Source organism: Daphnia pulicaria, chromosome 1 (assembly GCF_021234035.1).
Source record: "Daphnia pulicaria isolate SC F1-1A chromosome 1, SC_F0-13Bv2, whole genome shotgun sequence".
NCBI classification, from domain to species: domain Eukaryota; kingdom Metazoa; phylum Arthropoda; class Branchiopoda; order Diplostraca; family Daphniidae; genus Daphnia; species Daphnia pulicaria.
The window spans coordinates 1267615-1397961 of NC_060913.1; the positions used below are offsets into that span (position 1 = coordinate 1267615).

A 130347-nucleotide genomic window follows, 5' to 3' on the forward strand; every position below is an offset into this window, starting at 1 on the left:
TCAAAAAATCTCAAACAAACCGGAATGGGGAGGAGAATCTATCAATCCCACCGACTTTTTTTCTGATCGAAATTCTTTGACGGATCTTCTTCATTGATAACGAAAAAGAAAAAAACGGGTACGCTTATAATGTGCTATGCGTTAAGAAGAAGAAAAAAACCTTTTTACCTCATTTAATCGAATCTAAAAAAAAAAAGCGGCACATTTTTTTTATCATGAAATTCTTTCCCTGTGCCAAGAATGCAGGCGTGGGATAATAAGCCGAAAAAAATGAAAACTTATTCTCTTAAAAAAGTGATGGGAAAAAAATTCCAGTTTAGTAGGTAGGCATACACAGTATAGATATATGGTATGAGATCATCAAACGAAGCCGACTTTTAAAAAAATTTGTTAATTTTTAAAAAACATATTTTTAAAATTTTATTTTTTAGGCGGGGAATTTTGAAATCAGATAACAAAAAAAAACCAGAACCTGTTGGGTCGATTTCGCAACAACTTGTGACGTCCTAGAACCGGAACTATTTCATCATCCAAAAAATTATTAAATAAAATAAAAAATATGTTTGACGTAATAATTTTACATGGGGCGAGTTGGGTGTGTGATTGCTCGTGATGATAAACCTGTTGATTGCCAACACAAGGTGGTGCGCCTTCATCCACCATCACCGACAGCAGACGGGCCACACAACAAAAAAAAAGTGGGAGGGGTAAATCAAGTGACGGAAAAATCTTGGCGGGCTTTTCGACCCACACACACACACACGGTATATAGTACATACAACAATAATATGGCGGCCGGCGGCTGGGCAGCAAGGTATATCCGATTTCTTGGCCGGCCAAGAAGGTGAGGGGAAAAAAGAGCAGGTGTGGACAACAAAGACATAAATACTTGTAGAAAAATAGGCAGAAGAAAAAGCCGAGAGTCATATGGTGGCAGGTGACACAGCTCCAGCACCACTCCACTCTGGGGGTGAAGACGGCCGTTATTGGCCGAGCGATGGACTAGAAATTGACCTCCATAACAGACGGCAGCAGCAGCAGCAGCCGGGCACGGGTGTCTAACGGAAGCAGCTGCAAAGAGTTTTTCTTCTTTTTCCTTGGAAAAAAACTGGCCGCCAAGGAGACCAGACGGTACGTGTGTGTGTGCCCAGTTAAGAGACCTGTTTCGCTGCCCAAATGGTCAAGTGGGACCGGACCCTCTTCTTCTTTTGTATTTAGGTAACTGTTTCCCTTTGAAAAGAAGCGCGCCAAATCTTAAATTTTGGTTTTTCTTTTCTTTTTTTGGTCATCACCTGTTTCTCCGCCTCTCCAGATGATGACGTTATATACGTCCCAGGTAGTATACAAGATATCGATGGTGTTATATTTATATCGGGCGACCAGTATATAGCCAAAAGGTGAAGAAGAAGTAAAAAAAAAGGACATTTTTATGATAGTTAAGATGATCTCATTTCGGGTTGTCTGTTCGCCGCACCTGCTCCTCTCTGGCCTGTGCTCACCTTTGCAATACATAAAAAACATTTGGGCATAAATCACTGGGAAGGCGATTGCTCCAATCAACCGAAGTGTTGCTCTCGCCTTCACTTTTTCGGGGTCTCAGCCCCAAATTTCTTATAACCCCCCAATAGAATAACAAGACCAGAGCAGACTAGACCAAAAAATATTCGGACCATAAAAATATATAAATTTATTGAGAATATTGGGCCCTTTTTATTCTGATATATTTTCATTTGAAATTCGGGATTTCTTATATTTTCTTTTTCTTTTATTGGTGTGGGCCCGGTTTAATTTTATAAGCAGAAATTTTTATATATTTTTGGTCGGATTGTATGTACCGTTTTTACGACGTTTTAAAAAGAAAAATAATAAAGTTACAAAAAAAAAGAAAATACGCCGAAAGAAACACGTGTAATTGCAATCTCGCCAGATAAATTTCACTGTTTTTTCCCTGCTGTATACTCTTTTTTAAATGGTGTGGATCGATCGATCAAACCGAAAAATAAGTGGAAACAGGTGAAAGTTTGATCCACACACCTTTGATGATCGATAACGTTTTGCTGGATAAGAAAATAATCACTGTGTTTGAGCTAACGCTCGGCTGCGTCAGTTCGTCTCTTCTTGGAGAGCCGTGAAAATCGGAGAAAATTCCATCCGATTTGCGCACCGTGTAATTACACCCGCATTGAACGGGCACCCAAAAAACGAACATCGTTTCTATCGCATCCATCAAACCCAAAAAATAAAAGTTCTTTTATTTTATAAATTCAATTCCTCTTTTCTTTCATAGCGTCAGACTATGTCGGCAGGTCGATTCACGGTTGTCATGCACGAATAATACTCGAATGTATATAGGCATATACAGGCACTCAAAAGAGATTCGTGATAAGCAGAGAGAGAAGAAATATAACCGCCCCTTTATGTAAATTTTTCTTTTTCTTGGCAGCCGATTACGGCAGAAAACGGATCTTATGGTGTAGGGAAGGATAAAAAATTCCATCGCCCCCAAGGCATTGATCCATCCTCTTTTCTGTTTTATCCGGAGAGGTGTGACCCCAATCTGGTCGAGAGACCTCCATCATCTCATCCCGAACGAGACTATAAAAAGAATTTTTCTTTTTCTTTTTTTTACCTTTTACCTTTTGGTAACTTTCAAAACACGACCGAAAAAAGTATCAAGGAAAAAATACATAAACCGATAAGAGGGCCCTATTAGGAGGATTTAATCCGCTCTTCTTCTTCTTCTTTCTTCTTGAGCCCAGAGCTCTTAAACTGACGTCTAACGTAAGACATAAAAATGTTTGAGAGGAAAATATATAACGTTTTTCTTTTTTTCTAACAAGTCCACCCAAGTTTCTAGTTCTCCAAAAAAAATATTTTCGTTCTTGTTTTATGACTGGGGAATTTTGTAAGAAGAAGAAGAAAAAAGAATTTATTATCTTCTAAAAAAATCAACCCTCTACTACATAAAAGTCGGAAAACGAAAAAATCCTTTTGGGTATTTTTTCTTTTTGGGAAAATCTGGATTCGAAATCCGGTATCATCTTTAAAAAATATATTTTCGGAATGTTATTTCATATATATATAGTATTTCCAACCTTTTTCTACTACTCTCTAATATTATACACCACCCACCCCACTATATAAAACTTTAAAATGTAAATTTTTCGTCAGGGAGAAGATTGAATGCTTTTAGACAGATTATAATCGTCTTTATTAAAAAATATAGTTGTCCTACAGTCCATATGTTCATCTGCGGTAACAAACGTTTTACTTAGGTAAAAAAACTTCTTTTTTAAATAATAAAAAGAAACCAGCATATGTAAAAACGATGGTCGACAGAGAGAGGTATCACGGTCGTGATGTTTGATGAGTGCAATTAACTCGGAGTGGACGTGGTTGTGCTTAGCCACGAAACACGACAGATAGACCATCATCTACACATCCCATAAGCAAGCACACTCCTCCCTATTCCTCAAGGGGGTCTTGACACAACGAACGCCCCCATCCCCAGATGATAGATCTTTTTTCCCCCCTTTTCGTTAAAAAATATAATAATAAATTTTCAAAAAATTTTTATTTATTATTTTTCTCCCTTGAAGGCTTTTTTTTTTAAACCACGACTATGTGTAGTATATAGAGTTAATGTATGTAAGTATGGCGTGTACGCATTTAAAAAAAAAACCGGCAACGACTTTGTACTCACCACGGGGAGTAGATGAGGCAAAACACAAACTGGGGGGAATGTCATAAATAATAATAATAGTCGCGTCAGAAAATAAAATAAAAAGCTCGGTCTGCTAAAGAATTATTACGAGGCTGCTGGCCCAGAGCTCACCAGACATAAATAAATGCACGCGGTATAATCAAGTAGAAAAAGGGATAGTCTCATCTACCTTAGCACAGCATTCCCGATTCGATTCACATATGATATAATTTATTCCAGTTTTATTTTTTGGAAATATATAATGAAGCGGCGGTCTATTCCTCCTCTTTGGGGCCATGTGTTTTCCGAGAGAAGAAAATTTTTAGACGCGTGCCGGGGAGGAGGAGGAGACGCGAAGGAGTGACTCATATCACTCTCTCTTCCTCCTAGAGGGGCTGGTCAAATTTTTTCTTTTTATTTATTTCGAGAGAAAAAATCTTTTGGCTGTTGTTGCATGTAAAAAGAAAATTCTGTGTAATTTTAGACCACAAAAGTCAGTCAGAGGCCCAGCAGAAGAATACAAGTGGGTGGAGTGAAAAGAAGAAAATGCAAAAGAGGAGGGTGGGAGGCCGTTGATTCGTTTGCCACACGCGGCCATCTTGAATTTCAGATGACGTTCGGAATATAACGCACGTGGTTTTCCCCCCATGCAAGAGGGTGTTTTCAAACTGAACATGTTCTTTTTTCCTTTTTTTGATTCTTTTCAAACGAATATAATAAAGACGGTCGAACGGGTTTTCTCAACACATTATTCCCTTTTTTTAAAAAAGAAAAACCTTTCTTTTGAAAGGTATATAATACAACACGAATCTAGTGCTGCACATAATAAAAATAGAGAATACGAAAAAGGCAGAGTCGTTAAAAAAAACGGCCATTTTTTTTCATTTTCGGCATCTTTTTAAAGCATTCCGATCGACTACTCGTTTAAAAATTGGCAGATATCGAATAACTTTTTTTGGTTCTGGTTTGTCGTCCGTTATATTCTTTTGGTCTACTCGAGAACTTGTGGAGAGCGGCGGCAGATCGTATCGTCTCGGTTCGCCGAAAATAAAAATGAGAAGAACCCTGGCAGAAAATCTTATACGGTCACGCCTCTCTTTGGTTTGTGAAACTATTTTTAAAAAATAAAGTTTGTTTGTCGGCTGAGATGTTATAGTGTTCCATCAAACGAAAGTGACTTTATCAAACGGAAGTTATCTTTTTTTAAAAATACTATGTGTGCGGACATGTCGCTCTTAATTGGCTAAACGTCCGGCATGTTTCAGTCACAGGTCAAAACGACTGTCAAAAAAATATTTAAAAAAGATATGAAGGGTTCATACTGAGACCCAAAAAATTTCGAAATAACATTCACCATGGGACATTTGGTGGGACAACAGTCTGAAGAAGAAGAAGAAAATAGACAAGAATCTTTTGTTCACTTATCATTCCGATCGAGATCGCGGACACAAGATCCAGCAGCATACATATACGACGCCCCAGAAAGAAAAACACCAACTGTGAACTGCTGGAACTTGGCTGGCCGTGGCCGGTTGCTCATATTTTTTCCCATCCAGGAGAATAAAGGGAAAACATTTCCCTTCTTCCCACTGAATAATCATTTTTTTTTTAACCCTATAGGTACCTACACTGTGTGAGCTTGCGGTCGTTCAAGTTATTTTCAGGTTTGGAATTTTTGTGTGTATGTGACAAAAACTTTAGAGAAAAGAAATCAACCAGTAGAAGATATATAATAAAATGCACACAAAAGGCTTTTATTTCGAATGAAACCGCATTCCAATTATACAACGGAATAATTTTCTTTGTTAAATTTTATTAGAAACTCGTTTTTTACCAATAAACATCAGTGGATGCTGCTGTTGTACTTTTAATGGTCAACATTTTATTCTGTGTGAATCCCCCCCAAAAATGATCTTGTTATTTTTTCAGTCGGAAAAAAAAGGTTTTTCTGTCAATTCAAAAGAGAGCTGGAAAAAAATAAAAATATCTATAACGTCAAAAACAGATTTGTGACAAGGGGACATCAGCCGGACACAATGCCAAGAATGTCCCCATAATAGTTTCACAGATTCTTCTTCTTTTTTTCGAGGGTCGTATTTTTGCAAAAAGGGACGACAAAAAAAATGACAGCCTAAAAAAAAAAAATTATTTTTTTCATGGGAAAAATGAAACATTTTACAACGTGGGAAAAAAGGGTTTCTAGAACCCATCATAGGTATGTATAGGGGGTCTCTCTCTACCACCCGAAAAAATATTTTTCGCTACCTTTTTTACACACACACACACATAAGACCCCCATATGCTTTTAAGAATGGCGAAATGTTGATGGTGGTCGTGCTGGAAATGTTAACTATTTTGTTTTCTTAAATGTTTGGGTGGTAAAAAAAATATCACTTATGAGACTGGTGTGTCCTGGGGAAAGGGCTAAAATTCTTTAAGCATATCATCCATTCATCATATTTTGTAAAAAAAGGTATAATATAATATTTGCATTACCTGGGCGATGTATCATAAAATTGCAGGTGTCCAGTTCAAAACGAACTAGAGCAAAAAAGTTTGTTTTTTTTGCAGCATAAAAAGTGATCCTGTAATTTAGTTTAGTGCCAACTCCTCCCTTCCTAATAAAAACCAAAGTCATATACATACGTAGTACCTTATATTAAATCTCAATAACATTCAGTTGCCCTCCCTCTATGCACGTGTACGCTAAACTCTCCAATTTCCTGGACAATGTGATTACCCTTAGCAACTAAAACGCTTGACAAAGATGGAAGGAAACTAGTTTTTGGGACATACGACGTGATACGATCAAACATCCATTCATTATTTATTTCCAAAGTTCACAGTCGAATTTGAATATAAAAAAAAAAAGAGTGAAGATTCAAACATGATTGTGCAATGCTTAACAAAAATAAAAAAAGGAATTTTTCAGGTTTAATTTATCTTTTTGTGTGTATACAACTAGGAGTCTTGAACGTGAAACTGGATTGGTGAAGGTCAAGTCCACTTTGTTATTTTATTGGCAACAAAAGATTTCTTTGATCGGGGGACCGTGACCGGCAATGGAGAGACTCTGAGAAGAATGAAATTAACGAACCTGCAAGCTGATGATGATGATGAAAAATAACTATCTGCTCACGGGCATATGAAAAAGACAGAAAATAAAAATAAGAGGCGCAACAGAGTTGCTGCCGGGATCAACAGCCGCTTCTTCCCAGCCCGGTGTGCTCAAGGAGAACGAGAAAAATAAAATAAAAAGAACGGACAAGTTTTTTTTTTCGTGATCAAATGAGCGTGAAGAGGCCACTGAACGGTCGAGAGGTGAACGTCTTTTTTTCCCGCCGAGATGGAGGTTCAACACTCTGCGATGGAGCAACCCACAAATTGTATACATCTGGACATCTGGCGGAGGACTTTTGGTCCAACTCTTTTCTTCTTATCTCACCGACACCATCGCACACGAAAATATTCAAATCTTCTACAGGAATTAATTCATGTAGTCTCGAGACAAGATGGAGAATGAAAAGCATCCCTTGTGTTCATCAGATATCCCTCCTCCCCTTCTATACATAAAAGATATATAAAAACGTGAATAAAAATGTTGAAACTCATCACCTGGGGCAACGTGATTTTTTCTCCCCCCACAGACGAAATCAAAGACACGCATAGAAACCCGAGAAAAGAGTTGAGACTCTGCCAAACAAAAGAAAATCAAAAACCCCTCTTCTCTCCCACAAAAAGTTGATTCCACCGAATTCATATTTCGGACTATCAATTACATTATTTTATACTTCTATAATAATACTGTACACATTTTCACGAGTTGAAATGTATCCACATTTGTGGTTATATTTTCTCCGAACCGGAGAAATAAAGAATGTCAGTGCTGCAGCAGGTTGCTGATGTCAACCTTTCCGACGTCCATATATTATAAAAGGCTCTTCTTCTTCTTCTTTCTCTGTGTGTTGTGTGTATGACAGTTGGAGTTTTCCGGTAGCCTCTCACTCGAGTGAAAAGGGCAGCAGCCACTAGCAGATCTTTTTATAAACAAGAAACCACTCAGCCCAACATCTTTTCCAGACACGGCTCAAATGTACAACAGCAGCAACACAGCCAGTGCGCGGTTATTTATTTCTCAGAGAGAGAGAACGAGGGGGGATAAAAACGAACAAAATAAAACACTCGAGAGAGAGAGAGAAAAAGAGGCCCACACCAACAACGCACACACAGCCCAAGAGAGAATATAATGCGCTAAGAAGATGATGGATAACACATGGAGGTATAGATATATAATATTCATTTTTACACACTCGACAGAAGCGTTAGACATTCACGCCGAATATTTTCCTATACACAACATAAGAACCCCTTTTTTTGTCGAGTGATTTGGGATCAAGGTTAACTTTTTTTTTTCCGAACGAGAACAATTCATAATAGAATAAGAAAGAAGAGGGGGTGGAGGAGAAGAATATTATAGATTTGAATGGCCCGGGCGATTATTGTTGAGCCGTTTCTCTCCCCCTATAGAAAGTTCCGCTTAGTTATCGAAATACAAAAGCCGAGGGAATCACGGCCGATTCTATTGTCAAAGATTTTATTTTATTTTCCAGTAAGAAGAAGAAGAAGAAGAACTTCTTTTTTTTTGTGAAAGGGATAGGACGACAATCGAACGGGTTGAGGCACTCAAAAGAGAATCGAGGCGAACCTTTTTATTTATTTCTATATAACGTGGAAACAAGTTTTTTGGGGGTTTTCGATAGACATTTTATTTATTTATTCTTTTCCAAGGCCGAATTTACGACGACGTTGTGTGTTGTGTGTGTGTGGTGTTCGTGTTTGTTATGGTGGCGGTGGCGCTGGCGTTCGGCTGACTGGCGTGTTGCCAGGCGGAGATTTTATTTTTCAAAACATTCGAAGGTTTTCTTTTATTCACAAAGACTTTTTTTCTCGGGATGATACGGTAGCTTTTAACTTTTTTTTAAAAAAAAGAAAGAAATGTATAGGCGATTGGTAACGGATCCATCATAAATCGATCCGATTCGTTAGTTAATTGCTTCCTTCCACTAATAGTTGACGAGAAAAAAAAAAGAAAAGAAAAACATCGACAGGGGGTCAACTCATTAAATCGACTCTTTTAGCTTTTTATTTTACCGATTTTAACGAAGATTATTTACGAGTTTTGATGAGCGCACGACAGGGTGGGTCGCACCCGCCGCCATATTTTCTGATTGGGTCAGTAGGTTTTTTGACTTAAAGAGAAAACGGGGGAAAAAGATATGAGATTCAAATCAAGGCGTAGTTGACCAGCAAACCCCCATCAGCCCTGTAGTATATTTAAATGTGTACAAAATCTAAATGAACTGTTTTGACCTGGTCACAACAGATAGTTAACTCATTTTACTGCACAGCAATTCAAATCACAAGTGAATTACAGACGTTAGTACAACAACTTTGCAATTACGCTCTTATATTTTCTCCTAAGCTTTTTTTCTTTTAAAAAAAAATAAAAATAACAAAATTTCCCCTAAACATAAGATGCGCGGGGCTGCTGAAGAAGAACACCCGTTGCTAGAGCTAATGGCTAGTTGGTTAGGGTCATTATTATATATCTCAACCCAATTTTTTGTTTTCCCCTTGAATCTTTTTTTTTTCTTCTTCTTCTTATTATCATTAATCTATTTTTAAAACTGCCGACTTTGAACCCCCCCCCCCTTGAAAAAAAAAAAATTCTCTTCCCCCCACCCGTTTACGTAGATATTATATTTTCCTTATACCACAAAAACGCGCGGTAAGATTCAAACGTCTGTTTGTTTTGGATATAGTAAACTCTGTTTCGCTTTTTTTACGAGCTCAGCTTTTTCTTCTTCTTCTACCAGCCGCTCTCTCTTGTTGTAATGTTTCATGTTAATATGTACGCTGGGGCCTCGGTCCTTTTAATAAACTCCATATACCGTCTATACGTACGGCCGCCGCCCGGCTACAACTCTAATGTTTTGAAAGCGTAAAAATGCCGCTTGTCAGCATGGAGTATATGGACTCGGCGCGTATATATATATTCCACCATGTAATGGGAGAGAGAAATAGATTGCCCTAATTATATACTGACTGGTGTAGTATATAGGGGAAAAAATGTTGAAGACCCGCGGAATTATTTCTGATAGTCATATCATCTATTAGTGTGTACGTGTGTGTGTGTGTGTATTAATTAAAACGTGGGATTTTCTCATGTAAATAACACCGTAAGCTTATTTTAGAAATTTCAAATAATACATTGGATGTAATTTTTAAAAAAGACATTTGGTCAATTAAAGTACTTTTTTGGGCAAAATACACATAATTACGAAATATTAGAAATTTAATGAAAGTATTGCACACCAAAGCACACACGGATGATGTAAAAAAAAGAGACAAGGAATCAAAGGTACGTTTCGGCAATTGGCTGGCAACGATAATACAATGATATAATATATGTAAAAAATGGTTTTTATTAGTTTTTTTTTAGTTTTTTGGCTTTGGCCACAAAGTGAAATGCATTGCGTGAAAAGGGAACACGTCCCGTGTTTTTTTACTACGTCAAGTCAAGGTGATACGAATCGTGAGACAACGACGACAACGACGCCAAATAAAAAAATTACAAGTTCAACAGACATTTGAACAAATAAAAAGCGATAAGCTGTCGGCTGCGTAGATTACGCAAGAGAGAGAGATATCAAACGATCCTGGCGTTGTTTTTAGGGTTGGCGTAATGCGGTTCATCGTCCTCATTCCGGGTAGGCGGTGGCTGTTGGCTAATGTTCATGTACAATTGATTGCCAATGACCTGCGAAGTGGCGGGTGGTGGCTTCTTGGGGGATAGCGGAAGATCGTCCAGGTCGGAACACTTGATCACAGGTGGGTTCTGGTAGTTGGGATTGGAGAAGCCGTTGACGTTGTTGACGGGGGGACTCGTTTGATGGTTGGAATGACTAGGCGACAATCGATTCAACATCGGGTACATTTCTACGCTGTTGGGTGACTCTTCGTTGATCTTGCGCAATTTGGCCGGGAATTTGAATTCGTAATTGCTGGAATCCGACTGATTGTCACTTTTGGGCGAAACTGGCGCGTTGTTGGTCATAAAAAGGTAGTCCTCGCCTGATGGAATCGTTCGTGCAGGCGAACCGATGCTAGTCATGGCCAAATAATCCGACGATAGCCTGTAAGTTCAAAAATGATAATCGAAATTTCAGAATTAAATTTTTTAAATTTTGGTTTAACCCGCTAATGTCATCCGCCATAATGTCCTGAGACGGGATATTGGCATAAGTCGGTCTCAGCGGCATGGGTGAAGCTCCGCTGCCGATATTGACGTAATTGACCGGACACATCATGCTCAAATAATCGGTTTGCGACTGCTTGGCATTGTTGGACTCGACATAGGCGTCGTTCAAATCGATGTAGTGACGGCGAACGGAAACGTCCAGTTGCTCGCCCAGGGCTTCCGACAGCGTCAAGAAATCCGGCCGTTTGGTGGGGTCGTGCTCCCAGCAATCTTTCATGAACTGGTGAATCTTGTTGGGCGAATATTTCGGCTTGTCCATCCGATAGCCTTCCTGCAGCCGGATGAAAAATTGCTCATCTGCTTCCATTCCTTTGAAAAATGGTAAAAAAGTATAAAAAATTATCGGCACAGGAAATATACATAAATGTTATCGTTGCAAAATTCCTTATTTTTTGTCTTATCATTTAAAATAAACTTGTTGGAACCATACTAATTGGGCCTACGTCAACACAGCTGCAAAGAGAAGCCAAAAAAAGAAGGAGGAGGATTGTCTAAGGGGGAGAGAAAAAGGGGCGGTATATTCCCCATCTTGGGATTACTTGGCACAATTGCTGTTGGACTATACACTCGAAAGATTCAAACAAACTGGATTTTCTTTTTGGTCAACAAAGAAAAATCAAGGGTCAGTTATTTTTCAAAAAAAGAAGAAATCAGAGAGATTGTGAGAAACCAAGTGAGATTTACCAATTCACAAATGAACTTACCCGGATAAGGAGTTTTTCCAAGTGAGAAAAGCTCCCACAGGACGATGCCGAATGACCACACGTCCGACTGAGTCGAAAACACCCGATCGACGATCGATTCAATAGCCATCCACTTGACTGGCAAGGGTCCCTTTGAACAATCAAAATTGACCAACAATAGATTAGAGAGAGTTTGATGTATACTACAGAGTGAGCCAAGCCGCCGTCAAACATTCTATATGACTCAAAAGGCGGCCCTTTTTCCAATGTATTACCTCTCCCTTTTTCTTGTAATTGCCAGAGCGATAGACTTCGCGCGCTAGACCGAAATCGGCTATTTTCACGATATTATTGTCAGCCAGGAGGACATTACGTGCTGCCAAGTCACCGTGAAGAATCTACAAAGAGCCAAAAAATGTCGACCACACGTTATTATAGACTGTGTATCGAATAGCCATTTATTGTGTGACGCAATTGTGGGTCTAACTGGGCGATCTATTCTTTTTAAATACCTTTCGACGGGCCAGATAGTCCATACCGCGGGCGATTTGAAAAGCCCAGCAGAGGAGGTCTCGAGTGCATAAAGGCTGTTCCGGCAAATCGCGGTAATCGCCACGGTAATTCGACCTCCAAGGTGGATAAGGATGGTTGCCGGATGCGTTGGAAGGAATTGAAGTCAATGTGGGGTGTCCGTTGCTGTCCACTCCTTCAACCAAATCCGATTGTCTGCCTCCTAATAAATGGCGACCAAATTTCTTCATGCCCATCAAGTCGACCAGAAATAATGAAACGAATAAATTTACCAGTTGGCGACATTGACAGGAAACTCATTTCAGTGGCGACAGTTGGTGACCCGCTGTTGTAGTCATTGCTGTCCGATTGCGATCGCATTGGACTCCGCGGCACTTGGTAGCCTCTCCTGTTAACCAAAAAATAATTCAATTTAATTCCATTTCATTTGGCCTGTGCGCCGCACTTGGCTGGAATGAATTGAAAACATACTGCGCTTCAGCGTCGACGAGCAGATCTGCTCCGATGGATGGATTGATGTAACCCCTAGCATCCACTTGATTGATGAAATTACTTCGGTTGCGTATCAGGTAATTCTGAATATTACCGTAGCGACAATATTCGACAATCACCAGTAATTCGCCTGTGTATATACCGCGGAAATTAAGTTACGTCATAAAGAAATCAACCGTGGTGTTGTAACTATTATTTTATACCTTTGGTCACGCTTTTCGTGCAAGCTCCAAGGACGTTGACCACGTTCAAATGGGAACCCATATGAATCATAATTTTCAATTCTGACATCAAGGCTTTTAATCCAATCATGTTGCCATGAGAGCGGACCATTTTGACGGCCACCGTTGTCACCGTATCCATTCCGTCAATTCCGGCAGCTTCCCCTTTAACCACTCTACCAAAGGCCCCCGCTCCCAATTGTTTGCCTTGAAAAATGTCGATTCGTTTAATTAATCATCGTCACGAAGCAGTTGGCAATTTAAACGGGGAAAACTCACCCAACTTGAGGCGATCGCGCGGGAATTCCCATCGTTTGTCGTAAGGCAACAACTCGGTTTGTTCGTCGATGGGCAGATCTGGATTGATGCTGTCTGGATTCCCTTTGTCAAAGATGTCCAGTTGATTCGCCCGGAAGAATTCTTTGCGTTTCTAATAAAAAGCGGAACTTGATGAAATTCAAGTTTCAGGTTTATAAAGTTCAAATTACTTTGTCCTGGTGGATTCTCCTGGCCAAAACGACGATCAACACCAATACGATCGCAATGACAACGGCTATTGCGACATAGATTCCGGCGTGAATGGGTTTTTCACGAACTTCCACTAACATCGTGCGTTCATCTTCGCCTTTGATGCTCTTAAAACGGCAGGTATACGAGCCAGCATGGCTTATATTGGCGTATCGAATGTACAGTGATGAACCAGACGTCGTTTCTGACACTCCTTCCGTTATAACAGTTCCGTAGTCCTGTTATGCAAACGAAAAGATTTACATGTAAAAATAAAACATAAGAATACTTGTATAGCTGTCATCACCTTAATCCATTCAGCTTTTGGGATCGGTAGGCCCTCAGCATAGCAAAAAAGATATAATTCGGTAAACTGATCGATTGATACTTCCGAATTAGAAGCGTTGTGGATACGCGGAGATTGGCCAGCTAAAGGAATTACGTAATTGAATTTTACAAATCACATTTGATTTTTCTAAAAGTGAAATGATATACTTACATATAATTTGAAAAGCAATTGAAGTGTTGAACGAATCGTTCTCCAATGAAGTGGTTTGACAACTGTACGTTCCAGTGGCGGCTTTCGATATGTTCTGCCACATTAGCGCCTCGACGTAAGAGTATTTGTTCAACTTATTTGATAGTTCACCACCTAAGTAAAAGTTCAACATTTTATAGACACAGGCCTATCAAACCTAATTAAGCAAAAGTATTACCTGGGGGTTTCTGGGAATTATTAATTACGGACGTTTTCCCACTAGAATCTGTCCACGACCAGGAAATCTGCTGCTTGAATTTCTGCAATAAAACGCCGCACGTCAAATTGAATTTCTCGCCGGCTACTGGGTTATTCGGGTGGGATTTGATAAATTCCGTTCCGTTCGGATTGTCACCTGTTGATCATTTTTTGCACAAAGTTAATAAAACATTATCGCTTCCAAATCGGTTAATAAAAAAAAAATCTTACTCGATAAATCGCTGACAAATATTTGGACATAAGTCCCCTTCTCTTCTGGGCTTCCTGTGCTTCCCAGGCTATTGCGCGCAAAACATCGGTATTGACCTGCCACCCGAGCTCGTCCTACTACAGCCACCTTTTTCGTCTGAAAGTCAACCTTCGTGACTTTTACGTTTTCTTCGTTCACCGAATTTTTATCCTAACACAAACATAGAATTGAATTAATTTAACTGTTTTATACGAATACTTTTAGAATATAGGTTTATTTTTATTACTGATCCAGAGGTTTGATTTAATGAAAGGGGTTTCCAATTTTCCGAGCACGGCCTTTGGGGGAGACATTCCCGAAAGAAAAGTTCGATCGTAGCCTCTGGGTAAGCTGTAATCTGGCAGCCCAAATAGAACCGCTCATTTAAGTGGATCGATTTTTGTGAATCGGAGTGAGCCTTCACCATTGGTTTGTCTGTATATCAAACGACACACGCATTTTAATGATAAATACAACAACTTACAACTCCCTTGGAAATAATTACCTTTGACACGAAGGGTAAAGTTACGCGTATCTTCCACCCTGTTTGTGCGCACGGTAAGCAAATATTGACCGCTATCAGCCAGTCCAATCTCCTTAATCTCTAAAACTGTTCTCTTCAATTCGTCTTTGATAACGTATTTCGAACTTGTGTTTCGAATGATGTTTTCGCGGCTGCCTTTTGACCAGGTGATTTGCGGCTTGGGATAGGCTTCGTAAAATACGACCCATTTGATGGTCTGATTGGCCGGCTGTTCCAAATTCGACTGGAGTCCAAAATCGGAGATGTTAACGTACGACACGTCCTCACCTGCTCGAATTTAATCATAAAATTTAGACACAAGTGTACATATGTACAAAGAACTTTGAATTAAAATAAACAAAACTTGCCGTGAATTTTGATGAAAACCTTGGTCAATTCAAATTTACCGGTGTGGTCGATAGTTTGACACTCGTAATAACCTTCATCCTCTTCGGTAGCGTTGGCGACATTCAGCACTTGATGGGCGATTTGTTGCTCCATTCCTCCTACAATGCCCTTGTTAACGGACAGTTTGCCGGTACGAATGCGATGGCCCTGATAAATCAATTTGATCAAATGGTAAATTAATTCAACAAATAATGAACGTGTCGCCTGTCTATTAGTTTTCACTTACGTCAATTCCATCACGATGCGGTACGAACCATTTAAGGTCGATGGTTACTCCGGGATCGTAAGAAGCCGAGCAATTGAGTTGGAAATTATCATGAAGAGCAATTTTGCTGGCAAATGCATCGTTGATGTGCGGTTTTGGAGCTCCAGCTGTTGCAGCTGTGATAAGAACAAAAAAATAACGTTTACAATTCTGATAAAACGACAAAATCAATTGAAATTCGGAAAAATATTACACGTTCTATTAAGAGGTGAAGATCAATTGGTAATAAGTCTAGTAAAGAAAAAGCAATCCCATTCTATGATTTCCAAACCCAACCGTCTCCCCTTTAAACTTTTGGAAAAACCGAATTGACCGTATTACTTAGTCATTGTTTGCTTTTGGTTTTGATTTTCTCTTTATATACGATGCCTTTGGAATATAAGCTTTTGAAAAAAACGAGTGTCTAAATATAAACGCCATAGAATGGCTTTAACAATATGTCTTCAATGAACGGCGTCATGGATTACGAAAATGTCACGGGATTCTATACCCAACTATATACAGAAAATAAGTTGACAAAGAAGAATCTAAAGAAAGTTGAGACTCATCCTTGGGCATTTATAAATACCGTTAGGCACATCATACTTCTACATACTATAGGGCTATACAGGATTGGCTACACTGAAATCTACTAAGGTGTGTTGTCTAATTTACTTGTTTTGATTTGCTGCGTCATGCGATTAGTAAAGCTCTAAAGAATAAAAGCGCAGCTTTGAAATGTCTATGAGAGCAAAGCAGGTTTTTTTTCTTTTTGGCGCACTTGAACTTACGCTGAACTATTAGGAAGTAGGAGACTGTTTGGTTCTTATTGTTGTTGGTCCTAGCCAGGCATTCGTAGTAGCCGTGATCGTGCACCAACGAAGGGTTATTGATGGTAAAGCCCTCGTGTGGGTCGTAGGACCATTGGCTGTCTTCCAGCTCGACCTGTAACACATCACCCCACACATCCCACACACACATGTAATATAGAATTCCTCTTCCGGGTTCGTATTGACGAATACATAATCAAATTCTCAACTCATATAGCAGTGTAACATAAATATCTCTAATTAGTACTACCCATGAACAGTTAAAATATTTTAAAAAATGTTTAGAACGATCAAGCCTTATCGGTGAACGTTAGTCTGCTGCTTAAATCTTGCAATCTATTTATCACCATGCATCCGTTCCAAACTATTAAATTATGAAAGCCCCTTCAAAAAGCCGAGAAGCAACAAGCGTGAAATAAGCCAATCACCAAGGTGTGATTACACACACATAGAGAGAGATAGATAGATAGATATAAATGAAAAATATAAATAATGAATTGAGCAACATACGTTGAACCGATACAACGTAAGTAATCGTTTCATGCGAGGGAAAACTGGCTCCGTTTCGCCTGTACACAGCTGTGCATTGATACATGCCGGACATATCCACCGCCACCTCACTGACGATGAATCCTTCGTGCGGATTGTAGGACCATAAATCAGGATCTGTCTGTGGGTTAATCTGTTGGGAAACGATGAACGGTGACATAGTCAAGACTTACAACAGAACAATCTACGTATAAACATGTATAACAAGACAAGCAAACAGCCCCAAGACTATGCGATGAATGATACAAGCCATCACTACGACCACTACTAAATGGACCAAAGCATCTAACCCGACTTTCAGCCAATCATTATTAAAGCGCGGATGAAAATAACCCCCTTCTTTTTCTACAGCATATTCGATAGATATTACTAAACTGAATTGTTACCTCCAATCCATTGGGATCAAAAAGTGTTAGTTCCACCTTGGGACTGGTAGGTTTGCACGGAATAACTTCCCGGCTGGACTGGTGGGCTACAACGGTGACAATTCCCTCATCTCCAACGTTAACAATCAAAAATGTTTCATCTGTCCAAGAACAAAAGTTGTTAATAAACTCATAATCAACATGTAAGGGCAAGATTAACCTCAAGACCTAAATCATCTTTTACAATTCATTTCATTGTTATTTAGTTATTATTACTATTTTACTTGGCCATGCAGCCAAGCTATACATACAAGCAACAACATAGATAACGAATAGCCTACCTTCAACGTAAACGTAAGTTTTTACCGCCAGTAGCGGATCATCTATGTTGGCATTTCCTTTGTAATGACAGATGTAATATCCCGTATTCAAGATTGATGCGCTTTTGATTTCTAACGAAGAGCGATATTCATAACCATCCGTTGCTGGGGAGATAATTTCTTCGGTGACATTAGTTCCGTCATGGGAACTCGTTTCCAAATGAGGCTAAAAAATACATATCAATTTCAGTTATAACACTACATATCTACAGTAGGGTCTAAACAAGATTCAAATCGAGTAATCACCGATAAGACTGGTAATTTCCATTCTACAGGCCTGGGAGCTTCGCACGTCAGTCGAAAAGTGCCGCCACTTTGATAGATCTGTTCATCACCAGGCGGGAGCAGTCGAGGAGCCGGAAACTCTGACACGACTGAAAATGATGGAAAAATCAGTTGGTAACATCAAGTTCATCATTGGAGAATAAACCGATCGAAAAGATTAAAACAGTTAAAACAAGAGTTCTAATTTCCGTCCAAGATATATTAAATAATTTAGACAACAGACAAACAATCTGCGCATATGTATATTGTTGCTAGATCAGTTGCACACAGTCGTCTTATCAGTGCTAGAAGACGCCTCAGGTTTTATCGGTGCAAGTTTAGTGGTGTGGTAGTCCCACATCCCGTCGACACATTGATATCAAATCCCAACAGGCAGCCAACCGCCCTGATGTTGAAACAACATCCAACGAATAATATGTACAACCAAATCTCGTAATAGCATATACGTACCTAAGCCGGCCAAGGCAAGAACGGCTACCAGAATTGAATGACGAAAGTTTCGTTGAACAAACATTTCACCGTCATGCGACATGAGATTCTCACTACTTATTTGCAGGGTCACGTTCGCCGTTGGTCCAAAACAGTGGCACCAAAGCGAAACGCCGATTTTAAAAGTTTTTTTTTTCTTTAAGCAACTCGCACGTCAATTGATGGTCATGTCACTATAACGCAAAAGAGAAAATGAAAATTTCTCTTTTGCTTAAGGGCAGTTTTGTTTTCCCCAAAAAACACTCGGCTCTGGCTCTCCCTTTTCCCTCTGGTTCTATGTGGAAGGTGAGCACGGCTTTGACGTCATCGCCTCATGTCGAAATGCACGGAAACAAATCTGACACTATACAGCACCGCAGACTCAATAACAATGGTTGATGTGACACAATTCGACACACCCTTTTAGTCACCAAACATCACGATCGCTCAGGTCGTTTTGATTCAACTGCGCACAGTCCCCGCACACCACAACAACGTAGAATTTGTTTTTAACAAGTCGAACTCGAATCGCTGATAAGGACGCAAGAGTTTTAAGGTCACAACCGCCGAAAAACAAGTTTTTAAAAAATGATACAGTTCGTGAAAAAACGGCGCAAACGCGGAATAGTTCACACTAGAAAATCTCACGAGTCTCAAACTGCTGCTGCTGCTGCCTGTTGATTCCAGCTTCACAGTGTATACACAAACATGTAGGTTAGGAAAAGTAAAGGCCCGGTTGTATATATTATTGGTGAGAAGCCCGTAGGGATAGGGCGGAGTGGGCGAGGCCAGCACAGTATATTTGTGTGGTCGAGAGAAAACCTCGGAATTCGTTTATTTATTTATCGCTAGATGACTCGAAAGTTGGAAAATTTATCAGCTTTATTTTTTTCGTATGAAAATTGGTTTGTTGAGAAAACCACTTTTCTCGCTTTCACAATAACGTATCGTCACTCTTGTTGCCAGGCGGTAATCAATTTCGAATCATTAACGGACGCTCCTACCGTGGATAGAAAAGTACAGTTGACTTAAGTACATAGAATGTTATGTTGCTGTGAATAGGATGTTGCTGTTTTCATAGGCCTTTCGTGTACTCGTAATTGTAGGGCATCTGGGTGCAGCGGCTAGCAACCAACTCTAAAACTGACAGAACGACCTAATAGTTCTTTGGAAAATTTTAAATAAACGTTAACTGAAGGCACAATAGTAACTCGTATTAAATTGTGCTGTGTCACTAGATAAACGGAGTAAACTGAGCACACAAATCACTTTCTAACTTGTGCGCTTTTCTCGTAAAACCCTGACCGGCCACTACTATTTGACAAGCTCAATCCTAAGTAGGCTGACAATTTTGAAAAAAAGGGCGGTCGTGGCGAAGGATTAGAGAGCAAACTGACCCTCAGTTTTAGTTGATTTTATCTTGACATTTAGACAATAGACAATTGAGACATGAAATCTCTTGATGAGAGTAATCTCATAAAAAAAATAAAAATCATGCATTTGGTTGCTGCCCACCGAAGTTTAGACCCACCGTATTCATGAAATAATTATTTTATTACCTAAGTTCATAACAGGACAAGTAATGATAGATCACGACAAATTCATAATAATTCAAATTCACAAAACAGATAGCATTCGAAGTCGCAAATTTATTTAGGCCTTTTTTTACTCAACGTATATACTACAGCATTGACAACTACAAAACTTTTCACTTCGACATAGCTTCGAGTGAAGAGAGTAAACCAGTAACATGGATCGTTAATTGACAAAATTGAAATGCGCATACTATTTCGGCATGCAGTTGACTAAATCAATACAGAATTTACCAGTCGGTGTGTTTGTTCAATTTGTGAGTATAGAAACCGGTGTATAATGCATAAAGTAGTGTTTCGAAAATATCATACCTAAAATCGTTTAATATTTGTGAACTACCATTTCCGAAACACAGGAAAATTGAAAGGCAAAATATCGGCAGTTAAATTGAGTTACAAACTTATTATAATATAATACTAAAAAATGTTTGAATACAAAAATGATTTTATATTATTTATAGTGCGTATATAAATTATGTACCATTTCTAACCAATTAAAATATCGTATAGCTAATTGCTAATATCAACTAGTCTACTAGCCAAACAAATTTCAAATTCGAAATATTATATTTTACTCGCCAATAATTAAAACTAGGACAACTCACGATTACTTCTAGTGACAGGTAAATGGATTTAAAAAGATTATCTTTGGGAGACTAAGTATCACAAAAAATGCGTTAATTCGCAAATCGGTAAATCAATTAATACGCTAAAATTTAAAATCAATTTGCACGGCGTGATTAGAGAATAGTAGCAGAGGAAAGAGCTTCAATCCACCTAAAAAATAAAATTCGAGTAATTAAAGTTATATTCAATTTGTAAATGCATAAAATATGATATTACTTTTTGGTCAAAACAGCATTTTCAGCCTGAAAGACAATTGGCGATTGCTTAGGATGAAACAACTGAAACTCGTTCTGTTCATTTTCCTCTACAACCTAATTTCATATAAAAAAAAATAAATTCAATATATTTTAAAACACTCATCGTATACAAATGTAACCCATGTAAATTATACCTCTTGAAAGGTTTGTACTTCATAGCCGAGCACCGGAATAGTATCCAATGCAACAACGTCTTCTGGTGCTTTGTAAATATAAAGTACTTTGTCTTTTAAAACAAACCAATTCTTTTTCCAGGATCGTCGGATCCTGCGTGACAAATAACCACTAATTTGTGATTCTGCATCATTAGCTGGGACCTAAAGTAATTTTTTTGGGTTAAAACCAGAAGGAAAAAGGTATTTTTAGATATTTACCTCCATCAAACGTGGCGGGATGTAGCGACGTTCTTTACGGAAGTCCCGTCTTACATGTTGAGCTCGAAGTCCGGCTTGAGAAGTCGACTGACTCACTGGATCCGATGAAGGCCGCCTGCTTCCAACTTCATCGTTGAAGGCGTGAACAAAGCAAACTGGAGGCACATTGACTAGACTGGCACTTAGATCCGTTTCAATTAGACTGCTGCAATTGCTCGAATCCATACCCTCCTCAATTACGGAACCTTCTTGCCCTTTCAAAATAAGAGGAACAAACGTTAGTATTTTGACTACTATTTTTTCTAATAATAAAGAAGACAAACCATTGATTTCATCGAAACAATCGTCACACACTCGAGCAGATCGAAATTTCAGATACTCCAAACCTGCTTTTCGAGAAGAACAACTTCTGCAAACAACCTGGAAACGAACGAATGATTAAAAATTAAAATTGCATTACAAATCATCAACAAATTTTTCAACTTGCCTTGCCACAAGCCCGGCAATGGTGACGTCGAAAGGTGATGCTGAAAGCAGCTGTACAAAGTTGGCACATGGTAACTCGACTGTCGGGAATCCACACTGGGGCCTTAACATTACATAAGATGATACAGATACAAACAATTAATTTCTGCCATGATCCACTTTTAAAATTGGTAAAATACCTGTTGACCTAGTCGCAGTCGCGATTCACTACTTTCTGTCAGTATTTTAGATGGAAACGTCTGCTGTTTAGACTGTAGTTCGGCGATGGCTTCTGACAAAACGTTCATCCATTCATTTCGAACTTGCATGGAAGATGCGGCCAGGGTAAAGCTACGCGCAGTTGAAATAACATTAAACTCATTTGCATTTTCTTCAGTGGCGGATACAGCTGGAAGGTGGACTTCCATCCGTGATAGCGGGAGCTCATGGTGCAACTTTAAACCGCAACTGGGTGACGGGGAACTTAGGTAACTCGTATACAACAGGCAATCGTTTAACTGTAAACAAAATTGGCCGTTTATCTTTCAGCCAGCTGTGCAATTATGTTTTATGGCTTATTTACCAAAATGAAGTAACGAGGCTGCAGCATTTTACGACTAACTTTATCCAATTCACCTTCCTTTATTATGTAGCGACCAGGCTTGATTATCTCACAATTTCCTAATCGTGACTGAAGATGAATCAGTTTTTGAAAGTTGTCCTGTTACCAACAAACATAAAAGATTAGTTTATTAGCAGCTTAAGTGTAAGACATATTTCCTTAGTATATTTGTATATTATAATATTGTACTTTGACTTACTTCCTGTTTCATACTATTATTTGCATGTTCAGCAACATCGGAAACTACTTTCAGGGCCACCAACGTATCATTATAATCAGGCGAGTTTTCATTTAGGTGGCGGAGGTAGACTTCTAATAGCAGACGATATTGAGGAAGTCGCTAAAAAATAATTTGAACCGATTAAAATGAGATTTTATACTTAAGTCTTTAATCTTAGATAAATACCTGCACAGGTTTCAGCATGTAGTGCTTCAACGAAAGACTCTTGCATCTCTCAGACTGTTCGAACTGTTTGAGTACTTTGGCGAAACGGGGATACTTTTGTACACATTCTTCGAGCTGGGCCGACTGGCTCTGGAAATCACGGATATATGCTGAATACAATTTAAGAAAAGGACCTTTTCGAACAATGACATCAGCGATTTTTGGTTGAGTGGACCAATTGTGAAGACGTAATTCGAAATCGTTTAGCAATTCGAGATTTAGGTTCTGTAGTTGAGGCAGATAGTTAAGAATTTTGTTCAATTCAGCTTCAGGGATGACGGGCGACACTGTATCTCTGCCATTACTTCCAATGGAAGCTTTCTTGACAGCAGCCCGAAAATCAACACAAATGAGTCGTAGGCAATCGACAAAAACACGTTCTGAACTGGCAATTTCTTTTGCTGTCATGTAGGCTTTTCTTTCCTTGCCATCTAATGAATGACACAGCATATCGTTTTCTAACTCTGAGGACGAACGTTCAGGTGAACGGGCCTTTGTTCGATCCGAACTTTGTTCCATCAGAGAAATGCAGGATCCTAAATAATACATAAATGTAAGTCTATTGAATTGATAGAAATGATTAAAACACAACAAAAAATACCCGCTTCATTCGAATAGTGAGTGGGAACGGGAGAGGAAGACGTTGACTGATCAATGCTAAGAAGCTGACTTTGTTGAGTTAAAACTGACTCAGGGCTGCTAATAACGGGGCTGAGGGAAACATGCCTTCTATCCAACGGAACTAATGAACCATCTACACTATTTGATCTACCCTTTTCCGGTGGTTGGACTGATTTGTATGCTCTGAATGAGATAAAAAAAATGTATCAATCAAAGTAATAAGGTAATAAGAAGAAATTAGAAACTAACATACCGATCGCCTCGATTGAATTTATGACTAGGTAGTGGAGGCGCTGGACGAGAAACAAAAACATGTGGACGTGATGTTGCAATTACATTGTCCGTATCTGTGCTCGAGCTGTCAAAGTCAAGCGTCTTCCGTTTTTCGGCTGCCTTACGAACACCTGATTTGCTGCTCAATGAAGTGAAGAGTGTGTCGAGCGTTCGGCGTAGACCAAATGAATTTCTTCTCTCCTTTCCGTCAACAGTTAAATTGACCGCACTGGCACTGTGCGAAGTCTCAACCTCGTCGTCAACGGAATTCTGACGGGTCGCGTCCGATGTGTCAACATCACCTTAAAATAGAATCATCCAGAAATAATTACCATGACAAATATAAAAGAAAAGTAAAAATTTCATTCATTCGATTACCCAAACTGCCGCAAGAGACCACGTCAGGATCAAAGTGCTTGCCAGAGAAAATGTCACCTTCTTTACTATCGCTACTGCTGGCACTACTTGACGAAGGAGATGGACTTGGTTCGCGTGGACTGTTTTTCCGATCGCGAACAGATAAGGTATCAGATAACAGATCCAAACCTGCTGAGGATTGCGGCATAACGTCCTTCAACGCTGTACCAAACTCTTTGGTACGTTTTCTTCTGTTATCAGCTGAATGCACAGCCTGTCAAATCGATAACGACATTTATGTTTGATCTAAAACAGTAGAGATAATTGATGAAACTTACGGGTAGCAGGTCGGTTTGTTGAACTACAGTACCACCGAATACCAAACGGGCAATCACCGTTTGACCAATTTCAGAAGTTTGTTCTTCTAACCGATTTTCTTCAACAGAAGAACTCGAGTCGTCGTGGAACTCTTCTGGTTCTTTTGCTGCGTAGGATCGAATAGCGGGTACGCTATCCGCTTGATGACTAATATCCTCGAAAAGAGACGTAATGGTGGCCAATGAATTTGCAATAATTTCTATATCCGAATCCAATTGGCTAGACGTGATCGTTGCGTTTAAAGCACTGACTTCTAAGGCTGAACTGTCTGTCACAGAATCTTCGCCATCATTCGTAGTGGACTCGCAAGACGGTTCCGGGACACTTTGTTCCATTGTCATCGAACTATTAACTTCTACCGTCTTTTCTTCAACAGGTTGTTCTAGGTTCTTGCCGTTTGATTGGTCTTGAAGAAGCAAATGGCGCCTATTGCGTTTCTTTGAGAAATCTATAACGGCGTAGATAGGCTCGTAATTATCCGCCGACTTCCTTCGGCGTCTGGGAGGAGCAATCGGCAAGGAGGTCACCGGGATGTGTGGATGTTGGCCGATGAATTTCTGTGGAGACTGACCGACATTTTCAAGGCTACACGAGATGAAGCCGGAATCCCGTTGCAAACACCTTTCGTTTGTCTCATTGACGAGCATAGCACAGCATCGCACACCTTCCAAACGGCCCAGACTGGCGCTCTTGCGGGATTGTTTGACTGCAAGTTGTTGGACTGGATTTACAGGAACTCTGTCTTGATACTTGGGAATGGATTTCTCCGTTTTATCGGTATGAAGATGTTGCTCAGTGCGGCTACGTTGAGGACGATTTGGTGGCACTACGGGTTCACGAGTAAGACTCCCGGTAGTACAAGATCTCATGATAGGTTTAGGTGGCAAAGCAGGCTTTGGTGAAATGGCCGGTTTCGTTGGTGATGGGGATTTCAGGGCTCCTGGCTTTGGTGGAACAGGCGGTGCCGGCGATCTTGGCTGTTTGCATAGGGAAGCCGGTTTAGCAGGCACAGGCGGTGAAGGTGAGAACTTGGAAATATTTCTCTGAATACTGGCATTTGCTTGGGTGCCTCGGCTAATCTTGAACTTGGGTACCACAACAGGCGAATGGCTGATATTGTAGGGAGGTGTGTTGCCATTGACCGTTGAAAAAACTGGCGGCTTAAGCAAGCCAATATTTGGGGATCCTTCTGCCATTTGGAAAGGAAGGATTCACGAGAAGCAAGCAGTGCCTACCTTATCTCTGATCTGAAATGATAATAATAAAAAAGTCATATATCAACTGAATTAAATTAATTTCTAAATCAAAATATCCAATACTCACAAAACTTTATGCTTGGCATTCGAAAATTGAGTCGTTAACCTGCAGGATGTGGCCAAGAAAATAAAATCAATAAAAAACGAAAGGATAGCATATCTAACAATTGATAACAAGAAATTAGGAAATAAGAGTATGGTATAATAATAGTAGAGGATTCGGCATACATCATTATATTTTAACTAGAGCATATTTGGATAGAAAAACATAGCTCGTTTATACGGAACGCCAAATGACCCCCTAAAATAATAGCACTCGACTAGTGCTATTTATTTTACAAATCACTTGAATAATATACAAGTGGGTGGCGCCATCTAGCGGTTTCAATCGGCGGAACCGATTGTATCGATTTTTCCCGATTGTACACATTCATATCGACTGATAATCACGGACGGCGTGAACTGACACTCTCATGAACGGCGTGAACAGAGTCATTAGAAGTCTTTCCACAATCCACAATTCGACGGAATTTCCACCATTTCGCTCGTGGAAATGATTATCAATCGATATGAATGTGTACAATCGGGAAAAATCGATACAATCGGTTCCGCCGATTGAAACCGCTAGATGGCGCCACCCACTTGTATATTATTCAAGGGATTTCTAAAATAAATAGCACTAGTCGAGTACTATTATTTTAGGGGGTCATTTGGCGTTCCGTACGTTTACGTGGCAAAGAAAAAGAAACTAACCTGCTGAAGGTCGATCCGTTTTCAGTTCTGAATCTTTGCCCATGCACCCCGGGTACTGGCCGTGCGCACAAGAAGTATAGTTTATTTTTGAGACGGAATGTCTTTTTATTTGCGCGTAGGTTTATTCCAAGTTGTTGGCCTTGGCAGTTGTCGGGTTTCATGGAATCTGGATGCGCATTAATTTGATCCTAATTCCGACAACAGCTGAAAGTGAAAACATCGAATCTTCAAAAATATTTCTTAAAATAAGTTCTTCTTTTAGCAACAATTGAATCCAAAATTTCTTGCGACAAGTCCGATTCTAAGAAAAATTTAACAATCTGCCTCCAAAGCATTCCTGTATGAACAAAACAAAATTAAATAAAAACTTAGAAATGGAAATGTTAGGCAAAATTTTTTTTTGATTATCTTTATGAGTCTGGCCTTTAATAATCATCAAGATCATAAATTGATAAACAACTTAACAACTTACATGAAAAACTAGAAAATATGGCAACTAAACTAAAACTAGAGCTAAAAGATCCGATCGCAGAAAATAATAATGGGAAATGTAGTGTGTGCTTGTTTAGACAAAAAAAGTCTAATTGGCACAATTCTCATACTGTGTGGACGCATAACGAAACCAGTTTTCCTAAATTGCAAAATAGAAAATTTCGGATTTTTGATCGGGTGCACGCATTCAGAATTCTACAAAAACGTCTTTTGCCTATGAAATAGCACCATAATAAACAACTGGCATATATTCTAACTTGGGCATTTCATGGAATAGTTCCAAATGTTTTTCTGAGGAAAGCTCCCTTCTCTAAGCTAAAACAAAAGAAAAAAAAATGTGATTCCTGCCATGTATCTAAGTTTAGTTCTACTAAAATAATAAAAATAATAATATTTTACTGTTGTAAACTCACTATTTACTACTGCTTGCTAGAGTAGCATATTCTGCTGTGGTTTTTGTTTGATGGAAGCAATACAGATCACACCCATGTGAATTTCGTCTTAATTTAAAAATAATGCTCGTCGTCGTCAAATTGGGAACATTTATAAATATCTAGAACAGTTGCAGTTTGGGCTACACTGACCCAAATATACTGGCTCTATAAATTTAACACAAACACAACGTTTATATACAATAAAGTCAAATGTTTGACATCAACCCAAACACAAGGAAACTTATTATCTCTGCTTTTCCGTTTAAGTTTGACTAGCATAAAAGTTCGACCACCACAACCACTATTTCACAAATCTTGATTACAAGATTGATAAACTAAATTGATTTGCGAATAGTTTATTTAAATTATTGTACTCACATGACGGTAGAGAAAAAAATATATATCAACAGGCTAGTGTTCAGTTCAGTTCACGTCTTGATTTGGCTATTCACTTTTATCAGCTGATGCTCTCCCCTCGAGACGGATGTGAGTCATCTATGTAAACTTCCAACACCATCTGTCGTTGATAATTGGAAGCGCTTTCATTTTCCTTTAAAATCTGTCTTTTGAATATGGTTTTTTCCACAACAATGAGCGAACGTAACAAATAAAACAAGTGAAAGTTACGCTAACAATACACGATTTCGCAAGTCAGGATTTAATCCTTTGTCACCACAGTATGTGTCATACTTAAAACGTATTCAAAGAAAAAATTTAAATTAACTGAACTACCGCGTTTTGTAGTTTACCTACCCATTAAGTGTGCGATTTTTATCAATTCATAACATTCAACAGCTATGATGCAATGGAAATGCAAATTATCAAATATGGAACCATCGATCGATGGTCATATGATTCTCATATGATAAGGGCCTTACACTATGAACTTAGACAATATTTACTAATACACTGTTCATAAAATGAGTAATTATTGGCAAGGAGGGGATGTTAGATTGATTTAGAAATTTTTGATTATTTTACATAATATAGATACTATGATCAGGATGTCCAAAGCCACGCTTCAATAGGCCTATCTCAAGCCCTACACTTTTACCTTTTTTCCCCCAATAAATCGATAAAGGGGAGGGAGGGTGAAAATATATATATTTTTTTAAATACAATTATTTTCTCTTATTATTTGTAACACGCCAAAACCAAATCACGATAAAAATAAAATAAAATCTCATAACACACCTTAGGCGGTGGCGGCGCCTAGCTATTCGAATCGTTTCTTTATCGAAAATTGCATAATCCACTGTGGTCTGTGGACGTAATACATGGTAATACGACAGACGACACACACTTTTTTGGTGTTATTAACCAGTTCCTACGTCACCTAAGAGATGGTGCTGAATCCACAAGTGCCGAAAACAATTTTTTGTCATAACGAATAACGAACGAACGATGGTGTTGCATATGTTGCATTCTGACAGTCATGTGGAGAACTCTTTATAAATCGTGTAATACTCAATTTAATTGTCAGTGGCCGATTCATTAAATGGAAATTTTACTTTGCTTAAATTTTACATTTCCGTACTGCATCGGTTAAACTAATAATTTTAGGATGAAACTGCAGATACTTCCTGGTATTATAAATAAGATTTTTTCTCTCTGTTTAAATTTTAGCCTAATCTAATGTGCACTGTGTACAAATTACTTTGTGGATGATCAGCATTTCAAATCTCAGCTTAGATATCCATTGTTCTTCAATGTATGAATGGCTTGTGTTGATCTGCAAACAATAAAACTTAAATTGAAGTGTGTACGATTCTCATGCATGGAGATCTCAAAGTAATTTAGATGCACATGCTTGCCAATGGTTATCTCTGCTAAGATCTCATTTTTACATTAATTTAACAATGCAGAGTACTCTTATGTATAATCCTTGTCAATACTATTCAAACATGATAACCAACCATGTGCTTTCATACACATGTTTAATAAATGATTGTTTTGATGTTATCTTATCATTATTACTATTAATTTTTACAGAAAAGGAGGCTTCGTGACCATGACAGGGCTATGGATACCAGTTATGTTTGAAGATGGCAATGGAAATGTTCCAAAAGGAGGACAAATATTCACTGACTCGTATTTAGAAGACACACATATTCATGGTGCAGTTTCATCTGTAAACAAGTAAGTTCATCTTTTTTGTGCTTTGCTTTTTAGTGTGATCTGGTATTGCTTATGCAAAAATGTAAGTCACCAAGCCCAAGTTTTCCAAGCCAGGCCCAAGTTTCTTGAATCTAGCATTTGAATATTAAACTAATGGTGCTCCTCCAAACAACAGGTTGCTAGCTACATTTGTTTTCAATAAAAAATGGTACCTTTCCATTTCAAGTTTTTCATCAGCTTACCATATATTTACGCATGTAGGGTTGTAAAAACGGACGTTTGGTAACAAATTATTGCACACACAATGAATAACAATCACTCATCATCAAATCATTTGATGCAAAATCATTCACGTTTGATGTTTCGATTTTAAAAAGCATCGTCTTCGAATTTAAATTTCTCCAGTCTTCTTTAATGGGAGGTTTTCTGTTTCTTCATCAAATTGGTATAGAAAATTTGAATGACCTTGCTAAGCTCAGTAGGATAATGTGCCTGAATGGATTTTTTTTTATTATTGAAGATAATTATACACAGCGTTGTTGGTAAAGAAGTAATGATACTCATTTTCGACTTTACAGTTGTGAAAAGCATCTTGTGTGAGTCCTTCAAAATGCTTGGCCTCCTCCTCCCTTAGTAAAAGTAATGGTATTTCACACAGCCCATATCGCATTTAAGATGTATACGATAAGGGTTTTGAAATTCGCATAACAATTAAATTCCTGTTTTCAATAAAAAGACCTTTTTTGAACATACTGACACCGAGTTGTAGAACAAGTTCTTGTTATCGGAGCACACGATAATCACCAGTTTCTCAGTAACTCTTATAATATCTATATTTTAACCAATTTGATGAATTCAGATTTGTAAAACGTGCTTGGGGTCATTTTGAAGAAAAGGAAAAAAAAAGTGCCTTTGGTGGCGTTTCGCTATTTCCTTGAATTCGTAATAAGCTTCTCAGAGCTCCGGCTAAGAAAAAAAGAGAATGGATATTTCGATGTTTATTGTGTAACCTTGAGAAAACATTCCGATTCCGCGGTTGTTATGGCGTTTGCGTGCAACGCTCAGCAGATGCACGCTCAAGCTTAGTGAATGCATAGGAAAGCAACGTAAGCGGCGAATGACGAAAAAGAAAACGATCCCAAACTGATGACGTGGAGAATTATTTATTCACCTGCTGCAGTCGTCATTCTATCTAGTCTGTCGACCGGCTGTGCACAATCTCAAGTGCACCAGGCATTTTCATTCATATATACTTCTGGGTTGACGTCGATATGGGGATGTAGAGTTAACCTTAACTAAAACTCTCTGAGTGTACCAACTCGTGTTCGATCGATATGAAAAGGTCGATACCAAATATGCGCATGTGTATGTTCCCAGTATTTGATGTTTTGATTTGGTCTTTATTTGCAAACTGTTGAAGCACAAATGCATAGTTGTGTGTCAACACTGAAATCCCGAAAGTGTCCCGGAGTGGAAGCCCCCGTTCTCTCTCTTTGCATGCTACCGGTAATGTGTCAACTTACCCTAATGAACTTGCCCCTGCTATCTTGTATACGCAGAATAAGTGGCATTCTCCCGTCTTTTGTTCTTATTCTGGAGATCAAGACAAGTATGTGGGTGGAGCCCGTGCAATAGGATTAGACGTGCCAGCTAATGAACGCTCCCCCCTTCCTCCTCCCCACCTCATCTGTTAGATTTTAATATGCTGTCGCTTCTAGTGCATGGAAACGAACAAAGTTTGTTTTTGTTTTTTTGTTTTTCTAGCTCTTTTTTTTATATCGTGAAGTGCCTGGGTCTGATGGTTATCATCATTTTTTCTTATTATTCTTCTTCTATTTGTGATTTTGACTTCATCTCCACAGATGGCAGCTTGGCATGATATATTTAGTAAATGATTGTCGAGAGAGACAACGCACATAGTCGTTCAAGACTTTTTCAGGTGGTGTAAAGGTATAGCGATGGTTTTCCAACAAAAAACACCCGATGGTGAGAAATTTCTTCCGTTTGGCTGGATTTTATAGTTGGCTGGATGCGTTGGACTTTTTGAAGGGGAAACCTTCAACTAAAAGTAACAGTGTTTTGCGGTTATCTTTTTTTATTCACACAAGCCATGAATTTCGAGACAACGATCCGTAAATGGTCAACCGACTAACGGGAAGTTTTCTGGATTAAAAAGAGTGGACGTTCTTCAATTATCCGACTTTTTTCTGTGCGCTGAAATCAAGAAAAAAATAGTGTCAGTTGGAAGGTGGGAGAAGGGAAAGGTTTTGCGTTCATAAACTCTTTTGTTCCTTGTCAAATAATGCCCAAGAACGTAACAATAGAAGCACAAAAGAGATAGCTAGCCGTCATGGCGATTTCTTTGGCGGTCCTTTCGAAACGAGCTTCACTGTATGCGTCTCAAAAGTTTTCATCTTTTCTCAGTTCATTAGCTCTACAGTCAAAAATCGCACTTGACTCTATTCATTGATGCATCCCTCGTTCGCTCGTCATTTTTCTTTTTTTCTTGCCAAGAGTGATCCATTTTATTTATCTTTTTTTGTTTGGCTTGAAAATTGATTGTGGTCCGCATGTTGGAGGCTAAAAAAAGGACCCGGAATCACGATAATAACGTCCGTGTGGTGGAGGAGACCAATGGATGTGGTTGGAATAGTTTCCTTCAACAGGTTTCCCCAGTGTTCGGCTCTTGCCATCGTCGTCTATCACTTACCGAGTCTATACATGTCTTGTATACGTGAATAAGTGAATGCTTACATATCGCCTGAATAGTCTATATATATGTACAAGAGGTTAGAGCAGGGCATGTCGTTTAATGAAATATATGCCAGCATTTTGGTTGTTATGACATTTGGGGGTTGGAGGGGGGATTCACCGATCCATCAGCAAAGGACCCGCGGTTTTCGAATGACGTGAATAGAGAGCACGGCAGTCGCGACGAAAGGGGCCAGGCCTTGTGTGTGTCTGTGTGTGTGTCGGGACTAGTTTGAGACGTCGCCAGCGTCGATCGGGAGACCCTTGCTTCCAGCTGCAGGGACCCGAGTATAGTGGGGGAGGGAAGGAAAAGAGGATAAAGCCCGCCGGTATACCATTCACTCGCCGGAATCGGCGTCGTTCATACCTCTTTTTCATTCGTGTTCTTTTTCTCCCGGTTTTTTTTTCTTTACGTGTCTGTGTGTGCGTTGCTTTCGATTTTCTCTCTCTGTCTGGCCTTCTCGAATCTTGATGTAACTTTGGTTTTACAATTTAATCTCGCAGTAACGTCTGCACGGTGGTGTTACGGAGTTTATCAAGAATATGACAAGATGTGCTTTATCATTTTTCAGCGTCGAGTGAGCGCCAGAGTACCGCCGCCGTTTCCTTTGAATGTTAAGTGATTCCCGTTTGGTGCGAGTTGGACGTCGGAATAGTCCTCCGTTGGCGAGTCGATTTGGCGACAAAACAGAGAGCTCAACCTCGTTTGGGTTTTAATATAGAACCAAAAACAGCTGAATTTGGCACCGTCTCGTTTACGCTGGCTTCTTTGTTTCGAAAACAGCTGAGATCCTCTCCCCTGTCCTAGGTTTCTATTTGTTGTCGCCCTTGATTGACGGTAGCAGGCGGCTGCAACGGTGACATTTTCCAAAACAGTCCATTTCCCCTCCCCCCCCTTTCGCAGGTTGCGTAATAGTAGCTACAGCAAAGCTCAACGAAGGAAAAAGAAAAAAATCTGTATAAGATGGTCACATCATTGAATTTGAGTCTTGCCGACCTAAAATGGTGGTACGGAAATTGAAAATATGGATTGGCATTGGTCACGGACTGCTGCGCACCCCCAGCGATCGTCTCCGTTCTTCTGTCAGGTGCCGCGTCAAAATTGCACTGAAATTGGTTGCGCGAGGAGAAGCGAGAATCGACGGAATGAATCTCCCTTTAATCGAGCATTTAATTGTGTTTCGTGTTTATACTAGCGAGTGCAAGCTGCGAGACGGCTGGGATCGATAGGCACTAGTCCTAAATGCCTTATGCCACCACTCTCTCTCTCACTCGCAGTGTCAAACTTGTTCATTCACACGGCTTTGGTGATGGTTTAAAAGGGCACTAGGATTTGGGCTGGTTGTTTGCATACCCCTCACTCTGCCCCCCACTCCACTCCATCCATCTGATTTGTTATGTCAAAAGAATAGATCGAACATTTTTCTTGATGAATCTTAGCGGCAGCACAGTCATGGAGGCCGAGCCGGAGTCTGTCCAGGGGTGTCCACATTTCACGTGCGACGCCTCTATGATGACCAACAGCTTTCCTCATCGACGACACTATGCCGTACGCCGCAAGCTCGGCCGGGCCAAGACGGCCCGACTAACGGCTCCCGCTCCTCTCCCATCGGACTCGATCGACAACGATAGTGCAGCGTCCGATCTCGTATTATTGTCGTCGTCGACGACTGTGGCTAAAGAGGCGACTCGAGCGGATGAGAACGTCAAGTGTCACTCGATCCTGAACGATTCGGCCGATTGTGACGACGAGGAGGATGACACTGACGGCGAATCCAATGCGGAGGAGTCGCCGACGGAGGGCGATGAAACCTCCGTGGACGTGGACGAGGAGGAAGATGAGAATAGAACCGAGGTGGAGGAAAGTGAAGTTGACGATGAGGACGGAAATATTTCATCGCCCACCACGGCTTGTGCTTCCCAGCTCTTCCACGACGAGTGCGTAGTGTCTGAACCCTTGCCAAATCAGAGAATTATGCATCATCCGCGTTGCAGACGCACAGTGCCTGTCATCCCTGTCATTACCATCGTTGATCAGCCGGGTCCCTCGGCCGAGGAGACTTTCTTCGACTACGGGTCAACCTTGACGCCGGCGTCGACTTCGTTACTGTACCCGGTCGACGAACGCGATTCCATCACGCCTCACTACTTCACCACCACCAGGTAAGCTATAGCTCTCTCCATCCATTCATCACCGCCGCAACAGCCCCTCAATTGGGGGGGGGTTATAAATATGCACATCCCCCCGATTTTATTCGAGTTTTCTTTTTTTTTCTCCAACCCGATATTGCCGCACCATATTGGATTTTTGTTGTTAACTGTGGGTTACGTGATGTGTCGAGACTTTTATTTTTATTTTTTTATTTTAACGGTATAAAAAGAGGCGGACGCACGCCATTTGGTTGTCGGTGATGCTAGTTTTAGTAGTTTTGGGGGGTACGAACTTGAAACTGCATCACCGCCATGTATATTTGATGTGGCGTAACAACTGGTCGAGAACGGTCGGACTTGCAAGGAAATGTGAAAAAGAAAGACCGGCGTCTTTGACGTGGAAATCAATATCTGAGTCAATTATTTCTGGCTGGGATAGCAACGAGTGTAGTCAGTGAGCGTGTGTGTCTTGTATGGGGGTGGAGTCGGGATTCGACTGTAGAGCTGACGCTATTGAAAATGTGATGAAAGGGTGGCATCAGAGACAAGGTTGATAGCGCGCGCGGGATCGAACTTTATGGAGACGTGCCATGTGTTTGTAAAGGCGGCCGAGGAAGGAGATGGAACATGTACTAGGAAGGAAGGAAAATAAAATAGAAAAAAAAAAAGAACGGTCAAACAGCTTCAAAAGACGGCTTCATATTTCTGTTAAGGCGTGTCGTGAGGAAATGGATCGATTTCCTCACCTCTTGGCATCTTGGCATAAAAGAGTACATACAGATCTGCTTATTGGTTTCGCTCTTTTGATGTGTGTATTCTTATATTTTTTTTCTCCCCTTTTCTCGTCAACGAGACTGGTCACTGCATGTCTCGGCCGCTGTTGCAGCTGCTGTCCCCCCCTGTTGTTGTTGCATCGCAATTTTCCCGTTTTATTTATTGGCCCATTCTTATTCCGACGTTGGACTGGCTGTAAGTGTAAACGTGTCCACTCCTCGCGAAGGCTGCCGCTATCGATCGCTCACACACTATGCCGATCGATTTGATGCAGTGCACACACAATGTGTCTTCCGATGACTGGCAACTAGCAACCGTTTTTTCAATTAGGCTCCTGTTTTTATTGCCTATCTCGCCAACAATTCGTTGGCCTTGTATGTGCTCCAGGGTTTTCCTTCACAGAATTCATTAAAGTTCGAAAAGGTATCCAATTCAAAACCCTTGTTCGCTTACCTGAATGCACTACTCTCTCGATACCATTCGACTGGTTCTGCGCATATGTCGTCTGCCCGAAATATTGTCACTTTGAATCACGTATCGACATATTCATTTTCTTTTTTTGTCGGAACATCGACTGGCCCTGATGCGATTTCTTTCCGTTTTGTTTTCTGTTTTATTTTTTTAACCTCCATTGCCGCGCCGTAATGTTGAGTTAGCCCTCCCACTCTTTTAGCCACTGTGTGTCTCTCGTCTCTTAATTGCATTTCTGAGTTTCTCGGAGCATTAAGCTGATGCTGCCGCTGCGCACGCAGAATCCGATTTTCTCGCTAAGGTGGGAAAATGTTTACTCGCAACGTGAGTCTTTTGCGCATCCGTCTGCCGAGCGATTGCCACCGTCTTTTTTATTTGATTTTTGATTTTTTTTCATTGTGTCGTGGGCGTCGGCGTAGCTGTGACACTGATTGGTCAATCAGAGTCACGCACGAACGAATGGCCACATCATCATCGATCTCGACTCGACGGCCTAGCTGCTGCTCTCTCCCTGATGTTCTTATTGCTCCTGCTGCTTGCTGCTGCTGCTGCTGTCTCCGTTTTCCCGAGCTATCAAAACGTCGTTCACGCTGCATTGAGTTGACGGAACACTGTCGCTCCTCTAATGCTGCAGACTTGACCGACGGATCAATGTTTTTGCCAGCTGCGGCGTCGCCAAGGATCCCCGTGACTGTGCACAGGCAACAGCCACGCCGGTGAATGATTCGATTAAGCCAATTCAATGTGGAACTGATAGAAGAATCTCGTTTCTATATAGATTACATGGTCCGTCAGTTTGCCTCCTCCTCTCTCTCTCTCTCTCTCAAGACCATTCACTTTGAATAGGATTAAAGATCGTCTTTCTATCTATCTATATATATATATACAGTCGGTTCAAACGAGATTTAGCGTCATTATTCGGGGCTTGTCGAATAAGTCGGCATCGATTGCTCTGTCTTGGCGGGGCTTTTAAAAACTTTTGCGCCGAAATCCACTGAGCTAGCACTGCCGCCGAGAGTCTTTAGAACATTATTTATTCGCTTCCTCCTTCCTCCTTCCTTTTTTTTTTTTTATTTTTATTATTTCTTCACGTGGCCGGAATGACGAATGCGGGGGGACTACTTTCTTCGGTCGGCAACTTGGCTTTGAATCCCTTTGGCCCGCTACCGTTTAGCTCTAGGGTTGCAGGCTCCAGCTCATTATGCCGGTGCAATTAGCTCGATAAAACGGACGAGAGAGAGAGAGAGAAGAGAAGTAAGAGAGACCCCCCGGAACAAGTCGAGCCATAGTTGAAATCAATGTTTTTTTGTGGGGGCAGCAGGCTCGTCTCGTTCCATTTCCCACCGGATCTGCCATTAGAATCGAAACCATTCTATTTGCTTATCTGCTTGAATGCTTTTCCTACGTAGACCGCGATCTACATCTCGTCATAAATAGGAAATAGCTTGGATTTTCTTTATTGTTCTCCTTCTCTCTCTCTCTCTCTCTCTCCTGTTCCTTGAACAATAATGGCCGTCGGGAGCTGTATAGACCGACCGAGGACGAGACCAAAGAGAGAGAAAAGAGAGGAGCTTTCCACTTTTTTTTTAGTTTTTTGTTATTTGGTTCTGCTTTGGGACCAGAAGAATCGATCGTCCATTTTCCTATAGGCAGGACTTTGACTCTCGGGAATTTGAAGGGCCTATTATTATTTTTATTGCTCCCGCCCTCTCACTTGGGCGGGAAAGAAATCTTCGAGATTGCATTTGATTTTGTTTGTTTTATTTCACCTAGTTGACTTCTCATGTTATGTGTTTATCTTTTGTTTCCCCCCCTGGCATTATATGCTGGTATAAGTAGATAGAGCTAACATGTAACAATTCCCGAGATGTAAGAAATTATATCGAGGCGCCAGCACCGATAACAAAACTTGTCTTTTGTCCTTGTGGAAAAATCCCCACCTCTGCTGTTGATGTTAATGACAGTTGTTGTGATATCTGCGAAGAAGATCCAGTTGATTTGTCGAGGCGTCTATGAATCTCTGTTGCCGTTAGTTGCGCGTACGAACTTGATGTTCTCGTAATGAGCTGAATCCCAATTTGGCAGCTTGTTACACGAATGCGTCGAATGCTATTGATTGCTCGTTTGAAGTCGTCACGCATCCACCTCTAATCATCCTTCCATCAACTCTTATCTTTCGTCCTCTCTCTACCGTTATTACCGAAATAAAAAAAAAAAATAATCGACAGCAAAGTACCAAATCATCATTAGTCCATTACCTAGGACTAACCTTTCCTTTTTGAAAAGGAGGGCAGGGATGCGTGTAAACAATGAATCACAAATTGGTGGCGTGACCCTGGACCTCAAGTGTACACACTCACACACACATAAAGCTCTTGAAGGTGTAGTCGTCAGTGACGTATCGATTTGCTTCCTCTTGACCGTGAACGTGCAATCACAGGTGTGGCTCAACTCCAACCGTTCCCGCAGGTTTTTGCGGGACACGACGCCATCTGTTATTGACGGTTGAAACCTCTTGTACAAATGTTTGGGTTTTTCGCTCGCTATCGCTAGATGGCGCTAGCGTTAGGATCAAGATCTTCAAAAGATGCAACTAAGGAGTACAAGACTTGTTTGTCTTACTTATTTTTTGTGGGCTGGAAGCCTGGAATTCACTTAAAATTGCTGGTTGTTGAATATTTGCTGCACAAATATTGCGTGCTCCCAATCCATGGGAAATGATATACAATTTTCTTTTTTTTGCTTCGTCGTCATTGTAATTATATCATGGTAGTCGAAGAATTGAATATTTACAAGACTGGTTTTTCAACTATTCAAATTTTTTTTCCTTTTCTCAGAAAATCGGATAATTACGAAGCAAAAAAAAAAGTGATTACTATCAATTGACCACTAGGAGTGGTGAACAGTAAATTTCTATCGCTTTAATCGTATTTCCCAACGGTAGACAAATAAGTTTTTGTGAATTGGCGGAGCAAAACAAAATGTGTCTCAATTATCACCATTGAGGTTGGACAACTTTCGTGCAGTTTCACCGTATTTGGTGTCGTAAAAATAGCGATCTTATCGACGCAGCAGTCTGGAAGCGGTCGGAATCGACTCCCCTGTGTAAAGATTTTTTTTGTTGTGGCAAGGACTTTTTTCTATAGGTCAACTGCTGTTTGGTTTAGTTTGCGGGGAAGGTGCGCTGGCCATCGTGGGCGGCTCGGTCCATGTTTTTCTTAACCCATTGTGCCCATTATCCGGGTGAAAGTAACAAAATAAAAAAAAGCCACCCGGCCATTAAAGTGGTTTCAAGTAGCTTGCTTATGGGGACCTCATGTCCTCCACTGCGCACTCCAGTTGGCGGATGTAGTAAAAAAAACACACACACACACACACACATGATAAAATATGTCTCATGCTATTTTTTTAATTATTATTTGAGAGAGAGAAAAAGCACGGGAGCTGTTCCCTGTAAATATCGGGTGGCTAGTCGATAATAGTTGCTATCTTGATCTTGTGTGGCCTAACCTACGCGTGTGTGCACATGAAGGAATGATGTGTGAAAATAAGGGATGCCGGGTCGTGACTGTTAGCGCACGACCCGCTAAGAACGCGATAACTGAGGGAGGAAACCTCTTGCTTTTGTTTCGTCAAACCCTCCCAATTTGGTTTCCAGTCCGCTGGTGGGGTAGCAGCCATGACAGGTTGCACAGGAACCCCCCCACCCGCGTCCAATGAAGAGATTGAACGAACCGTAGTTTTGATTTTCTATAGAAACAGAACCCCCCCGCACACCAGTCTTGTGTGCGGTCGTGGTTTTTTGAATGCCAACGGACCCGGCAACCACCGCCAACTGTTTGTTCGATAATGATGATGGGATTCGTAGGAACTGCTGCGCTGCTAATAACTTCGGTTTCAGCAAGCGGAAATGAGTTGAGAATCATGTTTGTTGGACGTTTTGCATCATTGTTCTTGTCCAGACTTCAGAGGGCCCCTTTGAAGCGGCGGCTATCTGCTGCTGGCTACTACTGCTCCTGCCGCTGCTGCTCCTGCTGCTGCTCCTGAGACTGCTGACGAGACACCATTCAAGATAGTAAAAGCTTAGGCTAATGTTGAGGCCTTTCTAACTGGCGGCACTGCCGGCCAAGTTGCCTTGCCTGCAGGCCACCTCCACTCTTGATGAGAAACATGAAACTTTTCCCGCTCACTGGATGCAAAGTTGCAGCAGCCTTCTTCTTTTCCACAACATGCGTTTTAAATTAAATCTTCAACCGGAGGCTGCATTGTGCAGAATCGACCATCCGGCAACATTTTTACATTTTTTTCCCTCCCCTCTGACGTCATCTTTTCAAGTTTTTCTTTTTTCGCTTCAAAATATTATTCACTTTGCATCTTATTCTTCTGCTTGCCCAGACATTTTTAATAAGAGTCATCATCATGTTCACTTATAACCGAAATCGTTCCTCCAAGTCGGTTCTCGTTACAATTCCGCCAGCGAAAGTTCTCCGAGCAGACAACATGCACAGAGACTGGCCAATTCGTTTCTTTATAAGACTGGACAGTTTCTTTTCGCCATAGTGCACGCTTTTTTAATTTTCCCGGCCAACACAACACAATAGCAGCCGCGTGAACTTGGGATGTCGGGGGCTCAAGGGCAATCGACCGCGCCAACTTGTTGTAGAAAAATAAGGCTCCGACGCGGCTTCCGTAACAGTTTGGGGGAAGGGATTTAACTCCCGTGTGTACCTTACAGCTCTTTTTATTGCCTCTTCTTGATTCGTTACCCCATTAATTGATGCTGTGACGTCAATCTAACAAAACCCCTTGGATATTACTTTCCGATGCGAGTGACCCGCAGGTGAACCAATCAGTCGCCTCCCACCCTTTTCTCAATGCTAAAGGTGACGGGGTTTTTCTACGTGTATCCGTGGTTTTCTTGCAATGCGATCAATCCTTGTCTTTCTCAGTTCCTACATACAAATGGATACGTAATAGTGTCTACGTTTCGACAAAAGGAAGGAAAAAAAAAAACTCTTGATTCGCATTACCGTTGTTACACTCGAGAATAGGCCCTGTATATCCTCTTTTGTAATGTTTTGAATTGAATCCAAAAGTTGGGAGCAAAGTCAAAGAGGCTGTGCGTAATATCCAAGTTGGAAAAGAGAAAATAATGACTAGTCGTGCGAGGCATTAGAGAGTCGTCGTCGTCGTCGTTGTAGTCGTAGGAGCTTACACACGGTGCCGAATTCGGCCCGGATTGTATTGATCCAACTTGTGTGTGTGTGTGTGCAGCCTGAGCGCGGTACCGGTAGCTTTCGTCATTGTATACATTTGCTGGACGCCAAGGCCGTGCTCCTCTGTGTGTCTATGCAACTGAAAATCAAAGCTGATTTCCATTTTAACGACCGCAACTGATTTCGCCATGTTTCACCTCTGCGAACCTGCTGCCCTCTGCTCTGCAACCGGACCAGAAGTCAATTTCCGTCTTGTTGAATATTGTATTACCGCAGCAGGAAAGATTGTGTGTCGCCTTACTATGTGGAAGTCGTGGAGACACGCTCCGTGTCGTGCAAAAAAAAATCTAAAACATGGAAATTGGCTGCGAAGATGTGTGTACTATATAGAGTCGGGATCGACAACCCGGCTTGGTTTTATTTGACTTTTTTTCTTACGGCAAGAATATATAGAATAAGTTTTGTTTTTCTCTCTCTCTCAGCGTCTTGAGTTCATGAATGAGTAACCGGCTAAGAGTTCAGGTAAAAGCCTCGTTCTCTTTTCAATGATGTGCAGGGGAAAGGGCGGCTGAGTTTGCGTCATCCGGCAGCATTCGAGTGCGTCTGATTTTCTTTTCTCCTCCGCTTTGATGCTTGAAAAAGAAAAACAAAAAAGGCCGGGAGTACCGACCGATGCGGCGGGAGTCCTGCTGTGTGCCGAGCCGAGCCACTGAAAAATGTATCGACCACTCCATTCGTTTTTGCCTGTGCACTTTTTCTTTTTCTTTTGATGGCTTTTCTGATTTGAGTTTATTTCTTTTTTTTTTTTTTCTTTTGCTAGCCAGTTGGATATACCAACTAATTCACTCACGGAACTAGTTTATTTATCATTTTGTTTTTTCATGATTTTTTCTCTCCTCCCTGTTTGCGTTTATGACGTCGTTCCTTGTCTTTTTATCACGTAATTTCTTTCCCGCTCATTAATTTCCTTCTTCTATGGGAAATGAGCATTCTATTGTTTGGCAGCTAAAGTAATGGGAATGGCTGCTGCTGCTGCGGCAATTTACAGACTCATCATTATCTATCCCGAGCCCGAGCTTTGCTCGTTTAGCGCCACGAAAATTGTTATTTGCCATCTACGCTAGATACAATATCCGTCTTGTCGATTGTTTTTCCCCCTCCATCCCTTCAATGACATTTATAATCACTTTGTGTGATGGTGGCTCGGTTAATGCTATCACAGTTATTGACCCCCTTCTTCACTTGTTGAAAATGTGATTAACCCGAGTTGTTTCCCACCCTTTTTTTTTTTTTAATACAGCGGCTTACGGGTTGTTTGAGACTCTTAACACACTTTCAGGTTAAAATCCCATTTCGTGTACCTCTTGATTGATTCGTCACCAGTAACGACCACTTATCACGAAAAAGCACTTTGGGAGAATTTTCATTGAGCCAATTGTTTGGACGATGTGAATCGTTTTCAATCGTGGCGGGTGTCGTTCCCATCGCGTTCGTCGGGTCGATAACAATCAGATTTGCAACAGCAATCGTTTAGAAAACCCCTGCCGAACCAAACTTGCACTCTTATTATCTTGCTGACTGCAGTGTATTAATTCTATCAGCAGTGTTATGTATAGTACACGTAACCTCAGCGGGATTTAGCAGCGAAAAACCAGTCCGTACCGGTACGCGTATACTACACACTAGTCTTTATTTTGCAGCTGTATGGTTTTCAATGAGGAAGAAGACGGAACTGATAACGGGGGGTCCAAAAGGAAATGTTTTGCTCGTTGGCTTCCGTGCATCAGCTTCGATCAATTCAATTATAAGGTACATACAGCAGAAAAGGTTAGATTTTTCCAGGGCTTCTTTTCGCCGACTACCGTTCCGTCTCCAACGACTGGCTACTTGTCAAACCGCCAATTGTCACACAAGTTTCTCGCCTGTTTTTCTATTTTTATTTTTTAAAATGATTTGTTTTCTTGTTGCCAATGTTCTTACTATGGGCGCTCGGTACAGGGTTCAGTCCTAGTCTCCCGAAAATTTTGCCAACACAGTCATTTATTTCTAAAGTAACTAGGTACAAACAGGAAGCATTCCGGGAATAAATCGAGATGAAGCTTAGAAATAAGACCCGCACGTGTGTGGTGGCTTTAGCCCAGTCTCTCGTAACTCGCAACGATTTCGTTTAATACACGTCGTAACGTACCAGCATTTATTTCTTCGAGTTTGAGAGCGGAAACAGTGTTGAGCTTTTACGCGCTGACTTTTGAGAGGGGCCATCATCTTTTGCGATTACCGGGCCAAAAAAATAAAAGGAAGAGTGGTAAGTTGGGACGGGCGAGTGGGCTTATCTCGAGAATGGATGGATCACTCTTTTATCGCTCTATTTCTTTTAATTTCTCCGGGCATTTCCTCGTCTGTCCACCTCGATTGTTGAATACGAAATGGAATGACCCTTCCAGCTTTCGGGTGGCTTTATATATTCATGAGATTTGTCAAATGACGGACGGGCAACTCAATCGATGCTGCCGTGAATACGTCACGTTTGGGCATCGATTATTAGCGCTAGCAGCTGAAAACAGCACGTGTTGTTAGCAACTCTGTAAGGAAGAAAAAGATAAAAAGAAAAAGAAAAAAGCTAGGCAACTTCGACCCGAAAATAGCGGATCGATTCTTTCAGCCGGCCCCCTTGTCTCTTTTTAATGCATGTATCCGGGATGCCGGCCAAGCGCCTATGAAGCTGGACTGCTCTAATGAGAAATTCCAATCCTATTAGGGAAAAACGGACAGCTAGTTGACTCTTTGATGGCTTCAGCAGTCTAGGGGGTGGACATGTTGCGTGGGACACAGAGTGCCAGTACGTCTCCGACTGTCGATCAGAAACTTTTTGCCTGCAGCCACCATGCCGTAAGTCGTTCAATCAATCCAACCCAACACACACACAAAAAAAAATACCCCGTTGCGCGTCCAACGTCGTCGTAGATATGTTGATTTTTAACTCCCGCTTTTCCCCGTACTACTTTCTCCCCGGTATTCGACTGGAACGAATGGAATGTCTTGTTGCATTCCGTTCGCTTCAAGCTGCTGGGCCATACCACCCAAACGAAAAAAAAAGAAAAGGCCAGCCCACATCTTTTGTCCCGTTTGAAAAAAAAAAAAAAATCCAAAATTCTTTGCTTTATCTATTTTTATTGTTATCCGCCTTTTTTATTTCGACAGGAAAAGGAAAAAAATTCCATTGCGCGTCCAGTTTAAGCTAGAATGTGCATTTAGCATTTTTCAGAGGCATTAGCCGCCCGCCACGCCGATTTTTTCTGCGTGCCCCGATTGGCTCGTCAATCGTATCAAGTTGAACGTAAATTAGATAATCTCGTGGCTCTATATATAGCCTTCATTCCGAGTGTGTCGTTTAATATCATTAAGAAGATGCGCCAATTGCGTCGTCGATGGAGAAAGGTCGGCCATATACTTGTCCTTCCGTACAGCGAGAGAGAGGGAGAGGATTAGACATGCAAGTTGAGAAAGTTGCGACTGCCGACACCCAAGATGAATCACGACAGCCGACGATCAATATCCCCCCTCCCTCGCACAGTACACTAAAGATCTTACTGTGTAGAGTAGCCCCCCTCCGACCACCACCACCGCCACCTAACCTTGCTAGCGTTGATAGAAGCACGTTATCATCATTCTAGCGATCTTAACACGTCTAAGTAAATGCATAAAGGGCCGGGCCAGTGTGTGTGTGTGCAGTAGAAGGGGCGAGCAAACACAAAGGTGGATATATCATGTGAAAAGAATCCAGAGAATGAAAACTGTGTGCGTAATCAAATAAGCTGTTTGAAAATGTCACGCCAACTTCTCCTGCTCCATACCTGCTCTAGTTCATTCTTCATCCTATTTGCTGGGCTCTCCCAAACGGCCGTCAGCTGCCGACTGCGGCGAACTCTTCCGTCGGGGGACGGATGGCCCGCGCTCGATCGATGGGACTCGGTCACGATTTTTCCCTGGTCCCTAAAAAACAAAAGTAAAAAAAGAAAATAGAAAATAGAAAGAAAGAAGCGCTCGATATTCTTGACAAACTATTTGCGCCATTCAAACGAAAATGAAAGTACTATATGTGCAGGCCGTTTTTTTTTTCCTTTCGCCCCCCATTCCATTGTTGTTTCTCACATTGTCTGTCTTCGTTTTCGTCTATCTGAAACAGCCCGTTTAGAATTGTTTTTGGGATGGTGCACATGACGTGCACAAAGTTCTTGTAGCCCGGGCTTTTTGGATAACTTGTGTGTGTGTATGTGTCGGGAGATATAGCAAATGGGAAAGGTGTTGGAGACACAACAGGTCTATAAGATGTGCACAGCCCCAGCGACACATAGTGTCTGACATGGATGTAATTACTCTTCGACATATTGTGAAAGACGGACACACCATCTGGGTCGCCGCCCCCCTAAAACCCTAGGAACTTTGGGGGCGCCCATAGTTTGTGTTGTTTTCTAATTTATAGTAATCCCCAACTCTTCATAATTCACAAAGCGTCGGTTGGTGCACCGTACCCCCCACCCGCCGTAAGCTGATGAATGCAGAATGCTGAACTGCTCCTGCAGCAGCAGCAGCAGCAGTAGTAGCCCAGTTAGAGCATCAGCTAAAAGCGTAGGTAGGAAAAAATCAATGAATGAAGGCACGGATGTGCGAGTTGCTTCTGCGTTCGCTGCATTCGTAAAGGAAACAAAACGGTCATGTGGGGGGGAAAAAGAAAGAAAGAGAGAAAGAAAAGTTGCAGAAAGCAGTGGAACACGCAAAGGTGGCATATCGACCAGTCGTCAAGAAGCAGGGACATGAATCGTCACGGATCGCCTGCGTGATATCCAACAACCCCCCTCCCGACAAAAGGCGCAGGAAGTAAGGGTGAAAAAACTCAGTATGTAGTAGGTTCGGTCGGGTTTTTTGGCAACTTTTTTTTTTATTTTGTTACGGGAAACCAGCAGAAGGGCGTCCATCAGCACGGCTCTCGCTGGTGAAACATGACAAACAGTCGTAGACCGTTAGTCCACACTTGGTTGTGCCCATAATCATTCCCATACACGTTATCATTCACGCGGCTAAGTGGGGCAAAAAAAATGTTATTTTATTTTTTTCCAGAGAATCAATAACGACGAAACAGTAGTAGACGTAGGCTTGTCAGCGATGGGCATTGAATCAACAAAATGGTGAAATAGCGCTTGTTGCGCTTTTCTCCATTTAGGGGGAATTCATTTGTCCAGCAAACAGCCGCCTTGCGTGATGTAGGGTCAGTACCTACAGTCCTACAGCACACTTGCGAGTTGTATAAATGTTCATTTACTCTTTGACTCTTTGATGCGTTGATTGTTTTGTTTGTTGATATTTTTTTTCTCTTTCTCTCTCCATTCGGCTTGGGTTTTTTTCATTTTTATTTCTTTTCTGGCCAGTCTTTATCGCTGCTGGCGGCGGCTATATCTTTTGAGAAATGTTGTGAACGCGATACGCATGTCTGATTTATCATTTGAGCCTCGTAATAGGTTGCAATGCATTGAATTACCGATGGCACAACCCAACAATCACCATCAAACTGTTGAATCGTTGATAACGTCGAGTTGCCTAGCTAATGGTTGAAGTCCCCTGGCGACTACGCTGGCCGTCCAGCCAAAAGTGATGATTATGCGCCCGAGGTTAACTGCAAGGTCGATATTACACCAAAGGGTACTACTTACCACTACTACCCACGACATAAAGACTGTGGTACTAACTGGTTTTCCCTAAACTCTGGCTGCCAGCTGGCCCTCTCCATGTCTGCGTCGACTTTTCCAGTCGACAATTTCACTTTGGTGGTCGGGAGAGATGTTTATGCTAACCGATTCAACCCGAAACTTCTATTTGCAAGCCATTTCTCGCTCACGAGAGGCGCTCACCTAATAAAGTAGAGCTACCACCACCGCTACCTTGACCGACTGGTGAAATGCGGTAGCTAGTATACCCGATGTGTATGCGCCGAGCTGTCGACTGTGGAATTATTGGCCCCTTCAATCTGCTCGCCATGCCGCTCCTCCCCCCTAAACTTCACTTATACAAAAAGTCGGAAAATAAAAGGGACGAAAAAAAGAAAAAACCAAAATGTCCCGTCTGTGCACAGCTTCCTCCGACTAACTTTGAGTTCGCGTGTCATCATTTTCGGGCAAAGGAAACGAGAGAGATGCTAGGGGGCATGCGGGAAAGAAGCTAGCTAGTGAGAGAGAGTAACCGTTTGGAGGCAGGGCTCTGTGTGTGTGTGCTGGGCCAGCAGTTTGTCGTAGTCGACGTCAGTGGCGGGAGGAGCAGCGCCGTATAAAATCGCGTTGGCTACAGGACGGCGCAGACGGCACGTAGACCGCATGCAGATTGGTCGCCCTGTCCAATTCCTCTCTCTTTTTTGCTCTCCCTTGGAGAAAACATAACTCGCGTTATTCTTCTATTTTGGTTTGGAACGAACTTGGTTCAGCTGCAAAACTTTGAACGAGCCGGGTCCTTGTTCAGTGAATCATCTTGACACTACGTAGCCCCCTCAGTCTCAAACTCGGAAGTGTTGTTTCAAGACTCGGCAGTTCAACGCCAAAGTCAAAGTGACGACGAGTTCTGATATTTGGCGAATCGATTCGCAATCGTCTTGTGTTTATTTATTTATTTATTTTATTTTATTTTTTATTTTTTTAAGTTGTTGTTCTCTTCCATAAAGTGTATTAAGCATTTCTTCTTGGTTTGTTTCCTCGCATTTGCTTTGTTTTTGCGGGTTGTCAGCAGTTGCCGCAACACTGCAGGAGGGTAAGCTTTTTTTTAAATACTCGTACATTATTCTTCATCGTATACCTTTCCTCTCTCCCTTCATCCTACGCCCTAACTAATCATCATCCATTTCGCACTTCCGCCCGACCCCGGGGTGCGAGGAGAAACCAATCTTTCCGCGTAAATCCGAGCCGGAAAAACAAAACGAAAAAAAAAAATAAGCGCCTCTCTTTTTCTTTTTTAATTTTTTTTTTTTTGCTTCGAGTCTTTTTCGACCCGACGCCTCTCTCTAGTAAATATAGAGCGACTGATTTCGGGCAGGCCATAGCGGGCCGGTCATTGACATTCAATCAACGATCCTCATTAAGGATCTCCGATGATCAGATTCAATTGAGAGAAAAGCTGTGCGTTTCTCCCCTTTTTTTTTAGTTGATAAGGGCAAGCGAGAGAGAGTTGTTCGTTTGATTCCAGTGCACACACGAAAAAAAACCACTTGGAACATGAACCTGGGCTCCTGATGTGTTCTCCTGGCTCCTCTTAGATATCGGTCTGACCTTCCATGTTGCTACGGGTTGCGTTCGTCCCCGGCTCGTGTCGCCAAAGCAGCCGTAGCTTTTACCCCCTCCAATATCCATCTGCAGATATACACAGACCGCCTACATGGAAAAAGAAAGAAAAAGAAGAAGGTAGATAGCGAGCGCTTTGGTTGTCGTCGACGACGTCGCCGACGCCTTCTGCCTCAATCTCTTTCTAGGCCCCCCAACGTTACGCCAACCCAACCCATATTGATCGTTTGACTGACAACTCATCGCATCCAAAAATTCGGGAGCATTAGATTTTGGCTTCCCCTTCGTCGTCTTCACACCTGAGCGCACAATCGAAAAATGTCGGGTGCCAATCCCGGGATAGACCTAAACCTAAGCCTTTTCCTAAAACGTCTTGATAATTTCACACACATTCTCGTGGGTGAAATGGTACGTGACGGTTGACACAAGCCTGGAAAAAATTGCTCCCCTTTTTTTTGTGTCGTATTTCTTTCTAGTGCGCATTTGATTGAAAATTGGAAAGGATAAAACATGAGTGTCGTAGAAATCGAGAAAGTGATCGAATCAAACTTGCTTTTTTTTCGCACTGGATCGATGCATCAAAGAGTTGTTGCTACGTACACATTTCACCTTAGATTTTCTTTTTTCCCTTTTTTCTGTCATCCGTTTTAGCTTTGGCGCCAGTTTGGCCCATTTGAGACCTTCGTCTATCTTCGAACTGGAATGGCAATACTGTGATCCTTGCAATGATGCATCACGTTAGAGGGGAGAAAGGAAAAGAAAAAAATAGAAAAAAAGAACGTCGAGCAGTCAAAACCTTGCTAACCGAATAAAAAGATTCTTATCGGAATGATAGATTACACTCACTGCGCTGTTCTGCTCCGTGTATTTTTATTATTATATATCTCAGGCGAAAGCTCAGATCCGTGGTGTACCAGAATGTCGCTGTCGTATCGACATATTGCGACGCTGATTTCTTTTTTTAATGATAACGTCTTCGATTGAAAATATTCGAACCGAGTTGACATTCGTACCGGGTACCGGCCCCTCTCGTGCCATTTCTTATTTTTGGGGTTTTGGGGCGAGTTAAAACGATCAAAGTTCAGCATAGGTTAGGTCGCTGGATTGCTGTTTGTTTATTCCCTTTTGCACGTCAACTTTCTAGCGACTTTTCATATTTCACTCCCAAATTCTCTTGACTCTGTTGGGACCAGTGTAAGCCCCTTGGTGGGCCGGAATGTCACAGTGCGGAAGAATAAAGGCGAGGCGGATAGTTTAAGAGTGCAAAACCCAAATCTAAACATCCCTAGTGTTTGAAGGACGTTGTTGCCGTCGTTTCTTCTTCGCTATTGGGCGATGTGCCGTAATGTTATTATTCAATGAGCGTGAGTTGGAACAGAATAGAGTGTATATCTAATATAAGGCCGACAATTGCCCTTATATTATATATCCGCCCTTATGTTCTCCGATTACCAATTGAAATCCCCCCTCCCTTTGGCAGGTAGCCATCCGGTGCTGCTGCGCTGTTGCTCTCTTGGTTTTGTCCCTTTTGACTTTCAACAACATTCTACCTTGTATTAGATAAGTGATGTTCATACACTACTTAACACTTGGTTCGAACCGAGTGGATCCTCTGCGTCACCCACTCTCTTCTTCCTCTCTTTCTATAATGCACAAAATGCGTCATCCGTGTACGTGTGTGTGTTGGTGTGCGTGTGCGCGCGCCAGAGACTACCTCTCGCTCCCGGGCTTCATTGAAATGTAATATGCATCTCAAATTCAACGAGTTGATTTGCACACTGTGCAAACCTTTCCCCCCTTCTTCGCCCGTGTGTCCTCGGTGCCCGTCGTCGCGACGGCCGACGCAAACGTTCCATCTTTTTCAGTGTCGAACGATCTGCTTGGTTCGAAATTGGATTGAGCTCTGTGTGTGTGTGCTGGCAGCCCGACGACGACGACCCACCCGAATACGGCCAGCAGCACACACACACACACACACACACAACAATCAACATCTTCTCTCATCATCCTAGCTCTCTCCTCTGGATGGCTTTTATGCAAATATACAAGGACTGGCCCGTTTGGTTGTCTGCTGCGCCAAACTATTATAGGATTCGTTTCCTCTCTGGCTTGTTCTTCTGACACACAACGAAAATAGAATTCAAATAAAATCAAGGTAGTAGTAGTAGTAGTAGTAGTAGTACACATGTACAAAGGAAATTGTTTAGTGTATCCCCCCGTTTTTTTTTTTTGTGCTCTCGACCGGATTTAGAGCTGGGGGGATGTGGCTGAGGGGAGTCAGCTCTTGTGTGTCTCATCTACCCTGGGCTGTCTACAGACAGACGATGATCACGCGACCGGTTGCTCTCTTTGTTTTCGTTGGGTGGATTCGATTGTTGTGCGTGTTTTTTGTCTCCAGGCAAAGGCCCCTCTTAAAACCGTCAAGCCCTCTCGACCCCCTCCCCATACAAGAACGAAAGGCATTCTGAGAAGGATACATTCGAGTGCAAGTTTTTTTTGTTTTGTTTCTTCTTCTTCCTAAACTTAACATTTTCGTTGTTATTTACGAGCGAGAGACTAGTCTGACAGGTAGTAGCGCCAATTTGTCTATGTTAGTCAAGTCCGGTAAATCGCCTTGTAGGCCTAATAACAGCCAACATACTAAGAGCGGGAGGGATTGGACAGTGACACATACGCTGGCGTTATAGAAGCTGTCCAATCAACTCGGCTGTTATCCGCGAGCACGTTGCGATGATGTCAGCATCCGTCAACCCGTCGTCGTCGTCGTCATGGTATCTTCTTTTCCATTCAGCGCCCGCCCGACTGCGACGCCCGCTCGTCAGCCGACTCGACGGCACCGCATTTCGTTGGCATTTCGCACTCGGCCTGCTTCTCTTCTTCTTCTTCTTCTGTCTAAATCCCCATGGCGTACATATTCCACCCCCCGTTGTGTCGAGAGTTTTTGTTTTTTCATTATTTTATTTTCGCCTTGGGCTTGCGAACGGCCTCGAGATTGCGACTTCTTATATCATGTCTTTTTTAATAGTACTTGCATTTCTTATTGCCACTGCAATGTCTCTGCAACATCTTGTTATGTGTCGCAGTGGATAGACTACGCTGTCTATCTTGCACACACAAATGCATTGTCGTCGACCAGGGCAGTTCTAACAGTCAGCTAGAGAGAGAGAGAGAGTATTGTACAATGTACATATTACATTGGACGGGAGTATTATTATACTACCAACGAGATGGTTTTTCTTTTCTTTATTTTGTGAAGGTAATTGGGACAAGAACCACTGAAATGTTGCGCACTTGTCCAGACAGAGAATTTCTTGGGTTAGTAGCTCGTTATTGTTGTTGTACCACCAAGTTAAGACGGGACTTGATCCGCTCCGAGGGGGAAATCCTATTATCAAGTACGGCCATGTCGTTTCTGGCTTTCAGCCGGACTGAATATATTGATGCTCGTAACGGCGCAGTAGTTCATCACGATATATATACCAACAAACTTCACTGTTATCTCTCTCTCTCCCGTTTTAACTGCGAAAAGCCACTAAAATATTGAACTTGGCCAAAAGTTAGTGCTCTGCCTGTGCATTAGAATAATTTTGGTCAAGATATTTGTCAGTGCAATTTGTCGGGGAATAAGTGCTCGGGCTCTTTTGAAGTGCTTTTTCCCACACTTTCTCACGTTTGGTCGCCGCGACCGCGCCACGAGTTATATCTCGCCACTAACGAGCGAAGAACAACGCAATTGCATATTGTAAGGTGTTCATCTTGTCGGTCGTGACTGAGCGTCCGAGCAACAAAAAAAAAAAATACAAGCGAACGTGTGAGAGCTATTTGCAATTTGCATGAAGGTGGTAGCTAGCACAGCAGTTGAGCCGGTGGTAGGTATCGGCCACCTTTCTACACAGACGGCCAGCAGGGCGGCAGTTAAGCAAAGTGCAGCGGGATACCGCGCTTACCTCCCATTATCATAAATATTTCATAAATAAGAAAAAGAAAGAAGAAAAAATGCTCGGCTTGGTACGATTGGAGCTCGAGGATTCACGGCAATTATCTCTTGATATGGCGAGCCACCCGATGCTCCCGCATTTTTTTCTCTCTCTCTCTTCTGTGCAGACCATCGAGGCCTACCTGAGCCGAGAGTCGAGACGATGGCCCGTGGCCGTATGTATTTGTCGTTATTGCCGAGTTAACTAAGCGATTCGTCACGGAATGTTGGTTCTCTCTTTTTGATTATGGCTGTGCCCATTATTTTTAGCCTAATTCGAGGCAATCAAAAAGAAGCGTTTCGTCCGAGGCCATTTGTAAATATTGCAGCAGTTGGGTGCTCCTCTGGGAACCTCTCTTTCTTTTTTCTTTTTTCTTTTATTTTAGAATAGACGGGAGGCAATTTGAATTGCGAGAGGGAAAGTCATCAATAAACAGTTTGGGCTTTTTTTGATGATCGGCCAGTGCGAGCGCACATCATCCGTGAATCGACTCCTCCTCCTCCCCCTCCTCCTCCTACCGTTGACGACGATGTACTGCTGCCGTATTTAGTCTGGTAGAAAATTTTGAAAGTTCGCTTCTTTTTGGTGTTGTCAAGCACGTATCTGGCCCTGGTTTACTGCAGCACCTTTTTATTTTTTATTTCCAGCCAAGTTATTATCTATAGCGGATCTCGATCGCCAGATTATTGAGATAAATGCCCTGAGGAGCCAAAATGGTTTAAAAAAAAAGAAATGGGGTAGTAGTAGAGATACGCAGCGATGCAGCTACTCTCTACTCATCTTTAATCGTTTCCTCATTTCCTTTTGGTTAAAGATAACGAATTTTCCGAATTTTGTAATCGATTGGGTTTTCGCTGAACCTCCCCCCTTGGTAAAGCCCTTTTGGAGAATACTAAATTAATATGGCGGATAATTCGATTTCGGCTTGAAATGCAATTGACGAGAGCGCGGACGTTAACATTCTGCGGCTAAGGCGGTTCAGTCAAATTTCTTAGCTTCTGGCCGCTATTTCTCATTCTTGACAAGCAGTTCGTGAGCGCTCAGGCATTCCCTTTTATTTTTTCTCTCTCTCTTTCCACTTGTCTGCCGCAAGAGCATCAACTCTAATTCCAAAAATAGTCAGAATTTGCTTTTTCTTCCGATTCATTCTTCTTCTGAAATATTTGTCGCGCTATCACATCTGACGGACAACAGAATGGGCCCATGTGGCTGACGATGGTTGTCCGTATATCGCCCACATTGGAGAGCGTTTTTCATTCATCTTGGCCATTGATCAAATGTCACAGTCATTCTCGGTAGATTTATCTCTCTCAGGCTATTGGTTATGGACAACAACACCAAAACAAGCATCTGTCAGAGCAGTGAGGGGAAAGTTCCAGTTAGGTTTTTTTTGGGTTGTTGTTGCCGTTGTGTATTGTCGCTGCCTCGATGGAATCGAAAGAATGGCCATAGATGAATGTGTTGATACCCGTTGCGTCAGCGTATTAGTGCCACGGCCATTTTCCATAATCATGCACAACTGGTAATTGGAACAAGGAGCCTGTGTTCAGCAGTTTTTTTTTTCTTTTTCTTTCTTCTTTTCTTTTTATTGTTGTTTTCCTTGAATAGTTAATCAGTCATGCCTTTCTGGGCCATCACACTTCATCTTTTATTCATAACCGAATATGCAGATTGTAAAGAAACCACGATCAAACAAGTTGAACATTTTCTTTTTTTTTAGTTTTGAAATGTTCTGCGACTAGTTAACGTTTTTTAAGGAGGCTAAAAAGAAAAAGAATAAAATATGGAAACGCGGTGAATATAAGCGGCAAAGTCAGGTCTATAGCTGGTGTGGCATCCGGCAGCCCGTGTGAAGTCTAATCTTAATGAAGATCTCGGATCGCTGTGAGTGTTTCGTCTTGGGGGTGCGGATGCTGTTGGTTGAGCTCTTTGAGTCGGAGTGCCTTGTTGACGTGGGAGAGACTAGAGAGAGACACACAAGTCGCAGTCGACCATCTTGTTGAATGATTTCTCTTGATTCTTTCGCCTCAGTCGACTCGCAAGTAGATAAGGAGGAAGACCATCTGGATCCGTCAACGATGAGCGCAGCATGCTCGGCCGGCTTTGGCTGCGCTTGTTTCCAACTGTGTAGATTCGGCCAAAGAGGAGAGAGAGGAGAACGCGCGCGCCATGTTTAATTAACGTGACAGCTCAGTGTCACACAGCTGACTGGTCACCACCGTGCCTCTCGACCTCTTAGCTTTTTTTTTCAGTCAGAATTATTATTATTATTATTTGTTCTTTCTTTCTTTCCTTCTTCTTGCCTTGGAAGATCTTTAGGTTAATTACTTTGCAGCTCGTTTATCTCGTGACAATCTTTTGTTGTGCACTAGAGTCGAGAGAGATGATGACAAATCAAATAACGGATCTGGTTCCAGCCCTGTAATCTCTCTCTCTGATATTACGGCCTATATATTATTACACCAGTGACCCCCGCCGTGTAATCTATCTAGTCTTGGCCGGGTATTGGATGCTCTCCTGCCCTAATGCATCAGATGCTGAATGAATCAATAGGTGGTGATTGATCGTCAAGCCGTCAACGATTATGATAATGATGATGCAGCAGCAGCAGCAACCATAATGTATGTAGCGCACACTAAGTACTGTTCGTTTAATGTGGCCGAGGTCTTACACGCTCGCCCATATTGTCCGATTCGCTATGGGAAAAAGTAGACAACACTTTTCTTTTCTTTTTTATTTTCACGGAGAGAGAAGAGAAATGAAGGGACACGAGAGAAAAGGGAAAAAAAAGGATACGCGGCGAATCGATAGTCGTGCAATTCCCGAGGCGCCGTCTTGCTGGATAAATGGATTCGGATCCGGAGTCGCCGCCGTGCGTACACACAGACACACACACACAGTGCTGGATTGCACTGTGTCCCGTCTAGAGCGCACACCGACCGCTATAGATCTCAATAGTATTATTTTTAGCCTAGCGCGTCCTATTAGGTGGGGCGTCCCAGACGGGACAACAAAAAAAGAAAAAGAAAAGGAAACAAGAAGAAGTGAAAGAAGAACCGTCTGGGTGTATAAGAAGAAGAAGAACGAACGAAATGCACGTTGGATAATATCTCGTCGTCGTCGTCGGGAGCTATTGTGTGCCCAGCGTGATCACTCAGCGCGGGCCGGCCTTGGGGACACGCCATTCTCGTTCTAATGAGATGGCCCGCCCTTTTTCGCCTCAGACTATGTGACCTGATAATGGCCGGAGCGCTCACAAATGAAGAGAAAAGGCTACGCCATCTTTTATCCGACATGATGATGAACATTCGAATTGTTAGTGCCCAAGTGCCGAGAACCTCCTTTGCCTCATAACATATTAGATATCAACGGCTTCGCGGTCGCTGTACGCACAACTTCCAGCCCGAGCCCCACAGCGCAGCCTCTCTGGAGCTACCCTTTCTGACGGCCCTAGGTCCTCGTTGTATTTTTGTTTTATGTCTTGTTCCGTTGGTCGTTATCCGCATCTGAACCACTTGTCTTATGCAGACCGAATTTGGGGATTTTGATAATGACGAGAGACAGACTCCCGCACGCACAAGCCGACGGTTTCAACCCAAACCCCGTATCACTGCCGTGTTGCCCACTTGGTTGCCAGCAGACGTCTGTATGTAGCAAAAGTCTTGTCGCTTCGTTAAACGAACGGCACGCACGCGGTGTTTGTTAGCGCAATCAACACGCAATCAACGCGCGTCTCATCGATGCGTGCAACTTTTTCGGGGCAGACTCGAGATGGTTCCTCTCTCTTTGCTCCTCTTTGGCCATCATCGAGTGGCAGACGGTGCATCGACGCGTTCTCCTTTGTTTTCTTTTTTCTTCTTCCCTTCGTGCACCGTTGGATAAGCTCGTTCATCTAGACGTCACTAGAAATACAAAAATAATAAAATGAAGCCTTTTGGGAAAAGAATCTAACGATTTTTCCCTTTTTTTTTTCCTTTTTAAATTAAAAAAAAGGAAGGAACAAAAGAGAGAAAACAATCGTAAAAGTTCAACTTCATTCTCTCAACTGCCGACTCACGATTGGTCCATAATTCACGAACGCGCGCACTCGCGCTCACGTGATTACATGACCGAACGTCTTGGCCTTATCTGGACTGGGCAAGCTGCTGCTCTTAGCATTTCTTTTTCCAGGAAATTTAAGATTTCTGTTTTTCTTTTTTTAATTCCCTTTTTTTCATTCGAATTGTTTTCCTTGCCTTTGTGGAAGGAATTAGCGGGCGAAAAGTTCATCTCCCTCGCCAAGGCGTTACGTAAAAATTGCCTTTTTTCTTTTTTCTTCTCGGTATTGCCTTAGTCGATTGCCATCTTCCCGCTCCGCCTTAACGGTTGTGAAGTAGCTCTGCATAGAGAGAACAACATGGAAGGAAGGAAATTCGATCCCGGATAGTTCACGTCCCCCGCCATGTTAAAGGTTAGACCGGCACGCAACGTGACGTCGACATTCAACAATTTACGAAGCGGGCGCACTGGATGTAGTTGGCGATTGACGAGTCATGGCCTCTCGCCCTTGTTGCCGTTTTGCTTTCTCAATTCTCAGCTTGGACATTATTGAAGCCGGTTGGTAGGCCCACAGCACCCAAGAGAGACTGCGTAGATCTATTCTGGCACTGTGCGGTTACGTGAGCAATGTATTTCATCTGTTATTTCTTCCGTTCGTTCTTTTTTTCCTGAATTTTTCAATACTCCTGTCGAGCTCGCCGAAGAGACAGACACACCATGACTTGTTGTCTCTCGTTTATTTTTCATTTTGATTTGGTTGTTTTCTTACACAAGATCGCGGGGAGATTTCGAAAAACCCCGAAAACAATCTCTTTCCGTTTCTTTTCTTTGACGTAACTGAAGTTGTTTTCCCACTTCTTCTGTCTCTCTCTCGTTCAAAGAGAAACGTCTGTGTCTGTATGTCAAGGGCGCATCCAGTCAAAGATAAAAACAGTCAACCGTGGGCGCATACCTGAATAAGTAAATATACCTGAAGAAAAGTTGCAGGCCCCCATAGCGGCGCCATCTATCCCATCGAAAAAAGATGCGCACTTGCGATGATGACTTTTCGCTCATTAGTGAAAGTGACGAGTCGGCAGTAAAAATGTCTCGTTTAAATCTATTTCCAAACCAAAAAAGAAACAAAACAAAAGTGAGGACATTTCTACTGGGATAGTGTGGAAGCAGTCTCAGCTATTTAAAGAACTTGTCGGCGGTTACGTGAGATCAGCTCAACATCACACCGCTGTCGTCATCGCACATGTGCCAAAGAAAATCTCAAGTCTTCATCTCGTCGTAATATGTTGTAAGTTTTCGAGATCTACACACAAAGTTGGGGTAGGGGGTGGGGATAAGCGAATGGATGGCCCACTCGAGTTGGCGAATTTTCTATTTGGAATTGTTGGTGACTTGAGCTCTTCGGAGAAAGTGATCAAGATAAACGGCGTCCACTGGTGTAGTAGTAGGAGAGTCTAGTCCCCCTGTTTTTAATGTTGCAGCATTGAGAACATGTTCAACCCCGCTGATGAATGGTGGAACGAACACCCCTGCTAAATTGCCCGATAACGAATCCCAAACGGTGTGATTCATTCAGAATAAGCCCGAGTGCTGCTGCTGCTGCTGTTTCTTCCACTCTTTTAAGTGCGCTATGTGCTGCATCCGGTCGTTATCTTGTACACGGTCGCTCTTGTGGGTTGGCCCCTCGCATTATTTCACAATAGGTTGACGTCGAGCCACGTATATAATAAAAAACCAGCTCTCTCCCCGGAGAAGAAAAAAAGAGTCTTATGGCGTTCAAATGCAGAATATAGTCCTTTTTTTTTGTTGGTACTGACCCGGTTGCCCACGTCCACTACAGATAAATGGCGTTTGTAGTGGCATAAATAGCCACAGTGTACACACACTCGATGGGTTTGCTCGTAAAAAGTGTTTAGTATATAGGACGAGTTTTTCGGTGGGGGGGAGGTCTGATGTTACATAGTACAACATTCGTGAAAGAGGGTTAAGTCCGTCAGTATGGGCCATTTGGAAGATGCAACAGAGCTAAGACGCTATCACTCTTGGCCGGCCGGAGCCTTGAGCTACAAGTTTTATGTGTGTGACTGTACGTGGGCATGTTTGTCACCTGAGACTCGTCGTTATAGATCTACGTACAAGGTTTTTCTTTTTTTATTTTCCTGGGAAAGAAAATCGAATCAAAAGCTAAAATAGGAAGACAAGCCAAGAGTCAATCCTGGGAATATACGGACTGAATAGGCCTAGAATTTCCTCTTCAGATCCGCGATCAAATTGGAAACTGTGCAGCGAGCTTAAGAGCTTTCCAACTTACGTCACCGACAAGATGATAGGAAGGGGGGAGGATCTGGCTGAGTGGTCTGACATGGAACGGGGAAGCGATTCGTCGTCGGTATAAACTGGACCGTTGGTCCGTTTCTAGAGCTCTTAAAAAGCACACAAGGTCGCCGGCCATCTCGCGTTTCCCCGTCATCTTATCGGTGGGTCGAAATTCTAGCGCCACTCGTCGTTCACCCGTCCCACACCGCCCCATCACATCTATATTGGTTTTTTGTCCGTCCAGGTTTTCGAATCTATTTTTAAAGTCGGCTGAGAATTTACACCGACACCGTCACACACACATCACAGACGCACCGTTCGCCATTATACTGTCATTCTTGTTCTAAAACAGTCTTTTCTGTATCTACTATACCGTTAATGCCGCCGCCGACGCCGCCGCCGCCCAGTCAGGCTATGTTTATATCTCTGCACACTTTTTTGAAAGAAAAAAACTTTTTGTAGTATGCGTCAATCTCGTTGTACACTTTGGACATTTTTGCGTCACTCTCCGCGTGATGGTTGATGTGTTAATCTAGTTTTATAATATCCCCAGTGGTCTATTCACTTTGCTCCGGCGGATGGAATCTATTTACAATATACATGAGCGTCGCGAGATTGTGTATTCAAGGGTCGTATCCCCCTCCAACTGACGTAACATTATAGCGACACCGTTTGATGGATGGTTAGAGCTCCGCAAAAGGTGACAGGCTGGTGTCTAGGTGAAACCAGTGAGGAGCTATTTGTCTTGTATAGATCCTGTCACCATAGGAGCACCGCCAAAACGCGATGGATCATCTTTCTTGACGCGCTCCCATATGATCGCGAGCGTCTATAGTATCAGTCAATTTTCACTTGCTTCTTCTTCTTCTTTCTTTTTCTTCTTCTCTACCACCAAACGAGAAAAATGGGTTAGAGCGGCTTTGACGTGAAAGAAAACGACGTCACTGCTTTTGTCGAAATCATTCTCTCTTGCCGAACCTGTTCTCCCACCACAGCTGATGTCCCGCCTACTCGCATTATCCGACGGGAAACTTGATTGAATTCGAACAAGGCCCTTTCTCCTCTCTCTCTCACTCAACTTGCCTTTCAACGCCCATATATATATCAATAGCCACTCTAGTGCACAAGGAAAGAGAAACGAATTGACTCACCAGCTCGCAGCTGTCGGATCTCCTAGAGGTGAAAAGGAGAACTGAAACGCCAAAGGTTATCGAGTGCGTGTGCGCGCCCCGTGATGTTTCTGGCCGATTTGAATAATCGACCCTGCGGTAGTTAATCCGCCTTTTTACGTCGTCCCAAATAAAAAACATTATTATTATTATTATTATCTACTTGATCTGTTTGGCCGAGTAATTGCGAGAGATTACAGCAGATGTGAGTGTGTACGCCGAATCAGCGAGCTCTGATCTGAGAGAGAGAGGCTAAGTTCTAAATGAAGCTACTTCTTGAGTTATTAATTGAATGTTACATCTCGCAGACTGTATGAACCGCAGAGCGGCCCTTCTGGGCGCAGTGGTATTGCCAAGAACAACAGCAAATTAACAGGAAGGAAGTAGCGAGAAAAGGAAGATCAGATTTAAGGGCTAGAATAGAGAAGAGTGGTATAGATGGAAAGAGAAAGATGTTGAAGCCGTTTCAGAGAGCATTAATCGATCGAGCCGCGGTTCGGCAGGGAGGATGGTTCTCTTTGCGGGAGTATTGGATTGTATCCCGTGGCAACGGGTCGAAGAAGATGCCAAAGGCTCCAATCCTACACACACACACAGTCAAAAGAAAAAAAGTAAAATGAAAAAGAGATGAGGAGGGAGAAAATAATATCTCAAAAGTTGCTTGAAAGAAGTCAGATTTTTTTTTTCTTCTTTTTTTAACGTGCGCCATGTTGAACCGTGCGCTCCGCCATTCGAGTCGAATAGCTATGGCTTGTTACGTGCATCACGTTACGCTCTTCTATTTTATTAAAAAAAAAAAAATGATTTTTTCCCTCATTTTTTTGGAAGGGGGGGTTGTGTGTGTGTCCTCTTGAATGCCTTTGTACCGGTGCGCGCACCGGCTACGCACCACTGGCTAATGATGAGTCATCCCGCCCTTTTTGGCTATTCACCTTGTATGCGCTATGCTGCGTGTGCTGCTTTGCGTTCCGTGTTTTGTGTGTCCGGATTTTCTGGGTTTTCGACGCTCCCATTTACTTAAGAGTCGAGTCCTTTTCAACAGACGAACTAAAGAGAAAAAATAAAAAGAGAAAGAGAGAGCGCTTATTGGATGGCACTGGGAGAGATTGATCTTCTTCTTCTTCCTCTACCTCCCCTAACAATCCCCATTATCGAATTCACCAAACCCAAAAATACCTTTTTTACCTGCATCGCACACACATCCGTCTCACCGAGTCAAACAAGTGAAGGAGTTCGTTTGATTCACGTCTATAGAGTTTCGCAACACTTGTCAAACGTCTGCGCCCCCCGATCAAAAGGGCCGGGATTAGTTGTTGATGAAAGAAAAAGCTGCAAGAGAAGAGCAGAGAAGAAGAAGAAAAGAAGAAAATCATCGAAATTGGAGAGTAGAGATGGCGGCTGAAGCGGATGCGGCGGCAGCAGCAGCAGCGACGACCTGTTGTTAGGAAGCCCAGCTCGGCATTTTTCTTTCTCTCAGCGCCATGCAGAAGTTACGTCCGCCAACATGGCGCAGGTCTCGGACCCCGACGCCAGTCGAGATGCGCAGCAGCGGTCCAACCGCCAGTTGCTCGGCCATCACCAGCTCCTCCAGCCTGGATATGGTTTCGCGTCAGGCCAGCAGCTGCTCGGCCGGCCCAGTCACCGATTCGCAACTCCTGGCGGCCGCACGCTACTCCGAATCGGCGTCCACCAAGGAGAGCCAAGTTTTCCTCTGTCTGCCCGTCGATCAGTCGTCGCCGGCCTTGCCCAGTACGGGCAACGTCAACAACCGCGGACGATCGCGCAGTTTCGACTATTCGCACCACCAGGAGGAAGCGGCCAAGTCGCTGTCCGTCGACCTGGGGACGAACGCCCAGCCGGCCGCCGTAGCCGCCGCTTCCAGCGGGACCGGCCCTCTCCTGGGAATGTTGCGTCGCTCCTTTTCGCGTCATTCGTCCACTTCCGACGGCCCACGGAGCACCACCAGCTGTGTGACGTCCGGCGGGGCCTTCGGCGGAAGTTTGAGCGGAGCCGGAGGAGGAGCCGGAAGCGGCGTAGGAGTGGGCAGCACCGTTTGCATCCATTGTCTCTGCGTGGAAGAATATGAGCGACTCCTTGCCCAGAGTCCGCCGGTGGCCGGCCCTTCTTGCGTCGTCCCTTCGCTGCAGGCCGTCGCTCCGACGGCCATCGACGACCTCCTGTCGGAGAGCGAGTACGACTCTAATCGATCCAGCAGCTGCGGCGAGAGCGCCGCCGACGATCCGCAGCAAGATGAGGAGCTGGACGGCGGGACCAGTCGGTTGTCCTTTCTGGGCCAGTCGTTCGAGTGCCGCCAAAAGGTCGAGCCGTGGATCCGCGAAAACGAAAACCAATTGACTCCGGTCCCGTCGGCCCGGGCCCTCATCCGCCGAGGTCGATCGCTCGGCTTGGCCTCCGACACGTCAACCACCGTTCTCCTGGGGGCGGCTCCTAACTTGCGCCGAGGCGGATCCGAGTGCCAGCCGGATCCCTGCCACTTGCAGCAGGAAGAGGAGCAAGACCGAGACTCCTGGAGCCACCACAACAATCCCAGTTGCCAGATTTCCTTCAATTTCTCTTTCTCGTCCAGCGAGCCGTCCACCCATTACCAGGTGTCGGACGCCGGATCGAGCACGCCGGTGGGCGGCCGACGGAGTCCCGGCGGAGCCGGAACGCCCCGACTGGAGCGCCAGGAAGCCCTGTGCTCCGGCTGGCTGGGATCGGAGCCGAGTTTGGAGCTCCTTGCACCCGGTCACCACTCGTTCGGCGCCGACACGGAGCACAACAACGACGACCACAGCCGACAGGTCTCGTCCGGCTCGCGGACTCACGCCTCCATGGAGACGCACGCTTCGGTTTCGTTGGAAGTCGATTCCGGCGCTTGTGTCGGCGTCGTCCAACAGGCGTCGCTGGAGAGCCAGTACTCTTTCCAGCTCAGCTTGGACGTCCATCTGCCGGAATCGGCCCGACAGCGCATCTCCTCCTTTGAAAGTGAGACGTCGGTCGATAGCATGGCGTCCAGCAACGTCAGCATGGGCGGCGTGGCCGGCGGAGGTGGAGGAGGAGGCGGTCGATGCTCGACCAGCGGCTCGGGTTTTCTCAATCGCTCCTCGCTGCTGGCACGCCGGAAATGTCTGAGCGCAGGGGCCAGCCCCAGCTCCAGCCCGCCCATTTGCCTGTCCAATTCTCGCTACAATTTGTGCAGCGGCGGCCCGGCCGCCACGTCCAACAGCCGGTTGAATCTCTGCACGGGCTCGTCCAGCGAGTACGGCGACCAGGCCGACCTGGAGGCCAATCCCCTCTCGCCCAGTCCGCCGGCCGAAATTTACCTGACGGTGCCCGTCTTGGCACCGATGCCAACGACGGCCAAGACGGCCAGCAGCAGCGGTGGGAGCCTCCTGCTGGACAAATCGCGTCATTTGCGCGAGCGTTTCAGACGCCACGACTCGTCGAAATCCTCATCCGACAAGGACAGAGACTCGACTTTTCAACCTCCGCCGAGTTCATTGACGACGCAGAGGTCGTTGACGGCCGGCTCGTCTTTGAACTCGCGCGGCCTGAGCTCCCGCGGCGGCGACTCGCTCCACCCTCGCTCCGACCTGCCGTTCCGCTCGCGGTCGATCGAAATCGGCCTGCCGACGGCTCACCGCCACCACCATCATCACCACCACCATCATCACAGTAGTCATCATCCGCATCGGACCGAGTATCACGATTTGGCCGGAAGCGCCCGCAGACAGCAGTGGGTCTCTCGGCTCAAGTACGTTCTCTTTCATCTTACACACAACTCTCCTGATGAATGAGATCTAACCACCCCCACAACCACCACCAACCCATTTCCCCTCCAAAAAAAATTTCTTATCCGGAAAACCTGTTCTTTTTGAACAAAGTTGATGTTAACAGACGCCTGCAATTTCCTGCATGCAACGAGCGCATCTTTTTCTCTCTTTTCACTTTCTCTTTCTCTTTCTCTTCCGGATATACTATATCGCAACTCCGGGGGGTAAAACAAAACAAAAATGAAGTAAGAATAATGCACTGCACACACTCTTTTATTTTTATTCAGCAGACTTCATTACAGCGGGGTAGAGAGAACGGAAACGTTCGTTATCTTAGATAGACGACATTGTGTCTCGTTTATTCGTCATAATTGTCTACTTTCTTATTTCTCTCTCCATACCATTTTTTCATTTCTTGGATTTTGTTTGTTTTGTTATACATTTTTTATTTTATTTTATTTTAGTTTTGCCTGGCGCACGTCTAACGATGTTCGTCGTGTTTGTTGTCTACACTTTTCGCATTCGTTATTGTCTTTTCGTTGTATCTTTTTGTTTATCGCACACGATCTCGACGTGTGTCGTTATTTCCTTCCCCCGGACTTTTGTGCCAAAAGGGAGAAAGAAACTTTTATTTTTATTTTTTGGCTGGGCGACTTTGGTCCGGGATCGATCCTGGCTCTCTCACCCTACACTTTGTGTACAGAGGGTGTGCCAAAAAATGTTTTGTGAATGGAACGCACCAAGTCCTTATTGTCCTCTGTGAAGAGTGGAAACCAAGTAGTTATAGTGTATGCCACCGCTGTCGTTAACAGACTGGTATAGGGCCCTTTTTAGTTATAGAGAATGAAAGGGTTGGCACTGGTTTTATTCGACCATGCAGTTCATATTTCATGGAGCAAATTATTATTTTACCAGCACTTTTTCATCGGCGGTAGGTGAAATGAGTAAAAAAAAAAAAATCCTAACTGCTGCGCATGGCTGTACGCATTTGACTAGGTGAGTTCTTTTTTTAAAGATCACAGGCAAACGAGAGACATCATTACGATTACCTCTGCTCTTGTCGTTTTGAAAAAGGTCAGCCATTCAACGAATTCTTTGAATATTTGCTTTTGTAAAAAAAAAAAAAAAAAAAAAAAAAAATTTTTTTTTTTTTCTTTTACAAATTTTTGTGGAAATGTGTTACGGTAATTCGAGGTATAGCAACAGTTGAAATATAGTTGCACCTGGTCGGGATTAAGTGTAGGTGTCTGGCCGATTCAAATGCGAGTTCACAAATCCGAGAAACGGCCTGAAGCTCACGACGAACTATAGGAAATACTAAAGCTCGTCAACTAAAGGGAATCGTTTTCCACTTGGCTAGAACTCGCAACCCGCGATCATCCGTAACAAACGGGCTAGGCGAATGCAAATAAGCTGCACTCGATTGTGTGTGGTTCTAAAATAAATCTAATCATTTTTTTTTGAAAAGGTTAAGCTATATAGATATGATCGGCTGTCGTAATTGATAATTGATAATACTCCTCTTTTTTTTCCTCCTTTCAAAAAACAAACCATTGAAGAAAGAGATAGGTATTCGGTTACCATGGTAATTGTGATTTCGTACCGACAAAAATGGCTCACAACCTGACGAAATCCGGGTTGGGGTATTTGTTTTAGTAATCGATTTATCAGTGGGCAGGGTTTTGTAGTTTGTAGGCGTTTTCGATTTCCGTTTCCTTCTTTTTCCTTTTTTGTTTAAAGAAAAAAACAGACAAAAAAGAAGAAGAAAAGGATCGCAAAGTAACCCGTAAAGTGTATATAGTATCTCAACCCGCAATCGAAACGCGCGCTAAAATCGCGCCAACGGGTCGCAGGCCCTCTACACACTCGACAGTTGCTGAGCGTTCAGAGGGCGACAGAAACATAAAACGTCTACAGTTTTTGAGCACTGAAAACAAGTTGATAAGAGCGGCGATAAGAGGGCACAGATTATCGAAAAGGCCATTTCGCTTTCCACTCGCCAGAGTTTGGAACGCCGATTCTTCAGTCACAACACAGTACCCACTCACCCAGTCGCTACAAAGGAGAAGACGAGGCAACAATTGCCGAGTTTTTAAAAGAGATTTTTGGCCTCCGTCAGTGGCACATGTTCGCAACAGCATCGATCGTCGAGCCTCTGCTGTTGCCGGAATTTTCACTTCTGTGTGTGTGTGTGTGCCCGTTGTGGGCCCTGTGCCTGTCGTTATCACGTTTTAGAGTCTTAGACTCCCCCCTCCTGCCGCACTTCACGTTTTAGTTTTCTTCATTGCTTGTTAACTGTTGGTGTGTGATGCACAAGGCGGCTGAGAGTAATCCACAGCCTTTGCGAAGGACGCACGCTGCTGCACAAGACGCGGAGGAAGCGGATTTCCTTTCAAACGGCCTATTCACCATGTGAAAATCTTTTATTCAGCTCCTCTTCCTTGTTATTTTTTTTTTCTTTTTTACTTTTCATTTTTTTTATTCTTGGTCTATTGTTGTCCTAAAAATGGCCCCCGCCCACTTTTCCTATCTTGGGAGAAAAGAAAAATCAATGTTGGGTCATTATCAGATGACGGTGGGGTGGTTTTTATTTTTCAGAGGTCGAGATATCACTCAACCAAAGTTGTGTAAAGGCCACTATTTGAAGTTATTTGTTTGCGTGTATAGCACTATCGGAACTCAATGACAATTGTCGTGCGACCCAGATGTGACCGTGCATTATTGAAACTAGTCCCGAAACGTAACACACCGTTTGACTATTTTGGGGTCTCAAATATTCGATGCTGCAACAAGAAACAACAGTTGGATGGGCATTACGCAATATGCTTTGGAGAATACAGTGGTTCGTACTGAGTGATCTGCCTCTCTGGCTTTTGACAGCCAATGCCAAGTAAATAACAAGTGACAAATGATTGATTTCTGTTCGTGAAAAAAATTGGAATTGCAACTCTTCATTTTCGTAATGGTCTTAGTCAACATTTTTCTATTTGTTGCCTAGTTGTCGGGGTCCTTGGGAATGGGATGTTTGCGATTCTAGGAGAATACCAAGTGAATAAAGAAGGCGGGAGATATTTAGTGAATACGTCGGTAAAAGTTCAAAGCTATAAGGAAAGATGATGAGGCGACTTGCAGACTATAGTCATCTCTTGACCCTCAAACTCCGGGTCCGCACTCCCCCCCCCCCTTCTTGTCTATATGGCTGTGGACATTGATCATACATTGTTCAGATTCCGCAATCGTCTTTTTTTCAATCTTTTGAAACGTGACTTTGAAGTGTTCGTGGGAGTTGGAGAAGTACTCGTCGAAAGTTGTATTCAACACAGTTTCGCAGTTTGGCAGTAGATTGATTGATTTCTTTTTTCTTTTCAATTCATTTTGAACTCGCATGCCTCCATTATCGAGCTCAATTTTCCTGTGTAATTGCCAATTTCAATGTAGGTCCTATACAGCTGCTGACATTTCCGATGATGTTAATTGGCTTGATATTATATGCGCTATGAATTTCTTCGTAGAACTTGGGGCTTACCTTTGCTTCTATTGCCAATCAAATAACTCAAATTGAATAGCTAGACCATTATAATTGATGCTTTGAATTCTCTTGCAGAAAGAACAACCCGGGAGAAGTTGTGATCCAAAGTGAGAACGGCGAAAGACGCGTTCTACGATCCACGCCAGACTGGACCGACGAAGCCATCAACGGCGATCATCTATGGATGCCCACTTCTGCATCGGGCGATCTCTGCCACGTTCTCGACCAAGATTGCACGGTAATCATTTTTTTTTCCTCCAAAATTATGGATATTTTGGATAACTTGCAAATGTACCTCTCATGATTGAATTGTACGATAACTTCTCCACTCCGTCGGTTTACGTTTGTAATTCGTCGAAAATTTAATAACGTACCGGGAAATTTCAAGCCGATGATACCAACCAACTTTTAGGTTTTTGAAGTTCATTCTATCGCTTTCCAACGAATTCTCGGTATGCCTTTTGACTGCGGTCGCTGGGCTTTTATAGGCGTTCGGTTATCTTCGATTTTGATCTTTTGACGTATTTCCTGCATTGTATATCTTCTGCGTAACTGAATCAGATAAGCGAATTTGAAAGCTAGCACTATGTATGCCTTTTTTTGAATGGAGCTGCCGCCTGTGTGTGTCCCTGCCGTAGCTCCGTGGATTCATCAGGTATTCCGCTGACTTACTGATGATTTCAACTGAAATCCTTTCCGTTCACTGTGCAACATCCAGGACACTCTCGCTGTCAGCGCGTTTTTGTCTTTTTTTCCCTCTCTCTTTGTCATAGGGGGAAAAAAAGGGCCTCATTCACCATTAAAGGGCTGCATCACACTATATAAGAGTCAAGATTGCACGTCACCGAGGGCTGGGAGTTTTTATGCGCGTCGTAATGGGCTTACTGATCGTATATTCCTCCGTCGAGCGTTCTACGCGATTACGGAAACTTTGCATTTGCTGGATGCGATGGGACCACGTGAAATGGAATTGTGACAGCGTTAATGCCGGAGATTTCTAGAACGTCAACATCTCCACTTGGGAAAAGATTTCGGGAATTTCGGTGGTGGACTTGATTCCACATAAATCTTCTATGATTATTTTGTTTCCATCCCACATTTCTATTTATAAATGCGTAATTTTAGTCCTTTATCTGAACTATGACTACCGGTAGTTTCTGTACAATATTAAACTTAAGTAAAAATAAGTGAATATGAAGATCGATCAAATTCATCGCTTTGAAACATATCTAGAGATGCGGTCCGCGGATGAAGTGTTCCGGTTGTCGTATTGTGGCGCACATCTCGTGCATCCCGCAGATGAAGTTCTTGTGCCGGCCAACGTTTTGGGACGGCGACCTGCGCCAGTACCGTGAAAACACGACGACGACTCACCATTGGGTCCACCGTCGATCACAAACGGGCAAATGCCAAAACTGTTCCAAGGTAAACTGAGACAAATTTTTAATTCTTATTGATGCCTTATTTTATTTATATACTGTACGTCCAGAAAAAAATAGGACACACGAGTAATGTGAGCGAGGCTTTCTCCGATAATGCACGTCCTTAGTAGCTCTGTAATCGATCGTTTTCGATTTTTTCATATTTAGAAATAATAGTCCGGTAGTTAAAAAAAACGTTATTTTTTCTCTTCCGTTTACAGTCTTTCCAGTCCAAGTTGTCGTTCGGTTCCAAGGAGATCGTGGCCATAAGCTGTTCGTGGTGCAAAGCTGCTTACCACAACAAAGAGAACTGCTTCAATATAGACCGGCTCAAAGAGCCGTGCTCGCTAGGTGAGTCTTATCAAACATCGCTTCCCGTTACTTTCGTTTAACTTGATTCATAACCTCTAAGTGAGTCACGTTCAGGTATAGACTAAGTCTTCAGAGGAATGTGGTCGCAACAACTGGAAGCGCACACATGAATCTGCATCCCTGACACTCCGTGGTCACATTAAAAAAAAAAAAAACGAACAATTTCTCGCAATTGGCTCGTTTCCTTACAATGTGCCCAAGTGCGCTTTCTCGTTTTCTGCTTCCGTATGTCTTGATTGCCAGTAGACATTTCCCCACCATTTAGCGGGTGTTGTATATATAATCAGGATGGATTTCTAAAGTTTATTCCCTTCGAGCTTCGACGTTCTGCGGCTATAAAGATTTCATTACTTTCATTGCGTTGACGCAAGTTGCCCGGTGCCAGATCAACCTTCAGCGTTGCAGCAAGGGTTTATTGCATTTGTTATTTAAGCTCGTTGCGAGAAACTGTGAGTGCGAAGTTGTACACCGAAAGTTTGTCAGTATAAAATGCCGTCTGCTCATCAATTTCGACTCCAATGGACCATCAATATCGATTGAACGAATTCAGTTGGTTACCTATGTCTCTCTTAGATACGACTGCGGGAAGCTTTTGTGAACTTACCGAAGATCAAAAACCGATGTTTTTCGTTTATCTCGACAGACGTCAGTGAGAATTCCGTGGGTAGACTGCAGTTTTATTTTTGGATCAATAGTCTCCAGACATTGTAATCCTTAACGTCATGTTTATCCAAGGAAATACTGTATTGTAATGGAATTGAAATTGTTTGTGCATTTTTTGGGCACATAGTACTAAAATAACAATTCGATTTCATTGGATATCACGAGTGTTCAACAAGTATGGTTATTCATATCATAAAGTATAGAGTAATTCATTTGCTAAGTGTAAAAATACTTCCGACAAAAATCTTAAAATAATTACATACGGATATAATTTCTTGATAATCAGCCAGAATATGCAGTTGTGTTTTAACAAGTTGTACTGTTAAGAAGCTGTGGTGATGACACAGTCGTGATGAACAATACATTTTCATAGCAATTGAGGATAATATTGTAATGTCATAAACATGCAACTATTATGATTTTTTCAATTTAACTAAAGCACTCTTGTTTGAATTTACAGGAAATCATAATGTCATCGTTCCACCATCTTGGATCGTGAAACTGCCAGGTCGTGAAAATTTCAAATCAAGCCTGCGCAAATCACCTCGGAGCAAGAAAGATCGAGGGTCGACGCGACGTAGTAAGAGAGTTGGAGGATTGGAGAAACCTGACCAGATGGATAAGGAAAGTTACACGGGCACCGGCAACCTCAGATCCTTTGTCGTCAAACCAATCCCAATGGCCGGCAGTCGACCCATCATTGTCTTCATTAACCCGAAATCCGGCGGAAACCAGGGCGCCAAATTAATGCAGAAATTCCAGTGGCTCTTAAATCCTCGACAAGTGTTTGATCTGACCCAAGGTGGACCGCGAGCAGGGTACGGTATAATTAATCTTTCACCTTGTTAAAAATTCCACTGCATCAAATGAATCAGAGACACAGCTTCTACCTTCTAGTTGTCAATTGAATTTTTTAGCGTCAGAGTTGTTTTCTCGCAAGAAACACCAATTGGAAATGTATTTGAACTTTTATTTACGAGCAGAACATGCTCTCTAAAAAGAGATAATGGAATTTATTTATTTATTTGGTTCCGTGATAGTCCGGTTTTTTTCAGGTTAAAAATAAATCCAGCTCTGCTTTTATCTTTAACTGTGCCACATTTTTTTGTTAAAAATGTATAATCTGTTGCATTTTTTTTTTTTTTTTTTTTAAATCTTTTGCTTGATATTTTTAGGTTGGAAATGTTCCGGAAAGTGCCCAATTTAAGGGTGTTGGCTTGCGGTGGAGACGGTACTGCTGGATGGGTCCTTTCTATCCTCGATCAGATTGGAATCAGCCCCGCACCTCCTGTCGGTGTCTTACCGCTGGGCACGGGAAACGATTTGGCCAGAGCACTCGGTTGGGGAGGGGTGCGTATAATCTTGTTTGCTTTATTGGATTTGAGCATCGCGAGTCCTTTCTTTGGTCAATCAAACGACTGATTATGATAAACTAGGATTATTCTATCTATCAAGCAAGTTGTTAAGAGTATCGAGGGCTACCACCTACCCGTTTGAAAGCTTTTCCACAGGTTGTTACCTGCATTTGCGTTTGCATTTTTAAAATTTTAACCCGCGTTCGTCAAAGCAGCATATTTACTTTCGTTCGCTATTTATACCAGTGACTTTTTCCTACTGCATTTTCAAAGAAAATGCACGGAACTCTTTAAAAGTTATTTCACAATTCAGATTAGTCAACAGGTTGTCAAAACTGCCGTTTGTTTCGTTTCTGAATCAATTGCCCTCATAGCTTTCAAAATGCCTTCACACTAATAAGATTACGGTCGATAAAATGAATTGGAATATATTGGCGAGTTGTCAGTCATATATCTTTAGAAATTCCTCCATTTTGTGGTTAACGTGATTCCATTTATTGATTTCTTTCTTTTGTAGTTTTTTAGTTGGCTCACACACCGGCACTATCGAACATGTATTAGCTTTTACGGTTGCGGTGCTGCAATCTCTTGTAACATTTCAGTCCAAGAATGCTGAAAAGCAAGTGATACCATTAGCTAGTTGCGACATCAAGAGAAAATCAGAATGCTTGAAGTTGACTATCTTTTAAAATTGAAGGCTAAAAAATCTAAAAAAAATTCCGATGGTATTTGGGAATTCGAGAAATGTTAGAAGCACATGATTTGATTAGAATTCGTCACGTACACTTTTGAAAATGAATTTATTATGTACGATTTCCGAAAATACCATCGTCTATTTATAAAAAAGATTGAACTACTCCATGTTTATCACAGGGTTATACGGATGAACCTATTTCCAAGATTTTGTCTTCGATGGGTGAAGCCGAGCCGGTATTGCTAGATCGTTGGGAACTGCAAGTGGAGAAGAATCCTGATGCCCCACCAAATGGCGACGATTCCGGGAGTCACCATCCCAGCCGAGACACCCTGCCGTTGAGTGTTGTTAACAACTATTTCTCGTTTGGCGTCGATGCACAGATCGCCCTCGATTTTCACGAAGCCCGTGGTAAGTCTTGCTCATTTTAAAAAATATATATTTTTTTAAATCCTTTGCTACAACAAATGATTAGCCCTTACTGAAAAACGAGAGCGTAGTAGATAAATCCATAAATCTACTTTTCGTAATGATTTTTCTCTCGCTATTCTTTGCAGAGGCGCGCCCGCAGAAATTTAACTCGCGTTTGCGAAACAAAATGTTCTACGGTCAAGCGGGCGGCAAGGATTTGCTGCAACGGAAATGGAAGGATTTATCTGAATTTGTCACGCTGGAATGCGACGGCAAGGACATCACGGCCAAACTGAGGGAACAGAAGGTTCACGCCGTTCTCTTCTTGAATATACCGAGCTACGGAGGGGGTACACACCCCTGGAATCGGGCTCACGGCCAAGATGCAGCCACTGATGACGGAATGATTGAAGTTGTAGGATTAACCACATATCAATTGGTATGTATGGGGTGCCGTTTGTTTTACCAGATCACTTTGTGATCATTTTTAACGAATTTTCTACCCTTTAGCCTTTGTTGCAAGCGGGAGGCCATGGGACATGTTTGGCGCAATGTCGGACGGCACGAATTGTGACTCGCAGAACCATACCGATGCAAGTCGATGGCGAGGCGTGTCGTCTTAATCCATCGATTATTGGATTGCAGCTTCTAAATCAAGCACCAGTATTGGCCAAAAGACGAGCTGGTTTTGAGCCCAATCCGTATGTGTCAATTATTTTATAGCGAAGTCCAAAACAGTTTTAGTTAACCATGTTATTTTATAGGGCTCCGGTGGTAGAGCAGCTCAAGATGCAAGTCAAGCGTATTAGCATGGCAGAGTACGAGGCGAATCATTACGACAAAGAAAATTTGCAATCAGCAGGTTTGTTTTTGTATTTTTTTTGTATCTTTCACTTGCATTTAGGCAAAGTTTCTTCGGGCTATTCTAAATACATTATTGTCCTATTATCTTTCTTTCTAGCTACGCCTTTGGGATTCATATCTGTTTCGCATGACGCCGTTCTGGAACACGTTCGCAAGTTAGTTAACAATCTTTTGGAACAGCAGTCAGCTGGAAGAAGCACTAGCCCCATCGGCCAGCACAGCGGTGGATCACCACCGAGTAACGGCGGTGATGTTGACAAACTCGGATCTGATTGGTGTTTTATCGATTGTAAGTCTTGTTTGTTTCCCTATCTATTCTTAACGGTATCTCTTATTATATTTTAACTGTTGCATGTTTAATTGTTTATTATTGGTAGGCTGCACGGCAGAACGCGTCTTTCGAGTTGACTCTGGGCAGGAGCATCTACATTACATCACCGACATATCAACCGATTGCTTGTACATTCTAGATCCAGTCTCTTCTTTAGATACCGACAGTGTTGGGTATATAGTTACAAATCTTTTCCCAGCTCAGGGCTTGTTTTACATTTTAAAAATTCTCGATTGGTTGAGCAGTTTAGAGGGTGGTCCTAACGGAGCCAGCAATTTGTCTGATGATGCCGGACTCGAGGACATGGTCAACTTGGCGAACAGTCAACTTCAACAGGAATCACATCATTCGAACAAGATGCGACGAAAGAACCATTTGGGAAAGACGGAAGAAGTTTCGTCCAAATCGCCGGAGAATGTTGCTCACGAGAACTTTCTTTTGCCCATCAATGTTAAAAGGTTTGGATTAGTTATGCCCTGGCTCGAGTAGATTTTGGAACTAAACTACCATTTTTCTTTGTAACGGTCTATGCAATGCATCAACGTTGGGTTCGTTTTGCTTTCGTTTTTTCTCCAGGGTGTTACAAGTATACCCGCTGTTTGCATTAGGCTTCAGCTACCGACTTTCCGTTCGGTAGATTTAAATTGACTACTGCAGTATTGCAAATGAAATCGACTGCTTAACCATACACATTGTAGATCCTTTTCCCGAATTAAATAATACTCGAGCTTCCTGTACGTTCCTATTTTTCGCTGCCATCTACGGATCGCATCCACCATACATTCTAAAAGCACATATACCACCTTCTACATAAGCTATGCATGCCGTTTTCCCACCTTAACTCTCCATCGAAGGTTATGCTGTTGTAGAACTTACCATGCCTTATGGTAAATTCTTGTTCTTCTTCTTCCATACGCTATGCTTCATTTTAATATTCACCCTGTATTTAAAATAAATCGCGGAAATCGTAGAAACACGAAAATTGCGCTGTAAATTCACGTTATATAATATTATTGTGACAATTTTTGTTTCACAGATAGCACAGTTGATAGAACAACTCTTTCAATCTTGTGCAAAATGAATCGCTTATTTTAAAATTTAACGTCTAAACTTATAGTTAGGACATTAGCTCACAACATGTCGGTGTGCTTATGTTAAAGCAAATCATGTTGACGGGTAAAAACAAAGAATCCAGGAAGAGAAACATGAAATAATTAGTAGAGGCAATGTCTAAATCATTCAGGATACCTTGAACGGCTACAAATTGTCTTTGTGATCGTGCGATGCATCTTTTTTTTTTTCATTGCTTCCAGTCTTTATTTTGGCAATATTTTCTGCATGATAAATGTTTTTCCTGACTATTATTCACTCTTTCTATAAATAACGCGTGCATGCAGCGTCTACGGCGATAGATTACCAATCTTTTGTCCACGTAAAAGGTACTTCAGCAAACCTTGATTGCACACCTCTCTCTTTTTCTTTTTTAATAAAAAAACAAACAAAAATCAGCAAACAACCATTATTCGTGCGATAATCAAAATTCCGTATATTTCTTATTCAGTCCGTTACTAGAAAAATCTTCAAGCAGCATTGTCAAGGCGGCCAAGGATGGAGATCTGAAAAAGGTTGAATTTTACCTTTTTATTAGATACTTGCAAATTAACGTGATTGAACGCGTGGGGTCATGTTTAAATAAATTAATTGCAGCTCAAGGATCTTCACGCATCAGGCTTCTCTCTCCTCTCCATTGACGCTCAAGGACAAACTGCTCTGCACTGGGCTGCCCGACATGGTCATCGCGACGTCATTAAATATTTACTTGCATCTTCCCCAAGTGCCCTCCTGGATATGGTTGATAATGAAAAGTAAGACTTGTAATCTTTTTACATTTTATCATCACTTAACTTAATAATCCGTATATTGGTTTTCTTAATTGTTTTGGTAAAACCTTAGGGGCCAGACAGCGTTACACAAGGCTGCCTTAGCCAAGCAGCGAGCCATAAGCTGCATGTTAGTCGCAGCCGGAGCTAGTCTGTCATTGGCCGACAAAGAACGGCACACCCCACGGAGCCTCGCAGAACGAGCAGGCGATGCAGACTTGGCCATTTATCTTGAAAGTCAGTTGTGGTTACATATTTATAAATACAAACTAACATTGCACATCAAGAATGATTTTTTTTTTTTAAATTTTAGGTCAGGAGAATTTTCATAAGAATGCCGCAGATAACGTGGAGACTTCGGTTTAGAGTTAATATCAATGAGAGCTGAGCTCATATACCAGAATTAAAATAAGACAGGATGAAAAAAGGAAATGAAAAGATTTGTTGATCTCACCATACATTTTTAGATTTCATTCCAGTATCCCCCTTCCATGGCTGTACTTTATACGTGTGTAATTGTGCGTGATTCCCTTCTCCATTTTATTTGGTTGTTGGTTTTCATTAACCGTCGCGCCAGGAACTCAGTCTGTGTACATAATTCTAGTTGCACGAAAATTAGTTATGTTATTTCCGGGGACCCATTGAATTTTGTCAGGGCTATTCGTCTTACAGTTTTGCACCTTTGTTTGGGGAACTTTTTGCTCTAACTACCATAATCACATCTCTCTTCGTATATAATATGAAAGTTCTTTCTGTCATTCGTGAGCAAATGAAAGTGGAGACAACAGCATAAGAAAGTCATGAAAGCCTTTTTGACAAGCCTTTTAAGCAATCCCATTCTTCCACGAGAGTATGATATCAATAAAATTTCAAACCTCTTTATTTCCACGTATCCGCATTCTTCTTTCCTTTGCAATCCTGTCATTATTATTATTATAATTCTCATTCTGTGTTACTTCTACTTTTTCCTGCCTTCTTTTTTTCTTTATCACCCTGCGCCCTTCTTTCTTACGCATCGATGCTAATTATTATTCCCTGAGAAATATTTACGACATTGATTTAGCTTTAAATAATTCAAGTTTCACATTTTTGGAGAATTGCCAAGTTGCAAACTTCTTTCATGAAACATTTATATCTCTCTTCTCTCATCAAAACTTTAATATATTTCAACCAAGTTTCATTCTCCTCAATCTCCCAGTTTTGCCCGATGATTGTAAATCCTCTTAGTCCATGCTTAATCCATCCTCCCTACGTGATTTAGGAAAACAGCCCTTAGTTTACTCTTTCAGAGGCCAATTGCTAAATCGAAAAAAATTTCCCATTATGGAATTCTGTAAGTTGTTGTACAACCCTTAACTCTCAATTTCGTTTATTTCATCAAAATCCCCTACCATAATAGTAGGTGCCTTGCTCTCTACCACTAATTCACGATCCCATTACTTTCTATTGCCCTCTTTGTCGGATATATATTTCTCGTCATCGACGAGTTTCTCTTTGTATGAATCTGCGTATACTAACATACACTCACCACATAAAAATGTTTGATCGATTTCGTCCCAAAGGACTCTTTTTTTTAAAGAATTATTTTCTTTGTTCCATGACTAGATCGATAATTCTATGCATTTATTTCTATACACGATCTGGTTCATAATTTTTTCGTCTTTAATATATTTTTAAATTTCAGTAATCACTCCATGAAATGTTTGCTTTTCGGCGACTTCGCCTTAGTTTTTATTTATTTCAAAAACCTGCTATCAACGTTGTTAGCGTATATAACGACCGCTAGCATGTCGTTAGGGAATAGCGAAATTATAAATCCCTTTCTGGAAAGAATTAAATTAGGTGAGGACTTGGAAGCGACGATACAAGTTCCACGGTAACGATATTCGTACTTTTTTGCTATTTTTTTTAAATTGCAAGGTTGTGAATTTTTGGTATAAGGTGATTTGCAACATCGTAACGTCTTCCATCAATTTCTAGGTCGCTGGTTCTTGGCAGATAGTCTATGCGGGTAAAAATTTACCCAAAAGGTTTTCTTTCATAGTTACCAGAAATTTCTGTACGTTTTTTTCTCACTGGGGTGCGTTAAGTGCAAAAAAAAAAAAAAAGCACGGCGTTATGCCCCGAAGAGACTTCTTCTGTAGCCAAACGCCAATGACTGTTGTTTTAGGGAAATGAGAAATGACTTGCGCTGGATGGGGAAGAATTCCATAAACACCGGAGGGGAATCTATATAGATTACACCTGAACCTGGAACAGTAGCTCCGGACAGAGGAAGAACATCATGAGCGTGCACCCTACGTTGCAAATGTTCAGTAGATTTAACAGTCATCAGTTAAAGAAGCCATATCGCGAGTGTGCGCTCTTCATTGGACGCTTTAGTTGGTAAAAGGAGTCATGAGGTGAAGAAATTGAATAAAAACAACATTATTTATTCACCATGCGCCCCTGGGTGGGATCAAACCACCAGCCTTCCGGTTAACAGCCGAACGCGCTAGCCAATTGCGCCACAGAGGCATGTTGATGGTATAACAACACACTCATCCAGTTCAACAGGTAAACCAAACATTACATTTTTTATTATGGCCAACACTAATAAAATGTTGCAGAAATATTGTGGGGCTTCCATAGTGTGGAGGTTGTCACGTCGGCTTCACACGCTGATGGTCCTCAATTCGATCCTGAGTTGAAGCATCAGTATGTCTTTGGGAAAAAATAATCTTAAGAGAAAAGGAAATGGAATGAAATTTGGGTAAATGTTTTCTGCTCAATTTGCTTGGACCCATTCAGTCCCGATGTAGTTCCGAAATTTTTGCATTGCGGTCATCGCGTTTGTGGGAGATGGCAGATGGGCCACGGTATTCCTTTTTTTTTAAATTTTTTTTATTCATTGTTTATTATTATGCGTATTTCATCATTTTTAAATGTCGATCACGTTTTTCTTATAGAATATGCATATAATGCTGCCTTTGCATGGATTTCATGTCCATTATGCAGGCATTTCACCGAGATTGAACTTCCCAACAATCTTTATTTCGACGTGGAATTCCTCCGATTGGTTGCCGAGCGGAGATCCTTAAAAGAAATAATCGTGAGAAAGGACGAAGCTTGTAACAATCAACTTTTACAAATTGCTAACTTGCAGCAACAAGTGGATCTCTGTAGAGATATGCACGGCGAAAGAGTTCGCATGTCCTCCCCTGCTTCTTCCGTAACTATTCCACTCGAAAATGCGGCTTCAGCAGTGATCGTGGAACCACAACCATCAACAAGTGGAACAACTAATGAAAGAAAAAGTAATTTTACATTTATAAACGTCTTGTTATCCACATTCACGAGTCGTGTTATTCTACTTGTCTAGGAAGCCGTACTCCGTCATTGTCATCTACGGATAGTGATTTTCAAAAGAAAAAAAACACGAAAACTTAAGAAGAATAAAGGAAGAAGACACGATCGAGACCGCCCAACGCTCTACAGCACAAGCAGCAGTGATGGCAGCGAAAGTAGCGAAGATGGCCCATCGTCACATCGTCGCAAAAGGAAGCAACGTCGAAGCTCACACTCCAAATCAACCAATGTGGGAGATGAGCTTAGAAAGAAGTTTTCTTTTGGAAAAACGAAACAAGAACCTAAAGGTAGAACCGGGTAGAAAATCACAATCTCCTGGCTGAAATTTTTTTAATTGTTTTTGTAATCGTTTTTCTTCATTCATACAGACAACCAAGATGTCACCATCAAGGATCTATTTCTATGTTCGGTTAAAGATGTGCTTGAGATGCCCAACTCAACCGAAAACAAACGGTTGAAAGAAAATGGGTTGGGCTATCAGTACGATGTCCGCTTCCCTGTCTCTGCATCCAGCGCTGACGTGCGCGCAATATTTGCGAGGGAATTTCCTAGACTTAGTGAAGTCCAAGCGTACTATGTCTGTTCAAAGGGACCGGGGACCTCCAACAGACTGGCAATCAAAAACTATTCCATCCCATCCGGTCAAGAAATTTGGGTGAGATTTCTTATATACTGACCCAAATAGACTATGATTTTTTTCTAATTTCGACTGTTTCGAACCAAATTGCTTTTTTGTAGAGAATGTCAGGGAAGCTCATAGCTCTGGTACCTATTGGAGAGAGTCTAGCATGTGAGGCAGCCTCATCGGAAGAAGAAGGAGTTGTGTGCACATGCAACAACTTCGTCCCTATTAGGCGTTACGGACATCACAAAGAAAATTGCTATAAAACACTGAAATTATTGGCACGATAATGTTTCATAAAATTTTGTTTTATTAACTTCAGTCTAACTGAAAAGAAGTCGCGGCGCAAAATCAACTAGTATCCCCCATCAAATCAAGTCATTTTCCTTCAATTAAAGTGATTTATGAAATAATCTGGAGGACCCGGAGGGCTAACGGGTCGTACGCCGTATGAAAAGAAAAAAAAATCATTCATTCATTTTCATTAATTCTGCCTTTTCATTTTTTTTAAATTCTGCCTTTCTGTTTTTTACTGATCTTGTTCAGGTTGTTCTCGTAACTTTTGCTTTTTTATTTGCTTTTCTTTCTTTGCACTCTTACTGAATTACAACAAAGATTTCAATTGACAACATTAAAATTAAAATCTAACCCCACTCCTGGTAGGGGATACCGGGGCTATGTGGGACACGGGGCTATAATGTACAAGGCAATTAAAACATGTAAAATTCGTTTAAAAATTGTGAAATTAATGCAGAGTATGTTCAATTACGTTTTATTTATTATACAAACTTTATTTCTTGAAATTGTGATTTATTTTTCTTGTTCTATGGGAAATTTAAAAAATAGGAATCTGAAAAAATATTTAAGACGTTTAGTTTTTTATTTTATTGATACTTAAATCAATATTTTTGTAAAACCTAAATAGCTATCTGATAGCAATTTTATTCTAGTTTAAGGTGGTGTATTTTGTTTTTGTAATGGGTTCCTAAGTATTTAATAATTTAGTTTATTTAATGTTGTTTGGGTTCGGGTTAAACGGGACTTGGAAAACGGGGTAAAACAGGTATTGCCAGATCAACGTTATTTCCAGAAAAACGCCCCCTGGCAACAAAAACAAAGGAAAAATGATCGGAAAAACTTTTTTGGTAGTATATCCACTTCTGCTTTATAAAATAAATAAAAATTCAGCACTTCTGAAAGGGAAATGAATTTCCTTTTCACCAGTGCATTATTTAATAAATATAATTAAGCCGTTGCAGAGAAAAACGATGTTCAATTTTACCCTGGCTCTGTTCCATGTAACCCTAATTTGTTTTCTTTTTCGGCATTTTTTCATGTTGGCATTTCATCACATAACTCTTATTCGAATCAACGAAAAAAATTAAAATAATTACCAAATGTAAATAAATGCCAGGGAATCACCCCCTTTACTTTAATTTTTTCAGAATTTTAATTTTTATATAAATGGCAGCGTAAAGAAAAAAAAGGTCCCACATAGCCCCGGTATCCCCTACAAGGAAGGTTGATCAGCTTTTCCAGCAGGCCTATTTCCCCCATGTTCCATTTCGCCCATGTTAATGGTGTTTTTCGATCCATAAGCGATGTAGCCAAGATTGCGGGAATAGAAGTTCTGGCACCTTCACAGAAACATTAAACGCAGACTGAAGTGGAAGTATGGCACGATCCTGTGCCGACTAAAAATTGCGAAAAGGAAGTATGTAAAGATGCGAAGAGAATTACGAGAACATCTTCATTATAATAACTGATCTAAAAGATGACGAGCGAACGAAGTTGGTCTAAAATAACGAGCAGCCCATCATTCTTTTTCTTAAGAATTCTATTCAATAAAAATAACTGAATGACAATCGTTAGTAATTTTATTATGTATAAGTTCACACTGGGATACACACTATAGGTTTGAAGAACATGTGCGATAAGGGTAAAACAAGAAAAAAACTTGGGCGCCGGAAGTAGAATTATTGCTGGAACACGACTCTGGGTTGTTCCCTCACTTGGCGAAGAAACGGTCTTTTTGATGTCACTAATAAAGGAGATCAGTGGCAATCCTTCCCAATCCTGTAAAGAACGAAGTCGCCATATTGGCCACACTCTGGACGAAATCCATGCCAATCATTTGCCAGCATGTTGGTATTTCTTTCAGAGCGCGACGCATATCGTCTTCGGCCCGATCCATCATCGCCGTACCTTTCATCACTGTCTCGTTCAGGTTGGCTACCATTTGTTGGTACGGCGGAATGTTGATGTTGAGAATCTTTTCTCGATCAAGATTTTTCCTCAGGTTCATCTCTTGCTGGCTCTTTTCGCTGGTACACATTTCAAGTACTTCCGTTGTCAAATTCATGACGTGCTCGAATTGGTAGACGACAGCTTTGGACAGCAGGACGCTCTGAACGGCCGATTCCTGGATGCGACTTAATGGCGCCGGAAGGTAGTCCTGAACCACTTCTTCGCGGTTGAACCACAATTCGTTAGAGCCTGTAAAAAGTAATTAAAAAAAAAAAAAAAACAAAAAATAATGAATTATTCCAGAATTTCTCAATTTGTTTATCATTACCGTCTCGGCAATCGTCTTTTTACGGCACAGAAGAGCAGTCACTAAGCGGCAGTTTCCCTATTGAGGACAACGTTTCCATCAGTCAAGAGAACATAACGTGCCGCTAAATCGCAGTGAGTTTCGGACAACTTTCCCGGCTCTCCAATGTGTTTACCATCATCCGGGGGCCCTGAATTGGAAATAGAATAATTCAATAAAAAGAAAATGAAATAATTTTGAATTGTTTAACTCACTCCAAGATGCGCTGTAAATGTCCACTTCGTGCAGCTTGTAGTTAAGAGCTCTGGCTTCCTGGACGTCGAGGACGCGTTTCTTTGCCAACAGACGTTCGCCACCGACACGAGCATTGAAAGCGACTCCGACATCGCAGAAATTGTTGTTTGCTTTGGCCACGATGATGGAAGCGCTAAGCGCTTTTGGTTCCCAAATCAACGCTGATATTCGGATCCTATTGGAAAAAAAGAATAATTTCTAATTAAATTAGCACTTTTTATTCGATGATTATCATACTCACATAATTACGTCTGATTTCCGGATTGGACGGATTGACGTTGTCATCAAGGATGGCGATGGCTACACCCCGGCCGGTTAGTCCTTTTCGCCAAACAAGTGTCACGTTCAAATGGTGAGTGACTCCAGCGTTCTTTCCGTGCTGTTTTTCAATTCAAATTTTTCAATTCAAATAATTCATTATAACTAGTATAATTTTGGTAATTATCATACCAAGTACTACTGGAGTGGGTACTGAGGATCGTTTGTTCATGGCTGGTCCATTCCCTGCTGAATGGCAGTAATCCATTCCCAGATCCACAATGACATGGTCAGTCCATGGGAATTGGTATTGGGGTCTTCTTGGCAGAACCCAGAATGATACAGGTGCTCACATTCATGTCACATTCACCTGTCAATAAATGCCATTAGGTAATTAAGCTTAAACTAATGTGTTGGGACTTCCCAGCTAGCATGTCTTTATTGGTAAAATATTTTTTTCCGACAATATTCTTCGATCGATAACCCACATATTGGTTTAATATTATATTATTACTTTGTTGTGACAAGGTGGCTGTTAAATTTTTTTGTTATTTTCTCAATAAATGACTATTATTAAAGATGAATAATTTAATATAATTTTCCCAATAACGGATCATTAAATAAGGAATACATCGTTTTCTATGAAAAAGCTATAGACTTTTACATAGACTATAGTCTTTCGTTCGATGGTATATTCCCGTACAACGTCAACATAATTTAAACAACAGTCGATACATGCCTCAAAAGGTTGGAGGCATACACACAGCCGTAGCCGTATAGCCAGCGTCAAGCACAATAAAGACACAAATACGACAAGTTAAAAACGGGGAACGAGCAGGCCAGAAGCAGGTCGAATAAACGGCCTGACACTTGACTCGCGAAAGGGTGAATCAACACTAGACTGGGTGAACAGCCCAGCGTTGACTAAAGAAAGAACTACAATCGATGGGGTTTTATACGACAAACAAAGTCAACGCGATCACCAACGCAAGGTGAACGTAATGAAAGGATGGAAAGGAAAATGACTTGTTTCCAGAAAGAGGGGGAGGATATTTTTCCAAGAAAGAGTAAGCTAGTGCATTCCTTATAATTGTATGAAATCAAAGTGAGAAACTATTTTCGGAAAGTTCTGGAAGGTAACAGAAGCAGAGTATCAACTTATCCCTGAGGTATATTTATATACGAAGGTCCTTAACAATATAGGGTGTGGGGTATAGGGGGTAGGCTTGTAGTGAAATTCAGAGGGTTTAATGTCCATTTTGTAATCCTTTATACAATTCTTCCCTGAATGACCAATCATCACCAAATTTTGTACTTAATTCTGTCAAAATTTGATACATTGCGTAACGGGGTTTTCATTTGTTTTTATTACTGTTTTAGAAATTTAATTTGCGTATTTATTACCTAGCTGGTTGCCGAATCCTAGTTAGTGAATTCGCTTTTTTACGTAACCGGCAGTGGCCTAGAGTGGCACGGAATCTCCATTCTAATCAACACTTAACGCCATTCGATAGAGCTCGTTAAGCCGATTCGAATGGTGTATGGGAAAGTTTGTGCAAATGAACGCATCCCTGAGTAAATCGACTTTAAAGTTTTTGGTTTACCGGGCTTCCGTAGCGTCCTTGGCCGCCCTTCTGCGCACCCCTGAGCCCACCCCTCGTCCCTTGAGGGATCACCCCTATTTTATTTCGCGGTACCTGAGAGCCTTGTTTTCGAAAATTTTGCCCGCCACCGGACTCGAACTCGGAACATGCTTGCTCATCATGTACTACCAGCCGCGTACTATAACCACTTACCCATACATGATGCATTTAATTTCGAATATGTTGTATTTAATCCATTAGTATCGAAAATAAGACTATGAAGAGACATTCCAACTGTCAGTGCATGCTCAGCACTGTAAACAAAAAGAAAAAAAAAGTTTGGATCTTCCCTAGCAAGACAAGTTTTCTGCAATGGGTGGAGAGTATTAATTATTTGATTTGGTTTTTATGTTCGATTTCGATTTCGTCTTTATTCTACTTTTACTTTGTATTTTCCCACTCTTATTTTTTTAACCCTTTTTGTTTTATTATTACCTCTTTTTGTTTACTATTTTTTATCTTGATTTTAATAAATTTGGTTGTCCAAGTAAAATTTCTATGCCTCCTTTTTTAACAGTTAGTCATCAACCAAGAAGTTGAGGAACATTTTAAAAATGTTAGATTATATTCATTTTGAAGCTCTGGGTCATATCTCCCTTCTTTCTCTGTCCTCTCCTCGGTCATCAAGATCTTCTTGCGGTCGTGAAGAGTTACTACCGATATTCCACTTCATTTACCTCCGAGAGCTTATTAAGAGGAATTTTTCAAAAATTACAAACATAGTTTTGTTTTCCGACTTGATCGAGTTTCGAACCGCGAACCATGCGAATGGCAGCCTGGGTTGATGACCATTAGACCATCATTGTTATATCATTTGAAGGGAAAAAATGGGTATTATGGTAGCTCGCTATCTATTAGCCAAAACTCATGAAGTGCAACATGTGACCGCATGATATAATTGTATTGTTACTATAGTAATAAGTGTTACTTTAACTTAATCTCAACATGAAGTGCGACGTGGGGTGGCGGGGCGAAGCCTCCGCCACACCTAAGTCGCACCACTCATAATATTGACAGATTATTAGTCAATTAGTTAATAAGAATCAAATCATTAAAGAGAATAAAGGGAAACAGAATTTTCCAAAGATAATAGTATGTATACTATTTACTTTCTACTATTTAACCTTCATTTTCTGTCTCTTTAACGTTTAAAAAAATTCCCGAAGGATATTACCGAAGGAATCTTGTTAATTCTTTTTTAACCAAATCATATAACAAAGACTTACTTCTTGTGAGAGTTTTCAGGGTTAATCAGGATTTAACGTAGATAAGTCCTTTATAAAATTCCAATTAATATTACCTATTCAGGAGAACCACAATCAATTTGTGCGTTGAGCCCTTGGATTGTCAACAATGCAATTCGTCTGAATCACGATTGCAAATAAATTGTTAAGCTAACTATTGGATTGCAATCGATAGCTTAGAACTCCCCCAATAAGAAGGCGTAGAAAGGAAAATTTCCGGACCGCCCCCTAGAAGGCGTGGGCGATAGAGCACGAAATTTTTAGCACTTATTTTTGGAGAGCTCTAAATTAATGCTAACTGGGGAGCAGTTAATTTTTTATCCCTATGGCGTTCCATAGTGATAATACATGTTGTTTATGAATAGGACGCGACCATAAAAAGTGAAATGACGGTGTCTTTGTGATGAGAATATTTTGTATGAGTTGAACTGTCTTTGCCAATTGTCTATTACCGTTGTTTTTATTTCAGAAGAAAAAGTAATTCCAAGAATTTTTAAATCATCTACTTGAGTTATTCAATCATGTGGCTGATTACGTTTAGAATGTGTTTAATTGAAGTTGTTTCTACTCGGGATCGAACTCATAATATATCCATAACCCTCTCGCCCCGCGACGGGATTCCAGGGTCTCAGTCCCTCAAGCAGAAAATTAAACTCTTCCCGGGGTTCTCGGCAGCTTCTCCGGTTTGTGTCGCGTTACCGCGACCGTGACATTACGAGGGTTAAAGTCGTTTTATCCAACCGAAGCCGCTACCGACTGCGCTACTACGGGTTATTGACATTTATTTAAGGTCCAAGTGCATAGACCAAGTAATTTTGTCTTCCCCTTGTTAATACGTGCATTTGTCCAGGCACAAAATTCTAGAATAATCTCGCATGCACGACGTACATCTTTCATTGATGAGACAAAAACTACTAGAACATCTACATATGCACGAACTTTGATGCGTTTTCCGTAGTGTTCAATTCCGTCAATACCCCTAGACAAGCAAACAAAAAGCGGTTCAATATAGAGGGCAAACAGATGGACTGACAAGGGCACTCCTGTCGCACGGATTGTGCATTGTCCACAGTACCGACTATGTCATTACCGTTCAATGGGCATTGTCCAGTTATACTGTACAGCGTTTTCAACCAATCAACAAACAGGGGGGGGGGATAGCCCATAATTGTTATCACTTCCCACAGGACGTCTCGGTTGACAAGGTCATATGCTTTCTCTAAATCGTACGCGATAATGGCGGCCGGTTTGAGAGAAGATACCTCTTTTGATTTACGACCTGTATTTTTAATGACATCTCGAATTAAACACAAGCTGTCAAAGATATGTGAGTCTAGAGAGGTTGGAAGAGATTTTCTCAGACGAAAAGCCAATACTGACTCGATTAACTTGTAATTGGTATTTAACAAAGAGATTGGTCGGTAATCGGTGATTTTACTCGGTGTTGGGATTTTTGGGACTAATCTTATAGCTGCCCTTCCCTGCGACGGCTGGAGTTTTCTTTGGTCGAGAACGAAATTCATCATTTCCAGAAAATGAACACCAATAACATCCCAAAATTTTATATAAAACTCAAAAGGAATGCCATCTGTACCCGGGGCCTTGTTCTTTTTAGTTGCCTTAAGGGCGTTGTTAATTTCATCTACTGTGAACGGATCTACAAGAAAGTTGCCACTCTCCGGGATCGAACCTAGTACTCCTCGATTCAACGCTTGAGCGTTTAACGACTGAGCTACCACTGATACACCCGAATCGTTTTTAGTGGGTTTTGTACGGGTAAGTGCACCTCTAATCCCTTCTAGAAATTTTCCAGCTAATTGGGTATTGGGGGAGGGCTGGTTCTGAAAAATTCTACTAAAGTGTTCAATTATTTCTTGATTAATCTGCTCAGGTTGGGTAATTTTACAGTTATCATTAGTTTTGAGCTGAGTGATCAGAGACTTCTGGAAATTGCTCGTTGACTTGTTCATATGAAAGGTAGATGGCTCTTCTTCGGCTATACTTTGAACGCGTGAACGTATTGCAAATCCCCTCAATGCTTCTCGCTCCCAGGCTAGAAACTCACGTTTCAACTCCATGTAACGCGCATGATTGAAATTTACATTGTTCACGGTTTCTTTTAGTTGATGTTGGAGTAATTTCCTTTTGACTCTCTGATCACAGATTCTCTTTTTACAATAGTTAATTGATAATCGCCTGAGGCTAGGTTTGAAAATAATCTCCCACCAATGGTCTATGTTTTCAATACGGGATGGGTGTTGGGACATTTCTTCAATAAAGACATGCACCAAGTTTATATATTCTTCTTCCTCAAGAATTGATGAGTTAAGTTTCCATAAATTCCTTGACTTATTTCTCACTTCACTAGGAGGGGTGGTGCTGTTTATATACCCTACGATTGGTCTGTGATCCCCGAGTGGTAAGTCGTGCAAATGGATATCAGAAAATTTTACGTGATGGTGGCAATAAATTCGGTCCAATCTAGCCTGGCTAGCCGCACAATTGTACGTCCAACAAGGTTCATTTTTCCGAATTTCTCTCCAGACATCTGTTAATGAAAGGGCTTTTACTAAATCTCGGAGGGGTTCTAGTAATGCTAGTCTAATTTTAGGTGGTGTTGTCTTGCTACTTTTACGGTCATCGATCTCGTCAACGGCATTAAAATCTCCCAATATAATTGCTGGTGCCTTATACTGGGCAACATAAGCCGGAATAGTTTGCCGGAGGAAAGAATCTCTATAACTTTTATTTTGGTCACCAGATGGGGCGTAAATACACACGAAAGCAAGACAATTTACTTCCATGGCTATCAGCCTCCCCTCCGGTTCAAACAAAATGTTTTTGGCGCTCAGCCCGTGTCGTACTAGGATGGCTGTCCCATGTTGTCTAGGACCGAGATTTGTGTGCATCTGGTAATGTTCAGTAAATACGGTGCTAGAGTGAAATACTACTTCTTGCAAACATATAATATCAAGTTTATGATGTAAAAAGAAATTGAGTATTATTTGAAGTTTGTCAGGTGACGATATTCGGTTGATATTATATGTCGCGATGTTAGTCATGATTAATATTTAAATTTGGGTTTAGAGGGTTGGGTCTTGTTATCGTGGGCTTTTTTCCTTCTAACGGCCTCCATTGCTTTGAGAGTTTTATCTTCTATGGGGGTTGATGGAGTGCCGAGGGGGACGCCCAAGGACTCCTGAGTCTCACTCACATGACTAGCCTCCTGGCTATCAAGTGGGCGTTGTCCTGGCTGAATACTCCCACCAGAAAAAGAAATGTCTTCATCAGGATTTGAAATCGAAACCACCTCGGTTGCATCCATCTCTTCTACCTCCTCGTTATCCATCTGATCTATCGTGGATGGAATAGATGGTACTCCAGGTGCGTTTTGAGCGGGTGGAACATCGTTCCCCCCAGGAAGGGCGGGAAAAGAATTAATGTCCACACCCGGTATCGAAACTGGAACCTCTCGAGTCGGAGACCCGAGTTCAACCAACTGAGCTACACCAGATTCAATTTCCTCAGCTACCTCGCCCGAGCCAGAGGAAGAGGCAGTACGACTCCTCTTTTTTTATTGTTTTTGGTGGTCACGGAATTCTCTCGTATGTTTAATTTTCTTTTTCTTAACCGATTTGGACGCAACAGACGAACCTACACAGTTAGTGTCTTCAGCGTCAGAATCGGTGTCAGAAGAAGATTCAGTTCCATCGGGTTTCGAAATTGGATCTTCTGGAGCTCCATCAAGAACGACCACAGTCGACGTCGTTGGCCTCTGGGCTAACTCAGGGAATGAATCAGCGTCAACAGTTGGAGCAATTGGCATTTGCCCGCCACCAATCGGTTCTGTCTCCTGGGGCTTCCTAGCAGTTGTCCTAACTGGCCCACGATTTGTTAGTACACTACTATAGCTACGTGTTCCAATGGGGCCTTTTGAAATGGTGCTGGGAGTGGTTAAACTACGGGGTTGCTTGGGACAATTAGCTAAAACATGGGTGGGAGAATCACACATGCGGCATGTCTGCATTTGCCCTGCATAAGACACCATTATTGGTTCCTTGTAGCTTCCAAAGGTGATATAAGACGGGATGCTCTTGTGGATTTCCATATCCACATTGACAACTCCAGTCTTTATCCCGTTCCACCTTGGAAGCGACCTATCCTGGTACGTGTCCCAAAAAATCCGAGAAATCACTCCATACTCACGCAATCTCTTGTTGAGCAGGCTAAGGTCATCATCGAATTTGAAGTGTTGAATTCTAACGCGTACAAGGTTAACTGACCTATCTCTAACTCTAATTCGGACCTCTTTGCCACTAATAACAACAGACTCTTTAGCACTAAATTTATCCAAGAATTCAATGTGGTCTTTGACGGTCTTGAACCCAATTCGGAAAACACAAAAAGCTCGTCCTGGTAGGCGACAAACTGCATCAAAGATGCAATCAGATTCGTTACTACCCTGCTCGAAACATTCGTAGAATTCATGCCTGGTCACTTCAGTATTACCAAAAGAGATTTCGGCAGTACGTGGCCAGACGTCTGGGGATTCCGTTCCCATTTTACCCACAATAAAGGGGCAAGGAGACGGAAAAAGAAACAATACAAAAAAAATGGAACAAAAAGCAAAATGGCGCTTAACAAACAATAAGAGAAACACGAAAGACAAGCAACAATACAATAAAGAGAACAAAAAAAAAGAACAAATAGTTTTTTGACTCACAGCAAGATGTCAAACTTGGGAGATCAGTTAGACACGTCTAGTCACAGCCGAACGCGCTAGCCAATTGCGCCACAGAGGCATGCTGATTGGTTAACGACACACTCGTCCAGTTCAACAGGCAAACCAAACATTACATTTTTTTAGTGTGGCCAACACTAATAAAATATTGCAGAAACATTGTGGGGCTTCCATAGTGTAGAGGTTATCACGTCGGCTTCACACGCTGAAGGTCCTCAGTTCGATCCTGAGTGGAAGCATCAGTATAACGTTAGGAAATAATAATCGTAAGAGAAAAAGAAATGGAATGGAATTAATAACTTGTAATGTATCTTATCTAGATGACAACTAGACTAGAACAAGTAGACATCTGGAAACTACACACAGACAACCAACCAATCATAGTAATAGTTATCTCACGGTTCCTGGAAAGGAAAAAATGTAGTCAATAAGACTTGGTTCATTACATTGGAATAGAGCGCAATGGCAAGCCTGGCTAGCTCAGTCGGTAGAGCATGAGACTCTTAATCTCAGGGTCGGGGGTTCGAGCCCCCCGTTGGGCGTCACATATTTGCAAATAATTGCAGATGAAAGTTAGAAGTTGGGAGACGATCGTTAGTATTTTGTAATCATTTCAGAATAATTCTGTAGCGGATTGTAGTTTCCATAGTGTAGTGGTTATCACGTCGGCCTAACACGCTGAAGGTCCTCAGTTCAATCCTGGGTGGAAACAGGACAATGTATTTGTAGAAAGACTATCAAAGAAGCACATTTTGTTTTTTTGAAAAAGCCAAGCATTCATGTTTCTTGTTAAAAATGAAATCTACAATATGACAATGTGAAGATATTCGCAATGCTGTATCCGGAGGAAGTCAACAGAAAGGGGGAAATCAATGATGACTGTGGTTGTTGAAAAAGGTGCTATAACCCCGAAGAGACTTCTTCTGTAGCCAAACGTCAATGACTGTTGTTTTAGGGAAATGAAAAATGACTTGCGCTGGATGGGGAAGAATTCCATAAACACCGGAGGGGAATCTATATAGATTACACCAGAACCTGGAACAGTAGCTCCGGACAGAGGAAGAACATCATGAGCGTGCACCCTACGCTGCAAATGTTGAGTAGATTTAACAGTCATCAGTTAAAGAAGCCATATCGCGAGTGTGCGCTCTTCATTGGACGCTTTAGTTGGTTAATGGAGTCATGAGGCGAAGAAATTGAATTAAAACAACAGTATTCATTCACCATGCGCCCCTGGGTGGGATCGAACCACCAGCCTTCCGGTTAACAGCCGAACGCGCTAGCCAATTGCGCCACAGAGGCATGCTGATTGGTTAACGACACACTCGTCCAGTTCAACAGGCAAACCAAACATTACATTTTTTTAGTGTGGCCAACACTAATAAAATATTGCAGAAACATTGTGGGGCTTCCATAGTGTAGAGGTTATCACGTCGGCTTCACACGCTGAAGGTCCTCAGTTCGATCCTGAGTGGAAGCATCAGTATAACGTTAGGAAATAATAATCGTAAGAGAAAAAGAAATGGAATGGAATTAATAACTTGTAATGTATCTTATCTAGATGACAACTAGACTAGAACAAGTAGACATCTGGAAACTACACACAGACAACCAACCAATCATAGTAATAGTTATCTCACGGTTCCTGGAAAGGAAAAAATGTAGTCAATAAGACTTGGTTCATTACATTGGAATAGAGCGCAATGGCAAGCCTGGCTAGCTCAGTCGGTAGAGCATGAGACTCTTAATCTCAGGGTCGGGGGTTCGAGCCCCCCGTTGGGCGTCACATATTTGCAAATAATTGCAGATGAAAGTTAGAAGTTGGGAGACGATCGTTAGTATTTTGTAATCATTTCAGAATAATTCTGTAGCGGATTGTAGTTTCCATAGTGTAGTGGTTATCACGTCGGCCTAACACGCTGAAGGTCCTCAGTTCAATCCTGGGTGGAAACAGGACAATGTATTTGTAGAAAGACTATCAAAGAAGCACATTTTGTTTTTTTGAAAAAGCCAAGCATTCATGTTTCTTGTTAAAAATGAAATCTACAATATGACAATGTGAAGATATTCGCAATGCTGTATCCGGAGGAAGTCAACAGAAAGGGGGAAATCAATGATGACTGTGGTTGTTGAAAAAGGTGCTATAACCCCGAAGAGACTTCTTCTGTAGCCAAACGTCAATGACTGTTGTTTTAGGGAAATGAAAAATGACTTGCGCTGGATGGGGAAGAATTCCATAAACACCGGAGGGGAATCTATATAGATTACACCAGAACCTGGAACAGTAGCTCCGGACAGAGGAAGAACATCATGAGCGTGCACCCTACGCTGCAAATGTTGAGTAGATTTAACAGTCATCAGTTAAAGAAGCCATATCGCGAGTGTGCGCTCTTCATTGGACGCTTTAGTTGGTTAATGGAGTCATGAGGCGAAGAAATTGAATTAAAACAACAGTATTCATTCACCATGCGCCCCTGGGTGGGATCGAACCACCAGCCTTCCGGTTAACAGCCGAACGCGCTAGCCAATTGCGCCACAGAGGCATGCTGATTGGTTAACGACACACTCGTCCAGTTCAACAGGCAAACCAAACATTACATTTTTTTAGTGTGGCCAACACTAATAAAATATTGCAGAAACATTGTGGGGCTTCCATAGTGTAGAGGTTATCACGTCGGCTTCACACGCTGAATATCCTCAGTTCGATCCTGAGTGGAAGCATCAGTATAACGTTAGGAAATAATAATCGTAAGAGAAAAAGAAATGGAATGGAATTAATAACTTGTAATGTATCTTATCTAGATGACAACTAGACTAGAACAAGTAGACATCTGGAAACTACACACAGACAACCAACCAATCATAGTAATAGTTATCTCACGGTTCCTGGAAAGGAAAAAATGTAGTCAATAAGACTTGGTTCATTACATTGGAATAGAGCGCAATGGCAAGCCTGGCTAGCTCAGTCGGTAGAGCATGAGACTCTTAATCTCAGGGTCGGGGGTTCGAGCCCCCCGTTGGGCGTCACATATTTGCAAATAATTGCAGATGAAAGTTAGAAGTTGGGAGACGATCGTTAGTATTTTGTAATCATTTCAGAATAATTCTGTAGCGGATTGTAGTTTCCATAGTGTAGTGGTTATCACGTCGGCCTAACACGCTGAAGGTCCTCAGTTCAATCCTGGGTGGAAACAGGACAATGTATTTGTAGAAAGACTATCAAAGAAGCACATTTTGTTTTTTTGAAAAAGCCAAGCATTCATGTTTCTTGTTAAAAATGAAATCTACAATATGACAATGTGAAGATATTCGCAATGCTGTATCCGGAGGAAGTCAACAGAAAGGGGGAAATCAATGATGACTGTGGTTGTTGAAAAAGGTGCTATAACCCCGAAGAGACTTCTTCTGTAGCCAAACGTCAATGACTGTTGTTTTAGGGAAATGAAAAATGACTTGCGCTGGATGGGGAAGAATTCCATAAACACCGGAGGGGAATCTATATAGATTACACCAGAACCTGGAACAGTAGCTCCGGACAGAGGAAGAACATCATGAGCGTGCACCCTACGCTGCAAATGTTGAGTAGATTTAACAGTCATCAGTTAAAGAAGCCATATCGCGAGTGTGCGCTCTTCATTGGACGCTTTAGTTGGTTAATGGAGTCATGAGGCGAAGAAATTGAATTAAAACAACAGTATTCATTCACCATGCGCCCCTGGGTGGGATCGAACCACCAGCCTTCCGGTTAACAGCCGAACGCGCTAGCCAATTGCGCCACAGAGGCATGCTGATTGGTTAACGACACACTCGTCCAGTTCAACAGGCAAACCAAACATTACATTTTTTTAGTGTGGCCAACACTAATAAAATATTGCAGAAACATTGTGGGGCTTCCATAGTGTAGAGGTTATCACGTCGGCTTCACACGCTGAAGGTCCTCAGTTCGATCCTGAGTGGAAGCATCAGTATAACGTTAGGAAATAATAATCGTAAGAGAAAAAGAAATGGAATGGAATTAATAACTTGTAATGTATCTTATCTAGATGACAACTAGACTAGAACAAGTAGACATCTGGAAACTACACACAGACAACCAACCAATCATAGTAATAGTTATCTCACGGTTCCTGGAAAGGAAAAAATGTAGTCAATAAGACTTGGTTCATTACATTGGAATAGAGCGCAATGGCAAACCTGGCTAGCTCAGTCGGTAGAGCATGAGACTCTTAATCTCAGGGTCGGGGGTTCGAGCCCCCCGTTGGGCGTCACATATTTGCAAATAATTGCAGATGAAAGTTAGAAGTTGGGAGACGATCGTTAGTATTTTGTAATCATTTCAGAATAATTCTGTAGCGGATTGTAGTTTCCATAGTGTAGTGGTTATCACGTCGGCCTAACACGCTGAAGGTCCTCAGTTCAATCCTGGGTGGAAACAGGACAATGTATTTGTAGAAAGACTATCAAAGAAGCACATTTTGTTTTTTTGAAAAAGCCAAGCATTCATGTTTCTTGTTAAAAATGAAATCTACAATATGACAATGTGAAGATATTCGCAATGCTGTATCCGGAGGAAGTCAACAGAAAGGGGGAAATCAATGATGACTGTGGTTGTTGAAAAAGGTGCTATAACCCCGAAGAGACTTCTTCTGTAGCCAAACGTCAATGACTGTTGTTTTAGGGAAATGAAAAATGACTTGCGCTGGATGGGGAAGAATTCCATAAACACCGGAGGGGAATCTATATAGATTACACCAGAACCTGGAACAGTAGCTCCGGACAGAGGAAGAACATCATGAGCGTGCACCCTACGCTGCAAATGTTGAGTAGATTTAACAGTCATCAGTTAAAGAAGCCATATCGCGAGTGTGCGCTCTTCATTGGACGCTTTAGTTGGTTAATGGAGTCATGAGGCGAAGAAATTGAATTAAAACAACAGTATTCATTCACCATGCGCCCCTGGGTGGGATCGAACCACCAGCCTTCCGGTTAACAGCCGAACGCGCTAGCCAATTGCGCCACAGAGGCATGCTGATTGGTTAACGACACACTCGTCCAGTTCAACAGGCAAACCAAACATTACATTTTTTTAGTGTGGCCAACACTAATAAAATATTGCAGAAACATTGTGGGGCTTCCATAGTGTAGAGGTTATCACGTCGGCTTCACACGCTGAAGGTCCTCAGTTCGATCCTGAGTGGAAGCATCAGTATAACGTTAGGAAATAATAATCGTAAGAGAAAAAGAAATGGAATGGAATTAATAACTTGTAATGTATCTTATCTAGATGACAACTAGACTAGAACAAGTAGACATCTGGAAACTACACACAGACAACCAACCAATCATAGTAATAGTTATCTCACGGTTCCTGGAAAGGAAAAAATGTAGTCAATAAGACTTGGTTCATTACATTGGAATAGAGCGCAATGGCAAGCCTGGCTAGCTCAGTCGGTAGAGCATGAGACTCTTAATCTCAGGGTCGGGGGTTCGAGCCCCCCGTTGGGCGTCACATATTTGCAAATAATTGCAGATGAAAGTTAGAAGTTGGGAGACGATCGTTAGTATTTTGTAATCATTTCAGAATAATTCTGTAGCGGATTGTAGTTTCCATAGTGTAGTGGTTATCACGTCGGCCTAACACGCTGAAGGTCCTCAGTTCAATCCTGGGTGGAAACAGGACAATGTATTTGTAGAAAGACTATCAAAGAAGCACATTTTGTTTTTTTGAAAAAGCCAAGCATTCATGTTTCTTGTTAAAAATGAAATCTACAATATGACAATGTGAAGATATTCGCAATGCTGTATCCGGAGGAAGTCAACAGAAAGGGGGAAATCAATGATGACTGTGGTTGTTGAAAAAGGTGCTATAACCCCGAAGAGACTTCTTCTGTAGCCAAACGTCAATGACTGTTGTTTTAGGGAAATGAAAAATGACTTGCGCCACAGAGGCATGCTGATTGGTTAACGACACACTCGTCCAGTTCAACAGGCAAACCAAACATTACATTTTTTTAGTGTGGCCAACACTAATAAAATATTGCAGAAATATTGTGGGGCTTCCATAGTGTAGAGGTTATCACGTCGGCTTCACACGCTGAAGGTCCTCAGTTCGATCCTGAGTGGAAGCATCAGTATAACGTTAGGAAATAATAATCGTAAGAGAAAAAGAAATGGAATGGAATTAATAACTTGTAATGTATCTTATCTAGATGACAACTAGACTAGAACAAGTAGACATCTGGAAACTACACACAGACAACCAATCATAGTAATAGTTATCTCACGGTTCCTGGAAAGGAAAAAATGTAGTCAATAAGACTTGGTTCATTACATTGGAATAGAGCGCAATGGCAAGCCTGGCTAGCTCAGTCGGTAGAGCATGAGACTCTTAATCTCAGGGTCGGGGGTTCGAGCCCCCCGTTGGGCGTCACATATTTGCAAATAATTGCAGATGAAAGTTAGAAGTTGGGAGACGATCGTTAGTATTTTGTAATCATTTCAGAATAATTCTGTAGCGGATTGTAGTTTCCATAGTGTAGTGGTTATCACGTCGGCCTAACACGCTGAAGGTCCTCAGTTCAATCCTGGGTGGAAACAGGACAATGTATTTGTAGAAAGACTATCAAAGAAGCACATTTTGTTTTTTTGAAAAAGCCAAGCATTCATGTTTCTTGTTAAAAATGAAATCTACAATATGACAATGTGAAGATATTCGCAATGCTGTATCCGGAGGAAGTCAACAGAAAGGGGGAAATCAATGATGACTGTGGTTGTTGAAAAAGGTGCTATAACCCCGAAGAGACTTCTTCTGTAGCCAAACGTCAATGACTGTTGTTTTAGGGAAATGAAAAATGACTTGCGCTGGATGGGGAAGAATTCCATAAACACCGGAGGGGAATCTATATAGATTACACCAGAACCTGGAACAGTAGCTCCGGACAGAGGAAGAACATCATGAGCGTGCACCCTACGCTGCAAATGTTGAGTAGATTTAACAGTCATCAGTTAAAGAAGCCATATCGCGAGTGTGCGCTCTTCATTGGACGCTTTAGTTGGTTAATGGAGTCATGAGGCGAAGAAATTGAATTAAAACAACAGTATTCATTCACCATGCGCCCCTGGGTGGGATCGAACCACCAGCCTTCCGGTTAACAGCCGAACGCGCTAGCCAATTGCGCCACAGAGGCATGCTGATTGGTTAACGACACACTCGTCCAGTTCAACAGGCAAACCAAACATTACATTTTTTTAGTGTGGCCAACACTAATAAAATATTGCAGAAACATTGTGGGGCTTCCATAGTGTAGAGGTTATCACGTCGGCTTCACACGCTGAAGGTCCTCAGTTCGATCCTGAGTGGAAGCATCAGTATAACGTTAGGAAATAATAATCGTAAGAGAAAAAGAAATGGAATGGAATTAATAACTTGTAATGTATCTTATCTAGATGACAACTAGACTAGAACAAGTAGACATCTGGAAACTACACACAGACAACCAACCAATCATAGTAATAGTTATCTCACGGCTCCTGGAAAGGAAAAAATGTAGTCAATAAGACTTGGTTCATTACATTGGAATAGAGCGCAATGGCAAGCCTGGCTAGCTCAGTCGGTAGAGCATGAGACTCTTAATCTCAGGGTCGGGGGTTCGAGCCCCCCGTTGGGCGTCACATATTTGCAAATAATTGCAGATGAAAGTTAGAAGTTGGGAGACGATCGTTAGTATTTTGTAATCATTTCAGAATAATTCTGTAGCGGATTGTAGTTTCCATAGTGTAGTGGTTATCACGTCGGCCTAACACGCTGAAGGTCCTCAGTTCAATCCTGGGTGGAAACAGGACAATGTATTTGTAGAAAGACTATCAAAGAAGCACATTTTGTTTTTTTGAAAAAGCCAAGCATTCATGTTTCTTGTTAAAAATGAAATCTACAATATGACAATGTGAAGATATTCGCAATGCTGTATCCGGAGGAAGTCAACAGAAAGGGGGAAATCAATGATGACTGTGGTTGTTGAAAAAGGTGCTATAACCCCGAAGAGACTTCTTCTGTAGCCAAACGTCAATGACTGTTGTTTTAGGGAAATGAAAAATGACTTGCGCTGGATGGGGAAGAATTCCATAAACACCGGAGGGGAATCTATATAGATTACACCAGAATCTGGAACAGTAGCTCCGGACAGAGGAAGAACATCATGAGCGTGCACCCTACGCTGCAAATGTTGAGTAGATTTAACAGTCATCAGTTAAAGAAGCCATATCGCGAGTGTGCGCTCTTCATTGGACGCTTTAGTTGGTTAATGGAGTCATGAGGCGAAGAAATTGAATTAAAACAACAGTATTCATTCACCATGCGCCCCTGGGTGGGATCGAACCACCAGCCTTCCGGTTAACAGCCGAACGCGCTAGCCAATTGCGCCACAGAGGCATGCTGATTGGTTAACGACACACTCGTCCAGTTCAACAGGCAAACCAAACATTACATTTTTTTAGTGTGGCCAACACTAATAAAATATTGCAGAAACATTGTGGGGCTTCCATAGTGTAGAGGTTATCACGTCGGCTTCACACGCTGAAGGTCCTCAGTTCGATCCTGAGTGGAAGCATCAGTACAACGTTAGGAAATAATAATCGTAAGAGAAAAAGAAATGGAATGGAATTAATAACTTGTAATGTATCTTATCTAGATGACAACTAGACTAGAACAAGTAGACATCTGGAAACTACACACAGACAACCAACCAATCATAGTAATAGTTATCTCACGGCTCCTGGAAAGGAAAAAATGTAGTCAATAAGACTTGGTTCATTACATTGGAATAGAGCGCAATGGCAAGCCTGGCTAGCTCAGTCGGTAGAGCATGAGACTCTTAATCTCAGGGTCGGGGGTTCGAGCCCCCCGTTGGGCGTCACATATTTGCAAATAATTGCAGATGAAAGTTAGAAGTTGGGAGACGATCGTTAGTATTTTGTAATCATTTCAGAATAATTCTGTAGCGGATTGTAGTTTCCATAGTGTAGTGGTTATCACGTCGGCCTAACACGCTGAAGGTCCTCAGTTCAATCCTGGGTGGAAACAGGACAATGTATTTGTAGAAAGACTATCAAAGAAGCACATTTTGTTTTTTTGAAAAAGCCAAGCATTCATGTTTCTTGTTAAAAATGAAATCTACAATATGACAATGTGAAGATATTCGCAATGCTGTATCCGGAGGAAGTCAACAGAAAGGGGGAAATCAATGATGACTGTGGTTGTTGAAAAAGGTGCTATAACCCCGAAGAGACTTCTTCTGTAGCCAAACGTCAATGACTGTTGTTTTAGGGAAATGAAAAATGACTTGTATTAGAAACGGCTGTCCATTTGGCAAACCCGCTTTACCCCCTTCCCCTCCTTTGAGCAAGTGACGACGCCAGGCTTTTCTTTAAGTCTGGCAACGTGGGTGGGAGTCATCTTAGAAAAGGGGGGGCTTCCTTTTTCCTTCTTCTTGTCCGTGATCTCGTGGAGTGTGGTAACGCTGTATGTGCTCTGTGTTTCGTATGTGTTTCTCAAATGTTGCTTTGTGTACCCCTTGTGTCATCGACAATATACACTCAGTGCATTATATCTTATTTATTTTAATAGGTTATGGGCCCAGGACACGCCAATTAATTGACAAGAATGAATCACGAAGCCTCGAGAGAAGTCAACAGAATAACGAAGTTAAGCGGTCCGGAAAAATGGACCTCGTTTAGATATGGGTGTACACTGCTGCTGCAACGAGCACGTGTTCTCAACGTCGTCACGAGACTTGAACCTCGACCCGAACCGGTAATTATTGTCTTTCTATGTAGACGTCTTGCGAGACAAAGAACAAAGCTTGAATTTTGAGAATTTCTTCTTTACAAAAGAAAATGAGAGAGACGAAAATTGTAATGATGGCAAAAGACTAAGCTATTTCCTGGACATTGAAAAAAAAGATTTGACGAGTAGTTGTAAGTGATGTTTCTATCCAACGGCTGCTCAGAATGAAGTCAATGACCTTTTTTTTTAAAATTATGAAACGTTTTACAGTAACTGTAGGGCCAGACTTGCTTCTTTGCAGCCACGTGTTGGTATAGAAACATGACACTACCTGATGATGGAAAAACATTAAATGCTTAGCTTATTGTTCAAGTTTGCAGTCGTAAATAGTGTTTCTATCAGATAGGCAATTCACATGATACCTGTAAGCTTGACTTTGTTTTCAGCCGGCTAAAGCAGTCCGAATTAATCCTCTTACTATATAGCCTCTGTCTGAAATAGAAACACTATACTGCCATTATAGCATGAATTGTGAAGAAATTTTATGTCGTTGTAAGTCGGGTAAACGCATTTTCTTGGGACAAATTATCGTTCACGTCACTCAGGCCTCACACACGCCACACTCGCATCTAACGAGTGGTGAAAGTCACGATCGTTTGATTAAAACAAAATATAAATATATATTTATATATAAATATATGTATGTATACATATTTTATGCGCGTACCACGACACGACAGAGTACCACCGTTTGTTCTATTGAGAACTCACACATGATTATGCTGTTCATTGAGAGCTCATCTACGCAGACGCGGCATATTACGCACGCCAGTTAATTAACGTTATGTTCAATTATTGACAGAACCTCAATGAGAACCAGGAGGTCGCGAACCAAAATCTGATAGACGCTTGGGACATGAAGGATGCAGAGGCGAGAATTATAATATTCTGCAACGTTGAGGGGCCACAGCAAACTCTCATCGAAGGATGCGCGTCCTCCGCGGAAATGTGGGAGCGTCTGATACTGCAATACGCCAACGCTGCTCCTATCAACGGCAATCTACTGCTAGAGAAATTTTTCAACTACAAATACAATCCTGGTATACTAACTCTACAGTTCATAAAACTAAAGAATCTTGTTAACTCACATATGATTACCGTTCACAGAGCACAGAGTGCTGGATCATGTGGCAGTTTACACAAACTTGGCAGAAGAGCTGAGAAACTTGGAATCACCTGTCACTGAACAACAACTCGTTGTGAAAATTATCCAAACACTGCCCCCCAGTTTTCGCTCATTCCGTTCGGCTTGGGACAATCTACCAAGGAACGAGCAAACAATAGCAAACCTAACACCAAGACTGGTAAACGAAGAAGCCATCAGCAGAGCGGCCAACAACGGCGCGATGGATCCGACCGATGCGGCCTTCTTTGCGTTCCACACGCCTAAGGCAGCCGCTTTCGCCGGGGAGAGTGCTGCAAAGACATCCCCAGGGCAAAGTTTCGACAACGCAGCACACGCGCAAGGGGGATTCCGTGGCCGCGGACGAGGCCCCTACTTTACGGGTGAATGGCGAGGACGTGGCAGAGGCAGAGGAGGAAGAGGAGGTAGAGGTGGTGGCAGCTCCAATCCGCACAACCACTCATACGCACGAAAAGATGGACAACAACAAAACGATCAGCAGCAAAGCAGCCAACATGCCGGCTCAGTCGTCTGCTTCAACTGCAATGGAAACGGACACAAAGCTTATCAGTGTCCAACAAAAAGAGAAGAAGAACGTGGTCAGGCGAGACAAGAAAATTTCAACAAGAAAAGAGGTTTTGGCTGTATCTCTTCGTCATTGTGTCTGGTTGCACGGGAACACAAGGTCTGGAACGCTGATTCGGGCGCAACTAATCACATGACTGATCAACGGTCCTTCTTCACCACTTTCAAAATAATTCCACCCGGAACATGGAAAATCAATGGAATTGGTGGTGTTGAACTACAAGCCCTTGGTATAGGAAACATCGACGTCATTACAGAAGTAGATGGTGCGAAGCTTGAAGGAACATTCCACGACGTGTTATACGTTCCCGGTCTTGGAATTAATCTTTTTTCAATTGGAGCAGCCACCGACTGTAACGTCAATGTTGAGTTCACTGATACACAGGTATGATACAACTCGTAAAAATTTGCAGTCAGGACTCGAGATTTATGTATATAAATATTTCCTTACCAACAGGTCTTTTTCGCTAATAAGGAAACTAACGAAAAATTCATGACTGGCTCCCGTGTCGAAAACTCCCTCTACAGATTATGCGCTACGACCAAAAACCCAACGGAATTGAACGAAGAATCTTCAACAGCGCTCTACGGTGTTGGTAATGGAAGTACCAAGGCGTCCCTCGAACTTTGGCATAGAAGATTCGGCCATCTCAACTGTCAAGATATTTTAAAGATCAACAAATCTAAAGCAGTATACGGCCTGCACCTCAACGACGTCAAAAAACCACTCATATGCGAAGGTTGCATCTTTGGAAAACTCCACCGTAGCAAGTTCCCAACCGGATGCGGCCGCGCGGAAAATATCGGCGACTTGATCCACTCCGATGTCGGAGGTCCATTACACGTGCCAACTCCTGAAGGCCATCGATTCTTCGTCATCTTCAAAGACGACAACAGCAGTTATACAGTAGCCAAACTCATGAAGACGAAAAATGAAGCTGGCACGCATTTCATGGAATTCGCAGAAATGATGAAAACCCAAACCGGAAGGCCAATAAAAATACTCAGGACGGACCAAGGAACCGACATCCTCGGCGGAAACTTTAGCGAATACAAAAAACGTACTGGCCTTATTCATCAAACTACTGCTAGGTACACTCCACAACAAAACTCTCGTTCCGAGAGAACGATGCGTACAGTTGTAGAGGCCGTGAGAAGTGGCCTGTACACTAACGACAACAGCAACCAACTTCCGTGCAACATCAGAAATGAAGTCAGAGAACTCTGGGGCGAATTTCTTCTGGCTATCGTTTACATATTCAACCGGACTCTCACCAGCCACACAGAAGTCACTCCGTTCGAGAAATTATTCGGCAAGAAACCATCGGTTGCCCACCTAAGGGTTCTCGGCTGCCGCGCATACGCGCACGTTCCCGACCAGCTACGCAAGAAACTAGATCCTAAAGGCGAAGCATGTTGGATGGTCGGCTACGGTGAAAATCAAAAGGCCTGGCGACTTTGGAACCCTGTTGAGAGGAAAATAATCGTTTCCCGTGATGTCACCTTCGATGAAACAATCCTGATTGGAGATCACCCACTCACAGCTGTAAATGACAATAGCCCATTGGAACCAATGCAACTATTAGTAGAAGTACTTAATCAGGTATCTTGCTTATACTAGTAGCCATACATAAACGAACAAAATCTATTTTTTGTGTATATATATTTATATATGTGTATATATGTATATGTGTATATGTGTATGTGTATATATGTTTATATATATTTTATATATACATCCATTTTTTTTCCACCAGACTCAACTAATCGAAGGTGTAGATGAAAGCCAAGACACTCCCGATAATCAAGATGCATCAGTCGAAGAAGCTTCCCAAGTCGAGGCCTTAGAGGAGGAGATTGAACGGGCTCCTGGCGGCAGAAATGAAGAGGGTATGGAAGTCCTCGACGTTGTGGATGCGGAACCTGTTCACGTTGCGACTCCTGATGACGCCAACAAGAATCTAGAAGTGGATGAAGTCCCCAACATTGACGCCCCACCGATATCGAGTCACGATTCACACAATTATCGAAGGTAAAAACTAATCGCTGTTTCGAAAAAATTACTGGCGCTCACCACCTTCTATATATATTTCATAGACCCACAAGATCCGGCCGCGTGCCAAGATATACGGATCGATACGTCGAATATATGGAATCATACGGAAATGCAGCATCCACTGATCCAGCCCCTAAGCGCTCTTCATTTTTCGAACTAGAAGTTGATGAACCACAAACCTACAAACAAGCGGTGGAATCAAGATATGCGGAACAGTGGTTACCCGCTTTCAAGGCAGAGTATGACTCTCAGATCAAGAACAAATCGTGGGTGCTCATCCCAAAATCCCAAGTACCAACTGAGTGCGCTATACTGCCTCACAAATGGGTTGGGAAATATAAGCCGGGCTATGGAGACCCACTGCAGCCAGATTTCGTGGCCCCACGCTTTAAAGGAAGATTAACAGTTGTTGGATGTCACCAGCAGTACGGCGTCGACTACGAAGAAACGTACGCACCTGTGCCACGCCTTGACTCAATTCGATCTGTTCTATCACTCACCGCATCGCTCGGATACAAATCATTTCAATTCGACGTGGCCACAGCGTTCCTGAACGCGGATGTTGACAAACCAATCTTTATGACCCAAACCGAAGGATTCGTGGTGTCTGGAAAAGAAGACCACGTGTGTAAGCTTTTGAAAGCAGTCTACGGCATAAAGCAGGCTCCCCGTCTTTGGTGCAAGACCTTTATCGCCGCCCTACTCAGATATGGTTTTAAGGCACTGGACGCAGATATGTGCGTGTTCATCCTGGTAAACAACAGCATCGTGTCATATCTCTTCATCTGGGTAGATGACGGATGGTTTTCTAGCAGTGCTGATGAGGAGTGTCAACGCTTCGCTACTTGGATCGGTAACTAATAAGTTATAATCCTTTTTTTTCCCATTACTCACAAATCAAATTTCCTACCTCTTTTGTCAGGTAACGAATTTGAAGTAAGATGTCTCCCCCCGACCAGATTCGTTGGTATGAACATCGAGTACGACAGGGAAAATAGCCAAGTATTTCTCTCGCAGCAACACTCGATACTCAAGGCACTGGAACAGTTCGGCATGACGGATAGCCATCCCAAGCTGACCCCAGCCGAATCCAGCGTTCACCTTTCTAGTTCGATGGTGCCACGCAACGAGGGGAAAAAAGACATGTCTTTAATCCCCTACCGTGCGGCAGTTGGATTCCTGCTCTATCTCTCATCTACCACTAGACCGGACATTGCTTACGGCGTTGGACAAGTGTCAAAATTTTGCGAAAACCCACAGCCGGCGCACTGGAACGGAGTCAAACGTATATTCGCTTATCTGAAAGGTACGCTCGACTTCGGTATATGGCTGGGTGGACGGAAGGATGAAGGAGCCGTAGTCTATACCGACGCTGACTACGCCAGTGATGTAGACGACCGAAAATCCATCTCAGGATGCATCGCTTTCTACAAGGGAGGGCCAGTCGCATGGTCGTGCAGGAGACAAGAATGTGTTTCTATCTCAACTACCGAGTCGGAATATGTGTCCTTATCTGATGGAGCGAAGACAGCTCTTTGGCTCAACGCGCTGGCTAACGGCCTAAACTCGTCTCCGGTCCCAATGGAAAAGTCTTCAGGCGACGAGGTACCACCAAATCCCGTTAAGATGTATTGCGACAATCAAAGTGCTATTTGTCTGGTCAAAAATCCGGTCCATCCGAGGCGATCAAAACACATCGACGTGAGATACCACTTTGTAAGACAGCTGCAAGAAAACAACAAGATCGCCGTCGAATTCGTTAGCTCCAAAGACCAACTGGCCGACATCTTCACGAAGGCTTTGCCAGCGCCAAGGTTCCAAGAGTTACGTGAACGCATCGGGGTAGGACCATACGAGAAGAATTGAGGAGGTACGGGTTTGAGAGAGGGTATTAGAAACGGCTGTCCATTTGGCAAACCCGCTTTACCCCCTTCCCCTCCTTTGAGCAAGTGACGACGCCAGGCTTTTCTTTAAGTCTGGCAACGTGGGTGGGAGTCATCTTAGAAAAGGGGGGGCTTCCTTTTTCCTTCTTCTTGTCCGTGATCTCGTGGAGTGTGGTAACGCTGTATGTGCTCTGTGTTTCGTATGTGTGTCTCAAATGTTGCTTTGTGTACCCCTTGTGTCATCGACAATATACACTCAGTGCATTATATCTTATTTATTTTAATAACTTGCGCTGGATGGGGAAGAATTCCATAAACACCGGAGGGGAATCTATATAGATTACACCAGAACCTGGAACAGTAGCTCCGGACAGAGGAAGAACATCATGAGCGTGCACCCTACGCTGCAAATGTTGAGTAGATTTAACAGTCATCAGTTAAAGAAGCCATATCGCGAGTGTGCGCTCTTCATTGGACGCTTTAGTTGGTTAATGGAGTCATGAGGCGAAGAAATTGAATTAAAACAACAGTATTCATTCACCATGCGCCCCTGGGTGGGATCGAACCACCAGCCTTCCGGTTAACAGCCGAACGCGCTAGCCAATTGCGCCACAGAGGCATGCTGATTGGTTAACGACACACTCGTCCAGTTCAACAGGCAAACCAAACATTACATTTTTTTAGTGTGGCCAACACTAATAAAATATTGCAGAAACATTGTGGGGCTTCCATAGTGTAGAGGTTATCACGTCGGCTTCACACGCTGAAGATCCTCAGTTCGATCCTGAGTGGAAGCATCAGTATAACGTTAGGAAATAATAATCGTAAGAGAAAAAGAAATGGAATGGAATTAATAACTTGTAATGTATCTTATCTAGATGACAACTAGACTAGAACAAGTAGACATCTGGAAACTGCACACAGACAACCAACCAATCATAGTAATAGTTATCTCACGGTTCCTGGAAAGGAAAAAATGTAGTCAATAAGACTTGGTTCATTACATTGGAATAGAGCGCAATGGCAAGCCTGGCTAGCTCAGTCGGTAGAGCATGAGACTCTTAATCTCAGGGTCGGGGGTTCGAGCCCCCCGTTGGGCGTCACATATTTGCAAATAATTGCAGATGAAAGTTAGAAGTTGGGAGACGATCGTTAGTATTTTGTAATCATTTCAGAATAATTCTGTAGCGGATTGTAGTTTCCATAGTGTAGTGGTTATCACGTCGGCCTAACACGCTGAAGGTCCTCAGTTCAATCCTGGGTGGAAACAGGACAATGTATTTGTAGAAAGACTATCAAAGAAGCACATTTTGTTTTTTTGAAAAAGCCAAGCATTCATGTTTCTTGTTAAAAATGAAATCTACAATATGACAATGTGAAGATATTCGCAATGCTGTATCCGGAGGAAGTCAACAGAAAGGGGGAAATCAATGATGACTGTGGTTGTTGAAAAAGGTGCTATAACCCCGAAGAGACTTCTTCTGTAGCCAAACGTCAATGACTGTTGTTTTAGGGAAATGAAAAATGACTTGCGCTGGATGGGGAAGAATTCCATAAACACCGGAGGGGAATCTATATAGATTACACCAGAATCTGGAACAGTAGCTCCGGACAGAGGAAGAACATCATGAGCGTGCACCCTACGCTGCAAATGTTGAGTAGATTTAACAGTCATCAGTTAAAGAAGCCATATCGCGAGTGTGCGCTCTTCATTGGACGCTTTAGTTGGTTAATGGAGTCATGAGGCGAAGAAATTGAATTAAAACAACAGTATTCATTCACCATGCGCCCCTGGGTGGGATCGAACCACCAGCCTTCCGGTTAACAGCCGAACGCGCTAGCCAATTGCGCCACAGAGGCATGCTGATTGGTTAACGACACACTCGTCCAGTTCAACAGGCAAACCAAACATTACATTTTTTTAGTGTGGCCAATACTAATAAAATATTGCAGAAACATTGTGGGGCTTCCATAGTGTAGAGGTTATCACGTCGGCTTCACACGCTGAAGGTCCTCAGTTCGATCCTGAGTGGAAGCATCAGTATAACGTTAGGAAATAATAATCGTAAGAGAAAAAGAAATGGAATGGAATTAATAACTTGTAATGTATCTTATCTAGATGACAACTAGACTAGAACAAGTAGACATCTGGAAACTACACACAGACAACCAACCAATCATAGTAATAGTTATCTCACGGTTCCTGGAAAGGAAAAAATGTAGTCAATAAGACTTGGTTCATTACATTGGAATAGAGCGCAATGGCAAGCCTGGCTAGTTCAGTCGGTAGAGCATGAGACTCTTAATCTCAGGGTCGGGGGTTCGAGCCCCCCGTTGGGCGTCACATATTTGCAAATAATTGCAGATGAAAGTTAGAAGTTGGGAGACGATCGTTAGTATTTTGTAATCATTTCAGAATAATTCTGTAGCGGATTGTAGTTTCCATAGTGTAGTGGTTATCACGTCGGCCTAACACGCTGAAGGTCCTCAGTTCAATCCTGGGTGGAAACAGGACAATGTATTTGTAGAAAGACTATCAAAGAAGCACATTTTTTTTTTTTTGAAAAAGCCAAGCATTCATGTTTCTTGTTAAAAATGAAATCTACAATATGACAATGTGAAGATATTCGCAATGCTGTATCCGGAGGAAGTCAACAGAAAGGGGGAAATCAATGATGACTGTGGTTGTTGAAAAAGGTGCTATAACCCCGAAGAGACTTCTTCTGTAGCCAAACGTCAATGACTGTTGTTTTAGGGAAATGAAAAATGACTTGCGCTGGATGGGGAAGAATTCCATAAACACCGGAGGGGAATCTATATAGATTACACCAGAACCTGGAACAGTAGCTCCGGACAGAGGAAGAACATCATGAGCGTGCACCCTACGCTGCAAATGTTGAGTAGATTTAACAGTCATCAGTTAAAGAAACCATATCGCGAGTGTGCGCTCTTCATTGGACGCTTTAGTTGGTTAATGGAGTCATGAGGCGAAGAAATTGAATTAAAACAACAGTATTCATTCACCATGCGCCCCTGGGTGGGATCGAACCACCAGCCTTCCGGTTAACAGCCGAACGCGCTAGCCAATTGCGCCACAGAGGCATGCTGATTGGTTAACGACACACTCGTCCAGTTCAACAGGCAAACCAAACATTACATTTTTTTAGTGTGGCCAACACTAATAAAATATTGCAGAAACATTGTGGGGCTTCCATAGTGTAGAGGTTATCACGTCGGCTTCACACGCTGAAGGTCCTCAGTTCGATCCTGAGTGGAAGCATCAGTATAACGTTAGGAAATAATAATCGTAAGAGAAAAAGAAATGGAATGGAATTAATAACTTGTAATGTATCTTATCTAGATGACAACTAGACTAGAACAAGTAGACATCTGGAAACTACACACAGACAACCAACCAATCATAGTAATAGTTATCTCACGGTTCCTGGAAAGGAAAAAATGTAGTCAATAAGACTTGGTTCATTACATTGGAATAGAGCGCAATGGCAAGCCTGGCTAGCTCAGTCGGTAGAGCATGAGACTCTTAATCTCAGGGTCGGGGGTTCGAGCCCCCCGTTGGGCGTCACATATTTGCAAATAATTGCAGATGAAAGTTAGAAGTTGGGAGACGATCGTTAGTATTTTGTAATCATTTCAGAATAATTCTGTAGCGGATTGTAGTTTCCATAGTGTAGTGGTTATCACGTCGGCCTAACACGCTGAAGGTCCTCAGTTCAATCCAGTATTTGTAGAAAGACTATCAAAGAAGCACATTTTGTTTTTTTGAAAAAGCCAAGCATTCATGTTTCTTGTTAAAAATGAAATCTACAATATGACAATGTGAAGATATTCGCAATGCTGTATCCGGAGGAAGTCAACAGAAAGGGGGAAATCAATGATGACTGTGGTTGTTGAAAAAGGTGCTATAACCCCGAAGAGACTTCTTCTGTAGCCAAACGTCAATGACTGTTGTTTTAGGGAAATGAAAAATGACTTGCGCTGGATGGGGAAGAATTCCATAAACACCGGGGGGGAATCTATATAGATTACACCAGAACCTGGAACAGTAGCTCCGGACAGAGGAAGAACATCATGAGCGTGCACCCTACGCTGCAAATGTTGAGTAGATTTAACAGTCATCAGTTAAAGAAGCCATATCGCGAGTGTGCGCTCTTCATTGGACGCTTTAGTTGGTTAATGGAGTCATGAGGCGAAGAAATTGAATTAAAACAACAGTATTCATTCACCATGCGCCCCTGGGTGGGATCGAACCACCAGCCTTCCGGTTAACAGCCGAACGCGCTAGCCAATTGCGCCACAGAGGCATGCTGATTGGTTAACGACACACTCGTCCAGTTCAACAGGCAAACCAAACATTACATTTTTTTAGTGTGGCCAACACTAATAAAATATTGCAGAAACATTGTTGGGCTTCCATAGTGTAGAGGTTATCACGTCGGCTTCACACGCTGAAGGTCCTCAGTTCGATCCTGAGTGGAAGCATCAGTATAACGTTAGGAAATAATAATCGTAAGAGAAAAAGAAATGGAATGGAATTAATAACTTGTAATGTATCTTATCTAGATGACAACTAGACTAGAACAAGTAGACATCTGAAAACTACACACAGACAACCAACCAATCATAGTAATAGTTATCTCACGGTTCCTGGAAAGGAAAAAATGTAGTCAATAAGACTTGGTTCATTACATTGGAATAGAGCGCAATGGCAAGCCTGGCTAGCTCAGTCGGTAGAGCATGAGACTCTTAATCTCAGGGTCGGGGGTTCGAGCCCCCCGTTGGGCGTCACATAATATGCAAATAATTGCAGATGAAAGTTAGAAGTTGGGAGACGATCGTTAGTATTTTGTAATCATTTCAGAATAATTCTGTAGCGGATAGTAGTTTCCATAGTGTAGTGGTTATCACGTCGGCCTAACACGCTGAAGGTCCTCAGTTCAATCCTGGGTGGAAACAGGACAATGTATTTGTAGAAAGACTATCAAAGAAGCACATTTTGTTTTTTTGAAAAAGCCAAGCATTCATGTTTCTTGTTAAAAATGAAATCTACAATATGACAATGTGAAGATATTCGCAATGCTGTATCCGGAGGAAGTCAACAGAAAGGGGGAAATCAATGATGACTGTGGTTGTTGAAAAAGGTGCTATAACCCCGAAGAGACTTCTTCTGTAGCCAAACGTCAATGACTGTTGTTTTAGGGAAATGAAAAATGACTTGCGCTGGATGGGGAAGAATTCCATAAACACCGGAGGGGAATCTATATAGATTACACCAGAACCTGGAACAGTAGCTCCGGACAGAGGAAGAACATCATGAGCGTGCACCCTACGCTGCAAATGTTGAGTAGATTTAACAGTCATCAGTTAAAGAAGCCATATCGCGAGTGTGCGCTCTTCATTGGACGCTTTAGTTGGTTAATGGAGTCATGAGGCGAAGAAATTGAATTAAAACAACAGTATTCATTCACCATGCGCCCCTGGGTGGGATCGAACCACCAGCCTTCCGGTTAACAGCCGAACGCGCTAGCCAATTGCGCCACAGAGGCATGCTGATTGGTTAACGACACACTCGTCCAGTTCAACAGGCAAACCAAACATTACATTTTTTTAGTGTGGCCAACACTAATAAAATATTGCAGAAACATTGTGGGGCTTCCATAGTGTAGAGGTTATCACGTCGGCTTCACACGCTGAAGGTCCTCAGTTCGATCCTGAGTGGAAGCATCAGTATAACGTTAGGAAATAATAATCGTAAGAGAAAAAGAAATGGAATGGAATTAATAACTTGTAATGTATCTTATCTAGACTAGATGACAACTAGACTAGAACAAGTAGACATCTGGAAACTACACACAGACAACCAACCAATCATAGTAATAGTTATCTCACGGTTCCTGGAAAGGAAAAAATGTAGTCAATAAGACTTGGTTCATTACATTGGAATAGAGCGCAATGGCAAGCCTGGCTAGCTCAGTCGGTAGAGCATGAGACTCTTTATCTCAGGGTCGGGGGTTCGAGCCCCCCGTTGGGCGTCACATATTTGCAAATAATTGCAGATGAAAGTTAGAAGTTGGGAGACGATCGTTAGTATTTTGTAATCATTTCAGAATAATTCTGTAGCGGATAGTAGTTTCCATAGTGTAGTGGTTATCACGTCGGCCTAACACGCTGAAGGTCCTCAGTTCAATCCTGGGTGGAAACAGGACAATGTATTTGTAGAAAGACTATCAAAGAAACACATTTTGTTTTTTTGAAAAAGCCAAGCATTCATGTTTCTTGTTAAAAATGAAATCTACAATATGACAATGTGAAGATATTCGCAATGCTGTATCCGGAGGAAGTCAACAGAAAGGGGGAAATCAATGATGACTGTGGTTGTTGAAAAAGGTGCTATAACCCCGAAGAGACTTCTTCTGTAGCCAAACGTCAATGACTGTTGTTTTAGGGAAATGAAAAATGACTTGCGCTGGATGGGGAAGAATTCCATAAACACCGGAGGGGAATCTATATAGATTACACCAGAACCTGGAACAGTAGCTCCGGACAGAGGAAGAACATCATGAGCGTGCACCCTACGCTGCAAATGTTGAGTAGATTTAACAGTCATCAGTTAAAGAAGCCATATCGCGAGTGTGCGCTCTTCATTGGACGCTTTAGTTGGTTAATGGAGTCATGAGGCGAAGAAATTGAATTAAAACAACAGTATTCATTCACCATGCGCCCCTGGGTGGGATCGAACCACCAGCCTTCCGGTTAACAGCCGAACGCGCTAGCCAATTGCGCCACAGAGGCATGCTGATTGGTTAACGACACACTCGTCCAGTTCAACAGGCAAACCAAACATTACATTTTTTTAGTGTGGCCAACACTAATAAAATATTGCAGAAACATTGTGGGGCTTCCATAGTGTAGAGGTTATCACGTCGGCTTCACACGCTGAAGGTCCTCAGTTCGATCCTGAGTGGAAGCATCAGTATAACGTTAGGAAATAATAATCGTAAGAGAAAAAGAAATGGAATGGAATTAATAACTTGTAATGTATCTTATCTAGACTAGATGACAACTAGACTAGAACAAGTAGACATCTGGAAACTACACACAGACAACCAACCAATCATAGTAATAGTTATCTCACGGTTCCTGGAAAGGAAAAAATGTAGTCAATAAGACTTGGTTCATTACATTGGAATAGAGCGCAATGGCAAGCCTGGCTAGCTCAGTCGGTAGAGCATGAGACTCTTTATCTCAGGGTCGGGGGTTCGAGCCCCCCGTTGGGCGTCACATATTTGCAAATAATTGCAGATGAAAGTTAGAAGTTGGGAGACGATCGTTAGTATTTTGTAATCATTTCAGAATAATTCTGTAGCGGATAGTAGTTTCCATAGTGTAGTGGTTATCACGTCGGCCTAACACGCTGAAGGTCCTCAGTTCAATCCTGGGTGGAAACAGGACAATGTATTTGTAGAAAGACTATCAAAGAAACACATTTTGTTTTTTTGAAAAAGCCAAGCATTCATGTTTCTTGTTAAAAATGAAATCTACAATATGACAATGTGAAGATATTCGCAATGCTGTATCCGGAGGAAGTCAACAGAAAGGGGGAAATCAATGATGACTGTGGTTGTTGAAAAAGGTGCTATAACCCCGAAGAGACTTCTTCTGTAGCCAAACGTCAATGACTGTTGTTTTAGGGAAATGAAAAATGACTTGCGCTGGATGGGGAAGAATTCCATAAACACCGGAGGGGAATCTATATAGATTACACCAGAACCTGGAACAGTAGCTCCGGACAGAGGAAGAACATCATGAGCGTGCACCCTACGCTGCAAATGTTGAGTAGATTTAACAGTCATCAGTTAAAGAAGCCATATCGCGAGTGTGCGCTCTTCATTGGACGCTTTAGTTGGTTAATGGAGTCATGAGGCGAAGAAATTGAATTAAAACAACAGTATTCATTCACCATGCGCCCCTGGGTGGGATCGAACCACCAGCCTTCCGGTTAACAGCCGAACGCGCTAGCCAATTGCGCCACAGAGGCATGCTGATTGGTTAACGACACACTCGTCCAGTTCAACAGGCAAACCAAACATTACATTTTTTTAGTGTGGCCAACACTAATAAAATATTGCAGAAACATTGTGGGGCTTCCATAGTGTAGAGGTTATCACGTCGGCTTCACACGCTGAAGGTCCTCAGTTCGATCCTGAGTGGAAGCATCAGTATAACGTTAGGAAATAATAATCGTAAGAGAAAAAGAAATGGAATGGAATTAATAACTTGTAATGTATCTTATCTAGACTAGATGACAACTAGACTAGAACAAGTAGACATCTGGAAACTACACACAGACAACCAACCAATCATAGTAATAGTTATCTCACGGTTCCTGGAAAGGAAAAAATGTAGTCAATAAGACTTGGTTCATTACATTGGAATAGAGCGCAATGGCAAGCCTGGCTAGCTCAGTCGGTAGAGCATGAGACTCTTTATCTCAGGGTCGGGGGTTCGAGCCCCCCGTTGGGCGTCACATATTTGCAAATAATTGCAGATGAAAGTTAGAAGTTGGGAGACGATCGTTAGTATTTTGTAATCATTTCAGAATAATTCTGTAGCGGATAGTAGTTTCCATAGTGTAGTGGTTATCACGTCGGCCTAACACGCTGAAGGTCCTCAGTTCAATCCTGGGTGGAAACAGGACAATGTATTTGTAGAAAGACTATCAAAGAAACACATTTTGTTTTTTTGAAAAAGCCAAGCATTCATGTTTCTTGTTAAAAATGAAATCTACAATATGACAATGTGAAGATATTCGCAATGCTGTATCCGGAGGAAGTCAACAGAAAGGGGGAAATCAATGATGACTGTGGTTGTTGAAAAAGGTGCTATAACCCCGAAGAGACTTCTTCTGTAGCCAAACGTCAATGACTGTTGTTTTAGGGAAATGAAAAATGACTTGCGCTGGATGGGGAAGAATTCCATAAACACCGGAGGGGAATCTATATAGATTACACCAGAACCTGGAACAGTAGCTCCGGACAGAGGAAGAACATCATGAGCGTGCACCCTACGCTGCAAATGTTGAGTAGATTTAACAGTCATCAGTTAAAGAAGCCATATCGCGAGTGTGCGCTCTTCATTGGACGCTTTAGTTGGTTAATGGAGTCATGAGGCGAAGAAATTGAATTAAAACAACAGTATTCATTCACCATGCGCCCCTGGGTGGGATCGAACCACCAGCCTTCCGGTTAACAGCCGAACGCGCTAGCCAATTGCGCCACAGAGGCATGCTGATTGGTTAACGACACACTCGTCCAGTTCAACAGGCAAACCAAACATTACATTTTTTTAGTGTGGCCAACACTAATAAAATATTGCAGAAACATTGTGGGGCTTCCATAGTGTAGAGGTTATCACGTCGGCTTCACACGCTGAAGGTCCTCAGTTCGATCCTGAGTGGAAGCATCAGTATAACGTTAGGAAATAATAATCGTAAGAGAAAAAGAAATGGAATGGAATTAATAACTTGTAATGTATCTTATCTAGATGACAACTAGACTAGAACAAGTAGACATCTGGAAACTACACACAGACAACCAACCAATCATAGTAATAGTTATCTCACGGTTCCTGGAAAGGAAAAAATGTAGTCAATAAGACTTGGTTCATTACATTGGAATAGAGCGCAATGGCAAGCCTGGCTAGCTCAGTCGGTAGAGCATGAGACTCTTAATCTCAGGGTCGGGGGTTCGAGCCCCCCGTTGGGCGTCACATATTTGCAAATAATTGCAGATGAAAGTTAGAAGTTGGGAGACGATCGTTAGTATTTTGTAATCATTTCAGAATAATTCTGTAGCGGATTGTAGTTTCCATAGTGTAGTGGTTATCACGTCGGCCTAACACGCTGAAGGTCCTCAGTTCAATCCTGGGTGGAAACAGGACAATGTATTTGTAGAAAGACTATCAAAGAAGCACATTTTGTTTTTTTGAAAAAGCCAAGCATTCATGTTTCTTGTTAAAAATGAAATCTACAATATGACAATGTGAAGATATTCGCAATGCTGTATCCGGAGGAAGTCAACAGAAAGGGGGAAATCAATGATGACTGTGGTTGTTGAAAAAGGTGCTATAACCCCGAAGAGACTTCTTCTGTAGCCAAACGTCAATGACTGTTGTTTTAGGGAAATGAAAAATGACTTGCGCTGGATGGGGAAGAATTCCATAAACACCGGAGGGGAATCTATATAGATTACACCAGAACCTGGAACAGTAGCTCCGGACAGAGGAAGAACATCATGAGCGTGCACCCTACGCTGCAAATGTTGAGTAGATTTAACAGTCATCAGTTAAAGAAGCCATATCGCGAGTGTGCGCTCTTCATTGGACGCTTTAGTTGGTTAATGGAGTCATGAGGCGAAGAAATTGAATTAAAACAACAGTATTCATTCACCATGCGCCCCTGGGTGGGATCGAACCACCAGCCTTCCGGTTAACAGCCGAACGCGCTAGCCAATTGCGCCACAGAGGCATGCTGATTGGTTAACGACACACTCGTCCAGTTCAACAGGCAAACCAAACATTACATTTTTTTAGTGTGGCCAACACTAATAAAATATTGCAGAAACATTGTGGGGCTTCCATAGTGTAGAGGTTATCACGTCGGCTTCACACGCTGAAGGTCCTCAGTTCGATCCTGAGTGGAAGCATCAGTATAACGTTAGGAAATAATAATCGTAAGAGAAAAAGAAATGGAATGGAATTAATAACTTGTAATGTATCTTATCTAGATGACAACTAGACTAGAACAAGTAGACATCTGGAAACTACACACAGACAACCAACCAATCATAGTAATAGTTATCTCACGGTTCCTGGAAAGGAAAAAATGTAGTCAATAAGACTTGGTTCATTACATTGGAATAGAGCGCAATGGCAAGCCTGGCTAGCTCAGTCGGTAGAGCATGAGACTCTTAATCTCAGGGTCGGGGGTTCGAGCCCCCCGTTGGGCGTCACATATTTGCAAATAATTGCAGATGAAAGTTAGAAGTTGGGAGACGATCGTTAGTATTTTGTAATCATTTCAGAATAATTCTGTAGCGGATTGTAGTTTCCATAGTGTAGTGGTTATCACGTCGGCCTAACACGCTGAAGGTCCTCAGTTCAATCCTGGGTGGAAACAGGACAATGTATTTGTAGAAAGACTATCAAAGAAGCACATTTTGTTTTTTTGAAAAAGCCAAGCATTCATGTTTCTTGTTAAAAATGAAATCTACAATATGACAATGTGAAGATATTCGCAATGCTGTATCCGGAGGAAGTCAACAGAAAGGGGGAAATCAATGATGACTGTGGTTGTTGAAAAAGGTGCTATAACCCCGAAGAGACTTCTTCTGTAGCCAAACGTCAATGACTGTTGTTTTAGGGAAATGAAAAATGACTTGCGCTGGATGGGGAAGAATTCCATAAACACCGGAGGGGAATCTATATAGATTACACCAGAACCTGGAACAGTAGCTCCGGACAGAGGAAGAACATCATGAGCGTGCACCCTACGCTGCAAATGTTGAGTAGATTTAACAGTCATCAGTTAAAGAAGCCATATCGCGAGTGTGCGCTCTTCATTGGACGCTTTAGTTGGTTAATGGAGTCATGAGGCGAAGAAATTGAATTAAAACAACAGTATTCATTCACCATGCGCCCCTGGGTGGGATCGAACCACCAGCCTTCCGGTTAACAGCCGAACGCGCTAGCCAATTGCGCCACAGAGGCATGCTGATTGGTTAACGACACACTCGTCCAGTTCAACAGGCAAACCAAACATTACATTTTTTTAGTGTGGCCAACACTAATAAAATATTGCAGAAACATTGTGGGGCTTCCATAGTGTAGAGGTTATCACGTCGGCTTCACACGCTGAAGGTCCTCAGTTCGATCCTGAGTGGAAGCATCAGTATAATGTTAGGAAATAATAATCGTAAGAGAAAAAGAAATGGAATGGAATTAATAACTTGTAATGTATCTTATCTAGATGACAACTAGACTAGAACAAGTAGACATCTGGAAACTACACACAGACAACCAACCAATCATAGTAATAGTTATCTCACGGTTCCTGGAAAGGAAAAAAAATGTAGTCAATAAGACTTGGTTCATTACATTGGAATAGAGCGCAATGGCAAGCCTGGCTAGCTCAGTCGGTAGAGCATGAGACTCTTAATCTCAGGGTCGGGGGTTCGAGCCCCCCGTTGGGCGTCACATATTTGCAAATAATTGCAGATGAAAGTTAGAAGTTGGGAGACGATCGTTAGTATTTTGTAATCATTTCAGAATAATTCTGTAGCGGATTGTAGTTTCCATAGTGTAGTGGTTATCACGTCGGCCTAACACGCTGAAGGTCCTCAGTTCAATCCTGGGTGGAAACAGGACAATGTATTTGTAGAAAGACTATCAAAGAAGCACATTTTGTTTTTTTGAAAAAGCCAAGCATTCATGTTTCTTGTTAAAAATGAAATCTACAATATGACAATGTGAAGATATTCGCAATGCTGTATCCGGAGGAAGTCAACAGAAAGGGGGAAATCAATGATGACTGTGGTTGTTGAAAAAGGTGCTATAACCCCGAAGAGACTTCTTCTGTAGCCAAACGTCAATGACTGTTGTTTTAGGGAAATGAAAAATGACTTGCGCTGGATGGGGAAGAATTCCATAAACACCGGAGGGGAATCTATATAGATTACACCAGAACCTGGAACAGTAGCTCCGGACAGAGGAAGAACATCATGAGCGTGCACCCTACGCTGCAAATGTTGAGTAGATTTAACAGTCATCAGTTAAAGAAGCCATATCGCGAGTGTGCGCTCTTCATTGGACGCTTTAGTTGGTTAATGGAGTCATGAGGCGAAGAAATTGAATTAAAACAACAGTATTCATTCACCATGCGCCCCTGGGTGGGATCGAACCACCAGCCTTCCGGTTAACAGCCGAACGCGCTAGCCAATTGCGCCACAGAGGCATGCTGATTGGTTAACGACACACTCGTCCAGTTCAACAGGCAAACCAAACATTACATTTTTTTAGTGTGGCCAACACTAATAAAATATTGCAGAAACATTGTGGGGCTTCCATAGTGTAGAGGTTATCACGTCGGCTTCACACGCTGAAGGTCCTCAGTTCGATCCTGAGTGGAAGCATCAGTATAACGTTAGGAAATAATAATCGTAAGAGAAAAAGAAATGGAATGGAATTAATAACTTGTAATGTATCTTATCTAGATGACAACTAGACTAGAACAAGTAGACATCTGGAAACTACACACAGACAACCAACCAATCATAGTAATAGTTATCTCACGGTTCCTGGAAAGGAAAAAATGTAGTCAATAAGACTTGGTTCATTACATTGGAATAGAGCGCAATGGTAAGCCTGGCTAGCTCAGTCGGTAGAGCATGAGACTCTTAATCTCAGGGTCGGGGGTTCGAGCCCCCCGTTGGGCGTCACATATTTGCAAATAATTGCAGATGAAAGTTAGAAGTTGGGAGACGATCGTTAGTATTTTGTAATCATTTCAGAATAATTCTGTAGCGGATAGTAGTTTCCATAGTGTAGTGGTTATCACGTCGGCTTAACACGCTTAAGGTCCTCAGTTCAATCCTGGGTGGAAACAGGAAAATGTATTTGTAGAAAGACTATCAAAGAAGCACATTTTGTTTTTTTGAAAAAGCCAAGCATTCATGTTTCTTGTTAAAAATGAAATCTACAATATGACAATGTGAAGATATTCGCAATGCTGTATCCGGAGGAAGTCAACAGAAAGGGGGAAATCAATGATGACTGTGGTTGTTGAAAAAGGTGCTATAACCCCGAAGAGACTTCTTCTGTAGCCAAACGTCAATGACTGTTGTTTTAGGGAAATGAAAAATGACTTGTATTAGAAACGGCTGTCCATTTGGCAAACCCGCTTTACCCCCTTCCCCTCCTTTGAGCAAGTGACGACGCCAGGCTTTTCTTTAAGTCTGGCAACGTGGGTGGGAGTCATCTTAGAAAAGGGGGGGCTTCCTTTTTCCTTCTTCTTGTCCGTGATCTCGTGGAGTGTGGTAACGCTGTATGTGCTCTGTGTTTCGTATGTGTTTCTCAAATGTTGCTTTGTGTACCCCTTGTGTCATCGACAATATACACTCAGTGCATTATATCTTATTTATTTTAATAGGTTATGGGCCCAGGACACGCCAATTAATTGACAAGAATGAATCACGAAGCCTCGAGAGAAGTCAACAGAATAACGAAGTTAAGCGGTCCGGAAAAATGGACCTCGTTTAGATATGGGTGTACACTGCTGCTGCAACGAGCACGTGTTCTCAACGTCGTCACGAGACTTGAACCTCGACCCGAACCGGTAATTATTGTCTTTCTATGTAGACGTCTTGCGAGACAAAGAACAAAGCTTGAATTTTGAGAATTTCTTCTTTACAAAAGAAAATGAGAGAGACGAAAATTGTAATGATGGCAAAAGACTAAGCTATTTCCTGGACATTGAAAAAAAAGATTTGACGAGTAGTTGTAAGTGATGTTTCTATCCAACGGCTGCTCAGAATGAAGTCAATGACCTTTTTTTTTAAAATTATGAAACGTTTTACAGTAACTGTAGGGCCAGACTTGCTTCTTTGCAGCCACGTGTTGGTATAGAAACATGACACTACCTGATGATGGAAAAACATTAAATGCTTAGCTTATTGTTCAAGTTTGCAGTCGTAAATAGTGTTTCTATCAGATAGGCAATTCACATGATACCTGTAAGCTTGACTTTGTTTTCAGCCGGCTAAAGCAGTCCGAATTAATCCTCTTACTATATAGCCTCTGTCTGAAATAGAAACACTATACTGCCATTATAGCATGAATTGTGAAGAAATTTTATGTCGTTGTAAGTCGGGTAAACGCATTTTCTTGGGACAAATTATCGTTCACGTCACTCAGGCCTCACACACGCCACACTCGCATCTAACGAGTGGTGAAAGTCACGATCGTTTGATTAAAACAAAATATAAATATATATTTATATATAAATATATGTATGTATACATATTTTATGCGCGTACCACGACACGACAGAGTACCACCGTTTGTTCTATTGAGAACTCACACATGATTATGCTGTTCATTGAGAGCTCATCTACGCAGACGCGGCATATTACGCACGCCAGTTAATTAACGTTATGTTCAATTATTGACAGAACCTCAATGAGAACCAGGAGGTCGCGAACCAAAATCTGATAGACGCTTGGGACATGAAGGATGCAGAGGCGAGAATTATAATATTCTGCAACGTTGAGGGGCCACAGCAAACTCTCATCGAAGGATGCGCGTCCTCCGCGGAAATGTGGGAGCGTCTGATACTGCAATACGCCAACGCTGCTCCTATCAACGGCAATCTACTGCTAGAGAAATTTTTCAACTACAAATACAATCCTGGTATACTAACTCTACAGTTCATAAAACTAAAGAATCTTGTTAACTCACATATGATTACCGTTCACAGAGCACAGAGTGCTGGATCATGTGGCAGTTTACACAAACTTGGCAGAAGAGCTGAGAAACTTGGAATCACCTGTCACTGAACAACAACTCGTTGTGAAAATTATCCAAACACTGCCCCCCAGTTTTCGCTCATTCCGTTCGGCTTGGGACAATCTACCAAGGAACGAGCAAACAATAGCAAACCTAACACCAAGACTGGTAAACGAAGAAGCCATCAGCAGAGCGGCCAACAACGGCGCGATGGATCCGACCGATGCGGCCTTCTTTGCGTTCCACACGCCTAAGGCAGCCGCTTTCGCCGGGGAGAGTGCTGCAAAGACATCCCCAGGGCAAAGTTTCGACAACGCAGCACACGCGCAAGGGGGATTCCGTGGCCGCGGACGAGGCCCCTACTTTACGGGTGAATGGCGAGGACGTGGCAGAGGCAGAGGAGGAAGAGGAGGTAGAGGTGGTGGCAGCTCCAATCCGCACAACCACTCATACGCACGAAAAGATGGACAACAACAAAACGATCAGCAGCAAAGCAGCCAACATGCCGGCTCAGTCGTCTGCTTCAACTGCAATGGAAACGGACACAAAGCTTATCAGTGTCCAACAAAAAGAGAAGAAGAACGTGGTCAGGCGAGACAAGAAAATTTCAACAAGAAAAGAGGTTTTGGCTGTATCTCTTCGTCATTGTGTCTGGTTGCACGGGAACACAAGGTCTGGAACGCTGATTCGGGCGCAACTAATCACATGACTGATCAACGGTCCTTCTTCACCACTTTCAAAATAATTCCACCCGGAACATGGAAAATCAATGGAATTGGTGGTGTTGAACTACAAGCCCTTGGTATAGGAAACATCGACGTCATTACAGAAGTAGATGGTGCGAAGCTTGAAGGAACATTCCACGACGTGTTATACGTTCCCGGTCTTGGAATTAATCTTTTTTCAATTGGAGCAGCCACCGACTGTAACGTCAATGTTGAGTTCACTGATACACAGGTATGATACAACTCGTAAAAATTTGCAGTCATGACTCGAGATTTATGTATATAAATATTTCCTTACCAACAGGTCTTTTTCGCTAATAAGGAAACTAACGAAAAATTCATGACTGGCTCCCGTGTCGAAAACTCCCTCTACAGATTATGCGCTACGACCAAAAACCCAACGGAATTGAACGAAGAATCTTCAACAGCGCTCTACGGTGTTGGTAATGGAAGTACCAAGGCGTCCCTCGAACTTTGGCATAGAAGATTCGGCCATCTCAACTGTCAAGATATTTTAAAGATCAACAAATCTAAAGCAGTATACGGCCTGCACCTCAACGACGTCAAAAAACCACTCATATGCGAAGGTTGCATCTTTGGAAAACTCCACCGTAGCAAGTTCCCAACCGGATGCGGCCGCGCGGAAAATATCGGCGACTTGATCCACTCCGATGTCGGAGGTCCATTACACGTGCCAACTCCTGAAGGCCATCGATTCTTCGTCATCTTCAAAGACGACAACAGCAGTTATACAGTAGCCAAACTCATGAAGACGAAAAATGAAGCTGGCACGCATTTCATGGAATTCGCAGAAATGATGAAAACCCAAACCGGAAGGCCAATAAAAATACTCAGGACGGACCAAGGAACCGACATCCTCGGCGGAAACTTTAGCGAATACAAAAAACGTACTGGCCTTATTCATCAAACTACTGCTAGGTACACTCCACAACAAAACTCTCGTTCCGAGAGAACGATGCGTACAGTTGTAGAGGCCGTGAGAAGTGGCCTGTACACTAACGACAACAGCAACCAACTTCCGTGCAACATCAGAAATGAAGTCAGAGAACTCTGGGGCGAATTTCTTCTGGCTATCGTTTACATATTCAACCGGACTCTCACCAGCCACACAGAAGTCACTCCGTTCGAGAAATTATTCGGCAAGAAACCATCGGTTGCCCACCTAAGGGTTCTCGGCTGCCGCGCATACGCGCACGTTCCCGACCAGCTACGCAAGAAACTAGATCCTAAAGGCGAAGCATGTTGGATGGTCGGCTACGGTGAAAATCAAAAGGCCTGGCGACTTTGGAACCCTGTTGAGAGGAAAATAATCGTTTCCCGTGATGTCACCTTCGATGAAACAATCCTGATTGGAGATCACCCACTCACAGCTGTAAATGACAATAGCCCATTGGAACCAATGCAACTATTAGTAGAAGTACTTAATCAGGTATCTTGCTTATACTAGTAGCCATACATAAACGAACAAAATCTATTTTTTGTGTATATATATTTATATATGTGTATATATGTATATGTGTATATGTGTATGTGTATATATGTTTATATATATTTTATATATACATCCATTTTTTTTCCACCAGACTCAACTAATCGAAGGTGTAGATGAAAGCCAAGACACTCCCGATAATCAAGATGCATCAGTCGAAGAAGCTTCCCAAGTCGAGGCCTTAGAGGAGGAGATTGAACGGGCTCCTGGCGGCAGAAATGAAGAGGGTATGGAAGTCCTCGACGTTGTGGATGCGGAACCTGTTCACGTTGCGACTCCTGATGACGCCAACAAGAATCTAGAAGTGGATGAAGTCCCCAACATTGACGCCCCACCGATATCGAGTCACGATTCACACAATTATCGAAGGTAAAAACTAATCGCTGTTTCGAAAAAATTACTGGCGCTCACCACCTTCTATATATATTTCATAGACCCACAAGATCCGGCCGCGTGCCAAGATATACGGATCGATACGTCGAATATATGGAATCATACGGAAATGCAGCATCCACTGATCCAGCCCCTAAGCGCTCTTCATTTTTCGAACTAGAAGTTGATGAACCACAAACCTACAAACAAGCGGTGGAATCAAGATATGCGGAACAGTGGTTACCCGCTTTCAAGGCAGAGTATGACTCTCAGATCAAGAACAAATCGTGGGTGCTCATCCCAAAATCCCAAGTACCAACTGAGTGCGCTATACTGCCTCACAAATGGGTTGGGAAATATAAGCCGGGCTATGGAGACCCACTGCAGCCAGATTTCGTGGCCCCACGCTTTAAAGGAAGATTAACAGTTGTTGGATGTCACCAGCAGTACGGCGTCGACTACGAAGAAACGTACGCACCTGTGCCACGCCTTGACTCAATTCGATCTGTTCTATCACTCACCGCATCGCTCGGATACAAATCATTTCAATTCGACGTGGCCACAGCGTTCCTGAACGCGGATGTTGACAAACCAATCTTTATGACCCAAACCGAAGGATTCGTGGTGTCTGGAAAAGAAGACCACGTGTGTAAGCTTTTGAAAGCAGTCTACGGCATAAAGCAGGCTCCCCGTCTTTGGTGCAAGACCTTTATCGCCGCCCTACTCAGATATGGTTTTAAGGCACTGGACGCAGATATGTGCGTGTTCATCCTGGTAAACAACAGCATCGTGTCATATCTCTTCATCTGGGTAGATGACGGATGGTTTTCTAGCAGTGCTGATGAGGAGTGTCAACGCTTCGCTACTTGGATCGGTAACTAATAAGTTATAATCCTTTTTTTTCCCATTACTCACAAATCAAATTTCCTACCTCTTTTGTCAGGTAACGAATTTGAAGTAAGATGTCTCCCCCCGACCAGATTCGTTGGTATGAACATCGAGTACGACAGGGAAAATAGCCAAGTATTTCTCTCGCAGCAACACTCGATACTCAAGGCACTGGAACAGTTCGGCATGACGGATAGCCATCCCAAGCTGACCCCAGCCGAATCCAGCGTTCACCTTTCTAGTTCGATGGTGCCACGCAACGAGGGGAAAAAAGACATGTCTTTAATCCCCTACCGTGCGGCAGTTGGATTCCTGCTCTATCTCTCATCTACCACTAGACCGGACATTGCTTACGGCGTTGGACAAGTGTCAAAATTTTGCGAAAACCCACAGCCGGCGCACTGGAACGGAGTCAAACGTATATTCGCTTATCTGAAAGGTACGCTCGACTTCGGTATATGGCTGGGTGGACGGAAGGATGAAGGAGCCGTAGTCTATACCGACGCTGACTACGCCAGTGATGTAGACGACCGAAAATCCATCTCAGGATGCATCGCTTTCTACAAGGGAGGGCCAGTCGCATGGTCGTGCAGGAGACAAGAATGTGTTTCTATCTCAACTACCGAGTCGGAATATGTGTCCTTATCTGATGGAGCGAAGACAGCTCTTTGGCTCAACGCGCTGGCTAACGGCCTAAACTCGTCTCCGGTCCCAATGGAAAAGTCTTCAGGCGACGAGGTACCACCAAATCCCGTTAAGATGTATTGCGACAATCAAAGTGCTATTTGTCTGGTCAAAAATCCGGTCCATCCGAGGCGATCAAAACACATCGACGTGAGATACCACTTTGTAAGACAGCTGCAAGAAAACAACAAGATCGCCGTCGAATTCGTTAGCTCCAAAGACCAACTGGCCGACATCTTCACGAAGGCTTTGCCAGCGCCAAGGTTCCAAGAGTTACGTGAACGCATCGGGGTAGGACCATACGAGAAGAATTGAGGAGGTACGGGTTTGAGAGAGGGTATTAGAAACGGCTGTCCATTTGGCAAACCCGCTTTACCCCCTTCCCCTCCTTTGAGCAAGTGACGACGCCAGGCTTTTCTTTAAGTCTGGCAACGTGGGTGGGAGTCATCTTAGAAAAGGGGGGGCTTCCTTTTTCCTTCTTCTTGTCCGTGATCTCGTGGAGTGTGGTAACGCTGTATGTGCTCTGTGTTTCGTATGTGTGTCTCAAATGTTGCTTTGTGTACCCCTTGTGTCATCGACAATATACACTCAGTGCATTATATCTTATTTATTTTAATAACTTGCGCTGGATGGGGAAGAATTCCATAAACACCGGAGGGGAATCTATATAGATTACACCAGAACCTGGAACAGTAGCTCCGGACAGAGGAAGAACATCATGAGCGTGCACCCTACGCTGCAAATGTTGAGTAGATTTAACAGTCATCAGTTAAAGAAGCCATATCGCGAGTGTGCGCTCTTCATTGGACGCTTTAGTTGGTTAATGGAGTCATGAGGCGAAGAAATTGAATTAAAACAACAGTATTCATTCACCATGCGCCCCTGGGTGGGATCGAACCACCAGCCTTTCGGTTAACAGCCGAACGCGCTAGCCAATTGCGCAACAGAGGCATGCTGATTGGTTAACGACACACTCGTCCAGTTCAACAGGCAAACCAAACATTACATTTTTTTAGTGTGGCCAACACTAATAAAATATTGCAGAAACATAGTGGGGCTTCCATAGTGTAGAGGTTATCACGTCGGCTTCACACGCTGAAGGTCCTCAGTTCGATCCTGAGTGGAAGCATCAGTATAATGTTAGGAAATAATAATCGTAAGAGAAAAAGAAATGGAATGGAATTAATAACTTGTAATGTATCTTATCTAGATGACAACTAGACTAGAACAAGTAGACATCTGGAAACTACACACAGACAACCAACCAATCATAGTAATAGTTATCTCACGGTTCCTGGAAAGGAAAAAATGTAGTCAATAAGACTTGGTTCATTACATTGGAATAGAGCGCAATGGCAAGCCTGGCTAGCTCAGTCGGTAGAGCATGAGACTCTTAATCTCAGGGTCGGGGGTTCGAGCCCCCCGTTGGGCGTCACATATTTGCAAATAATTGCAGATGAAAGTTAGAAGTTGGGAGACGATCGTTAGTATTTTGTAATCATTTCAGAATAATTCTGTAGCGGATTGTAGTTTCCATAGTGTAGTGGTTATCACGTCGGCCTAACACGCTGAAGGTCCTCAGTTCAATCCTGGGTGGAAACAGGACAATGTATTTGTAGAAAGACTATCAAAGAAGCACATTTTGTTTTTTTGAAAAAGCCAAGCATTCATGTTTCTTGTTAAAAATGAAATCTACAATATGACAATGTGAAGATATTCGCAATGCTGTATCCGGAGGAAGTCAACAGAAAGGGGGAAATCAATGATGACTGTGGTTGTTGAAAAAGGTGCTATAACCCCGAAGAGACTTCTTCTGTAGCCAAACGTCAATGACTGTTGTTTTAGGGAAATGAAAAATGACTTGCGCTGGATGGGGAAGAATTCCATAAACACCGGAGGGGAATCTATATAGATTACACCAGAATCTGGAACAGTAGCTCCGGACAGAGGAAGAACATCATGAGCGTGCACCCTACGCTGCAAATGTTGAGTAGATTTAACAGTCATCAGTTAAAGAAGCCATATCGCGAGTGTGCGCTCTTCATTGGACGCTTTAGTTGGTTAATGGAGTCATGAGGCGAAGAAATTGAATTAAAACAACAGTATTCATTCACCATGCGCCCCTGGGTGGGATCGAACCACCAGCCTTCCGGTTAACAGCCGAACGCGCTAGCCAATTGCGCCACAGAGGCATGCTGATTGGTTAACGACACACTCGTCCAGTTCAACAGGCAAACCAAACATTACATTTTTTTAGTGTGGCCAATACTAATAAAATATTGCAGAAACATTGTGGGGCTTCCATAGTGTAGAGGTTATCACGTCGGCTTCACACGCTGAAGGTCCTCAGTTCGATCCTGAGTGGAAGCATCAGTATAACGTTAGGAAATAATAATCGTAAGAGAAAAAGAAATGGAATGGAATTAATAACTTGTAATGTATCTTATCTAGATGACAACTAGACTAGAACAAGTAGACATCTGGAAACTACACACAGACAACCAACCAATCATAGTAATAGTTATCTCACGGTTCCTGGAAAGGAAAAAATGTAGTCAATAAGACTTGGTTCATTACATTGGAATAGAGCGCAATGGCAAGCCTGGCTAGCTCAGTCGGTAGAGCATGAGACTCTTAATCTCAGGGTCGGGGGTTCGAGCCCCCCGTTGGGCGTCACATATTTGCAAATAATTGCAGATGAAAGTTAGAAGTTGGGAGACGATCGTTAGTATTTTGTAATCATTTCAGAATAATTCTGTAGCGGATTGTAGTTTCCATAGTGTAGTGGTTATCACGTCGGCCTAACACGCTGAAGGTCCTCAGTTCAATCCTGGGTGGAAACAGGACAATGTATTTGTAGAAAGACTATCAAAGAAGCACATTTTGTTTTTTTGAAAAAGCCAAGCATTCATGTTTCTTGTTAAAAATGAAATCTACAATATGACAATGTGAAGATATTCGCAATGCTGTATCCGGAGGAAGTCAACAGAAAGGGGGAAATCAATGATGACTGTGGTTGTTGAAAAAGGTGCTATAACCCCGAAGAGACTTCTTCTGTAGCCAAACGTCAATGACTGTTGTTTTAGGGAAATGAAAAATGACTTGCGCTGGATGGGGAAGAATTCCATAAACACCGGAGGGGAATCTATATAGATTACACCAGAACCTGGAACAGTAGCTCCGGACAGAGGAAGAACATCATGAGCGTGCACCCTACGCTGCAAATGTTGAGTAGATTTAACAGTCATCAGTTAAAGAAGCCATATCGCGAGTGTGCGCTCTTCATTGGACGCTTTAGTTGGTTAATGGAGTCATGAGGCGAAGAAATTGAATTAAAACAACAGTATTCATTCACCATGCGCCCCTGGGTGGGATCGAACCACCAGCCTTTCGGTTAACAGCCGAACGCGCTAGCCAATTGCGCAACAGAGGCATGCTGATTGGTTAACGACACACTCGTCCAGTTCAACAGGCAAACCAAACATTACATTTTTTTAGTGTGGCCAACACTAATAAAATATTGCAGAAACATAGTGGGGCTTCCATAGTGTAGAGGTTATCACGTCGGCTTCACACGCTGAAGGTCCTCAGTTCGATCCTGAGTGGAAGCATCAGTATAATGTTAGGAAATAATAATCGTAAGAGAAAAAGAAATGGAATGGAATTAATAACTTGTAATGTATCTTATCTAGATGACAACTAGACTAGAACAAGTAGACATCTGGAAACTACACACAGACAACCAACCAATCATAGTAATAGTTATCTCACGGTTCCTGGAAAGGAAAAAATGTAGTCAATAAGACTTGGTTCATTACATTGGAATAGAGCGCAATGGCAAGCCTGGCTAGCTCAGTCGGTAGAGCATGAGACTCTTAATCTCAGGGTCGGGGGTTCGAGCCCCCCGTTGGGCGTCACATATTTGCAAATAATTGCAGATGAAAGTTAGAAGTTGGGAGACGATCGTTAGTATTTTGTAATCATTTCAGAATAATTCTGTAGCGGATTGTAGTTTCCATAGTGTAGTGGTTATCACGTCGGCCTAACACGCTGAAGGTCCTCAGTTCAATCCTGGGTGGAAACAGGACAATGTATTTGTAGAAAGACTATCAAAGAAGCACATTTTGTTTTTTTGAAAAAGCCAAGCATTCATGTTTCTTGTTAAAAATGAAATCTACAATATGACAATGTGAAGATATTCGCAATGCTGTATCCGGAGGAAGTCAACAGAAAGGGGGAAATCAATGATGACTGTGGTTGTTGAAAAAGGTGCTATAACCCCGAAGAGACTTCTTCTGTAGCCAAACGTCAATGACTGTTGTTTTAGGGAAATGAAAAATGACTTGCGCTGGATGGGGAAGAATTCCATAAACACCGGGGGGGAATCTATATAGATTACACCAGAACCTGGAACAGTAGCTCCGGACAGAGGAAGAACATCATGAGCGTGCACCCTACGCTGCAAATGTTGAGTAGATTTAACAGTCATCAGTTAAAGAAGCCATATCGCGAGTGTGCGCTCTTCATTGGACGCTTTAGTTGGTTAATGGAGTCATGAGGCGAAGAAATTGAATTAAAACAACAGTATTCATTCACCATGCGCCCCTGGGTGGGATCGAACCACCAGCCTTCCGGTTAACAGCCGAACGCGCTAGCCAATTGCGCCACAGAGGCATGCTGATTGGTTAACGACACACTCGTCCAGTTCAACAGGCAAACCAAACATTACATTTTTTTAGTGTGGCCAACACTAATAAAATATTGCAGAAACATTGTTGGGCTTCCATAGTGTAGAGGTTATCACGTCGGCTTCACACGCTGAAGGTCCTCAGTTCGATCCTGAGTGGAAGCATCAGTATAACGTTAGGAAATAATAATCGTAAGAGAAAAAGAAATGGAATGGAATTAATAACTTGTAATGTATCTTATCTAGATGACAACTAGACTAGAACAAGTAGACATCTGAAAACTACACACAGACAACCAACCAATCATAGTAATAGTTATCTCACGGTTCCTGGAAAGGAAAAAATGTAGTCAATAAGACTTGGTTCATTACATTGGAATAGAGCGCAATGGCAAGCCTGGCTAGCTCAATCGGTAGAGCATGAGACTCTTAATCTCAGGGTCGGGGGTTCGAGCCCCCCGTTGGGCGTCACATAATATGCAAATAATTGCAGATGAAAGTTAGAAGTTGGGAGACGATCGTTAGTATTTTGTAATCATTTCAGAATAATTCTGTAGCGGATAGTAGTTTCCATAGTGTAGTGGTTATCACGTCGGCCTAACACGCTGAAGGTCCTCAGTTCAATCCTGGGTGGAAACAGGACAATGTATTTGTAGAAAGACTATCAAAGAAGCA

General features: G+C 42.3%; 3 protein-coding genes and 90 non-coding genes across 100 annotated transcripts; 69 read left to right on the forward strand and 24 right to left on the reverse strand.

Annotated features, from left to right (window-relative positions):
* Positions 1 to 9884: 9884 nt before the first annotated feature.
* On the reverse strand, positions 9885 to 19177 carry LOC124342517 (vascular endothelial growth factor receptor kdr-like). 3 transcript variants are annotated; one of them, XM_046795484.1, is made up of 23 exons: positions 18479 to 19177; positions 17990 to 18117; positions 17705 to 17909; positions 17385 to 17524; positions 16411 to 16564; positions 15602 to 15756; positions 15336 to 15522; positions 14950 to 15255; positions 14692 to 14879; positions 14426 to 14615; positions 14175 to 14351; positions 13958 to 14110; positions 13766 to 13887; positions 13440 to 13697; positions 13231 to 13381; positions 12934 to 13158; positions 12710 to 12860; positions 12511 to 12626; positions 12220 to 12440; positions 11983 to 12105; positions 11729 to 11858; positions 10961 to 11333; positions 9885 to 10899 (listed from the first exon to the last, which is right to left on the reverse strand). In XM_046795484.1, exons 1-23 carry the CDS (start codon positions 18558 to 18560, stop codon positions 10413 to 10415), a joined length of 4422 nt encoding a protein of 1473 aa, XP_046651440.1. In that variant the 5' UTR covers positions 18561 to 19177; the 3' UTR covers positions 9885 to 10412. The 3 variants fall into 3 exon arrangements, with proteins under 3 accessions (XP_046651440.1, XP_046651434.1, XP_046651446.1); XM_046795478.1 differs by lacking the exon at positions 16411 to 16564 and adding an exon at positions 16960 to 17131; XM_046795490.1 differs by lacking the exons at positions 17705 to 17909; positions 17990 to 18117; positions 18479 to 19177 and adding an exon at positions 16960 to 17131.
* A 1459-nt stretch (positions 19178 to 20636) lies between these two features.
* Positions 20637 to 27928, reverse strand: LOC124342538 (FYVE, RhoGEF and PH domain-containing protein 6-like). 3 transcript variants are annotated; one of them, XM_046795521.1, is made up of 17 exons: positions 27821 to 27928; positions 26517 to 26853; positions 25831 to 25869; positions 24468 to 25754; positions 24151 to 24403; positions 23753 to 24074; positions 23651 to 23682; positions 22840 to 23414; positions 22633 to 22773; positions 22395 to 22532; positions 22012 to 22329; positions 21834 to 21935; positions 21670 to 21766; positions 21347 to 21600; positions 21107 to 21289; positions 20932 to 21026; positions 20637 to 20865 (listed from the first exon to the last, which is right to left on the reverse strand). In XM_046795521.1, the coding sequence occupies exons 4-17, from the start codon at positions 25701 to 25703 to the stop codon at positions 20829 to 20831; spliced, it is 3783 nt and encodes a 1260-aa protein (XP_046651477.1). In that variant the 5' UTR covers positions 25704 to 25754; positions 25831 to 25869; positions 26517 to 26853; positions 27821 to 27928; the 3' UTR covers positions 20637 to 20828. The 3 variants fall into 3 exon arrangements, with proteins under 3 accessions (XP_046651477.1, XP_046651459.1, XP_046651468.1); XM_046795503.1 differs by having other exon boundaries at positions 23480 to 23682; XM_046795512.1 differs by having other exon boundaries at positions 23480 to 23682; positions 26517 to 26720; positions 27821 to 27912.
* An 881-nt stretch (positions 27929 to 28809) lies between these two features.
* On the forward strand, positions 28810 to 76577 carry LOC124342606 (eye-specific diacylglycerol kinase-like). 4 transcript variants are annotated; one of them, XM_046795673.1, is made up of 20 exons: positions 28810 to 29028; positions 29435 to 29581; positions 33752 to 34474; positions 67120 to 67282; positions 68278 to 68469; positions 68687 to 68816; positions 69961 to 70318; positions 70676 to 70850; positions 71729 to 71960; positions 72107 to 72399; positions 72471 to 72661; positions 72725 to 72822; positions 72922 to 73113; positions 73202 to 73328; positions 73401 to 73613; positions 74553 to 74594; positions 74717 to 74780; positions 74863 to 75020; positions 75109 to 75272; positions 75349 to 76577. In XM_046795673.1, exons 2-20 carry the CDS (start codon positions 29454 to 29456, stop codon positions 75399 to 75401), a joined length of 3696 nt encoding a protein of 1231 aa, XP_046651629.1. In that variant the 5' UTR covers positions 28810 to 29028; positions 29435 to 29453; the 3' UTR covers positions 75402 to 76577. The 4 variants fall into 4 exon arrangements, with proteins under 4 accessions (XP_046651629.1, XP_046651620.1, XP_046651602.1 ...); XM_046795646.1 differs by lacking the exons at positions 28810 to 29028; positions 29435 to 29581; positions 33752 to 34474 and adding exons at positions 47259 to 47715; positions 60994 to 63496; XM_046795655.1 differs by lacking the exons at positions 28810 to 29028; positions 29435 to 29581; positions 33752 to 34474; positions 74553 to 74594 and adding exons at positions 47259 to 47715; positions 60994 to 63496.
* Positions 76578 to 77478: 901 nt separating this feature from the next.
* Positions 77479 to 77552, reverse strand: Trnan-guu. Its single transcript has one exon. It is a non-coding gene; the product is annotated as a tRNA-Asn (tRNA).
* Positions 77553 to 89905: 12353 nt separating this feature from the next.
* On the forward strand, positions 89906 to 89978 carry Trnav-cac. Its single transcript has one exon. It is a non-coding gene; the product is annotated as a tRNA-Val (tRNA).
* Positions 89979 to 90208: 230 nt separating this feature from the next.
* Positions 90209 to 90281, forward strand: Trnak-cuu. Its single transcript has one exon. It is a non-coding gene; the product is annotated as a tRNA-Lys (tRNA).
* A 97-nt stretch (positions 90282 to 90378) lies between these two features.
* Trnav-aac lies at positions 90379 to 90451 on the forward strand. The gene has a single exon. It is a non-coding gene; the product is annotated as a tRNA-Val (tRNA).
* Positions 90452 to 90967: 516 nt separating this feature from the next.
* On the reverse strand, positions 90968 to 91041 carry Trnan-guu. Its single transcript has one exon. It is a non-coding gene; the product is annotated as a tRNA-Asn (tRNA).
* A 105-nt stretch (positions 91042 to 91146) lies between these two features.
* On the forward strand, positions 91147 to 91219 carry Trnav-cac. The gene has a single exon. It is a non-coding gene; the product is annotated as a tRNA-Val (tRNA).
* Positions 91220 to 91449: 230 nt separating this feature from the next.
* On the forward strand, positions 91450 to 91522 carry Trnak-cuu. Its single transcript has one exon. It is a non-coding gene; the product is annotated as a tRNA-Lys (tRNA).
* A 97-nt stretch (positions 91523 to 91619) lies between these two features.
* Trnav-aac lies at positions 91620 to 91692 on the forward strand. The gene has a single exon. It is a non-coding gene; the product is annotated as a tRNA-Val (tRNA).
* A 516-nt stretch (positions 91693 to 92208) lies between these two features.
* On the reverse strand, positions 92209 to 92282 carry Trnan-guu. Its single transcript has one exon. It is a non-coding gene; the product is annotated as a tRNA-Asn (tRNA).
* Positions 92283 to 92387: 105 nt separating this feature from the next.
* Positions 92388 to 92460, forward strand: Trnav-cac. Its single transcript has one exon. It is a non-coding gene; the product is annotated as a tRNA-Val (tRNA).
* Positions 92461 to 92690: 230 nt separating this feature from the next.
* Trnak-cuu lies at positions 92691 to 92763 on the forward strand. Its single transcript has one exon. It is a non-coding gene; the product is annotated as a tRNA-Lys (tRNA).
* Positions 92764 to 92860: 97 nt separating this feature from the next.
* Positions 92861 to 92933, forward strand: Trnav-aac. The gene has a single exon. It is a non-coding gene; the product is annotated as a tRNA-Val (tRNA).
* A 516-nt stretch (positions 92934 to 93449) lies between these two features.
* Trnan-guu lies at positions 93450 to 93523 on the reverse strand. Its single transcript has one exon. It is a non-coding gene; the product is annotated as a tRNA-Asn (tRNA).
* Positions 93524 to 93628: 105 nt separating this feature from the next.
* Positions 93629 to 93701, forward strand: Trnav-cac. The gene has a single exon. It is a non-coding gene; the product is annotated as a tRNA-Val (tRNA).
* A 230-nt stretch (positions 93702 to 93931) lies between these two features.
* On the forward strand, positions 93932 to 94004 carry Trnak-cuu. Its single transcript has one exon. It is a non-coding gene; the product is annotated as a tRNA-Lys (tRNA).
* Positions 94005 to 94101: 97 nt separating this feature from the next.
* Positions 94102 to 94174, forward strand: Trnav-aac. Its single transcript has one exon. It is a non-coding gene; the product is annotated as a tRNA-Val (tRNA).
* A 516-nt stretch (positions 94175 to 94690) lies between these two features.
* Trnan-guu lies at positions 94691 to 94764 on the reverse strand. Its single transcript has one exon. It is a non-coding gene; the product is annotated as a tRNA-Asn (tRNA).
* A 105-nt stretch (positions 94765 to 94869) lies between these two features.
* Positions 94870 to 94942, forward strand: Trnav-cac. The gene has a single exon. It is a non-coding gene; the product is annotated as a tRNA-Val (tRNA).
* A 230-nt stretch (positions 94943 to 95172) lies between these two features.
* On the forward strand, positions 95173 to 95245 carry Trnak-cuu. The gene has a single exon. It is a non-coding gene; the product is annotated as a tRNA-Lys (tRNA).
* Positions 95246 to 95342: 97 nt separating this feature from the next.
* On the forward strand, positions 95343 to 95415 carry Trnav-aac. Its single transcript has one exon. It is a non-coding gene; the product is annotated as a tRNA-Val (tRNA).
* Positions 95416 to 95794: 379 nt separating this feature from the next.
* Trnav-cac lies at positions 95795 to 95867 on the forward strand. The gene has a single exon. It is a non-coding gene; the product is annotated as a tRNA-Val (tRNA).
* A 226-nt stretch (positions 95868 to 96093) lies between these two features.
* On the forward strand, positions 96094 to 96166 carry Trnak-cuu. Its single transcript has one exon. It is a non-coding gene; the product is annotated as a tRNA-Lys (tRNA).
* A 97-nt stretch (positions 96167 to 96263) lies between these two features.
* Trnav-aac lies at positions 96264 to 96336 on the forward strand. Its single transcript has one exon. It is a non-coding gene; the product is annotated as a tRNA-Val (tRNA).
* Positions 96337 to 96852: 516 nt separating this feature from the next.
* Positions 96853 to 96926, reverse strand: Trnan-guu. Its single transcript has one exon. It is a non-coding gene; the product is annotated as a tRNA-Asn (tRNA).
* Positions 96927 to 97031: 105 nt separating this feature from the next.
* Positions 97032 to 97104, forward strand: Trnav-cac. Its single transcript has one exon. It is a non-coding gene; the product is annotated as a tRNA-Val (tRNA).
* Positions 97105 to 97334: 230 nt separating this feature from the next.
* Trnak-cuu lies at positions 97335 to 97407 on the forward strand. The gene has a single exon. It is a non-coding gene; the product is annotated as a tRNA-Lys (tRNA).
* Positions 97408 to 97504: 97 nt separating this feature from the next.
* Positions 97505 to 97577, forward strand: Trnav-aac. The gene has a single exon. It is a non-coding gene; the product is annotated as a tRNA-Val (tRNA).
* A 516-nt stretch (positions 97578 to 98093) lies between these two features.
* Trnan-guu lies at positions 98094 to 98167 on the reverse strand. The gene has a single exon. It is a non-coding gene; the product is annotated as a tRNA-Asn (tRNA).
* Positions 98168 to 98272: 105 nt separating this feature from the next.
* On the forward strand, positions 98273 to 98345 carry Trnav-cac. The gene has a single exon. It is a non-coding gene; the product is annotated as a tRNA-Val (tRNA).
* Positions 98346 to 98575: 230 nt separating this feature from the next.
* Trnak-cuu lies at positions 98576 to 98648 on the forward strand. The gene has a single exon. It is a non-coding gene; the product is annotated as a tRNA-Lys (tRNA).
* Positions 98649 to 98745: 97 nt separating this feature from the next.
* On the forward strand, positions 98746 to 98818 carry Trnav-aac. Its single transcript has one exon. It is a non-coding gene; the product is annotated as a tRNA-Val (tRNA).
* A 6954-nt stretch (positions 98819 to 105772) lies between these two features.
* Trnan-guu lies at positions 105773 to 105846 on the reverse strand. Its single transcript has one exon. It is a non-coding gene; the product is annotated as a tRNA-Asn (tRNA).
* A 105-nt stretch (positions 105847 to 105951) lies between these two features.
* On the forward strand, positions 105952 to 106024 carry Trnav-cac. Its single transcript has one exon. It is a non-coding gene; the product is annotated as a tRNA-Val (tRNA).
* A 230-nt stretch (positions 106025 to 106254) lies between these two features.
* Positions 106255 to 106327, forward strand: Trnak-cuu. The gene has a single exon. It is a non-coding gene; the product is annotated as a tRNA-Lys (tRNA).
* A 97-nt stretch (positions 106328 to 106424) lies between these two features.
* Positions 106425 to 106497, forward strand: Trnav-aac. The gene has a single exon. It is a non-coding gene; the product is annotated as a tRNA-Val (tRNA).
* Positions 106498 to 107013: 516 nt separating this feature from the next.
* Positions 107014 to 107087, reverse strand: Trnan-guu. Its single transcript has one exon. It is a non-coding gene; the product is annotated as a tRNA-Asn (tRNA).
* Positions 107088 to 107192: 105 nt separating this feature from the next.
* Trnav-cac lies at positions 107193 to 107265 on the forward strand. The gene has a single exon. It is a non-coding gene; the product is annotated as a tRNA-Val (tRNA).
* Positions 107266 to 107495: 230 nt separating this feature from the next.
* On the forward strand, positions 107496 to 107568 carry Trnak-cuu. Its single transcript has one exon. It is a non-coding gene; the product is annotated as a tRNA-Lys (tRNA).
* A 97-nt stretch (positions 107569 to 107665) lies between these two features.
* Trnav-aac lies at positions 107666 to 107738 on the forward strand. Its single transcript has one exon. It is a non-coding gene; the product is annotated as a tRNA-Val (tRNA).
* Positions 107739 to 108255: 517 nt separating this feature from the next.
* Positions 108256 to 108329, reverse strand: Trnan-guu. Its single transcript has one exon. It is a non-coding gene; the product is annotated as a tRNA-Asn (tRNA).
* Positions 108330 to 108434: 105 nt separating this feature from the next.
* Positions 108435 to 108507, forward strand: Trnav-cac. The gene has a single exon. It is a non-coding gene; the product is annotated as a tRNA-Val (tRNA).
* A 230-nt stretch (positions 108508 to 108737) lies between these two features.
* Trnak-cuu lies at positions 108738 to 108810 on the forward strand. Its single transcript has one exon. It is a non-coding gene; the product is annotated as a tRNA-Lys (tRNA).
* Positions 108811 to 109478: 668 nt separating this feature from the next.
* Trnan-guu lies at positions 109479 to 109552 on the reverse strand. Its single transcript has one exon. It is a non-coding gene; the product is annotated as a tRNA-Asn (tRNA).
* Positions 109553 to 109657: 105 nt separating this feature from the next.
* Positions 109658 to 109730, forward strand: Trnav-cac. Its single transcript has one exon. It is a non-coding gene; the product is annotated as a tRNA-Val (tRNA).
* A 230-nt stretch (positions 109731 to 109960) lies between these two features.
* On the forward strand, positions 109961 to 110033 carry Trnak-cuu. Its single transcript has one exon. It is a non-coding gene; the product is annotated as a tRNA-Lys (tRNA).
* A 98-nt stretch (positions 110034 to 110131) lies between these two features.
* Positions 110132 to 110204, forward strand: Trnav-aac. Its single transcript has one exon. It is a non-coding gene; the product is annotated as a tRNA-Val (tRNA).
* Positions 110205 to 110720: 516 nt separating this feature from the next.
* On the reverse strand, positions 110721 to 110794 carry Trnan-guu. Its single transcript has one exon. It is a non-coding gene; the product is annotated as a tRNA-Asn (tRNA).
* Positions 110795 to 110899: 105 nt separating this feature from the next.
* On the forward strand, positions 110900 to 110972 carry Trnav-cac. The gene has a single exon. It is a non-coding gene; the product is annotated as a tRNA-Val (tRNA).
* Positions 110973 to 111207: 235 nt separating this feature from the next.
* On the forward strand, positions 111208 to 111280 carry Trnak-cuu. Its single transcript has one exon. It is a non-coding gene; the product is annotated as a tRNA-Lys (tRNA).
* Positions 111281 to 111377: 97 nt separating this feature from the next.
* On the forward strand, positions 111378 to 111450 carry Trnav-aac. Its single transcript has one exon. It is a non-coding gene; the product is annotated as a tRNA-Val (tRNA).
* A 516-nt stretch (positions 111451 to 111966) lies between these two features.
* On the reverse strand, positions 111967 to 112040 carry Trnan-guu. The gene has a single exon. It is a non-coding gene; the product is annotated as a tRNA-Asn (tRNA).
* Positions 112041 to 112145: 105 nt separating this feature from the next.
* Trnav-cac lies at positions 112146 to 112218 on the forward strand. The gene has a single exon. It is a non-coding gene; the product is annotated as a tRNA-Val (tRNA).
* A 235-nt stretch (positions 112219 to 112453) lies between these two features.
* Positions 112454 to 112526, forward strand: Trnak-cuu. The gene has a single exon. It is a non-coding gene; the product is annotated as a tRNA-Lys (tRNA).
* A 97-nt stretch (positions 112527 to 112623) lies between these two features.
* Positions 112624 to 112696, forward strand: Trnav-aac. The gene has a single exon. It is a non-coding gene; the product is annotated as a tRNA-Val (tRNA).
* Positions 112697 to 113212: 516 nt separating this feature from the next.
* Trnan-guu lies at positions 113213 to 113286 on the reverse strand. Its single transcript has one exon. It is a non-coding gene; the product is annotated as a tRNA-Asn (tRNA).
* Positions 113287 to 113391: 105 nt separating this feature from the next.
* Positions 113392 to 113464, forward strand: Trnav-cac. The gene has a single exon. It is a non-coding gene; the product is annotated as a tRNA-Val (tRNA).
* A 235-nt stretch (positions 113465 to 113699) lies between these two features.
* Trnak-cuu lies at positions 113700 to 113772 on the forward strand. Its single transcript has one exon. It is a non-coding gene; the product is annotated as a tRNA-Lys (tRNA).
* A 97-nt stretch (positions 113773 to 113869) lies between these two features.
* Positions 113870 to 113942, forward strand: Trnav-aac. Its single transcript has one exon. It is a non-coding gene; the product is annotated as a tRNA-Val (tRNA).
* A 516-nt stretch (positions 113943 to 114458) lies between these two features.
* Trnan-guu lies at positions 114459 to 114532 on the reverse strand. The gene has a single exon. It is a non-coding gene; the product is annotated as a tRNA-Asn (tRNA).
* Positions 114533 to 114637: 105 nt separating this feature from the next.
* On the forward strand, positions 114638 to 114710 carry Trnav-cac. The gene has a single exon. It is a non-coding gene; the product is annotated as a tRNA-Val (tRNA).
* A 230-nt stretch (positions 114711 to 114940) lies between these two features.
* Trnak-cuu lies at positions 114941 to 115013 on the forward strand. Its single transcript has one exon. It is a non-coding gene; the product is annotated as a tRNA-Lys (tRNA).
* A 97-nt stretch (positions 115014 to 115110) lies between these two features.
* Positions 115111 to 115183, forward strand: Trnav-aac. Its single transcript has one exon. It is a non-coding gene; the product is annotated as a tRNA-Val (tRNA).
* Positions 115184 to 115699: 516 nt separating this feature from the next.
* Positions 115700 to 115773, reverse strand: Trnan-guu. Its single transcript has one exon. It is a non-coding gene; the product is annotated as a tRNA-Asn (tRNA).
* Positions 115774 to 115878: 105 nt separating this feature from the next.
* Trnav-cac lies at positions 115879 to 115951 on the forward strand. Its single transcript has one exon. It is a non-coding gene; the product is annotated as a tRNA-Val (tRNA).
* Positions 115952 to 116181: 230 nt separating this feature from the next.
* Positions 116182 to 116254, forward strand: Trnak-cuu. Its single transcript has one exon. It is a non-coding gene; the product is annotated as a tRNA-Lys (tRNA).
* Positions 116255 to 116351: 97 nt separating this feature from the next.
* Positions 116352 to 116424, forward strand: Trnav-aac. Its single transcript has one exon. It is a non-coding gene; the product is annotated as a tRNA-Val (tRNA).
* A 516-nt stretch (positions 116425 to 116940) lies between these two features.
* On the reverse strand, positions 116941 to 117014 carry Trnan-guu. Its single transcript has one exon. It is a non-coding gene; the product is annotated as a tRNA-Asn (tRNA).
* Positions 117015 to 117119: 105 nt separating this feature from the next.
* On the forward strand, positions 117120 to 117192 carry Trnav-cac. The gene has a single exon. It is a non-coding gene; the product is annotated as a tRNA-Val (tRNA).
* A 232-nt stretch (positions 117193 to 117424) lies between these two features.
* On the forward strand, positions 117425 to 117497 carry Trnak-cuu. Its single transcript has one exon. It is a non-coding gene; the product is annotated as a tRNA-Lys (tRNA).
* A 97-nt stretch (positions 117498 to 117594) lies between these two features.
* On the forward strand, positions 117595 to 117667 carry Trnav-aac. Its single transcript has one exon. It is a non-coding gene; the product is annotated as a tRNA-Val (tRNA).
* A 516-nt stretch (positions 117668 to 118183) lies between these two features.
* On the reverse strand, positions 118184 to 118257 carry Trnan-guu. The gene has a single exon. It is a non-coding gene; the product is annotated as a tRNA-Asn (tRNA).
* Positions 118258 to 118362: 105 nt separating this feature from the next.
* On the forward strand, positions 118363 to 118435 carry Trnav-cac. The gene has a single exon. It is a non-coding gene; the product is annotated as a tRNA-Val (tRNA).
* Positions 118436 to 118665: 230 nt separating this feature from the next.
* On the forward strand, positions 118666 to 118738 carry Trnak-cuu. Its single transcript has one exon. It is a non-coding gene; the product is annotated as a tRNA-Lys (tRNA).
* Positions 118739 to 118835: 97 nt separating this feature from the next.
* On the forward strand, positions 118836 to 118908 carry Trnav-aac. The gene has a single exon. It is a non-coding gene; the product is annotated as a tRNA-Val (tRNA).
* A 6954-nt stretch (positions 118909 to 125862) lies between these two features.
* On the reverse strand, positions 125863 to 125936 carry Trnan-guu. Its single transcript has one exon. It is a non-coding gene; the product is annotated as a tRNA-Asn (tRNA).
* A 105-nt stretch (positions 125937 to 126041) lies between these two features.
* Trnav-cac lies at positions 126042 to 126114 on the forward strand. The gene has a single exon. It is a non-coding gene; the product is annotated as a tRNA-Val (tRNA).
* Positions 126115 to 126344: 230 nt separating this feature from the next.
* On the forward strand, positions 126345 to 126417 carry Trnak-cuu. Its single transcript has one exon. It is a non-coding gene; the product is annotated as a tRNA-Lys (tRNA).
* Positions 126418 to 126514: 97 nt separating this feature from the next.
* Trnav-aac lies at positions 126515 to 126587 on the forward strand. The gene has a single exon. It is a non-coding gene; the product is annotated as a tRNA-Val (tRNA).
* Positions 126588 to 127103: 516 nt separating this feature from the next.
* Trnan-guu lies at positions 127104 to 127177 on the reverse strand. Its single transcript has one exon. It is a non-coding gene; the product is annotated as a tRNA-Asn (tRNA).
* A 105-nt stretch (positions 127178 to 127282) lies between these two features.
* Positions 127283 to 127355, forward strand: Trnav-cac. The gene has a single exon. It is a non-coding gene; the product is annotated as a tRNA-Val (tRNA).
* Positions 127356 to 127585: 230 nt separating this feature from the next.
* Positions 127586 to 127658, forward strand: Trnak-cuu. The gene has a single exon. It is a non-coding gene; the product is annotated as a tRNA-Lys (tRNA).
* Positions 127659 to 127755: 97 nt separating this feature from the next.
* Positions 127756 to 127828, forward strand: Trnav-aac. Its single transcript has one exon. It is a non-coding gene; the product is annotated as a tRNA-Val (tRNA).
* Positions 127829 to 128344: 516 nt separating this feature from the next.
* Trnan-guu lies at positions 128345 to 128418 on the reverse strand. The gene has a single exon. It is a non-coding gene; the product is annotated as a tRNA-Asn (tRNA).
* A 105-nt stretch (positions 128419 to 128523) lies between these two features.
* Trnav-cac lies at positions 128524 to 128596 on the forward strand. Its single transcript has one exon. It is a non-coding gene; the product is annotated as a tRNA-Val (tRNA).
* A 230-nt stretch (positions 128597 to 128826) lies between these two features.
* Trnak-cuu lies at positions 128827 to 128899 on the forward strand. The gene has a single exon. It is a non-coding gene; the product is annotated as a tRNA-Lys (tRNA).
* A 97-nt stretch (positions 128900 to 128996) lies between these two features.
* Trnav-aac lies at positions 128997 to 129069 on the forward strand. The gene has a single exon. It is a non-coding gene; the product is annotated as a tRNA-Val (tRNA).
* A 516-nt stretch (positions 129070 to 129585) lies between these two features.
* On the reverse strand, positions 129586 to 129659 carry Trnan-guu. The gene has a single exon. It is a non-coding gene; the product is annotated as a tRNA-Asn (tRNA).
* Positions 129660 to 129764: 105 nt separating this feature from the next.
* Positions 129765 to 129837, forward strand: Trnav-cac. Its single transcript has one exon. It is a non-coding gene; the product is annotated as a tRNA-Val (tRNA).
* A 230-nt stretch (positions 129838 to 130067) lies between these two features.
* Trnak-cuu lies at positions 130068 to 130140 on the forward strand. Its single transcript has one exon. It is a non-coding gene; the product is annotated as a tRNA-Lys (tRNA).
* Positions 130141 to 130238: 98 nt separating this feature from the next.
* Positions 130239 to 130311, forward strand: Trnav-aac. The gene has a single exon. It is a non-coding gene; the product is annotated as a tRNA-Val (tRNA).
* The last annotated feature ends 36 nt before the right edge of the window (positions 130312 to 130347 follow it).

Bases quoted from the DNA above. Each gene is read 5' to 3' on its own strand.
- LOC124342517 (XM_046795478.1), bottom strand. From the start codon at position 18,560: ATGTCGCATGACGGTGAAATGTTTGTTCAACGAAACTTTCGTCATTCA. The intron at 14,111-14,174 runs GTAATACTTTTG...ACTTTTACTTAG, and splicing joins TAATTCCCAGAAACCCCCAG to GTGGTGAACTATCAAATAAG. The intron at 13,698-13,765 runs GTGATGACAGCT...TTTGCATAACAG, and splicing joins CAAAAGCTGAATGGATTAAG to GACTACGGAACTGTTATAAC.
- LOC124342538 (XM_046795503.1), bottom strand. From the start codon at position 25,703: ATGGCAGAAGGATCCCCAAATATTGGCTTGCTTAAGCCGCCAGTTTTT. The intron at 23,683-23,752 runs GTATGTTAGTTT...TATCTCATTCAG, and splicing joins AAATTCAATCGAGGCGATCG to AGCATACAAATCAGTCCAAC. The intron at 20,866-20,931 runs GTAATATCATAT...TTTATTTTTTAG, and splicing joins AATGCTGTTTTGACCAAAAA to GTGGATTGAAGCTCTTTCCT.
- LOC124342606 (XM_046795646.1), top strand. From the start codon at position 61,221: ATGCAGAAGTTACGTCCGCCAACATGGCGCAGGTCTCGGACCCCGACG. The intron at 73,114-73,201 runs GTAAGTCTTGTT...TATTATTGGTAG, and splicing joins TGATTGGTGTTTTATCGATT to GCTGCACGGCAGAACGCGTC. The intron at 73,614-74,552 runs GTTTGGATTAGT...GCGTGCATGCAG, and splicing joins TTGCCCATCAATGTTAAAAG to CGTCTACGGCGATAGATTAC.